This window comes from Chlamydotis macqueenii, chromosome 17 (genome assembly GCF_036417535.1).
Source record: "Chlamydotis macqueenii isolate bChlMac1 chromosome 17, bChlMac1.mat, whole genome shotgun sequence".
NCBI lineage: Eukaryota > Metazoa > Chordata > Aves > Otidiformes > Otididae > Chlamydotis > Chlamydotis macqueenii.
Window position 1 is genome coordinate 9187306 of NC_141572.1, and position 134219 is coordinate 9321524.

Genomic DNA, 134219 nt, shown 5'->3' on the forward strand with positions numbered 1-134219 from the left:
ATTCATCATTAAACAAGCTCACCTTCTTTTGATTTCCATATCTGCAGCACATGGCTGCTCCCTCCCATTCAGCTGGAATTTACTGAACCAGCCATCCAAGCAGTGACTGGGTGCTAGGAATAAAGACATGGTACCGGCTTCACGCAAGCCTGGGAAGGGAAGAAAGCCTTGCAGTTCATCCAACAGCATCTTTACTCCCTTTTGCCTCCCTGGCACAAATCAGGCTAAAAAGACCTTTCCAGAGCAAGGAAGGGTCTCCCTGTGAAAGGCACAGTGCCTGCACAGCACTATTTATGGTACACACCTGCTGTAAACAGCTGAAAGGAAAGAGAGTGGCATATGTGTTTGTGGCAGAGCCAGACTAGCAAGAGAAGTTCGTAACTTTGCCCCGGCCTATCAGGGGGTTTTTACACGATAGAAACACTGCTCTCTTAGCACAGCTCCAGTAGGGACCCCACATGGATTTCATGCCCCACCAGTCCAGAAGAACAAGCAGAGATGCTGGCACCCTTTCAGCTCCAGCCTGGTCCTACACCTAACAGCTCAGGAGCAGCCAGAGCAGGCTCAAAGCACCTACGCTAGGGGGCTGTGCAAAACCTCACATCCACAGCACTGTTTCCCACACAGAAAAGGGTGAACAAGACCCTCCAGAATGATCTGCCACCCTCCAGCTTATGACAGGCTTAGCCCTTGGCCACCCACAGCAGTATTATTGCCTCTTTGTTTGATAGGGCAGGACTGGGCTGAAGAAGCCCTTTCCCAGACCTGCCTTGGAGCCAGCTGACCTGGGTAAGAGCCCTGCTTCTTTGCCTGCCTCAGTGCACGCACTCTGCATGCAAATGCGCATCACTCACTGCATCCCACACTTTAGGTGCCAAAGAGGAGAACTGGCCTTGGCATCTGCTTTGTAGGCCAGGAGGTGTGCACTGAAAGGCAACTGCTTTCAGGCTATGGGAACAACCCTATCAGGTCTCCATTAGAGAAGGCGATGACAGTCGCACTTATACAGGTGACTAGGTTTCACCCATAGGAGATAGGCAGGAAGATGCTTTAATGAAGGGCACACCAAGAAAAAGCATCTTCTCCTGGTTAACCTCTGCCCCCCTGGTCCTTGCCACCCACAGTGAGCTAAGGATGTTCCCTGAGCCACAACATCCAGGTCTGATGGCAAGAGCTTGGCTTGCTGTCACAGAGCAAGGGCCAGAGCTTGCAACAAGTTGTGCTTTATTAAAGCACTTTCCTGCGTGTTTTCCCTTTGGTGGCACTGCAGCACCTCCCCTTCCCAGGTGCCATCTCCTGGACTACACCTCAATTAACTCACAGCCTCAGGCTATAAATCAAGTCAATAAAAGGGGTTGTAAAATAAACACGAACAGGTCTTCCCCTTTCCATTCAAATGTACTGAAGTGGCAAAGCCTTTTTCCAAGTGGAGCTTAGATACCCTGTGCTTCACTGGCCTCACAAGAGGGAATCCAATGTGCTCAGATATTAATACAAGTGACCTGGTCACTGGGATGCAGGTAGCACTAAGAAGTGCCCCATGGCTTGGAGGTCAGCCTCAGGTCACTTCTCCAAAGTTTCCATGGGGTGGACAGGTCTAATTTACAGCTCACAAGAGCTGGAAAAGAAGATTTTAGAGTTGGAGGTTAAATAAGCAATGCTGTTGATTTTATTATAAAGCCTGGCCTACCAGAACATAAAGGCATATATTTCATCCAGCAGACCTACCTGACATCTCAAATAAGGAAGAAAAGTAGATCTTCAGCCTCTGAGCCAAAATTTGCTCCAAGGGATGCCCATGGGGTCAGCAAAGTTGGCTGTGTGACACTATCAACACAAAGGACTAAATTCCACTGTCAAAGCAGCAGCCATGAGAACTGTGACCTTTTCTAAAAGTTTGCAGAGGAAGAGAACAGAGGGTCTATAAACCATTGTTATTTGTAGTCCTCCAGTGTCTAAAACTTCCAGCTGAAAACAGGGCCACAGCAGGGCCACAGGTGCTGTAATCCAAAGTGAGAGAAACACCCTGCTCTGAAGTAGTAAAATCCCTGTAGGCAAGAGGGGGAAAGAAGAGAGAGTGGGTAGAAGATAGACTGTTGGTAAAAGTCTTTCAAATATGACTCAACTTAGGGAAAGTTCTGCCTCCATCTCCTGCAGAGTCTATGCTGCCCAGCAGCATAGCAGCCTCACTCACTTGGTCTACAGAAAAAAAACCAAAACAAACAAACAAAAAAAAACAAAAAAAAAAACAAAAAAAAAATCCACCCCAGCTTTACTGCCCCAAATCACTGCCTGTCCCCTCCAGACTCCAGAGCCCACGTCAAACCTTTTTACAGCCTTCAGAGCCATATGGAACCTTGAAATATACTATCTACCTTCCTGGGTCAATAGCACCCAAATCTTTGCACTACCACACCTTTGGGAATCTTCCATCTCCCTTGTAGCTCATAATCCAGCCCCAGGGAGTGCCTAACTCAATAAGTAGACTGTGAGGAGCTAAATCCTTAACATATTATCATGAAGGAATGAATGAGGCAACTGCAGCCCATTTTCTTTAGCAGAGGGTCCAAAGCCTGTTCAGAGGAACAGAGCTGCTCCTTGCACTGGGGAGTGAGTGAGCACGCGTGTACACATCTGTGGTAGAACAAGAAGGGTTAAAATCCTTGGGTCTGTCCTTTTGTGGCCACTCTTTCTGTATTGATTGTAGGTTTGCAAATAAGTGCTCATTCAGAGAAGCAGGTGAGACATCTTTGGAGTCATGAGATGGATCAGAAGATATAGAAAAAAAAAAGAGTTCAAGAGAGGAGGAAAAAAGCTGAAGGGGAATGAAATCTTCCTTCAAGTCTTTGTCCGTCCTCTGTAAATGGGGAGCTACGACAATGCTCCTGTAGTTTGTTCAGTTAATTATAGAACAATACAAGGACGAGGGCTGTGATGGATTGATGATTTACAAGATAGGGGTGTGAGAGGCAGAGAATGGTAATTACACGAGCGCTTCCACACTGCCTATACAATTGACTGTTTGACTAACAAAAAGAATCCATCGTATCTGCCTTCCCCTCCCGATAAGAGCCGAATGCCACACAGGCCCGGGTAAACAGGACAGTTTGGCTTCACTCAATCTCGATGAGATGCCCCGTGTCCTTTCCCCTGCCCCGGGTCCTGGAGAGGCACCTAGGGAGAAGGCACAGCACTGGCAACTGCTCACCTTTGCTGCAGGGAGTGGATGCTCAGGCCAGAGATAAAATCTCCGAAGCAAGGCCACAGGCAGGGGACAATGGCGAGGCTTGGGCCACAAAGCCATCCATCACATGGGAAACAAAGCTGTTGTCAGCAGGGCTGGCTGCATCCTCCAGGCATGTCAGTTGTCGAGTGAGTTGGATGACAGGCCGTCAGGGACTGAGGAGGCCTCCAGGGAGATGCTAAGAGAAGAAGAAAGGCTGTATAGTGACAGTTGTGATCCCACACTGGTGCCAGGAAAGGCCATGCTGCTTCACAGATTCCTTCCAGGTGAAGAAAGAGTATATCTCTTGATATCAGGGTTGATTTTTCTAAATTGAAAGATTTCTCCAGAACCTGAGGATGCAGGACTTTTCTTTGGCACAAGGGAGTATTGCAACTGCACAAATTAAAGCCCTTTACATATTCTGACCAAAATAATCCACACTCAAAAGATTAAGATTTTTTCTTCCTCTTTTCTCAATGGTGTGAGCCTTTCCCTTGTCAGAGGGTTGTAACACAGAGCACACACACAAGAAATCCCACCTGCCTTACAGCCCAGCCTGTATCTTCCAGCTCTGTGATCAGCAGCTAAGTAATACAAGCTTTGCTCCAGTTACTCCATTACAAAATGGAGGAATGTAGCAGGCACTAAGTACCCAACAGAAGGGTTGAAAGGAAGGGAGCTGTAAGGTGGTACACACATCAGTCTTTGCTCTCCTCACACTTTACGTACATTCCACACCATTACTCAAGGCTTGCCCCAGGAATAGCTTTTTTGATGAGCCCCTTCAGTGGATACCTTTATTTCAGACTAACATAGTAGCTCTCTGACTTTCCAACCCACTTGAGCCTAATTGCCCCATGCAGACAAGCCCTTGCCTGAGTAGCTTCTTATATACGTAGTTCCACCAAATCATCCACTTTGAGAGAACAAGAAAATTTCCAGTAGGTCTGGCTTCCACATGAAAGTAATACAAGAACAGTCTTTCTGATTTGGTACTGGCCAGAAAATGGGAATGAAACACATGTTTCTGATCATTTCGGAAGCTCCAAAAGAAATTTGATTCAGAGAATGGGCAAGAGTTTGGAGGGGAAGAGAGGAAACACGTGTCCTGTTTGAAGTGTAAGGCTCATTTTTTTTATTAAGCCATCTTAGCCACTCTTAACACATGCACGTGAAGTGTCAGCCCAGGGCACATGCAGAGTAGTTCATGATACAGATATTAGAAGTTAAGACATCCCAGAGCTTGAAAACTGCTGAATCCAGCAATGTGGTCTGAGCTCATTATAAAGAAAAGTTAAAGTGGAGATGAGGGTCTGAACTCAGACTCACAAATATCAAGGCTTACAGTGGGGTACATCTTGAATTATAAGCTGCTCTCTCTTCTTTCTTTCTTCTCATTGCAGCTCCTGGGACTTTAGTTCGCTGTGTCATGTTTGGTGACTTTTTGCTTATTTTTCTGCAGTTGGGAGAGATGCCACAAACCTGGAGCTGGGCCCTTCCACCCATTAATCAAAAGCTACAAGTGCTCTGCAGGGAGACAAAACCTCTGTGTGTTTTCTCTGATATTTCTGGAGCACGGCATGGAAGGCAGGGGGGCTGGGCCAAGGACCCCTAGTTAGATTAACATTTTATTCAGAGACCTATTAATCAAAGTCAAAAGTGGCATGAAGCGGCACGAAGGGAGAAAAATAGCTGGACAATCAAGGCCCTTTCAAAAAAAAAAAAAAAAAAAAAAAACACACCACACCAAAAAACACAACCCCTCTCAGCTTGTCCTGATTTACTGCAACTCACTCACAGTACTAGAAGGGAGAGGGGGGATTTGCAGCCTCTATTCAAACAAGAGTGAACCATACAGGTAAATTCTGGCTTTTTTCACATTAAGCAAACAAGTCTATATCCTGCCCCCAGCACCAGTCAAAAAGGTCCCTATCTTTCTTTCTCCGGAGCATAACGTGCTTTCATGCAAGCTTATACTTTTTAATTATTATTTTTGGAAGACAGCATGATTAGACTTCTTTTTCTTACAAGGAAAGACAGGCTCAGTTAACGGGAACAGGTCTGGCCAGCGTTCTGCTTGATTAGGGCCTTTTGGAAGGGAGCATTTTTACCCCACAGAGGAGGAGATAAATGGCCTTATACAGCATGATACCAACAGGAGTCAGGCACGTATGCGGTGGGAGACTGAACAACCCAAGGTTTGTTCCTTCCAGCACCAGCGCTAACCCACCACGAGATGAAGCACAGTGACACAGGTGGTACAGGCCTGAAAACACACAGATGCACTGGGCACAGCGCAAAAGGGATATTTTGTATTAAGATAAAGAACAGCCAGGGAAGAATTCAACACTCATCTCTACAGTTTGCCCCAAGAACTCAGCCACTGGAGCCCAGCGTGTTTCAGTGAGAGTCCAGTCAATCTCCGACCGGAGAATGGTGTCTCAAGGACCTCTGGCACCTCAAGGCACAGAAGGGAATTGGGTCCCATGGCCCAAAAGGGTAATGGAATTATTCTGCAGGGGTTTGACTGGTAGTACCGCACAAATTAAACAGAGTCCAGAGGAAAACCTTGTGCTTTCCTCTGAAAGTGGGGCAAGCCTGCTGGAAGAGAGAGGACGAGGGCCAAGCTGGAGAGCAACATTATGACCAGTCATGCCAAGCAGTTCCTAGGAAACTATGGCAGCTGCCTTATACAAAGACAGCTCTGCTGCAAGGAAGGAGAGACTTTGCTCTTTCTCAGAGGAGAGGGGGAAAACTGCATGTGTGCATCCTCCATTCAGGAAGAGCCAAGGCATTTCCAGCAGCTTTGGGTTGGTTTTCTCCCATGGCAAGTTCCTGGCAGATGCTGGCAGCAGGGATACTTGGGGAACTTGATCCCTTCTCTCTTCCCCAGGCTTCTGCCCCCTCCAGTCCCAAAACACAAGTATATGGAGAAAGAAATGGATTTTTCCTGTATAGGTACACGAGACGCCAAGCAAAGAGAGGCTTGTGGAATGCACAGCCCAATGGATCTAGTTTCCCAGAAAGACTGGCCTGGCTATAACAGAAGGTTAATTAACTCTGGCAGCTCAGGGCTGGAAAATGTCCACTTCATGCACTGAGTGCCTGTCCACGGGTGAAGAGGGGGCCAGGCAAACCATAGGGGCAAAGGTCCATCTGCAGACATATGAAAAGCTTGGCTGGACTTGTGCGTGGGTCCTGTGGGAGGAACACAAGAAAGATTTAGCCAATTTCTATAGCCAGAGCGGGGTCTTGTGGGTGCAAGGGGAGAACAACAAAAACCACAAAAGAGCTAGAAAAACACAGCCATGCCAGGCGTAGGTGGAAATGCATTATCTTATGGGGCAAGCATGCACTCTGCCCTCCCATTCTGAGCATCACAACTGCCTTTGTGTCTCAGGCTTCAGGAAAAATGGCTGAGGGCTTGAAGACACATCCCTCAGTGGGTGTTGTGGTTCACAAGTAGAGGAGCAGAGTGTATCACTGCAGCAAGAAATTAAGTTACTCCAAGGCCACACAGACCTTTTGATAGCAGGATTTGGCTTCCCTTGCACACTGAAAGAGGACACTGTCCCATATCTCTGTGCACACTTGAGTGAAGTGTGTTTGGGACTAAGGACCTCTGTTCCCACTGCTAGTTCTGCCCCTTGCCAGACTGCAGGATACATTTCATTCTCAGCAAGATCAAAGTTGCAGAGATCTCTTCCCAGTGCAGTAGGTCCCAGCTGCAGCACACATCAAAAATGCCCTTGTTCTCTGTCATTCCTGTAACACTCAGGATTTGAATATTTTGAGAAGACTCAGGGCAGCATTTTATGAGACCTCTGTGAGGTGGCAGCAGCTGCCCATCTAAGCACAGGGCCTGGAGAGCACACTGCCCCCAAGACCCTGGTGTCAGCCTGTAACACCAGCTCTTCCAGCCTCAGAGTTACTGAAACCTAGAGGGAACTTGACAGTTAACTTAACCATGAGGAACAGGGGAACACAGTCTCTCTTCTGCAGTGTGCAAATTATTGAAGGGAAAGTGAGGAGAGCTACATGCAAGATAACCACCTTGGGCTGTGCATCCTTCCATCCCACTTCACAGGAAGCTGGTGTGAGATGCTGGGGTGTTCAATTCCAGCTTTGCTGCTGATGTGCAATGTGAGAGCAGGCATGGCCCAAAAATTTCCCTGCTTCAGTTTCTCCATCTTTGCAACAGGTGTAAGAACTGGTGTCCAGCTTGGCAAAGCCCTCTGAGATCTGTTGATGAGAAGTATCTATGAGAGATATATTTTTATTTTGCTAAGTATGTTCCTCAAACTTCCTGAAACAGCAGGTTCATCACAAGATAGGTAAAAGGATGAATGGTGCCTGAAGGTATTTTAAAATACCTTGCCATCCAAAAGGTAACAGAGCAAATCCTCTATGCTGTGTTAGGATGGAATAAGCAGCAGCTGGGGAGCTTACAAATCTGCTCAGGGAAGCCTCTGTGTAGCAAAAGGAGGGTGAGACATTAACACAGAATTTCTGTGATTCCTTGGCTTGCTGCTCAAGATAAGTATCATAGCCTCAAATATTTGAGGGAAATACTAAACCTAAGCAAAGTAAAGTTCAAACTGAATTGTTTGCAAAGAATAGGGAAGGAAAAGAGAAGGAATAGAGGCCAGGAGGCATCACACAAGCCAAGGAAAACATTTTGAGAACGCCATGCCACTTAGTGCAGTCAAACATATTTCAAAAGCAAAGAAATAGTTTTTCAGAAGTTATTGCATAGCCAGGCTGTAGGCAGGAGGTATATCCTTGCCCCTGCTTTGAACCACAGATACACCCTCTCCTTCTGCCCAGCATTTTTCACTCACCAGTCTCAAAGCACTTACAGATGTTCAAACTGAGCATACTTCCGAGATTAGCTTCTAGATTAAATTTCTTGATAACTCTACTCAATAAAACAGATTTCAGGTTTTTCATTCTGCTCACAAAGTCCCTGCAAAAGCTGCTTTGCTGTGAAGCTACAGGGTGCCTTATTGCAGCCCGCAAGTTCTACTGCTTTTCTCTCCATTGCAAGCTTTGATGCCGCAGTTCGAGTGTATTTTATGTTTTATTTTATGTACAGCTTGGCATACACTGACTTGGATGCAGCAACTCCAACAGAAGAGCCTCCCTTTCCTGCCATGCTGGACTCAATCAGGGCTGGATTAGCCAGAAAGGTAGGAGGGCAGGGCAGGAGGAGCAGAAAGCCAGCACCAAGACAGGCAAGGTAATCTTGGCATTCCTCTCTGAGCCTGTAACCAGATCTTCCCTCCTCTGTTATTCTTGCCACTCATGCTCAATCTGTAGAAATTGTTGAGGATGCAGCTAGGCCAGCTCAGTAGACAACAACTGCTTCAGCATTTGTAAATACTCAGTAGTTGGCCCAGATCAAGCTCCTTGTTGCCAGGAAACTGCCCATCAGGTCTAGCCCTTTTTTTCTGCTTACTCTAGGTCTTTTTCCTGGTTGTCTGCACAGACTTCATCTTGAGGGTTGTTCACTGTCAGCTTGTTTTGAGCATCGGTAGCACTGATGCTAAACTCTGCAGTGAGGCTCTTCCTCCCTAGCTGAGCAAGGAAACCTTTTCCAGGCAGCTCACAGCAGCAAATGCTCCCACGTGCCTGCCAGGGACCTCTTTGTCTTTACAGTGCTCAGCTCAGAACTTCCTTGTTCAGGGAAGCCAAGTAGAAACACCTCTGAAAATGGGTTAGTGTTGGCCTCCCTGGGCAGCTAGTGAGGACACCACAGCCACGATGCCCTCCAGCAACCCTGGTGAAGCCCTTATGGCATCAGTCCCAACCCTGCAACCGCCAGATGGAGAACAGCCCATCTCATTCCATATGGGAAACACTGGTGAATCCACTGATGACCCAAGGATTCAGAAATGCTCCAGTGGTAAGGGCACAAGATAACTTACTACAGTGTGGGGCACTATCTCTTCTAATGAGTAGTCATTAAAACCACAGCACAGTTTAGACAAGGCTCCTGCTGGCTCTAACATCAGAAAGGAGGGCAGTTCTACACAACCTCTCAGCTTTATGTGCTTCTTGTCCTGGGCCCAGATGTCATTCTCCATACCACCCTACTTCAGCACTGCATTACCTTACACCCTGCTGGTGTCAGTGCAGAGGGATGCAGAGTACAGCTGTTAACTGTGCAGCACCCGAGCTCAGCATTGCATCCCACCTGCTTCCCTCGCCAGTCGCCATAGCACAGCCCAAGGACACGTCACCACAGCATCTCTGGGGCTGCAGCCTGCTCACAGTGGGCAGGGAGCCCAAGGCTCTTGACTACACTAATGCCAGGACTGTGCTGGATCAGCCATTGGGATCCCCACCTGCTCCCCTCCCTTCCACACAGGAGGCTGTCTCCCGCCCTGCCCTCCTACCCCAGCAATAACTCCTGTTTGATACGCATTCCAGCTGCTTCCCAGTAAGGGAGAGGTTCCCTCTCTGACTGACATTTCCTTTGAAATAAGGGCAACACAGCAGGCGCTGCACTCCCAGTGTGTCAACACGTGCAGCTCAGCACCTCCAGGGGTCCTGGGAGTCCTTCCAAGACCTGCTGGATCACTGTGGTTAATAAACTCTCAGCCTCTGAGCAACAAAAGTTTTCTGCTTTCCAGGGGGGAAATCCCAAATGCTGTCAGTCCTGCACTGCTTCCATCAGGGGATCCACTTGTGTAGCAAAGCTAAAATAAAGCTGTAACTTAGGCAAGATCCAGCCTCTTGCAGGAGGATTTATGCCACAGAAGCTTGGCTCCAAATGGGACCATAAGCCAACTCTCCTCAACAGAGGCAGCCCACTAGGTCACTGGCAGTCCTACCTACAAAGATCATTTACCCTGTCCTCCCCTTTCTGTTCCTCTGCTGTCTCACCACACACAATGAAAGACACTTCAGCAGGCAGACACTGTGCAAGATACAAAACTGGTGGAAACCATTCAGTGAATTATTATTTTAATAAGAAAACTCCAACTTGGCAAGACCAAGGAACAGTTGGTATAAATATCTATTTTTAAAACATAGTTTAAAAAAAATATACATAAAACACTGGACTTGTTTAGATGCCTATTTCCCAGTTCATAAATATTGAAGCTCTAGTTTTTGGATTAGAGTAATTTTTCATTTAGAAAGTCAAGTGGGTTGCTAGTAGGCAGGATAGTGAGCATGAAGATGAATGCACCAGTTGTACACCCTGTTTTTCAGTTGAATCATTTCCAAGATAGACTCTTTCTCCCCCATCTAAGATGGGAAACATCTGAGATAATTTCCCATCCCACATGGATTTCACAATTTCCCATTCCTGGGAACATAGAGTGCCTAGCACATGGGGCCCCACAGACATCTACAGATAAAGGCAAAGCAAGGTAGGAATGCTGGAAACTCGCAGACAAACAGAGATTGAAATTACATGCTAATTTTTCCACAGCTAATTAACCACTGGAACAACTTCAGGGGATAGTGCCTTAACTTTCATCCCGATTTCCTCTTATTTTGACAGAACTCAGATGCTTTCAGTGGTTTTAGAAATACTTGCCTTACTGTACATAACTAATGTTACACTTCCAAAACATGTATAATCAGGTACCCTTGCCCCACAACCATGCCTTCCTGCATTGGATCTCATTAAATGGGATTCATCTCAGCAGTCTGTGTGCACAGCCTAGCAAATTTCTACACACTCCAAAGGCTCCTTTAGCGAACCCTGGCGTTACTCAAGTCAATTGCAGAACAGAGCAGGGCTGGGATTTCACTCCCTGTTTCCACTGCCTTCAAGTTACACATGTTTTCAGCAGTTGCATCTCCACATAATTTTTTCCCCCGCATGTCTAGAAAAGAAACTGGGGCACTGGTTTATTGCAACACACAGCAATTTACCCAAAGCATGACTTCTCCCAGAGTGTGAACACCACCACAGTTCAAACCTCACTGCACTTCATGCGGAGCCTTCTCTCAGATCCACACATGGAAATAAATCTCATTATATATTTTCAAATTACAGATGGTGCAGTTCCCTCTCTTTCCACCCTCACCTTATGCAAGCACGCATCTTTTCCTCCTGTGTGCTTCACTCACTCAACACAGAAATAGAAAACATTACAATCCTTTTTTTTTTTCTTCTCCAAAAATCAGCAAAGGATAGATTTAAACCACTCTACCTGAAGCACTGTAGGAAACTGCAGGGGAATTTGCACACTAAAGTGCAAGCACAGCACTTGGAAGGAGTTTCCCTTCATATAGGGGTAGGCAGCACAGAATACCATGTTGCTTCTTGCACTTTTGCAAGTCTCAAGTAAAGAGGAAAAGCAGAAAAAGGATAATTAAAATGCCGTTCTTGTCAGATTGTAGCAGAGGGGATGAGAGGAGACAAAGTGATCAAGAACATCTTGCTTTTAAAGCCTTCTGCACTGGTCCATCAAATTAATCAGTTTTACAGTTTTGCTGCAGCTTGGCTAGCAAAGGACCCAATATGGGAAAGCAGCAAGCTATATTTTATGTACAATTTGAGAAATGCTGACAGCACTGGGAAGGGTGGGGAAGCGCAAGTGTCAACAGAATAGGCAGCAGCTCACAGCAGAGCCGAGGATGAGGCAAGAAGGATGACGCCAGCTTTGGTTTGAAGTGAACAGCCAGCCCAGGGTGGAGGCATTGGACTGGACCCGAAGAGAAGCGTTACAAGGCAGAAAAATATGTAAGCTGCACAGGGAAACTGCCCACTGCTTCATAGGCTTTAACGTGGACAATCTCACTGCAGCCTGTGGGCATTTATGGAAACTAAATATGAAGCCCAAGTCCCACTGACTGTGATTTTGTCTCATGTTCCCGTGGAACAAAGATTTCATGCTTTATCTCCCTTCTGTCTCCCTGCAGGAATCCAGGCAGCTGATCTAATATGAAGATTCACCTGAGAAAGGTACAAAACAGCCTGGGGAAAAGCCTTCATTTCACCAGCAGGTTCATTCACAGAGAGCACAACACAGGACATAAGGGGGCCATTGTTTCTGGAATAAAATTTCCATTTGAGCTCTCTTCTTTGGCCATGATCAATGGGAGGGAATTAAAGTCTCATCCTGGGAAAAAAATTAGCCTGCTAACACTGTGTTGAAAGATCAGGTAATGGAGATGCAGAGCAAGTGTGGGCACCCGCACCATCTCTTGGTGAGCTTGAGAATGCTGGAGGTAAAAGCCCCTGGTGGAAAAAGCTCCCCAAATAGAGCTACAGCCCTTATCATATCCCATGAGAGACAATCAAGTTAAGGGCTATGATTTGTAACAGGAGATGTCAGTGTTTCACAGCACTTCAATCCAAACTTCATCTCCCCACATCTCCTGCCCAGTGCAGGGGCATTTAAATTCCTTGGGTGCTTACACGTTTGCCTGTTCAGCCTCCGCACTTTCTGTCCCACAGATGTGCAGAACCAACACCAATAACTTTGAGCTGTTCTGCACCTCTGGGGTATATCCCTGGGGTATTCTCACCTACCTCCCACCCATCCTCCAGGCTCCTTCCCATCTTCAACAGGCACGCCAACAGAAAACCACTGTTCTCACCACTCAGTGATGATGGACAAGTTTTTCCCCACCCATCTGCCAAGGGATGGATTTCAGCCCTCCAAAGCTCATCAGACTAAACACCCCACAGAAAACCAACACTATTTCCATCATGGCCATAGCAACATGATGCCACCTTTGCCCTGACTTGGTTTCAGTCTGATGTTTTGGAATGCTAACAAGAAAAGCACTGTTTAAACTAGTAGTTATGGATTCAAAAGGCAATGTCTGCTTCTTGGACAACTAAGTTTTGAGCAACACTGTCATTCTTTTTGGGCAGACACACGTCACACTTGCCTTTATCCTCTCCCAGGCCCACATCGCTTGTTGATTTTACTAGTAAAAGCAAACAGGAGATTAAAAGCTATTTGCTGCCCTCTCCCGAGCAAACCCAATTTACAGTCAATATGGGTAACGGCTCCAGAGCCAGTCTTTTATTCAATGAGGAGAGCTCTGTTTCCATGCAAAATGAATGACACTTGTATGGCATCAAACAGCTGTGACAGGGCAAGTTAAAAGTAATCAGATCAGTGCTATGCAGCCCAAACCATCAGGTATCCATAGAGGGCATTTCTGCATTTTGGTTTCATAACTCTCAGGTTAATCCTGCTGTGCGGAAATACAAAGAAATACCTCCCAGCATATTCTGTTCTCAGTAGTCACAAACATTTCACAGCAGAAGCAGATCACGAGATATGTAAAAAATGGGAAGGGGGGGGGGCACACTCCGTAGATTTAAGAGAGTGATTTGTTTGTTTGTTTTGTTTTGTTTTTTTTACTAAAGCCACTTAATTCTTTTATGTTCTCCCGCAGTGCTCTATCCTGTCCTGCCAAGGAACCTTTATCTAGACATGCAGCACATACGCACACAGTATCTTCATAACAAACCTTAACACTGCAACCCGTTGCTTTCAAGGCATTTATCAAAGATAACCAGTCATTCGCAGAAGCCTGTTAGTTTAGATTGTGTTGTCTCCATTAAAGCCCTCTAAAATCAGGCTTCTGAGTCTAAGGGAGCCTCAGTTTTCATACATGAATATACAAAATAAGTAAAAGCCATTTCTAAACATTTCAAAAACAATTCTTCTCCCGTGCACCCCAGGAGAGATAAGATATCCCATGATGTGGAATCAACATGGCTTTTCTTGGCACTCTCTGGGATGCCCTGTGTACTTCAATCCTGAAGGGAAATGAGGGTTTTGAAGAAGACTAGGTAGCTTCATATTAATGACCATGAAAAATGTCTTTTTCAATTTGTAAGCAATGCAACAAATCCCAGATCACACTGCCACCAAGGCATCCATTGAACATTCTCACTTGGGCACATGCACAGCATACAGCTGTGACTATGTGAGACTGGGATATGCCATGCCTCTGCAGGACTTTCCTACATACAATCTCCAAGCACTGCTTGATCTCCAACTGTTGCATAGACTTGGCCTGTTCCAGTGACTAAGCCCTGCAGTGGGTGATAACTAGTTATTCATTATGTGTACAAATGTGGTATTTTCATCCCACATACAAGAGTGCAGAAACTATGAAAGTCTATTTGAAATAACAGCGGTAGGTTCCCAGGTGTCACATGAACCCAGACAAGCTGTAAACAAGCACCAGCAGCAATCTTGAAAGAAAACATAACCACCCTCGCCATAAGGTACAGGGACTGAAAAACTGGTTCTCTGTGGGATTTGGGGCTAAAATTCTCTGAATTTGGGTAAAATTTTGGGCTCCAAAACCAGCTTTCTTTGTTTTCAAGACTTCTACTCTGAAAAGCATGCAAGAGTCACCATGAAGATATCTAAAAAACAGGGCATTTGAAAGAAGGAAGAGTTACTGTGCCTTCCCTTATGTAGCCTACCAACCATTTCGTCCTTCACTCAGGAAGCGCTGACCTGCTTTTTAGACACCTCGGATTTGGAGCTCTGCATCACGGAGGCTGCAAACTCATTTAAGTTTGGTTTTGCGGGGTTTTTTAACCTGGTATCTCTCAGAGGAAGGAGCTGCTTGGAAGCACCCTGAACCTTTGTCAATGCAGCAGCCTCCAGAAGGTCTGGCAGCCCAATCCTGCATGCTCAGGTGTTGGATAGGCCTTGCTACTAGGAAGTGATTTGCAAAGCATCTTCACAGCTTGCATTTAACTCTGTCATATTTCACCACTGCTTCCCCTTTTAAAAGACTATACAGCCTTGGACAGACCCTTCCTCCAAAAAGCAAGCCAGTTCTCCCATTAGCAGCAGCACAGCAGATCCTCCACAGGCCAGAGGAGCAAGAAAGCACCCATGACATGCAGCTTTATGAGCCAGGAGAAGCTAAGAAATGCAGGCTCTAGATTTATGGATTAGACATGCTGCCATGGCATACAAATCACTCTGCGCAATTCATTTTCACATTACTATAGCTGGTCACACCATTCACAGGTGCAAATGATGCCAAAAAGGCTTTTTACCTTTCATGTGCCAAGACTTAATGATGCAGAGTCAGGACCCCTCCTGCCTCCCCAGGGAAGTGAAACCAAAGTCAGCAGTTGTTCTGTCTTTGTGGGCACACTGAGTCCTGAAGGTTTTCCAGCACCCTACAGCAGTGCTGATAGGCAGACAGCAAAGCAGTCACAGGGCTGGGATCATGCCTGCTCCCAGTCCAGCTTCTCCCAGCAACTGAGCCTGGGCCTGTAACACTGTCAGTGCCTGCCCACGTGCAGTAGCAACATCCTCTAACCCAGGCAAATTTAGCTAAAAATCTGCAGGCAAACCCAGGCGTTCATTCTGTCACAGTAGCATACTTTGCAATAGTACTGGGAAAGCAAAGGGCCTCTTACATGCCTTGTACATATCAGTAAAGGAAAGGGACTTCAACAACAGGCATAAACCCACTAGAATAACAGTATAACTGGCCTAAAGAAACGAGGAGAAAGGGGTGAAGGAAAGACAGTAGGTTGAGCTACTTCCTTATGCACCTGGGAAAAGGACACTGGGGAAAAACAAGCCAGAAAACAGGCTTTCTATTCCTTTGGAAAGTTTATTCTTCACTAGGGGAGGAATAGTAATACAGTAGTACTTTAAAATTTGAGATTTGAAAGGGGGCCTCATGGAGCATTAATTTGGGCATCTCCACAAAGTAGGCAGAGCTGTGTGCTCCCTTGGAGGCCATGGTCATGGGTGATACTGCACGGGATATCACAGCCCCTGGCAAGAGATATATTGGCTACAAAATCTAGGAAGGCCAAATACTCAGAAGAAGAAAAAAATCTGAGCTAGAACTTCATTTCCTTGGGTGCTACACTGCAACTTCCAGTCAGGCTAACACCACAGAGTTAGTGCTGGAGGGACACGGGGCAGAGAGAGGGAAGGGTGGAAAGAGGCCTCCCAAGACAGAGCTGTGTGACTTACCTCACATCAGGCTGGCCCAGGCGCACACAGCATGCTGAACATCCTCCTCAGCCTTTGACGCCATCCGCCACTCCGCACGCTGGCCCTCCCTCGGCACAGAGAGGGGGGACTCCGCACATAGGACGCCATCTTCCCACCTCAACCTCCATCTGCGCAGCCCCCACCCACACACCTGGGCCTTTTCCACTGCAACACTTCATACTTTTGGGGCTAGCACAGACCCCAGAGACAAGCTGAGCCAAGGTGAAGCAGTCTGACACAGAAAAACCCTAGGACCCTCTTTTTCTCCTCAAGCAGCCTCCTTGAGCACCCAGACCAGCTCCTTCCCCCTCACGGGTTTCCCTCAGGAGCCTGCTACCTGAAGGTGAGGGTAGGCTCCAGGTGAGGGCGGTCAGGGCCAATCACGACCGTTAGCAGCCGTTAGTGACCGTTAGCGGCCATTAGGGGCCGTTAGCACAGCAGCGCCGCCTGCCGTTAATAACCTTTAGCGGCCGTTAGAGACCGTTAGCGCGCCAGCGCCGCCTGCCGTTAGTGACCTTAGCGGCCGTTAGTGACCGTTAGCGCGCCAGCGCCGCCTGCCGTTAGTGACCTTAGCGGCCGTTAGTGACCGTTAGCGCGCCAGCGCCGCCTGCCGTTAGTGACCTTAGCGGCCGTTAGTGACCGTTAGCGCGCCAGCGCCGCCTGCCGTTAGTGACCTTAGCGGCCGTTAGTGACCGTTAGCGCGCCAGCGCCGCCTGCCGTTAGTGACCTTAGCGGCCGTTAGTGACCGTTAGCGCGCCAGCGCCGCCTGCCGTTAGTGACCTTAGCGGCCGTTAGTGACCGCTAGCGCGCCAGCGCCGCCTGCCGTTAGTGACATTGAGCGGCCGTTAGCGCGGCAGCGCCGCCTGCCGGCTGCCCCAGCCCTCGGCACTCACCACCGCCGGCTGTGAGCAGCCCAGCGGTTCTTCGGGCAGCTGAGCTCCGGTTTTGTGTGCTCCGAGGGCCTTGAGAGCTGGACACCCCCCCCCGAACTGGAGCTGGGGCCTGAGGGCACAGGGGCCGGTCACTCATGGCCCTACAGGTGTGCTTGCACCAAGAAACACCCTTCCCTTCCAGCCCGAAGCATAAAAAAATCAGCGGCAACTTAGCGGAAGGAGAAGGAAGTGGTATTGAGAGCGGCCCGTTGAGCCGGAGCCCGCCAAAGTTTAACCCTATGGTGCACTCCTAGCGACATCTCCACCTGCCTCCGGCATTCATTCTGCTTGGCACAAAGCTCAAGTGAAAGAAACTGCCAGAGAGTGCAACAGGGTGCAAGATACCTAGTGCAGAATGAAAAAATCAGCCATTTACATCATCATGCATCATTATTTTATTTAAATTTTGCTTTGTTACAAAAATAATTAAGGGACATCATAACCAGCAGTAGGCACATTAATGGGTTTTGCAGTTTGAGTCTCTAAACAAGACCGGACCTCTTGCACCAGGTGCTGTACAAGCACAGTCAGAAAGAGCCTCTGGTCTCAACAACTCTTGGCTTCAGGGTCAATTTCTCATAAACATTCAGGGCCCCAGGCTGACTCAGTACATGTTGAAGTCAGAATTAAAACTTTAATCAGTAGATTAAAAAGAATGAAGATAGGGTGAATGGGTAGGCTTTTAACATACTCCTTCCCCCACCAGAAGAACATTAGCAAAGATGCATCAGGCAAGAAGAAACACCTTTTCCCTTTTAGCGATGGGAAACCGAGGCAGGAGAAGACTAGGCCACTTGTCCAAAGTTACTAAGGCAACCTGTGGTAGAACCAAGGAAACTTTCTCCATTGTCCTAGTCCTTAACTGTTCACTGTCCACCTCTGTCCTCACCTGACCCAGTGCAACCGAGAGCATCGTGGAAAGTATGGCTGAAATACTCTAGCATAGGAGGGATCAAGCACCGTAGCCCGTACGAGCTGATGAGCAGTTTGAGTCAGTTCTGGTTGCTGTAGCTTATGATTTCCTCAGTCTACCAAACCAGAACCACTCCCAGCTCAGCAAAGCAATCGAGATCATGGTAAAGAGCTTCAAGCATTAAAAACCACAAGATCAGGTCTTTGGAAGCACAGCAAGTGTCTAATCAGTTCAAGTCCTGCTTCAGACTGCAGTCAGGATCAGGTGCTGCACTGAATTGTCCCCTCTGGATATCACAAACCACATGACCCTGGTACAGCACCACCCAAGGGGGAGAAGAGTCCTCAGTCTTGTGATGTTAATCACTGTTGTAGGGGCTTCTTGAAGAAGATACCCAGGTGTTGACATGCTAGTGTAAATCTTGGGTGGCGCTCCGGGCTTCAGCGGTCATTCTCCGAAATTTCTGCAGGTAGACAATGATGAAGATAACCAAGATACCCTGGAGGAAAAGGAGGACGAAGAGACAGAGCTGAGAGAGGAGAGCCAGGCTGCAGTACCAGTACTGGCATGTGGAGATGATCTCATCTTCTGTCAGATAGGCAATGATCCGGTCCTGCAGGTGAGCCGGGGAGGCGCATCTCACATCCCTGTATAAGGTCCGGTTCTGCTGCCACTGGAGCCAGGAGCGCAAGTAGAGGATGTCACAGTTGCACTCCCAAGGATTGCCCTGCAGGTAGACTACCTGGAGGCTCTTCAGGTTGTCAAAGAGCCCATTGGGAATAGAGGTGAGCCTGTTGTAACCAAGGTGGATAATTTCAGCTGAAGGGCGGAAAGTAACTGGTAGTTCTGCTACAGTCAGGCCTTTCGATGTACAGTCAATAATGTTGGTGGCACACTTGCATGGCATAGGGCATATGGGTGTCACGAGTGGGAGAAAGCCAAGGAGGGACAAGAAGAGAATTCCACTGTTCATCTTCACCTGCAAACACTCCCCTGGTGAGACTGGCTGAGGTGGAGACCAGGCAAGTAAGACACCACACTCTAGGACTGACACCACAGCCCAGGTATTTGTTGGCTTGTTCTGAGGATGAGTTTCTAAAGTTGGGTGGATTTTGTGTCCTTCACAGGAGATGCGAGAGCTCTGAAAAGAACAGAGTTAAAAGACGTATGCAAATTCTTGTTCTCTCATTACAGGAGAGGGAATGTTCCTGGTCTTCCAACCCTGGATTTGAGGAGGGATATGAACAGGTGGCTACTGGGAGGCTTAGCTGCAGCCATCAAATTCATTTTCACTAGTCCTCAGAAGTGTACAAGAGCTGCTTGTATTTTCAGCTTTACTGGAGGCGCATTACTAGGGTAGCCAAGAAAATGCATGCCAAGGAATCACAAATTAGAATATGAAACTGCTCATGCCTTATCATAGCTCTGAATTATGTCTGTAAGCAAGGCTTTATTCATGCAAATTGCAAAAGGAGATTCAGAAATAAATTTACTGTTACCACAAGTAAAAAATAGCCTTTACAGTTTTGAAAAGATGTGATAAAGAGTTCTTGGTCAGCAGAGAGGGTGCTGACCACTGAGGGTGGAGGTCAGTAGAGTTTTCCATGCTAGACGTTGCTCCAGGAGGTGAACAATCTCCTGCGGGAGCTGTTACCACGCCGGAGACATGGGTCAATGAGCTGTCTTTGTATTGCAGTCTCATGCCACTGCTGAACACACGAGCTGCTATAACTCTTTCAGGAGAACAACTACACATACCTGCAACGAGGCAGTGCTTCTCTGTGCCATCTGTCAACCAAATTACAAGAAAAAAAAAAGAAAAAAAAAAAGAAAAAAAAGAACAGAAGATAGCTTTGTTGACTTACCAGAGTAGTTCAATCCTTGCTTTCTTGCTGGCTTTACAACACAAGAAGAAAGTCTTAAGGCAGTCCAGACAGTGCAAGAGTGTTTGCAGCTGCATAGCTGAGCTCCCGGATAATCCCCTTGCAGCTGGCTGGCAAGATAAGGGCCAGGCTCATCCCAGGGACACCTCCCACATGAGGCCTTCCTGCAAGCTTGCTGCATGTCACCAGAAGCTGAGGTTTCATCAAGCAAGCCTTCCAAGAAATGTGAGCTGACACTGCTCACAAGAACATGTTTGCTGGGAGAGATGCTGACAATACCGACAACTGTGATTCTGGGCCCACATGCTCAGTCCAACAGAAACATCACAAAGTCTCAATTGCAAAGTAGTAACTCAAAATGCATTTCGACCTGGAAGGTTACTGGTTTGTACCACAGTCCCTGAGCACCAAGGTCTTTGATCTCCCCTCTGTCGTAGTTCAGCCCCAACGGGGACCAGACTACGCAGTCTCTCTCTCACTCCCCCCACTCTCCGAGAGAATAGGAGATTTGACAAACAAAAGAAAACCAGAAAAAAAACCAAACACGCGGGTTGAGATTGAACAAAAAGTAAATTTAACAGTAATGACAGAAGAAAACAAGACAGTGATGGAACACAAATACAGTACAATAGCTCACAACAGATCTCCCCATCCAGTCTCTTCCAAGTAGCAGGGCCTCCCTTCAGCACCTTCCTCACTTATATACTGAGCATGATGTCAGATGGGATGGAATAGCCCTTTGGCTAATTTGGGTAAATTAACCCCAGCTGTTAGCTAATTAGTTAACTATCCCAGCCATAGGGGCTACCAGCTTCAGTTCTCCACCCAGCTCAGGTAAATATTAACTCTATCCTGGCCAGAACCAGGACACCCTCTCATCAGGAAGACTATCTTTGGCAGAGTGGTGAGACCTAGCACTTTGCAGTGTGCTGACACTGAGGTTTCCCTTGAAGCAGTGACACAAATCGACTCCTAATTAGCAGTAGAAGATCTGCTGAAAGAAATGGACTTCCAGTGACCACACTAGTGTCAATAACTGAGCCAAGGAGAAAGATCCTCCAGGCACTTGCATCCTCTCATGATTTTTAAAGGGGTAAAATATAACTCTTGGCGTTTCACTGCCTACCTCAAAATAAACTAGTTGGATTCACAGGAAGGACGACAGACTAGGAAAGATAGTGCTCCAAGGGACTGCTCTTTCGATAGTTGAGTGAGTCAGCAGGTCTCGATGAGTGCAGTTTGCAGTTACTGAGAAAGACTGACCACATCCTTTATTCAGAAGCTGCATTACACAAATACTTGAACAGAAAAGTTCAAGAGTCCAAACTACATTTAGGTAGAATCTTGTCTTCTCAAGGCCATTGCACCTTCACAGACATTTTTCTGCCATCAGTCTGACTTTAGGCATTGGCTATGCTCCTTGGGATAAGGACATCAGAACTACATTGCGAAACTGTTGCCCCACTGGGCCCAACTCTCCCTTAACTTGTCCTGTGCACACTGTACAGAGCAGAAATTACAAACACCCTAAATGTGCTGAAGTTAAGAGAATTTAGGGTGTAAAAACCAGCAGAATTTGGCCCTAACCAAGGGAAAATCTCTGATGCTCTAAACAAAACAATTAAGCTTTAAATTTGTAGTAAGCTGGAGCAGATCATTCCAGTTGTTTCACTGTGGCAGGCAGGCAGAGTGGGAAAGAGATCTTAGGCTAACAAAGGAACCCAGTTTTTCCTGCAGGGCCTGCTTGCCACTTGGGAGCAGCTCGACTACCGCGGGGTAAGTTTGCTCAGCAAACTTACCTCGTCTCATGCGTTTGGTGCTACATTTACTCACAGGCAGGTGTTCAGGCCAGGTGTGGCACGGAGCTGATCTAGAGCCAGACCCATCCTGGCTCTGCATGCAGCACAGAATCAGCAATGCTCCTATGGCTACTTACAAAATGGATTTCCTGGGACTGGATCCTGCCCAGCTGCCCATTGCTGATTTAGACACCGCTCCTAGGGGAAGCTTAGAGACAGAAGAACTTTGAGATCATCTTGTCTAGCTTCTGACATAAACAGGCTGAAATCCCATGCAGGAAGCCCTGCCTGGAGCCTGCTCTGACAGAATTAGATAAAAGGAGAAACAGTATCCGTTTTTCTCTCTCCTGCCCATAATGCTGCTCAAGGGGACTGAAAATTAAACAGAAAGATGTTGGTTTTTTGAATGTATTTATTTCACTGATCAATTCAGGTAGTAAACATTATTAATAATAATAACAATAATCATTTAATAAAATGGATATGTTTTAAAAGGTTTCGTTTTTCTTTGTTCACAATGACAAAATGTTCAAACAGAAATTTACAAAAAAATATATATTATAATAACCCAACAGACAGACAGGAAACAAAGAGCCTAGGAATGGAGCAGAGGGTGAGGAAGTTGCATGGCAGGAGCAAGCCAGCGTTAAAGCACAGCGGGGTTTGTGAGAAGGAGCAGGGAACACCTTTGCAGAGCACGAAGGGTGGGACCCCCTCCTTCTCTGGCAGGAGGCATGCGGGGAGGCAGCAAGGACTGCAGGCAGGACCAGCACAGCAGCGGCACATAAGGAGTTCAGGCCACGGCTCCCTCCCCAGTCCGGCACAAGGTCCGAGATGTTGTATGGACAGCCCCAGCTGCAGCCTGGGACAGCTCTGCAGAGGAGACACCACCCCTACAGCGGCTCACTCAGCAGGGCAAAGCTTGGCAGAGGCACAGGAATGTGCCTAGGGGTGCAGGGGTCGCAGATGAGGCTGTGGAGGGTTTTGTGAGGGGAGGTGTTAAATTACTTTCCTATCCACACTTCTCACTGCCAGAGCCAAATGGCCAAGTGACATTTGTTCAGGAGTCTCTTCTCCCCTTACTGTGCAGCTCAATGCAGCAGTACAAAACGCTCCTTTAATAAATGGATGTCACCTTCCAGGCCAGAGTCTGAATCACTGGTGCTCCCCAAAGTCAATCTCTAATCCCTTTCCAGTCAGCCCTCAAACCCTGGTGCTCTGGGCAGGGAACAGTATCACTGCCCCTCTGTAGAAGCCATCTCTGGTGCCTCATTCCTGTGCATTTTTTTCTAAGTGCAACTTGAACCATCTTCACCAGCTGGTAGCCAATGGCTTCATCTCTCTGTAGAGGACAGACTTGTGACAATCGATTTGATGTAGGAGCCATGTCCACTGAGCTGATGGAGCCTTCCTCACCCAGAGGGACACGGGCAGATTCATCCCCAGCAATCCTCCCTGCCTGTGACCAGAGCACCCTTTGCTCTCATCAGCACACAGCAATTCCACACAGCCCAGGATAAAGGCTGTCAGCTCCTCTACATCTGTGCTAAAGGGTAAAGGTCTCCTTTGTCTTCTAGGAATGAATGTTTGAAAGAGGAACATCTCTAGCTGAACAGAGCTCATTTGCAACAGAACATCCTCCTCACAGACAAGGCTAGTGTAAAAAAGAGAGGGGACAGGTACCGCAAGGTGTTTCCCATTATGCTAGCACAGATAAAGCTGAGAACTCAGCAGCCCTCCTGCTTCAGACAGCAGCAAACCAGCTCCAGAAAACGTAGAGGAAGCTCCTGATTCAGGCTGCTCCACTGGTCAAGTAAGCACATCGCACAAAGAAAGGCTGTATTTCCTCCTCAAGCACCTTGGACCCTTCCCCTCTCCTAGGCTGGCACTGCCACTGTCACTTATGAGCCCAATACAAGGGAGAATGAAAGAAAAAAAATAAAAAACTTTGTTGGACACTGCTCTTGCCCAGCTTGCACATTTCTGCCAAGCGGCTTCCACCCTTGCGTTGTCCTTCCACACTGCCAGGGTCTCTCCCCTGCCCCTGCAGCCCATGTTCTGGCTCAGCAGAGGCTCTGTACAGTGAATAACTGGAACCAGCCAACCTACTCACCACTTGGGACAGGCCCTGATCAGGACTGTAAAGCCCCACGGGAGGAATCAGACAAATGCAGTGCCTAATAAAAGAATTTAAGGCCTGGCTATTCCTGGCCAACACTGTGCTTCCTACCCAGGGAGATCTACTGGCGAGAGCCAGAGATGGAGGAGAAGACACAAAGGGGGAAAGGGGACAGAGGAATCAGGCTGGCAGTCAGAGGAGCAGAAGGGCCCAGCCCACGGCAGCGCTCCCTGAACTCGGAGGGAAGAGCCAAGTGTCTCTCCCTCAAACAGCCCTGATTCCCTGTGAGTGCGGCAGTGCTGCTGGTGAGGCCTCCCCTGTCAGGCACATCACACTGCAAGGCTCTGCTCTGGCTGGACTAAAGTTAAAAATACTGCAGAAAGCAAGAACAGGACAGAAGCTTCTGCCTAAAGAATGCTCTTATCTCTGCCCAGCAGATCCACCAGCCTTCCCAGCACTGAGACAGGAAGAGCCTCAGACCGGGCAGGGGGAGAAAAAGCCTGGGGGAAGGGCATAGCTCTGCATTTGGGGCTGGATTTCAGCCCTAGGGTTTCTAACCCCTCCAAAGTCGCAGCCAAGCACTCTGGCTGCCATGGTGCTTTTCAGAGCAGACACTGAAGACACACTGCAGCTGGACGACCAGAGCTAAACCATGAGATACCCTCACCCAGCTGATGCAGGGCCCTGAGGTTCCTCTGCCAACACCTCCAGCCTGCCATGGGAGGAAACCATGGCGGGGAGGGTGCTCACTTCCATCATGTCCCCCGTGCAGGCAATATTCAACAACTCATCCTCTCTGTCAGAAAGACATAACTGAGAGCAGTAGAAGCCATTTTCTTCTAAAGTAACCTCAAGAGACTCAGTCCCTTGCTGCTCAGTGCAAAGATCCTGGAGCTTCTTGATAGGAAAACAAAAACCAACCAACTAAACATAAAAAATCAGAAAAACCCAAGCAGAAAGCCAGGCAACCATCAGGACCCCTGAACAGGTCAGTGCACAGAGAAAACCCCAGCCCCAGCTCTCTGGACCAGAGCTGGCCCCAGGCTGAGGAGCCCGAGCAGTGCAGGTCAAACTCATAGCAGGGTACGGCTGCCTTTACAATGCTTGTGCTGGCCTCAGACAAAGGGAACAGGGAGGGGGGCACAGCACCTCAGCTGGGAGTAAACATTTACGTGCATTGACAGACAGTCTTCAAGTTCGTACACCAGAGAAACCAGGACGTTAAATACCAGAGCATTCCTAAACAACAGATTAGTACACAGGAAACGGAGATCTTTTTCTTTTCTTTTTTTCTTTTTTAGGATGCCTTAAGAGATTTCCCAGGCTACTTTCTTTAAAAAAAAAAAAAAAAAAAAGAAAAAAGAAAAGAAAGAATAATTATTAAAAAAGAAATACACATCAGTAAACTGTTAAGTGAACAGCCTCCTCCACAGTCTAGCTGACTGCAAAGCCAGCATTGCTGCTAATAAATTAGAGGGTGCGGGTGCAGCTCTTGCCCACAAGTCTCTGTACAATGGGAAACCTTTTCTAAACGTTCACAGCTCTTGCCAGGCCTCAGATGGTCACTGGGGGATTCCCTCTGCCCTCCGAGTACCTGCCTCTCACTGATCCTGCATCTGTTGCTGCATCTTCTGCAGCATCTCTTGCATCCGACGTAACTGCATGAGACACAGAAGAAATAGTCAAAAAGGGATCTGCACTGTGGGCAGTCCCTTGGAGCTGGCGAAGGGATTCCTCAGAGAGTATTAACTCCTGCCTGAGCACAGAGGTATTTGTGTCTGGGGTGGAATGGAGCCACATTTCCCTGACAGAGGAAGCAACAGCTTTCATACCCTGTCCTCCACACCAGGAGCCCACGATGGTGGGAGCCAGGAGCAGGAAGCCCCAGGACAATCTCTGTGGGGGAATCCTGGAGAAACTCCTCAAATTCCAGCTCCAACATCAAGGAGGCTCAGGCAGAAACGGGTCTCACCTCCTCATCCTTCATTTTGATCAGCTTCTCTGTCTCAGTGTCCGGTGTTGGGAGAGGCAGGATAGGAATCGGGCTTTCTATCCTGTTGTCCTGAGTCAGCTTGCTAGAGAGACGGAGAGAGGGAAGAAATGCAGTCAGTTGTGGTTCAGGTTGGCTGGCTTTGGTGTCACCATGCAATGGCTGTCACTCGCGACGGCAGACCTGCCAGCAATGCGGCAGCACACACCTAGCCAGGTGGAGGGGCTGTGGGACAGAAATGTGGGATACACTTGGATGCAGAATGAGACCAAAGTCAATAAAAGTGTTCAAAATAGAAGCTTGCGGGTAGCTAACACAGAAAACCCAAACCAGGCTTACACTGACAGGAAACACAGAAAGGGCTGATGTTTCTGACCACCTTTTGTAACTGCATTGGCAAGCTTAGCAGAGACAATTACAGCCGATATATCTGGTCTCCTTTGGCTCATCTGTGCAAATACCTACATATATACACCGCATCAACACAAACTATCGGCATCCCTAAGGCACCACATGCTCACCGTGGTCCTTTTTTTTTTTTGTAGGAAGATAAAAACAGGGGAGCAGTTTAATCACTGCAAGTCTGATAACAAAGCCTGCCCTCATATTCAGGAGGTGGGAGATATGAGACATGAGACACAACAGGCATGGCACAGCAGCACCGTGATAAGGGCTGGGGGTGCACGCAAGTGCAGGCAGGGGAGAGAGAAAGGAGGTGACATTCATCCAAAAGTCAGAGGAGCTCTCTGTAGTTTAGGAGGCAGTGGTAGAGGCCAAAGATGCCTGTGTTGAAACTCGGAATTCAAGATGCCACTTGCAGGCGTTCACCACTTGGAGTCACCGTTGGCTCATTATTGAGTCAATTCCAGCCCTGGAGCTTGGGATCTCCTCCCAGAACGTCTCTCTAGAGAAGGACCCTTATCCCACTGCTAGAAACGGCCACGGTCTGGTTTTATGAGTCTGGTTCACTGGCACGGAACTAGCTATGGCATGAGAAATGGTACGACAGTTAAGCTTTTCTTAAGCTGAGCAATTGCTTTTTCATTGTGCTCTTCTTTTAATAGACACACAGCCTACCTAAATAGCAGCTGTGACACTTCTCACAGATCTCTAGCGTTTAACATAGTTATTTTGGGACTCTGTATTCTCACTGTTGAAAAAGACAGGCTTGCCTGCTCTGCAAAAGTATTGAGATACAGTGCGTGTGAACAGAATGTGCCAACCCGCACAGCTGCACACATGCAGGACTGCTCCTTGGTGAAGGGCAGCCATTTCTGCTCTGACACGTGGCAGCACAGAGCTACCCGGCCAGTTCAGGCAGGAAGTGAAGGGAACGGTTTACAACAGATGAGCCAAGACCTACTTAAACCTAAAATTTGTCACCAGTATTCCAGTCACGGAAGGAAGAAATAAAAAAAGAGGTTTTAAATGAGAAGCCTGTGAATGGTCTCTTCTATTTTTTGATCATTGTGACTAAAACCACAGAGAATCAAATGCAATGGGAAGACAATGCAGAGAAATCTTTGGAGATGTGTTAGGAGTCTTGCCGATTGCCTGGGCTCTGCTGTCTGAGAAGCAGCAGCATCCCACGGGTCACACTGTCATTTGGACAGAACTGAAGACTCCAGAATGCCTTCCTCTTCGGCAATGCACGCAGCTACCGCCCACCAGAGAGACGGTTTATCCCCTGTTTCATTAGGCTGGATGGATTTCACCCAGTGCTAAGAACAGCTCTTCAAAAGCGTTTCCAGGCCTATTTCCCAAGATCTGCATGGGGAATCCTCACACAGGAACATGGATTCTCAGAAGTATACCCACCATGGGTGCAGGCTGTGGGAGACACGCTTGGATCTGCTATTGAACTTCCCAGTGCTGTTCCCCAGGCTGCAGCCCAGCATGTCCTCAGCAGACTCACAGCCTCCTGACCAACAAGTCATTCTGAGAGCAACCCCAGCTCTGCAGAGAGTGAGACAGCCCTGCCACCTCCGGTTGAAGTGATGGGGGCCCACCTGGTCATTTGCTGGATGCACTGAGCTCGGTAGTTCTCATAGTGGACATCGCAAGTGACGTCCTTCAGGTCATGCATGTGTGTCCGAATCAGCATGTTCCGCAGCTTCACAAAGTCACAGTGTGCCTGGTTTTCCACTGCAGAAGCAAGAACAGGAGAGTGCTTGGATGTCACACCTCACCAGCCCTCTCCAGGGAGCCCCTTCTCACCTCCTGGCACCCAGACTGGACCAAAACTCCCCCCAGGGCCCCTTCCCCCTTCCCCACCAGTGCCTGGGGCTCTTCTCCCGTCCCTGGTGCAGGCCTTGATGATGCTCTGTGCTTCTGAAAGCCAAGGCCAAGCTGCTGAGGTGAATGTTCCCAGGATTTTTTCTGGCTAAGACAATTAATTAAGCATGTGCAGCAGAGCCCTGAAAAAAGATGCTGCTCCCAGGTACAGGGGATGTTGTTGTTATAACCACAGTGAGCACTGGAGGCAAACTGCTCCTTTCTCAGAATTTAGGACTGATCAAAAGGCTGCTGTAGGCAGGATGGTTTCCCCCAAGGACTTGAATTAGCCCCTGAGGGGCAAAGTCATGAGCAGGCAATGGTCAGGAGAGCTGAAAGCTTCTGTTACCATGAAGAGCTAGGCCCCAGGCAGCACTGCGGGATTCTGCAAGGAAGCGTTGTGCTCAGTAGCAGTGTGCTCGCCACAGTGATCTCCATTTACCTCTCTGCAGGGCTGGGGGAAGCTGGCTCTGTCAGGCCCAGGGTTTCACAAAGTTGATTCCACTGCCAAATGCCAGCACCGCAACAGGCACAGCCTCCTCCAGAGCCAGCGAGAGAGCAGACCCAGCAGCTGGGCAGCCCAAGCAGCCGGCACCAGCCCACAAGTGCACACACAGGCTTTGAGGATCTAAAGCTCTAAGATCTTAAAGCAATGTGCCAGCATGGGGGAGTCAGGAACAGCAGCAAAAGGCATTCTAGGGTTATTCTGCCTACAGATTTTATTAAATTTCTCCCTTTAGAAAGGAATAAAGTTAGAGAGAAACACATTAAGCATTAGCACAGCCTTCAGCCCAGCAACTCCAGCACATACAGGAGCAGCAGGAGAAAAGAAGAGTGCAGGGGGATTTACGATGCAGTTTGGCTGAGATTAATGGCTTCTGCCCAGAAACTAAACTGGCAATGCCCAGCCTCTCACCTTAATAAGAAGCCATATCCCAGGGCATTAAAGCCTAAGCATTCTTCCATTCACACTGGATCCTCTCTTCTTCGCTCTGTCATGGCTTCAGAGGCAGGGTGATTGCCACCCCCCCCCCCACTAACACACCTCCTGAGCAGGTCCCAGTGCCTGTTTCTACCCTCCCTTGTCCCTGCCATACGCCAAAGGTGGCACAGTCAGCCACAGCTGTGCAGAGGTGAGCTCCCCCCTGCCATCTCTGTTGCAGGTGCCCACCTGTCCTTCCCTCCATCTACCCCCCGCTCACAGTGCCAGTTCCCAGGCACTACGCTTACCTTCCACAATGCCCCAGGGGTAGAGCCGTCCACGGACTCGCTGGCCTTTCGCCTCCACCACAGTGTTACTGCCGATGACAGCAAAGGGAGCGCTCTCCTGCAATGAGAGGCATCGCTGAGCCCAGCTCAGCCTGAGGCTGCCCACAGATCCCTTCTCCAACGGACAAGCTCAAGTGGAGATGAACAGGAGGAGGAAAGTGCTGGTAGGAAAGGCACAGGGACATCCACATGTGCCACAGCACAGGACACCACAACTCAGTTGCAGAGAAAAGTCTAAGGCACTGGGATCTGCAAGTAGCCTGATTCCCAGCCAGACCTCCTCAGCTGTCCCGAGGGAAGCTGTGTCTCTGCAGGTGCCCGCATCCCTTCTTTGAGGGGAAACTCTACAAGGAAGCCAGAGCAGAGAGGCTGGGACACCAAGCAAGTGTGACAATGTAGGCCAAGAGTTTGTCCAGGCAGGGATGTGAGGACTGTGCTCCTCTCTGCTCAGAAAGCCCATTGCACATCTCTGACAGGAGAAACAAGGACATGCTGCATGCACGCACAGGCCTGGCTCAGCCTGGGAGAGGGTCAGACCTGAGCTGCTGGGGCATCTATGATCCATGGGGTCTGTATGATCATTTTGTCTCCGCTCATGCAACTAGTATGTCACAGTGGTGCCTTATCACTCACAAATCGTTCCTTCTTGCTGACGGCATCACTCAGAGACAGATGCTTATAAATGCCATACAACCCAGCATCCAAGGAAAGACTGACACTGCCTGGTGGGAGAGCAGAAGTGCCATGTCTTCATGCCACACTTGACTTCATGGCCCCAGCAAGGACATCAGCACCTTCTCCAGGCCATCCACCATGTGAGCCAACGTAGGCTGTCCCCTGGGTATTAGCAGCACAGGCCTTTGGCACACATAGGGCAGCTCTGGCTCCTTCTGGAGCAACCGATGCACTGAGCCAGACTTCCCAGTCCCCTGCTGAGCAGGTTCCTTACCTTCAGCTCTCTGTCTTGCTGCTTGAACTCCTCATCTTCATCAGAGTCACACTCAGGAAACTGGTACACTTTAATGCCAAATTTGTCAATCTCTTCCCGGATCTGTGTCCATGCAGGAGAAAAACAAAAGGATATAACACTGAACAATATAGAAACGCTCGGTTTACTCCTTGTTTGTGCTGCCATGGATTTTCTATAGCCTACAGATAGCAAAAGGATTTGATGCTTCTCCTAGAGCTGGCCTCTTTGCAGACACCACTTCCCTTCTCACAGCAGCACACTGCTGCAATGAGACTTGCAGGTACTCCGGGTATATATAAACATATATATGTGCATACACACACACTATGTTTTTATTTGTATATATATAAAATCTGAAGTATATTGCTCCCCTCCCTCCTCAGCACATCCCTGCCGCCACATCAGATATACCCCTGCAGAAAATCAGCATCTCACTCTCTCTTTTAGCTTCCGGATCTCGGAGGGGATCAGGCAGTCGGCTTTGGCGATCAGGGGCACAATGTTGACCTTCTCATGCAGAGCCTTCATGAACTCGACATCCACAGGCCTCAGCCTGCAGCAGGGATGAGGAGGGACACGGTTAGCAAGGACACACTGGGCAGCTTCCCCTCCAGCCTCTCCCACCCACCCATCCAAAGGGAAAAGGACAGCACTGTCACAAGAGCCTGGGGCAGCACTGGGACAGCGCTCAGCTAGGGCTGTATCTTCAGGAAAGCTGACTCAGATTTTAGCTGCTGTCTCACACAGGCACAGGCTGGGAATTCATTCCCTTGCATGTCAAATACTGCCTAGGGCCTCCCTCTGGCTGTCCCATGCCACAGGCAGCCAGCATAGCCCCTCCAGCTGCTCCAGGCTAGACTGGCACATGAGCCAGGAAGGGGCAAGAACTGAAGGCAGCTTAAAGTTCCCTTTCCTACCCGTCAGTCAGGCTTAGCTAGATAGGAAGATACAAGTCTGTGTGGCTTTATTTCTCCTGATTTACAAAACAGGCTGTAAGGCCTGAGGGAGATCTGCTCTGCATGGTCGCAGGCAGTGAGGTGGTGTGATGGTCAGCCAAGGGAGAGCATCCGGATGGCTCTTCTGTGCCAACAGCCCTGCCAACGTACAAGTCGCTATAGGGCAATCGTGGGACACAAGGATCTTCCCTCCAGAGTCACACCCCAGCCCCAGAGTCGGGCCTCTCACCCGTGCCCAAAGGGTGAGATGAAGTAGAGGCAGCAATGCACTCGGTTGTCCTGGATGTTCTTTCGGTTCAGGCCGCTCTCATCACGGAAATACTGTTCAAACTGCTGGTCAATGTAGTCGGTGATGGGCTTCCAGCTGGGAAGGGTAATTCAATCAAAACAAAATCATGTGTTTAACAGGACATTGCCTCCTAGGGAACATGAGGCAGTATCATCCCCTTCCTGTTGCCAGATCTCCTTCCTGTGAAGCACTGACAGAAAGCAGATGTGGCCAAGGACTAGGCAGTGGTGGCTTGCTCACCATTCAGTGTTGTTAACAGCATCTCCAAAGCCTGGTGTGTCCACTATGGTCAGCTTCAGCTTGACACCCTTCTCCTCAATGTCCACTGTGTGTTTGACGATCTCCACTGTCTGGTTGATTCTCTCTTTGTAGAGAAATACGTGAGTTAAAGCCAGGCAGTAACTGGGGATCCCTGCTCACACACACAACAAGCTGGCTCTCTCCTTATCACTGAGCACAGGGAGTAACACCGGTTTCAAAAAACCCTGATCATCCTCTAAGGAGCTTCAAGGGAGTGGTACCGTGAGAGGCCAGCACCAGGCAGACAGACTCTGAGAAGACACACAGACGTCTGAAGTGCTTGTAGCCCAGCTATTCTGGACACTTTCTCCAGTCACTTGGGAAGGGGAATCCCTACTACCCTCCAGCACCCAAGAGCAACAGACAAATCTCAACATCTCAACCCAAAGGGCTAGTGCTGCTCTGCAGCCTCGTCTTCCCTTCATAGGACAGGAGAGCCCTGCAGCCAAACCCTTGTTGCTTGAATGCTAGTGCCTCTGGAATCAGCAAAGGAGAGCAGAGCGACAAATAACAGGGCTGGGATCCAGCCAAGCCTGTAGCTGCTGCTGAAGCAAGGAACCAAAGTCCTGGTCCTTAGGACAGTCTGGACCTGTGAGCACAAGAACCGTTCACCTCCCTTGGTCCCCAACTTACCCTCTGCATTGAGGAGCTTTCTGTCTTTGTAGAGGTCTGTCAGGAACAGGCTATTCACCAGCGTGGATTTGCCCAGACCCGACTCTCCTAATTGACAGAGTGCGAAGGGGAGGAGGAAAAAGCAAGCAACATGACCCAGTAATTGACTTACAAATGAAACTCTGAACAAGGCTTTGAATCGTGAGCCAGAGGAAGTTGAGAGAAATGAGCTGTCAGAAGCCATTTATACGCATTACATTTTTCCAGCAGTGGGAGGACTTTTGCTGTAAGATATCTCAATCCTTGTACAAATGTGATCTCCCAGCTCTCCTCCATCCTCCCTCCCCTTCCTTTCCCTCGGTCTCTGGCTGGCCCTGTCTTCACCACCCAAACCAGCCACTCTCTTGGAGGAGAAGCTACACTCAGTGCTTGCTCAAGCAGGTTATGAGCAGTCAGGAGGGGCACATTCCTCCTGGGGGAACAGTGTGACTGCAACACAGGTTGGGGAGCAAAGCCAGGTCTGAGAGGAGGACCCGAACTGAGCGAGGGGAGGACCCAGATGCTAAGGGAGCACCCGCAGGAAGTGGGGAGAGCTGGTCCTCTGCACGCACCCACCATGTCGCCCAGCCACCTCCATCCACGGGCAGTCTCACCTGCAACCATCAGGGTGAAGTCGAAACCCTTCTTCACGGATTTCCGGTGGACCTGGTTTGGCAGAGTGGCAAAGCCCACGTACTGCTTCTCATGGTCCTGCAGGGCAGAGGTGGACAGGAGCAGGTCAGGGTGTGCCACCCCTCCTGCTCAAGCCTCACACAGCGACAGGGAGATGGACTCAAAAAGTCCTAGAGGCAGAGCAAGGGGTGTAGGAGAGGTTGTCCCTGTCCTGGCAGTGGTGTAGGGCCAGGCACGCACCTCCTCTAGGCTCAGGGCCTCCGGCCCTCTGAGCCCACCTCCCCTCAGCTGCAGCCCTGCTTGGCTGCTCTCACCAGCCAACACGGCAGTTCAGAGCAGCCTCTCAGCATGGAGAGCACAAGGGAAAAGGCACATCCCGCTGCTCCCACCAGATAGCACACCTGGAGCTGCTACTGACACACAATTTGCTTCTCCTGCACAGTCACAGGCTCCCTTCACAGCAGGATCACCAAATGTCCCCGCTCCCGGGTCTTTGAGAGCCATTTCTGCATCTCTCACTCAGAGGCACATGCGGTACCTGACGGAGAGCTCTGTAATTAGCTTATGGTGTCCTTAGCCGTGTCTAGAGCAAGGCACGGTGGCTTGGCTTCTGTTTGACCTGAGACAGGATTATTTCCTGCTGTGTCACAGCCACTCCTGGCTGAGTAAGAGGAAATCCTGAATAATCTCTAGTGTTATTTCTGAAGAGATGGAAGTTCAAGGAGCATGGGAAGTCAGAAGACATGAAAGTATTGAGAACACCGGTGAGATGCTTTTGGTGAGGGTCTTACATACGGTATTACTGCAGCGTTACCTACTGCTATGCAGCCTGCCATCACAGAGGTAAGAGCCACAGCCACCCCACAAGCGTGGCACACGCTGTGTACAAGTGCACTAAGTGCACAGCCCGGTGGAATCAGGACACTTGAAATGAGCAGATCCCAGCTGGTGCAGGACATGGCCCGTTACTCATGACACATGTGTTACTCTCATTTCCTTTGCATTAAGGAAGGTCAGTGCTGAGCACAAGGCTACGAGAAGAGCTTCCCTTGCAGTGGGAGGCAGCCAGAGTGGCAAGGAGAAAAGCCCTGTCCGCAGTCATGCCCTCCTCTGACCAGTCATGGACACACTGCAGAGCCCTTCTGGGAGCTGGAGCCAATGTGTCGGTAAAGGGGAAGGCAGAAGATGCCAGGGAAACTGTGGAGAGGGATCTCCTTCTTCTAAAAGCCTTCTCTCAGGTATAACAGCATGGTCCCCGCACCACGGCCCCCGCACCACAGCCAGCCTAGACCCACAGTTCTTTATCTCAGCTTTAAGACAACCAACGTGTGCTCCCATCCCAGCTGTGTCAGGACACTGTGACAGGCATGTGCTACCATCTCTGCTGGTATGCCAACACCAGCATCACACTTAAGGAGCCCAGGTAGCCTCCTGGGCCTGGTGTCTGCCTCACTCAAAGCTCTACACCACTCACCAGCCTCGTTAGGGCCCAACACACATGCTATCTGCAGAGCAACCATGCACAGGATGGAAGGTGGCTTTCTGTATTGTGAAAAGCTGAAATCCATTAACTAGATGGGAGACTCAGACTGAGGGAGTTCCTGGAGGCACCACAGCCCCCTCCGCATGCTCCTGACCCTTGCGAGCCAGCTCCAATCAAGCTGACACAGGCTGGGACAGCCGGTCACTGCACTGCGCTTCCCTCGCCAGCCCCAGCTGTCAGGAAAGGGTCTCATCCAGCTGAGCCAGCAGCAGTCTGGCACAAGGAGTCCCTCTCCCCATTCCCTCCTCCATTTGCTGCCTTTGCTCCCACTGGTGTCCCGCTCCCATGCGCCTGGGAAAGTGCCCCAAAAACCGCAGCAGAGGCCACCAAGAGATGTGGCCAACCTTTGGGGCCCAAACCTCCCCAAGCCAAGCAAAACACATCCATACTCTCCCTCAGCATACGCTCGCCTGTTTACCATACATCATGGCAACACATTGCGTCCTCACATCCTCCACCACCCAGCCGGGGTGGCCCAGGCTCCCTGACAGGCAGTGCTCTCCCTGGGAGTTCACGCAAAGGAAGAAAACACTGATGGGTTCTGTTCTGTTCATGTCAGGGGCAGAGATATTTGGGATCTTTTGGATAAGAGGAGAAGCCATTCCCCGTACCAAGCTGTCTGCAGGGCTGTCTGTACCTCCAAGGCAGGGTACGCAGCACGGCCTCCATAGCTCCTGCCATTCCCGATTCCCTCCTCACCTCTCTGGTGGAAGAATAGCCCCTACCCCAGGCCTGCAGCAAACCCAAGAAATAATGAAGCTTGTGCCGGGATCCTCATGCCCCTGCCTCAATCAAGGGCTCCAAATATGCTACTTGCATCCACTCCTCTTCCTCTGAGCACTACAACAGAACACGATTGCACCATGCCTGCCAGCTGCAACGATTTGGTGGGTTGGAGGGCCCTGCGCAAGCTGTCCAGCTCCCTCCCAGGCAGCCCTTCCTCCAGCCGTTCCGCTCCGGCCAGGCACGGCCGCCACATCCGTGTCTGCACGAACCAGCACAGCCCAGCCCCGGAGGAGAAGCAGACCCTTCGCTTCCCTTCATTGCCAGAAAGCTGCATAAATTCATAATGCAAACAGTCCCCGGGGCACCTCCTGTGTGCATCTGCCGCCTCGGGTCTGGGGCTGAGCATGGGACTGTCAGCAAAACCACTCGCCCACCAGCATTTGCAGAAGCAGAAAGAAAACCGGCTAGCAAAGCACAGCGCTAACACGGTAACACAAACCAGACCGTGTTTGGGCACACACACAGCGCTAACCCTAAGCACATACACGCCATTCAGAGAGGGAATCAAATCACCACACAAAAATATGTCGTGCATCTCCCAGCTGTCCATCGCGCCCCTCTGCCCGGCTCCTGCGGGGGCTGCTCCTCTCCCTTCTGTCCCTGCCATCTCCCCCTTACCAGCGTCTTTCCGCTCCTCTGCTCCTCAGAGGTCTCATCTCGTGCTGTACACGTCTGCTCGGGCACCATCCTCCCCCCCTCCTGTCCCTGCTGCTCCCCAGCTCGCGCAGAGCTATAAATACATCCCCGTACCTTCAGCTTGGCCGGGTGGCTTCGCTGTGCCTGCGTCCGGGGAGAAAGCAACCGCTCCACTAACCGCTCCTGAATAATGATCGAATCCATAACCGCGGTCGGCAGGACGGACAGCCACCCCGGGCCAAGAAAAAAAAAACACCCAACCCATGTGTTTCCTCCCAGCCTTCGCCAAATCCATGCGGCAGCCCCCCCGCCTACGCATGCACACACACGCAGGGCTGGCTCAGCTCGCCTCGGCGCAGCAGCCCGGCGAGGCGAGGCGAGAAGGAGAGGCGAGGAGAAGAGAGGAGAGGCAAGTGGGCTCCCACGGCAGCTGCCTGGGATTTCCTGCCTCCGCCTGTACTGCGGGAGGAGTCTGCCAGCAAGGACAGGACAAAAGCCACCGGGCTGAAGGCCAGAGGCAACGTCTCTCGCTCTGCCAGGGTCCTGCGGAGAGGTTGTGCGCGTACCGGATGCCGTCCCAGTTGTGAGTCTGACTGCTTTTGTCAGATGGGCTAATTCAGCTGCAGGATTTCTTAGATATCCTGACTGATGCAGCGGAGACAAAGGTTTGCTGCAAGAAAACCTACTCCTGGTGAAAATGTGCTGCTTCTGGCCATGTGTCCAGAGGTCTAAAGGATCCAGAAAGCTCCCAAAAAGCTGGGTCCAAACTTAACCCCTAGATCCTAGTCCTGGTTGAGGTGGATCTGCCTCCACATGGTGCAGGTCCATCTGCTGTCTAGTCCAGGCTATACTGCAGCCTCATCTCTGAATCCACTTGGAAGAGCAGCTGATGTATTGACCTTTTAAGCTTTGAAGACATTTCAAAATAAAGAAGTATCCATGTATTCGTTAAGCACAAGTACCCAGCCCAGCAACAGCCTAGCATGCCCAGAAATAGCATTCAAACCTCAAGTTTGGGTTCTGAACCTACACATAAGACCTGCTTGCAGCTTTTCTCTGCAGCCATAGAAACTGAACAGAAATTATTTGAAACAGACAAAAGCTGATAGTGTCATACAATCACATGATTCCAGAAACTGAGGGGTTAATATCACAGCACCTATAATAAAGTCACAGGAGACGGCAACACTGGTGGTGCTGGAGGAACCTGCCACTTGCCACACAGGTTCCTGAGCGGCTTTCTGCTCCCAAATGGGGAAGGATGCAGGCTGCTGCCGTGCTCCTGCTTTGCTCCCAGCCAGAGCTCCTGCTGCTTCTCTGGGAACTGTAGGGAACCGTAGAGAGTACCTGAACAGCAAGGTCTGCCCTGGTAAGGCGGCCTCAGAAGTTGCAGGCACAAGGTCCTAAAGGCTAAGAAAAATAAATGGAGGAGAACTGGGAAACACTCCCAGAGCAGGAAAACTCCCGCCATATGGCAGCTGTCATACTACATGCATTAAGCCCTTTTCCAAATCACCCTGCTCTGCCAGCAGCAACCTTAAATTACACCCATTGGGTTTTGTTCCCCATCATTTCTGCATGTAACAGTCAAGTGGAAGGCCTGGATTGAGACCCAGGTGTGACAAGAATTGCCACCTCTCAGGACACGTCCCTGTTCGACGGCTGTGCCCCTGCTTTGCAGTGTTGCTCCATTCCTCAGGGAGACGATAATCCTACAACGTGCTCCCAACCCAGTGGTAGGTCAAGCCACACTCACTGCACTGTTTTTTTCTCCTAGATTCACAATACCTAATCCCTGCTTTCCTGACTGAGGGACTCCACCACTGGGCTCTGCACATTGCGCATGACTGGAGAGCAATGAAGGTATGACACTGCACTGGGCAGACCAAAGATACATCCAAACACTCACTTGCGATAACACAGAGGTTTCACCAGTCCTTCCACACCACAAACCACAATAGCTGGAAGCAAACTCTCTCCAACCCCTATGAATTCTCATGGCTTGGTAAACTCTTGTCTGGGGACCACAAGCCACATGGCCACCAACCACAAGCATCTTCCTTGGGTACATGGAGACATGCTGTGTCCCCGCGAGCCCACTGCACCAAATCAGAGCATTCTTCAGAGCTGGGATCACAGATGAAGTCAACAATGGTTTGGTTGCAACAAAACCACAGTGTTGTTCATGGCTCCAGGAGCCATGCTGACAGTGCAGAGAGGAACAAGGAGCCACTGTCTCCTGCGCGCCTTGAGCTCTCACACATCACACTCACTCTCCGGACTGGCAGCCAGGGAGGAACTCCAGCCAGGAGGGCATGCCTAGGAACGCAGAGAGCAGATTAGGAAAAGAAACCCAGAGAGGCAGGTCTTGGTTACAGAGAGCATCTTAAGACTGCGTGGCCAATGCTATGGCTTTCAAAATGCTGAAGGAGGGTCAACTGGTCCCATACTCAGCCTCCTCTGCCTCTCCTATATATGCTCATCTTGGCTCCTCTCTTACTCAGAGCTGCCAAACCAGATGGGCCAAGGAGAGGGCACATTTGTGTCCCTCAGATGTATCATATGACACACCCAGAGCCATTGGCTCAGGTTGGTCCATGTGCAAACTTCTCAAAGATAGCCAAGTCAAACCTTATTTTGTCCCTTGTCTTCCAGATTGCCCCTTTCCCCACAGCCCCTGGAAATGCCCAGCATAAACCCTGGCCTGCTCCTCCAACAAGAAATTTGATGTACAACACCCTTAAAAAAGGAAAAACAGCACACAGGACATCTCACACACGGCGTCCAGCAGAGCTTCGCAGGGAAATGCACATCTTTGCCCTTTCAAGATCCAGAGCAAAACCAAAGTGTTTTCTTCCACTGGGTCATGGGCCATGGGCACCTGAAATCTCCTCTCCAGGCAGGAGCAGCAGCAGCTCAGGGTGAAGCCGGCAGCAGAACGCAGGTCTCTGACTGTCAGAGCAGAGCTCTGCTCGGTCCCAACCCACCGATCACCTCAGCAAGGGAAAGTCAGGCTTGGGGTGCACCAAGCTGACCCCACCTCAAGGACCTGTCCTTCTTTGACAAATTGTGCCAGCAAAAGAGAAAGACAGAAAAATAATCAATGAGTGCTGCCTGGCAGAGCCCAGCCCCTCTGTGCTGCTGCTGTGTTGAGCAGTTGCTTACTAACCATGGAGCCAGGGCAGAGCCAAACCGCACGCCCATCCTTCTGCAACATCCCTCTCCTTTGGCTTGTAAAAGCCGACTCAGAGCGAGCAAAGCCTTCAGGGCTGCTCAGGGCAGGGGACACAGCATGTGTGGGAAGAGCTGTGGCTGTGCACTAGCAGCAATGGAGCAAAGTCCTACTTTTCCCTTTGTTAGAGGGGATTTCTAGCCTGCAGTGCTGAAGAAGGGTTCTGAGGAGAGAAAACACAATATTTCATGTATTCAGATGTAAACTCACAGAACGTGAAATTCACTACCGGGCAGCTGGCTGGAGCATGGAAACGCTCCCCAAGAACAGCCCATCAGCCTTGCGAGGGTAGGCGGGGGCGAAACCCCAGGCTGCACTCCACAGCGCCAGCCCAGGGAACAAGAAGCCGTGCTTCACCAATGGCCCTAATTGAAGGCAGACACGGGGCTGCGCTATCGCACAGTCATCGGAGCTGGAAGCGATACGCTCATTAAAAAAAACCACCCAGCACTCAGGACCTGGCAGCAGCCACAGGCAGAGATCAGCCACATGGAGCTCAGTGCGATGGGCAGAGGCGGCTGTGAACGCGAGACAAGCAAGGCGCAGAAATGACGGGAGGATGAGGGAGGAGAGACCAGCACAGATCAGAGATGGGGATGGGAGCAGGGAGAGGACATTCTGTCCTCAGCTAAATTTACACCATCCTGGCCAGGCTCCAGCCACAACAACCAGAGCCCCACACACCTTCCTCCCAGCAGCCCCCAGCTCCCAGCAAAACGAGGCCTTCTCCTCGGCAGCCTCCACGCTTGATCTTTCTGTACATTCAGTGCCACAGGCACAATCAACACAGCACTAGATCTCCTATCTTCTCTTTTACCTACCCAGCAGGTCAAGCTTTAATTTCCGCTCAAGGATCACTGCTGCTCTGTCACATAATCCCTCCAGAAATCTATCAAATTCCATTTTAAAGGTATTTGTGCTCCCTGCTTCCACTTGAAGTACCTCATGCTTCCCGAGAGGCACTGTGTGACTCACGCGATGCCTCCACTTCCAGCTCTGAAAAAGGACCAACAACCATAAATTGCCTCCTGCTTGTTGAAACCCGTGAATCCTCTGGAGCAAGTTCACAGCTCTTGTCACACCCAGCTCCTCTGCTCATCATTTAGGATAATCAGCAAAACCTAACTGGGCAGATGTGGAGCTGGCTGGGACTCTCCCACGAAGCGCTGGTTGCTCTCCTCTCTGCAGGACCACGGGAGGAGGTCAGCCCCTCCCTGGTGCGGTACCGACATGTTCCACGCGAGGGAGAAGCCGGCCTGCAGAACAGCAGGTCCCACGGGGGACAGGGCTCAGTGTCTGAACAGGGAGCTCCCACGGTGGCTCCCCTTGACCAAGGCCAGACAGACACCAATTTGCAGATCAAACCCAGAACCCTCGTTGCTTCCACCTCACGCAGGATCGCAGGCGCTGGCACCTCTAATTGCAAGCACATTCAAAACCTTAGCAAAGGAGAGAGCTTTCCATGTTTAGCCTGTTCGGACGGGAGAAGAAACCAGACGGCACTGGAAGGTCTGCAGCAGTCTCTCAGCACTGCCACTGCTCATCTTTCCCTCTGCTTCATCCTCCTGCTCTGTAGCACAAATCAGGCTTAAACAGATTCCCCGCCACTCATCTCAAAGCCACAGCTGGAAAAAGCAGAGACTGAGGTAGAGCAGAGCCCTGCCAGCCTCAAGAAGCCGGGAACAGGGATGCTTGGGAGACAAACAGGTACATATTGCTCCATCTCACAGAAACTGGCTGGGCTGGGAGCCCTTTGGAGGGAGAGGGTGGAAAATAATGGTGATTTATCCTCAGAAATGGAAGGGTACTGCTTCTCCAGCTCTCGGGTTCTCCATCCAAATGACAAGAGCATCAGCAGTTTTGGAAGCTCTTGATGCACGTTAACATACATGAACAGAAAAAGCTTGGGAACAGGATCCTAGAGAAGGTCCACTTTAAAGTTATAGGTAGTGGTCCCAGTCCTGCGATCCTTACTCACCGAGTAGTCCCATTGAAATAGAGACGACTGCTCACGTGAGTAAGGGATGCAGGATCAGGCCTGTCTACCAAAGAGGCTGAATCCTGAACAGGAGAGGACATCATGGCCTCTGAGCATCCTGAGACACTCACGCCTGGTCCAGCTAGTCCAAGGGCATCACCGGGGAAGACAGTCCAGGCTGGGGCACCACACCTGCAAATGGCACATTGAGCAGGGACCATGGAGAGCAAGGCGATGGACAAATAAGGCTGGAAAAGGGATGCTCCACCCAAGCAGGGATGCTCCTGTTTCATCCCCAGTACACCCATCTCATGGATACTTCCAGCTGCCCAAGGAGGTTTTTCTTAACCCTGCTCCTGAAAACAACACTGGGAGAACACAAGCCAACTGTCTTTGGACAACTCCCAAGCTCCGTCTGGGTCTCCCAGCTACAATTAACATAGTTTTAGGAGTAGCTGATGCCCACAAGAGAGGAGAATGAGCCCACTCTTAGCTCACCAGATCATTTTTAATTCCGTTAGTTAAGAGGAAAAAAGGCAGCTCTCTAAAGCAACCTTCAATCCTGGCAGACACCCAAGAAGAGGAAAGCTAGCCCCAGCCTGTGTGAGGAATAACCCCAAAAAGCTCTGCAGTCTGCACCCTGTGTCTCCTGCAAGTCTCTACCCAGCAGTCCCTCACCCTCCCTCCTTGCTGCCAGCTGCCCCCGCACAGTCACTCTGCGGTAACACGAAGCACAGTCCTTGCGCGCGCTCCTTGGGATGGTAGAGCTGCATGAGGACCTCCAACATCCTTCCCTCACCCCTGGCCTTGCACCACCAGCCCACCTGACCAGGAGCCTGCTGCAAAGTGCTGCCCCTCGGAGCCCAGCATGTGGCAGCGTCCCTGGCAAATGCAGGGACGTGGCTCCCAGTCTCCCCCCCGGCTCCCTGTGACGTGTGCTCGACCATCTGCCATCCCAGAGGGGACCCCCGGGAGGCCATTTCCCAGCCCCGCCATAGGACCAGTCTGTGCAAACCCCGCTGCCCACGGCTGGGCCCTGCGTCAGGACTAGTGTCTGCCTTTGCAGATGGATAATTAGATTCCCTTTCCATTTCCTTTTTCCTCCCGATGGTTTCTCTGGCTGGCAGTTCCCCCACAGCCCTGCATGATCCAGCAGCATTAGTCAGAGGGAAATTCTGCTCCCTTCCTCCCCTGGATGTTGCTCTTCGTTCAAAATAAACAGCAGAGGGAACTGCACAACAGTTTTGAGCATTTTGTTGCAGAAGCATTTGTCCTTTTCAGCCTGGCAAACAGGACTTTCTTCCCCACAGCTGCACCCTGCCCCATCTCCCCGAGTGACACAGAAAATGAGTGTGATTAAAACGAGTGTGATGGTGCTGGCAATTGGAAGCAATTAGCTAATCAGCAGGAATAAGCCATCAGCTGCACTTGGGTTGCAGTGGTGCAAAACACTCCTTTCGGGTAGGGACTAAAAAAGCACGCTTGATGATTAGCAAGGGTGTGAGATGCTCTCAGAAAAAGATCACAACACTCTCCTGCAGGAAACAGAACTCAAGAAACAGACAGAGCAGCCATGAAATCTGGGTAAATCAACACAGAGCTGTCTGTCACAGGAGTGTGTGCCCAGATGAAGCATTCACAGAGATCCTCGCTGGGCATACAGGATATCTGTCCCCCCGCCAGCAGGCAGTGGCTTTCTGGGAAGCAGTGCTGGTCCATGAAGCCCTGATGTTTGCAAAAGCATCCCCAGGACCTGCAGAGATGCACAGACACACCATCTCCACCTCACAGAGGACAGCAGAGGAGGAGCTTTCCTGCTGGGATTTATGGCTCCCCCATGGATACCCCCTACAGGAGATGTACAGACTGAGGTTTTCAGAGACGATCTGTCAGTTCTGATCTCTTGTACCCTGTACACACCGTGCTCTCCGTGGGCAATGTCCTGGGCCCACGCGGAGCACTGCAGGTCTCACAGCCCTCCAGTGCAAACCATCGAGACTTCCCGCAGCTCCGCATCGCTGCTGGACTGGGCAGTTTCTACTCTCTGCCTGGCTTCAAAAACCAAACTGCTGCCTGCCCCATGGAGCGGTCTTTGAAAAAAGACTTTTGGAAGATTTTAGGAACTTAGTGCTCACTCTCTCCCCCAAAATCCATGCCAGCCCATTGCTGGCTGGCCACTAAACCCTGGATGGAGCGTTACCCAGCTGTGCCACTGGCAGGCTCGCAGGCTGCAAGGGCTGAGACACTGCAGCCATTGAGCAGTTGGTGCCTCTTACACCATTTGTGGCCTGGCCAGGCTTCCCGGGGCCTGGCACACCGTGCACACCAGTGACTGCGCCGGATCAGTACTGCTGCTGCTCGGCGGCAGCATGGCACAGCGTTCCCGAAGGGCATCACAGCCCCGGCTGACCCGAAGAGGTCCTTAGCTCAGCTGTGTTGTAGGCCACCACACAGCTGTGGGACCGGCCAGGCAGATACGAAACCTGGCAGTTTGCTGCATGAAAAAAGAAGAAACGGTAAAGGCTGCAAGGCAGCAAACAGCTGTGCTCGTCCCACACTTCAAAGATTGTCAAAATTTTTTCCAGCCCAAGGCTTGTGCAGCTCAGGCCAATGGACAGAGGCTGGGGACCAGGCTTGTTCCCCAGTCCCCGGTGGCTGTGCAGCCATCCAGCCTCCACACTGCCTCCTTGTACCCTGCCAGTGCAGACACCAAGGCCGTGGCTCGGCAGGATGCCGTCAAAATAATCATAAGGGGAATGGAGAGATGCTCAGCAACACCTTTCTTTCCCCTTCTCCCCCATCTACTTGCTCCAGCAAACACCAAGCCTGGTTACACCTCTGCTGCACAACTCACCGCTTCTCTGTGCCCTGCAGCGTGACTGGGGATTCACATTTTGTTAAATGCTGTGATGATGGGAGAAAACTACAAGTCACTGAATATCTACATCAAACTGTGCTGTCAAAGGGAGTTTAAACAAAGTTTATTCCAAGCCTAACAGTAATAGACCATAACTGCTGAGTGTTGCTTCTCCTTATCAGAGACGCTGACCAGTAGGGAAAAAATGAGAATACTTAGTATGAGTTTGTAGTGAAACAGAGCAAAAAATGTCCTTGCATGGACCAGTATCTGGCTCAGAGACTTAGCAGGGATTGTGCTGGATACCAGTTACCCACACCCTTCCATAATGCAGGTGTGATATACAAGGTCTGGAACTCACAGTAAGGATGCCCACATGGACTAATTACCAAGAGTGACAGAAACTGACAGGACCTGATGGCTCTGCGGTACCCAGATAAACATCCTGTCTGAGGCAGCCACAGGACACACCACAGCTCGCCAGGCCGGGAGGTTGGCTCAGCCATCGCAGCGCTGCGCAACAGAGAGGCGATAACTGGCACCCCTGTGCAGAGCTGTAAGCCAGCATGCCCCGTCAGCACAGCAGCCTCTGTCTGCTTCGGTCTGGCCCCAAACTTCATTAGCAGTTTTGCAGCAGTGAGAGATTCCTACTAACCGCTGAGATGATGCCATCTGTTTCCACTTACGTGCTGGCTCACAGGAGTGGCTACAGAGCAAAGGACTCCAGAGAGCCTTCACTCTCCTGAGCGCAGGGACTGAACAGCCAGTCAGTTGGGACAGACACAGTCTAAACTCGCCCTCCCCAGGGTGACCTAGTACCTCCCTTCAGTGCAAAATACACACGTGGGAGGCACAGCAGGCCTCCCACTTTGGTTTTGCTATCAAGCTCCACTGTACACCCACCCACAGGCCACTTCCCTGCAGGCACAGAGAACTTGCTCCCGGCAGACAGCACATCTGCACTGACTTACAGCTCTGTATGGCACCACAGCAGAGCAGGGGTTGACGAAGCTGTTCCCACATCCCTTGGTCTGCCCTCTACAAAGCCAAAATGAATCTGCCACTGATAAGCCAGGATCCTAAAATTAGCAGCTACCAGGCCCTCTTTCTATCTACATCAGGGTCCTGCAGAGATCACGCTGTGCAGAGAAATCTTTACTGGGAGTCCTTTTTCATGCATGCATTTTTATGGACACTCTGCTTGGGGCAACCATGGACCCCCCCGCCTCAGAAAAGGGCAAGATGTGCTGGCAGCACCTGCTCAGCCCTAGCCAGCACAAAAGCACAGAGCAGACAGTGGAGATAAAAACAGCGGCGTGCAGCATGGGAGTGTCTTCTGAAAACAGTGGCAAAAGGAGGAAAGGGAGAAAAATGAGGGACACCCTGTGTGGGAAGGGCTAAGAAAGCACTGACCCTGTCTGGCAGCTGTACTGCAGGAGGACTCCGCTGCCTCATTTTACTGGTCACACCTGCCTCAGGAGGGAAACCAGTCCTCTTGCTCAACTGGCAGTTGAAACAGATTGCTTAATTCTGGGCAATTTGAGTTCAGCAACTACCCTTTTCCTGTGATTGCTGTGTCCTCTCTGAGCACACATAGTTGTTTTTCAGAGCCAGAAGAGACTTTATGCTCCTCCCAGCCTGCTCCCCAGGCCCTGCAAATCCCCTCAGTGATTCCTCCCTTTGGAAGATCTGGTGCCTGTACTGGATTCACAACCATGGCAGAGAGCGGCAGAACATGCACTAAGTTCTCCTTTCCTTCCAAAAAAAATCTTCATAGTCTTGCTTGGAGAGAGCTGAACTGGGTTTTCCTGGAGAACAGTGCTCTTAGATGAGAAAGGATGAAATAATCAGGACATAGCAAGAACAAAACGCAGCAGCAGCACCAACCAGCTGGACGAAACTGCCACAAAATCAAAAGCCTAGAGCACCCTACACAGCTTCAGGGAGAAGATCCCAATAGGATCTTCTCCTACTTCCGCAATCCCATCACCAGCTTCTCAGCCCATCTGTGGTTTTGCATACCCCACCACCAACCACACCACTCTGGAGAGGGCAGCTCTGAGAGGGCAGCAGGCACAGCCACGCTCGGCTCCCCACCAGCGCGGCACCAATGATGCAACCAGAGACAGGAGAGCAGCCAGGGGAGAGGAACCCCAGGGGACAGACCTCAAGTCCATTCTCAGTAGCTGGAAAAGACAGCTTTCTCTAAAGCGTATCCTCCTGTAACGAGTGTATCCAGTGTAACAGCCCAGGCACAGGAGCTTCCGTCACCTCGTCCCCAGTCTGACTTTGCCTTGCTGTCACATATTGTCAGGCAGTCCCACTCAGCCCTGCTCTGCTGAACTCTTACCAAGAGACACTTGTCCTCAAAGCCCCAGCTATAGTGACATTGCCATCCTGATCCAGTATAGCCCTGTCCCAGTCACCCAGAAGTCGTTCCTGGGGACTTTATGCACTGCAGGGAACACACGCAGCCTGCACACGCGCAGCTCCAGGCCACACACATGGCACGGAGCAGCCAGGCTGCTGAACACTGGGACTTGAGAGGCCAGGAGAGTCCTGCCTCCTGCAGCTGCCCAGCCCACCGGGCAAAGCCATGCTCAGGCAAGCAGGACCTGCTGCAAAGACCTCCCACAGCACAGGAAAAGCCAGCGACCCCGCCATCAGGCTGCTCCCCCTGAACAGGGGGAGGCCTGAGCAGCACAGCAGGGCTGGGCGCAGTGCCCCACGTTAGCATCCCAGCTCCAGAGCTGACAAACCTCCCGCTGAAGGCGGCGCCTGGTACAAAGGCTCATTTGTTCCTGACACACGAGCCCACTGCAGGCTGCCGTCCGGACACATCTTCTTTATCATTCTCTCCTGACTCCAGCAACAGGCAGGGCTCGGGGCTCAATGGCCCCTTTCTGGGATGCTGCTGGGGTCACACACAGGAGGCCGCAGATGGCAGGGGACCAAGGTCCTGAGCCTTGCCACCGCGTGTCCTTCACCACTGACAGCATCACAAGTCTCCCGTGGGGCTCCGCTGACCTAAACCTCTTATCACAGACATGGCAGAGCTCCTCTGCCACCCAGCCAGGCACAGTCACCTGCCACTGCACTCCAGTGTCGTAGCCACAGCTGTGGGATGTTGAGCAGAGGGGACAAAAAGGACATTTTTGTCCAAAATCCCTGCTTGTCCATGCATTTTCATATCGTTCCATCACATACAGGGATAGAGACAACTCTGAGGCAGGAAGGAGGAAAGTAGGACTGTAAACTTTTGTCCTCACTATGACACAGTCATGATGGGATCTGTTTCCAGTTCCTGATCCCAGTGCAACAGGGAAGAGGGGCAGGAGGGCTGGGAGAAAACTCTTGCTAGATCACATGAACTGTCCCTATTTAGCAGTGGTGGGAGGTGATTTATCTCCAAGCAAGAGTCTTGATACCACCTGGGACGAGGCCAAGAGAAAAGCAAATTCCTCCAGTGAACTTATTGCCCCTCCAGTACTGCCTACCCAGCTACAGGGAGTTTCCTCCGCAGCCACACAGACAGAGGGATATGAGAAAAGTTTGCTTTTATTTTCCCACCCATAGCCTTCCACTGCCCAGCATCTCTTCGGCTTGAGCTCGAGCCAGAAGACAACTAGGCTTAAGGGGAAGTGGCTGGACTCCTCCACAAGGCTTGCGAGACAGTCCTTGGAAGCTGTCCTTACTGGAGCACATGGTCATTTACTGAAGGCCAGAGCCATGCCTGGCAGACCAGCTCCAGCAGCCAGGGAGCAGCTGGGCTTGCTGGACACTAGCAGAGTCCAAAGACTCCAGGCTCCAACTGTGCATGAGAAAATCTTGGCCATCTCAGCGTAGCAGACATGGAAGGCAGGAGGAAGAAGGGCCCTTTGCCATGTCAAGAAGGAGAATTCTCTGGTAGTTTCTGCAAGCAGCATCTGCCTTGTGGTCTCCCAAGCTCCTCACCACTGTCTGGGACCTGGAGCTGATGCCTCAGCTGGCTCCCACTCCACGCTCCAGATCCTCAGTGCTCCCACTACTATCTCCACTCCCAGAAAGCAAAGCCTCCAGGAGGGCTCTGAGCCCCTTTTTCACTGAACCACAGGGCCCTCTAAGATCCCAGCAGGGCCCCTTCCATCCATGCATGCACCTTCAGCACATTCCTGCACCAACACACAATCACACTGAGTACATCTTCCAGCTGGGCACAGCTCAGCACAGCCCAGCACCCTGGCACACTCCTTTCCTCAGGCACACAGGGCTGGTTCCTAACGGGTGCTGCTCCTCCACAGGATCGTTCCCTCCATCAGCACAAAAGTGGCCACCTCACACCCCCTGTCCCCTCCCCGCAGAAGTCACAATTGTTGGAGAGAGCAGCACAACAGCTCAGACATCACCAAGCAGCCTTAAATCCCAGTAACTGGGGCGAGATGCCAGGACCTCACAGGACTGGAGCTGCATCTTACCAGTACTCACACTCAGGGAGCTGGCAGACTGCAGGAGGCCTTGGAGCGAGACCCTACCCCGTACGTGCCAAGAGCACTCCACTGAGCGGGAAGCACAGGGCTCCCCCAGAGTCTCAGCACCTCACACCCGCGTCATTCAAAGAGCAGCTTAAGCTGTGGCCGTGGCTCCAAACGCGGCTCCACCTCGGAGCTGGAGACAGATGAGGTCACCTCCAGTCTGAAATCACTTCCGTTCTCAAGTTGCTCTCAAGACTGTGCCACAGATTAAAAAAGAGTGAGATGGGTGGGGAGGGAAACCCAAATCAGAGGAGCATGTTACCCATTAAGAGCTCAACACTTCATTAATTTCTACCTCCCAGGCAGCTGCCACATGAACCCTCCACCCTCCCTTCTTCCCTGCAAGAACAAACCTGGCAGGAGCTGCTTTGAGTTTGCAGGGTATGGCACAAGCTGCACAAGACTACACTCGACCTCCAGCTCCCCAAATCCAACCCAAGCAGAGCAGCAGGGAGAAATCCCAGCTTGGTGCCGTCAAACTCGCTCAGCCACGCCGCTCCACCTTGTGCCCAGCTCCATCCAGCTGCTGACATTCAAATGCCTGCAGTGCAGCAGCCCAACCCTTTCTCCCCACACACATAGTGTTGGAAATGGTTTGCACTGGCAACTGATCCTATTCACACAGCACCGAGCAGCAACACCACAACCCTGCAGCCCCTCCGGCACAGCCCCATTCTCCACTGTCCAGGTGGCCACGCTGGCCAAGGTGGCAGCAGGATTCTCCCACCTGGATCAGGCAGTACTTAACCCCACGCCTGAGGAAGCAGGCTGAACAGGGAGGATGGAAATCCAGGCCACCAGCACAGAGGAGTCCTAAGGAAGAGAGCTTTGCAATGGCCACACTTGGCCAGGAGAAACCAGACTGACAGTTTAGTGGCATCAATTTAAAAACACATTGACCACAGACGAATCAGTGTCTCATTCTTGGAAGCGCTAAATTGACCGCAATTTCCAACAGTGCCTCAAGCAGTTACGGCCAAGACACATCATTGTCACACAGTTCCCTCCTATATGGCCATGGTTTTTTCCCCCTCAACCCAGATTTTGCTCTATACAGGAAGCCACTGAGGTTTTGCGGGCCTCTTCTGGAATTCCCAGTCTCACTGCAATGGCAGCCATTGGATGGGGCCATTTTGTCCGCAAATACAGCTACTGTGACCCATACGCTGTTTGGGCCCAACCCAACTGCAGCCCATCCACATGGCCCTGGCCTCATGTGTGCCACAGCAGCAACTGGGCAAAGCAACCCTGGACATGATACCTCCTCAGTACCACGGTGTAATGGGAGCCAATGCAACAGACAGAGAAGCAAGGGGCAGAGTATGCTTGTGTGCGCAGCTATGGGTGACAGGTCCCATATTTCTAGGACTTCCTACAAGCAGGTGAAAATCTGGAACTCAGGACCATATGCGCTGCCAATCCTGTGCTAGTTTCTCCAGATCAGGTGACAGCCCTGGGGCTGAACAGCGGGAGAAGTACAGCATGACTGCTTCTCCCAGAGAGCACTTCGCTCCTCAGCTGCTTTTCAGAGCCAGCTCTGGATACCAACCAGCCAAAAACACAATGAAAACAAGAGCCTCCTTCCTCGTGGGCTTCAGCCCTTCTAGAAGCAGTGGGCATCAGAGAAATGAAGGTCTCTTCTATTCTGGCTCCAGGCACAGACCCAGGCTGTACCATGATGCCACTAAACACGCTGCGGGACAGACACATTTCAGCACAGGAAGCAGCAGGCTGTTCCCACCTGGCTGCATTCCCACCAGCTTCTTTCTGCCAGTTCTGGCCTCACACCTGTAACTTGGTAAGGTGCCAGCAGAAGTCATCTCCACAGCAAAGACCTGGTGAGGAAGCAAATGTCCAACAAACAGGTTGCCTTGTTGGGGAGGTGAGGAGCCACAGCCCTCCCACAGGGCAGCACCTGCCAGGTCACGAGAGGAGAGCTCCACCAGCAATGAGCTGAGCAGGGCGTGCTTCACACCCCACTGTCCTGAGGAGCACCACTGCAACAAAGGAACAGGTCTGAAGTTGAACATTTGGGCTAAGGGGACTCCTGAGGCTCAGACACCTCTGGGAAGCTTCAGTTGTGGTATGACTGACTCACAGAGCAGTGGAGCCACTCCTTCATCTAAGTAGCTGCTGCTTATCCCTAAAAATCATGGCCTCCAGACAGAAATGCAGAGGTGTTACATTGTGGGCTTCAGTTCTGCCACCTCGAAAACAGCAGTGGGGAGAACATCACTACAAACACCCACGCCTGCCCTGGCTGGGCCAGCAATGCCTGCAGAGCCCTCGAGGATCCTGGGATGGAAGGCATTCAGGAAAGTTTTGCTCTTTACCCTGTACCCAGACACCCTGGAGAGCTCTAAGCCATGTTCTCTGTCCCAGAAAGCCCCCGCCAACACCATTTGTAGGAGACTCCTGCTTGCTATAAGCTTCGCACTCTTCCAGTACTCAACTGCTCCTGGTGTGCAGGAATGGACACCATTTTGTCCAGAAACAGCTTAAACAGCAAACGGTTAATAATCCTGCAAGTGAGAGCAGGCATGCACTGATGTTCCCACAGAGTTTTCATCTATGTTGTTCCTTTGCTGGTTTTAGGTTGTTTTTTTTTTTTAATTGCTCAATATACAGGTAAAAGCCATTCAGACTGAAAGCAAAGGCTTCACTCAGGGCAGCTTAATGAGAACCAGCCTGTGCTGTATTTGGGGAACTCACAGATAAGGTACAGGTAAACATACAAACCCACACTCTGTATTTTTCAAAACTATGCGCCAGAAAAGTCCACTTAGGGACTGTTGAATATTCTGGACAGCAATATCTGAGGATATGCAAGAGATGCTGTGAGCTCATTAGTATATTAAGAGCAACAGAAAGCAAGCAAACTCAAGAAAATATTCTCTTCCCAGGCAAACCAGGCTTCCTCTGGTTTGCAGAGGCATGTCTCAGACGTAAGGACACCAGCGCCCTGGCAGAGTCAGAGATGATGAAGGTTTTATTTTCCTTTTCCAGTAATACTTAGATTTAACTACATAAACTGTTTCCCTGGGAGCAGATCCTATTTCACTGTTTACACGAAACCCTTAAAGATGGATTGTAAAGGTTAAAGCACCCACTCCCAAACTGCAGGGAACCCAGGCAGTACAGATGCTCTTGCTATGGCAAACAGCTGCTTCGCTGCACTTCTCTCAGATTCTTTGCCCTGCCAGCCTTGCTGTCATTGGCACATCCAGAAAGAGCAGGGCACAGGAGGGGTTCAACTAGGCAAGAATGGCCTCGGTTATCAACACTACAAAAGGCAGGATGAGATCTGCAATAACAAAGCCTGCATGAGTTTTGCATGCTGTGACGGGTCTCGGTGAAGCAGAGACGGGCACATGGGATTCAGAAGCATCCAGCCCCAGGGCAAAGCACTGCCCAGCTCTTCAGCGCCGGATTCCTCATCCGGGGAGCGGATGGCAATCAGCTACACACTCCCAGAGAGCACAGCCCCACGTGCAAGGTGCTGAACCAGAGCACCAAGGCAATCCCAGCCCCAAAGGGCTGGCAATCAGAGGCATACGAGAAAACTAACAGGAGCACAGATCAGTCAGAAAGCAGCACAGCTCATATGATGAACAGTGACTGTCCGCTAGCTAGCTGCTACCAAGAACGCACAGGAGGGGTTAAAGGAAGAGTTTGGAGGAGGATAAAGAGGACAGTTTTGAAAGGAAAAAAGGGGGGATGAGATGTTAAAAACACTAATCCACAATGGAGCATCTCTGCCAAACAAAGCCCCTAAAAAAAGGAGCCTTGTAAAAGTTTCAGTTCCAATAAAGAAACCAAAATGTTAGGTGTCTATCACTCCTCAGCATGGCCATGATCCTTTAAAAGCCATTTTCACAGAGCTGCAGCTCTTTACTGATTTTTTTTTGAGACAAAGATGAAAGGGCTATTCAGAGCAGCCTGGAACCTACCTCCTGCAGTATTTTCCCAGTTATTTTCCTTCGCTAACCCCTTTCCTGGACCTAATCCGTGGACCACAGCACATGAAAGGCAACTGTAAGCCTGGCACCAGGTGTGTAAATTCCTCTGCAGCAGCCCGCTCATGGGAGACGGGAGAGCTCTTGCTACACAGCAAACGAAATCAGCTACTGATGGCGGGGGGAGAATAGCGGCAAGGCTGCTCACCAGAGCCAAATTTACAAAAATGTAGAAGGTGCCTAGCTCCTCTCAGTTTCAAAGGACTTGGGTACTTTCATCTGTGTTTAAAGAAAGGTGGCTCTTAGTTTGTATTATTGTAAACTGCCTAAAAAAAATCTGCCTTTAAAATAACTATTGTACAGTGGCCTTTGTGGAAAAGCTGACGTTTCATCCTACTGTCTTTCACCTCCACACCACCAACCCAGACCAGAGGAACGTGTCAGCTCCTTGGTTAGTCCAGAGTATTCTGACAGTCTGAGGCACTGCAAGTGGGATCACTTAATTTGGGGCAGGGAGAGCCCACAGTTCTGGGCTGGCACAACGTGAAACTGCAGGGCTGTGGCGCAGGAGAGGGCTTCACAGACACCATCACCACACAAACGCCCAATAACCCTGCCGTTGTGCCACGAGGCCCCATTATGCTTAGCAGTAGGCACAAGAACATCAGAGTTGCTGTTATGATCTTCCCAAAAAGGCATGGGGTTTACAACCCAACTCTGCCATTTTGGCAAATTTCACCAGTGATCGATCATTCAGTATAAAACAACACAGCCAGACCAGGCAACCCAGTTTGACCAAGACAGACCAGGAACACTGGTATTGTCCTGACAAAGTCTCAAGGATGGTATTTTCTACCAGATTTGAGCGTGTCATTTTTCCTCTCTCATCACAAATCACAGCCTTAGGAATAAACCTTAGCACACAGCTGGATTGCAGGAGACAGAGACCAAAATCCCAGATCTTGCAGAGGGTCATTAAAGGGCACGCATGCTAAATCATATTGCCCCACTCCTCCTAAAAGCCTTTCCATCTTAAGACAACAATTTCTCCCCTGCAAAATTGAGTGAGAAAGCAATCACAAAAGGTTCCTGCCCTAAGCTTAATAACTAATGTCACTGCATGAGGGACCCAGCCCAATCCCACTAAACAAACCGGGTTCTCGATAACATCTGTTCTTTGCAGATAACATTGCTGCGACACTGGTCTTGCTGCTATTTCAGTCTTGATTTCCACTATAAAGTTCACCTGATCGGAGTCACCAATATAATCGCTACTTGCCCTGTAGCAAAACTGTTAACAGCGACTCATTAATACAGTCCTGATCTGAAGGAACAGCTGATTTTTTAGTAGTATTGCTTACTTCATCAATGTATTTCTGGGCTCCATCTAAAAACAAGAACAATAAAGTGCAAGGTGGGAGATGTTAACATAATAGGTACTGGAAGAGCAGAGTTCATGAAAATGTCACCTTTGAAATGATTGTAATGGATTTCTGGAAGTCAGAGAAATGAAACTGGGCTAAGGAAGACATTAGACAAGACAGAAAGTCACTGGACTGTAAACGCTGTGGTTGTTGGGCACACAAGGTGCGGCAATACCCAGTGTTAGAAAGAACTTGGAAGCAAAGGAGTGGAAAAATTGCATTTGTTAGATTGCGCTTTCCTACAAGGCAACCCAAAGGAAATGGAAACAGCCACAGAGGTAAGATGGGAGAGGAGGGCAGGATGAGGAAGGCTCAGCTCAGTAGGTTAGCGGAGAGCCAGCATCCCCATGCAATGTCAGCTCAAGCGACAGCCACAGTAGGCCAAGAGTAACTTGTCACTCACAGCCCTTTGACGAGAATGGGGCGCAAAATCAGGTTAGATACCCGTGAACAGCTCTTGGGAGTTGCAGCACAGCATGAAGTCAAACCTTTACATTTTTTTAAGAATCCAAGGCTAACCACCTCCAAGTAAATCCCAGAACTAATGTTACATGCAGAATGGGAAGGGATTTTCTTGAGCTGCCAGTCTGGGCTCTGACATCATCAAATCAACAGCGTCAGGCCAAATTCATGGCCCAGCTTTAAGAAATTTTGATGTAACTCTTTCTTGATGTAGTAAGTGGGGAAATCAGTTTTCTTTTCAGGCTCATTTATAAACCATTGCCTTATGAATAGAAAGGAAGACCTGTTTTCCTCCACTGGAGAAAACACATGCTGGCCTGTTACTGCAGGATGCCAGCCAAGAGGTGGGTGGATGCTCTTTTTTTTTTTTCTTTTTTTAAGTAAGAAGGAAAAGTAGTTATTTGTCATGAAGCGAAAGCCCTAAACGCCTAGGGGACAGGCTCTGAGTGCCCAATACACACACACTGGAGCCAAAAATCAGCTCAGCCTTTGGGGATACACAGAGTGCCTGAGGAAGCGAGAGAGCAGGGGTCTCACCCAGACATTTCCTGGATGTCCACTGTCGTTAATGTCACAATAGATGGGATCCAAGTCCTCTAAAATGCCCAGGTCTGTGCTGTGAGCTTTACCTCGCAGGGACACACTTCAGTACCAAACACATGCAAGTGGAACAGCACATGTGAAGAAGCATCCACACACTTTTCAAAGAAACATAAGATGGTTCATTAAGCTTTCAGATTAACAAGCCCCATGATATCCCTCATTAGCAACCCCATGCACGCACTGCGCCGCTGCTATGTGAAGGGCAGCTCCAAGAACACCATCACTTGTTTACCAAAAGAACAATTCTGCTATTGACTGACACCTGCCCATGACAGTGCGACCACGAGAGGAACACGGAGATGTTCAGATGACACTGACCATTCACACTAAGCAGCGAAACGCCTGGCACTGGCCAGAGCCTCCGAGCAGCTGCTGAGGACCAGCCCTACCACCTCAAACAGAAAGGCTTTCACTGACATTAATGAGGGCTGCTGAAAATAATGCCATCACACAGCTATGAGATGGCATGTAGCCTTTCTGTTCGAGGACCAGCAGGCTGAACAGAGAAGGCACTGAGGAGGTGGAACGCTGGGCTCCATCCAGTCGCTTCTGGTTTATTTAAATTGCTGTGAAGTCAAACGCTGTGAACCTGGTGTGAGCTGAGTGTGGTGGGGCAGGGCAGATGAGGCTTATCCCAGTGACAAGAGGACACACTCCTGCTGCACAGTGATGGTTAGGAGGATCCCAAACAGATCAATGTGACAGTACTGGAGCATACACAGAAAACGTACCTCTAACTTACTTGCTCACCTCTGCGGGCCTAGTTTGAGCTTCTGAAGTGTTAGCCCCGGGGCTAGTGTTAGCCCCAGGGTTTTAGTCTGCTGGCAGACTAGAGCAGATCCAGAGCATTCAGCTGCTCAGTGGACCTGGAGCCCTTCCTGAGCGTGTGCCTGGATCAGCTGCCTGGAGAAAGCACCAAGTCCTGTTAAATAACTGTCCTCTCTGATATCCACTTCCCTCGTAAACAGACGCTGTGCCAAGGGCTCTTTTCAAGGGGAGGAGAACTCTTTAAAGTAGGCAGAGGAACAGCAAAGGTATTAATCTCGGGAGTGAAACACGAGCAGTTTCCCTTCTGCACGCTCCAGCTAAGGGATCCAGGGGACTGCTCTGGCTGTGTCGCGGAAACCATCTACGCAGAGTCGGGATGGTAAGCACAGCCGCCGGGAGACGAGAGATCATCTCAGACAGCGGCTCTCCTGCTGTCGTGATGACATGCTCTTGCTCATCTCCACACTGTGCAATCACAGCAGCAATGCTTTGCTGCAGGCCAGCTGTATCACTTGAAGTTTAACCCCCGCTGCCTTGATTCAGCCCACTGCCCACAAAACAGGGAAAATACCAGCTCCTGAAGGCTGTGATGCTTCTTCCATTACTGTCTGATCCCAGCTGGCACCAGCTCCTCAGAGCAGCAGAAACCTCTGAGAATCTGTAGGATCTTAAAAGCCATAAACCTCCTTGACATTTATTACAGCAGACCTTGGGCAGAGGGAAATCACTACTGGTCCAGATGGGCATTTCCAGTACTGCTTATCTGCATTTCCAGGACTTCACATCATTTAATAGCCAATGCAGAGACTCAGGAGAGCTTTAAACTAAAAAGAAAACACAATCAAGGGGACCATGTATGTAGGGCAGGCAGATAGCAGATGCCTTTGTGACTCATATTTCACCCGAATATATAATTAATGTGGTATGTAATTTATTTTAAGACAAAAGTGGATGTAAGACTGCAGGATCTGAAGAGACTTCATGTGTGTACGTATCACAGCAAGAATAAGCTCAGTGCAGCAAGCAGGATTAGAATGGTTCCCACACTGAGGAAACAGCCAGGAGACATTACAAAAGGCTGCAAGCAAAGTGACTTGCCTGGGAAGTGATCTTAAAAATAATTGCAATACAAACTAAAGCAGTAAAAGGCCTGGCTTGCACTCTCATGTGTGTTCACACAGCTCCAAGCACCAGGGGTCTGCAAGGAAAAATGAAACATAGTCACTGGAGCCCTGACCACATCTGTACCGCCATGGGCTTTGCCTCACAGAACACAGAAGGAAGACGTTAAGCCCTTGGAGCCTCTTTTCCCACAAGCTAAGTGGATCTTTTTTTCCCTTCCCTTGCTTCTGCACTGAGAATGTCCAGAGGTCAGTGGGACGGGCTCGCTCCCCATGGCCGGTCTCCAGGAGCTAGCACTCATCATCCTGCGGTTTATTTGCTCAGCCTGCACTCCCAGCTCCCGGTTCCCCCTGCCAGGAGTCATTCTGGGAGAACGGCACCAGCTGCCCTGGGCGGGGTCAGGCAGAGACAGGCCATCCCAGCTCCATAGACACACCCTGGACACACTTGATAAGCTTCAAAACGAACAGGGCACTCCCGAAGTTCCCAGGAAGAGCGAAGAACAAAGTTGACAAGTGAAAGACCACAGCTCTCCTGCTCTTTGGCTCCAAGGACTCACGCAGTACAGCCACGGCAATGGCACACAGGGACAGGTCAGCCACCGCGCTGCTCCTCTCTCCCCATCAGCTAACTTCAGGATGGCACTTCGGTCCTGGCACCGCTCTTACTGCTGTAAGCTAGCGCCACTGTGCAGGAAATCAGACCAAAGTGAAGAGGTGAGCGAAAAACTGGAGTTAATTTCTATTAAGGGTGCTCACCTCTGACTGACTTAGAACTACGCTGGCTCACACCCCCCAGAGTCCCAAGCTAGCGCGAAGCACAGCCATGCTGCACTTCTGAGCGTTAGCCCTGCGCCTCCCTTAGCCCTCGCTGCCATGTCATGGCACCAGGCTGATGCAATCTGAAGGCTGTGCAGCTGCCTCCAGAGAGGTTTCTGCCATCTCAAGCATCCCTGCACAGCAGTGCTACATCCTTCTTCTTGAGCTGAACTTCAGCCTCAACTTCTCTTTTTTTTTTTTTTTTTTCTTTTTACTTCAGGAGTGGACAGTTGTACTAAGGCCAGAAGCTAAACAATTCTCCTCCCACTTTTGGCATTACAGCCTTGCAGATGCTTCTGCAGGGTTTCACTTCCTCTTCAGCTCTTGGCCAACACTTAGCCAAGGTTTGCTCATCAAGCCAGTCCCTGCAGCTCTCCAGCACACTCTTCTCTTCAGCTCTTGGCCAACACTTAGCCAAGGTTTGCTTGTCAGCAAGCTAGTCCTGCAGCCCTCCAGCACTCTCTTCTCCCAGCCACCTCCAGCACACAGTTGTTGTGATGCTACTGGGGGTACCAGCCACATGGGCAAGGGGCTGGGAGTGACAGATCGAGGGAAAGCACAGCAGTCTAGAGCTGAATGTTAGCAGGCCATACTAGATTTCAATTAATGCACTGAAAATACACTCACTCGGTATTCATTTTAAACAATGTTTCTGGGATACCAGGTGGTGGATGAACAGCAGCACACGTACTGATGAAGAGCACGTTTCCTAGGATCTGATCCCAGCTTTACTGATGAACCCCACACAAATCCAGCTCTTGAACACTCTTGTGGGAACAAGATGACTACAAACCTCTTCACAGCTCCAGGGACAATTCTCTGGGAGAAAAGGAATGCGTAGCAGCAGACAAACATTTTTTCCTGTGCTTCGAGGCTAACCACACTGTAGACATACATGCGCGCACACACACACAGACAAAATCCAGCCCATATGGGAATTATTCCAGTATGCTATGAAAAAAACTTGCATACATTTCACAAAAATCTGAAGTCACACAATGTATTAGAGATGCCACAGGTTTCTTTCATGAGTATTGGAGGATTATTCTGTGTGGTTTCACTGTCTCGAGGAAATCTCTGCCATAGGCAAGAAAGGGACAAAGGCTTAGTGTTGGTCAGGCAAGAAAGCTTGCAGGTAAGCAAAGAAGGTGCCCTCCAGTTCATGCTCTGCTATCCAGGAAAAAAAGTAACACAGAAGCCACTTGGACTGGAAGAGAAACAACACGAGAGGAACCCTCTTGGCTTAACCAAGAGATATCTCAGCAATAAGTGCTTGAAGTATTAAAGATGAAGCAGAGCTCTCCAGGCTTGGTTTCAGCACTCATGAGCAGTAGCTGCAGCAAGGTTGTAGAAGCCGCTGCTGTGGCAGTGGGGTGTCCCAAAACTGCAAGGGAAACCCCTTGGACTGAGGATTTAAAACTAATTTGGTAAGCTCTAAAGATACACAGCAGGGACCCAACCTGGCCTGGCACAGCAAGCAACCCGCTGGCTGAAGGTGGAATCTCCCCTGGATTTCCAAGATGTCCATTTTATTGGGTGTTTAATGAACAGCAACTTAGACTGAAACTGAGGGTAGGCAATATGGGCTCCAGGAGACACTGAACTCTGCCAGCTATTCCTCTCTCTAGACTTGCCTTTCCTCAGCTTTTGCAGGGAATCGTCACAACCCTCTTACATCTATTGCTAGAATAATCAAATTAAGAATGGCATCAGTGTGAAGCCAGTATCATTTTTGAGAATGTCAAGAGGAGACTAAAAAGCATCCAGGGACTGGATTTCTCCTTCACTCAGATGGCAGCAACATTTTCAAGTCTGCAGTTGGGTTGCAGCCTGTTGGGGCAAAAGGCAGCTCACAACAGCTAAGCAAGTGTCACAAGCACCTCTTGCGGTTAAATGAAGGTTGCTCCTACTTCGTTAGCATCAGCAAGGATCAGGCCACAACATCTGTCGAATTTAAATATCTGGCTTTGAACATCCCTGTGCAATTCACACAAGAGCAGCAGAATTCTGGAGTCGCACACAAGTAGCTGAGCAGTTCATGGAAACTCAAGGGACAAAACCCTCTGTGCAGGAAATGCTTACTTCTCCTTTTCATAAACTGAAGATTGTTAATCGCACTGAGAGGGCTAAACCTCTCCCCTGCCCTGCACTAATGACCATTTTATCCATTTGGAGCATAAATAATTGAGGAGAGACATCAGCAGCAGCAGGAGGCAGACTCTGTGCCCAGCTCTCCAGCAGTTCTGTTTCACCATATAGTCCACGTGCTGACCTCTTTTTACAGCCCTTTTCCAAGAAGCCAAGCAATCAAAGAAGCAAGGGGAAAAAAAAAAAAAACCAAAAAGAAGTCAAAGTGCCCAGGCTGGACTTCCCTCCCCAGCCCAGAAGAGCCCATCTGTGCGACACAGGGGCCTCCTGTAGTAGGACTGTTTAGACAGATGCACAGCAGAAGGACAGGCAGGGCTGAACCTCTTGACCTGCTGCAGCCCCACCCAGCTCCTAACACACTGTTCTGAGCACTGAGCCTTCGCCCAGTCTGGACGGCAAGGGACCAACGTTGTCTTTTGAAATGGGCCAAAAAAAATTAACAAGACACACAAGGCTTTTTACAGAGAAGCAAAAGCTTCCACTCCTATGCTACGTCTGGCCAAGATACACTGGGACATCAGAAAAACAAGCAGAGATGTGCTGCTGTAAGACTGTTTCCAGTATTTACCTCCAGATTCTGTGACTAATTTGCTACTCCCTTTCTGGCAGGCGCATCTTGGTAGACAGGATGCAAGACCAGGGTTGGAAAACACAGAGGTTGGAAGAGACATTAACGTGGGGAGTCAAAGAGAAACAGCCTCACCCAGGGCAAGCTATGACACAGTGAGAGACTATCCAGCTGTGGTGAAAGATCCCACTCTCCAGCTGCAAACATAATTTTGCTTTCTCCTAGCAAAAAAAAAAAAAAAAAACCTCACAACCACCCTGTCTGCATTGATGCAGAGCACGACAGACAGCACAGGAACACAGATCCATAGTGCCACTCCCAATGACTCAAAGAATCACAATCGTAACATAATTGGTTTAACTCTGAGAAAATGAAACTAGAAATCCAGTGGTACCCTGTTCGCCTTCCAGGTTCCATGCTTTTCTGCACAAGCACAGGCAGAAAAAAGAACTTTCCCCTAATCACAAGATTACAAGAACTGTTAATTAAGGAAAACGGTTAGACGAAAGATGGCAACTGTAAACATGTAACACCAGTACACTTCCTCCAAGCTGCTCCAGGACAGACTTCAAGAGGATTCTGTAAAGACCTGGTCTTCGTTGTACAGTAGTACACGGGCATCTGTCACTCATATGATATTTTTCATAACATATTTCACAAAACTCAGGTGATCAATTTTCACCACCTTGGTATCTACACAGAAATCAAGGGTCACATTAAGGTCATCCTCAACCAGCTCAGGATGCATGGATCTCCACTCTTTCCTCCTCTTAATCTGCTCTTTGTCATCAGCACCTGCCTGCAGTGGAGTGGGCATCAGTGTGTCAAGGGCAGCATCTAGAAGTACCTTGCTATAGGAGTACCTCTGCCCTATGCAGAGCGCAGCCTTTTCAGGGGTACACACTTCTTGTAAGTCCATCTGCGCTGATCCCTCCATATGCACAGTGAAGAAATGGAGAAGGCAGTTCAGTGGACATGAACAGGGAATTGGGGGATTTCCATCAGCCAATGTCCTCTGATAGGTGAGGCTGGGGTTGAAGGGTGACCTTAAAATGGTGCTCTGTGTTGACATGGTTGCTGTTTTAGATGGAAGACATCTCTGCTCTTGTAATACCTACTGTTCCAGGAACAATGGAAATCTCTGCTTCTTTCTTTTTTACTAAGAAGAAAGCAAAGCAGTTTGAATATACATTTTTAAGATATAGAAACCAGATTCTCAAAAATTGAGACACAAATGTAATTAATTCAGGAGTTCTCAATACCTACCATCACACTGAAATGATTCCTCCAACCAAACTACCTTTTGCACAGCATCTTCTCCATACACACGATCCCTCCATATATATTTTTACTGACAAGCAAACCACTTCGAAATATGCTGAAGTAGAAAAAAGGACAAAGCTGAATGCAAAAGGCACAGCCCTATAATTTCAAACCCACTGAAATAACTGGATCCACCAGATAGTCTCTGCTCCCACACCCAAACAACTTTGCAAGTTGATGGGGCAGGGAGAGATCAACGTGGGAAGGAGAGGTTCCCATCCTCCTGATTTAAAAAGAGACAATGACTTCAAAGAACATTAGAGACACGGGCCTGAGTGAGCAGGAGCCAGCTTCAGAGGCACAGCAAGGTAACACCCCAAATAAACACACACCAACAACATGAGTTAGGAAGCATCTTCTGCGGGAGTGTGCCAGGAGACTCCAGTTTAGCTAGGTATTTGGGAGGTTTCACCTGTACTCCTCCCACAGCAACACCTTGGTCTTTGGCACAGCATCCATCACCGCACTTGCCCTGTTTGGTTGTCAAGCCAATACTCTTGTGACAAATGGCCAGGTTTCCCTTACGTGGGGACTACTCTTCTGCCATGGGATATCAGTCATTGCTTCGTGTGCCTACCCAGCACGTTACTCCAGCAATATAGAAATTCCTAGGAGAGAAACCATCCCTCTTTGAGAGGTGCTGAATCGAGGTATAATGAGACTGAGGAGCCTGGTCTCACCAGGCAATCTGCTGTAGAGCTTCAGACTAGAAACTGGTTCCCTCTAGTCCAGGGTCTTAAACCACAACCCTTCCCCTTGGAAAGCTGGATGCTCTGCACACAGAGTCCAGTATCAAACCTCCACTGACCTCCATGGCATGAGTTCAGCGCAAAATACATCAATTAAGAGGTCATTCCTTGGAAATCAGAGAAGTGGAGAATCTACCATTACTTTTTCTTCAGAAATGGTAGTAATTAGGACTCCAACCTGCAAATCAAGAGTCCCCTGGACTCAAACAACGCATCAGCCCTGACTATGCTACGAGGGAAGATGAAGACACATTCTTTGACATCACATTGTTCCATTTTTTGGATTCAGTAAGTCATCAATGTCATTAAGGTTTTACTGAAGGCTACCCTACTTACACACAAGCTATTGTACTGCCCTCTCAGAAGCTCACTTTATTTCCCAATTGTTTATTAAAAAAAAAATTGGTCCAGGCAAGAATCACAGCTTTAGTAAACCTTTTAAATTGTTACGTGCTGCCAGATGTAAGTGGATTGGAATAAGGCGGCACAGGAAGAAAATTCCTGCTCCCAAAGGATGCTAAATAAAGATCATTTGTGTTTTTGTATGTTCATTTTAATTTTAACAGATTGCTTTGTATTCACAGCTTGGCTTCCCTCCACCATCCACCAGTGATATGGCTGGCAGAAATTGCTAATGAACTGTGCTCTGTCATGCAAGACCCACTCTACGCTCTCAGCACAAGACACACGGATACACACACCCCTGTGCATTTGAGGAAAGATCTCCTTCGCCCCAGCAGAACTCTACACTCTCCTGCAGACACAAACTCGTTGGGGTCCAGGCCACCCTTGCCTATGCAGTGTGAAAGGGCCTTCAGGAATTATCTACAACAGACTCCCCTGATCTCTACTTCGCTTCTTCCCCTGGGGAACGAGTGGAAAGGAGCCTTATACAAAACCTGCTTCCTTCTTTATTTAAAAACAAATTAATTAAAGAGTAGCACTTTTGGGGGGGGTCACAAAGCTCCTCTCCAGTTCACAGCTTACACTCAATTTTCTACAATTTCAGAACATGTTCTTGATAATTTCCCTCTAGAAATAAACCAATAATTAACAGTTATACTAGCAAGTAACTAAAAAATACTATCAAAATTCTAAGTAGCTTGGGACAAACGCACCTGATAAGACTCCATTATTTTATTACCCCTGGATTTACTTTGTTCCTCTCATCACTGCAATAATCAACTCACAAAAATGCACAGGTATCTTTTCACAGTGCCCCAGTCTGCGTTGTATATGGAAATACCACCTCCTGCAGCGGCCAGGTGAATGCCCAAGCCGCTACAAAGCTAGTTTGCTTTTCTGTGGTCCAGAAAGGCTGCACAGTACCACTGTCTGGGCAGGTGAGGTCTTTGCTGCATGTGGAATTAGAGGCTCAGAGAAAGGCTGAACCAAAAGGCAAGCGCAAGCCAGGCTGGGAACGTGTGGACTTCTTCCTACTCCAGGGACCCATTGCACTGCCCTGCTGCGTTAACCATCACCTCCATCCCTGCCTTTGTGAGACAGAAAAGCATACACAGCAGCCGTTGCCTACATCACAACAATGGGTGCTAAGGAACACATGGGACTCTCATGATAACCCCTTACCTAGACATTCAAGCTCGGCAGAAAAGGATTCCTCTTCCTGTCAAACACCCTGAATCTCTCCAAATACCACAGTGAACAAAAATACCACATAGTGAACAAAAAAAACCTGTCGATGTCATCTGATTGCATCACCCCACTCTCTCTCCAGGACTCAAAGGCCTGTCTCCAAAGAGCTATTTGCTCTGCAAAGCAAACCAGATGTTCCCTACGCCCCGATCCTGGCTGCCTGTGAGGTGGTGATCTGCCCCACCAAGGAGGGGCGGTGAGCAGGACTGGGTCTGTGCCTGCGCATCTGCGCTGCAGAGGGAAGGGAGCGATGGGCAGACGTGCTCCTAATGCTGAAACGCCTTCACCAGCCCCTGCGCTGCCTTTCTCCATCCGAACCTACTCGACACACCCAAAGGCGCTGAATAAAAAAAGGAAACCCCACACAAAACCCCGGGAGATGAAGCAAAATACGTATTTCTCGGATGAATCCAGCTATAAAAGGGCCGGCAGGCCAAGCTCCGGGCCAGAAGGCAGCCGTGCCCAGGTAGCCGGACACCACCCCATCGCCGCAGCGAGGCGGGAGAGCCGCGACCGCGCGGGGCCGGAGCCGGGCCCGGCCGCACCGAACCGAGGGCGGCGGGGGAGCCCACCTACCTGCTTCTCCTCTGTGGGGCGGAGGGGCCGGGGCGGGATGCCCGCGGCGGGAGCCGGCAGCGGGGAAGAGAAAAGAAGAGAGAGTGAGGCGTGGGGATGCGCCGGGCCGCGGGGCGGAGCGGCCGCGCGTCCCCGCCGCCTCACCTGGGTTGACCGGTTTGCTCTTGTACCGCATGCCCGTGCTCATGGTGCGGCCGGCAGCCCTGCCTTCGCGGGAGCCCACAGCAGCGCCGTGCGGGTGGGGGGGGGGTGCGAGTGTGCGTGTGCGTGTGTGTGTGCGCGGCGAGGGCCGTCCCAGCGCCGCCGCCGAGGGGCCGGGGCCGGCCAATCCCGGGAGCCCGCCCCGCCCCGCGCCCGCCCCGGCCCCGCCGCCCGCCCCGCGCGAACCGGGCCCGGGGCTGCGGCGCGTCCCCGCGCCAGCCCCGCGCCCACCGGGCCCGAGCCCGCCCACGGCTCAGGCACCGTAGAGGGAGGCACTCGCTCCTCCCGAGCAGACACACAACACCCAAAGGAAGGGATACACCATCCAAAAAACAACAAACACAGAGGGAATAAATAGGAAGTGTGTTTCTAGATTTAGCATCTCAAAATAGTGGGAAGTCCTGAATCATACTGCAACTGTACTGTGCGAAGTAGGCATGTGTGCTCTGTTTCCATTAAACCACTTTAAAGGGTGATATGGAAAGTTATTTCAGGTAAAAGCTGGCAGCATAACTTTTTAAGGAAAAGCAGGAGAGAACTCGAATGAATTTTAAACACTCCAAAAGCAGCAGCAGCACACAATGTACGAACAGCTCATAGCAACCTCAACTCAACAGCAAAGGAGCAGGGAGAGGGGGAAGCGGAGCCTCAGGACACCCAGCTTCTTTCCCTCAACTTCCACGGCTGCAGGGAGGGGTCACGTCTTCCACATTGCAAGGACATGGACACAATCACACGTGAAACTCCCCTGAACACAGGTCAGGATAAGCTTGGCATGGCAATGGCTGCACAAGTGCAAGGACACTCCCCTACTTCAGAACAAAAAACCTGACACTGATGCCACAATAGTAACTTTTCAAATCCGGGTAGTCATCACAGCATTTATCTTGCCATTTCTTCCACCTTCTCATTCAAAACATCCCTCAAATCAAAATAAGGAGACACTTCCAAGACCAGACGCTGGCAATCCCAGGCGTGTATGTTTTAAAAACCCATTAACTCATCCTGAGTTCACTTTCAGCCATTGATTCAAAACAGCAGAAAAGAAAAGCCAACAACAGAAAAAAAACCCACAACAACAAACAGGTAATTGTCAGCATGTCTGCTTGTTTTTAAATGCTAGAGCTCCACAGACCATTACAGACTCTACACTGCAATTTAAGGCACCAACAAGTCAATCAACCTTTCTGAAGTTGTTTTATCTAAATCTAATGAAGACCAAAAGCACTGCAGCCACCTGCAGGAGCCTGTGATCCTGCTGCACAGTGGTTACAGTAGTGACATGTGGGCACTTTGTCCCAGTGCTGGACAGCAGCCCAGAGAAGGCCGGGGTGGAATTCAGAAAAAGGGACTTGTCTTCCATGGGCCCGGCGCTGCTGACACAGACAGGAGTGGAAATGCAAGGTCAGAAATTAGGCTCTACCCAGAGTCGTCTCTCCAGAGATCTTCACAGTAGCAACGACTTGCCTTAACAAATACATGTTCCCCTAGTAAGCCGTGAAATATTTTAACAAAACCAAGTTCAAATGTAACTGAAGATTAACATTAGACAACATCAAAGAAGTGGTAAAAGGCATAAAAACTAAGTCTGTGTGGAAAGGAAAGCACTCAGGTATGATACCTTCTTGGACTATTATCCAAACAAATCTCAGATTCTGAGCCAAAACACTCCAGACGGAATTCACACGCCAAAAGTAGGCAGAGGCGATCGATCAATAATCGGTATCTGCCAGTGAAAGCCTCTGCACTGAGGCTTCACATACAAGAACTGTGACAGTTACTTTAGGTGCCTTGCTTTGAAAACAGAGTGGGGGGAAAAAAAAGCTCTGGTTTTAATCAAATTAAAGACTAGATGCTCTTGAAAGCTTGCTTCCCCATTGTCCTAGTTTGCTTTGAAAGATGAGCCTTTCATGTTACCTTTGTTCAGAGCGCTAATCCAGTATGTAACTAATGTCTGTAACTAAAGCCTTGGTTTCTCAGGAGGGGTGTGGCTGTCCCAACTTTTCACAAGCACACATGGACAGCGTACCATTTTAAGAAGGCTGCAAAATGTGATGCGAAATTCTGGAAGAAAGACAACAAGGAAAGTGCACATAATGGCACACAATTCATGACCAAGCGTTTACCGTTAAACCTCTCACCTTGGCCCTCTTGACAAACACGCTTACAATTCAAATCTTCATAAAACCTGATGAGACTTTGTATGAACACAGATCTGTCACGCCATTTCTTCTTTCAAGTTCATTATAGCAGCCACTGAGACAACAATGTAAGGTGCATTTTACACAGTTCAACTCCAAACACACACCACATATGCATCCCTGTGATGCAAATCATTTGTTAATCCTACCCTGATTAAACACTCATTGCTAGACAGCAAAATTAGGGCTAATCATCACATGAAAGACACCTCAATTTAGTACAGAAGACAGTGTCTCAATTCATATTTGCAAAATAATTTACTCTTAGGCATATATAATACATGCAAGACTACAAAAGCATGCAGAATAGAGCTATACACTCACTAGTGACATAAAGGAAACAGCAACATTCATTAATTTATAAACAAAGGTGTGCGATGAGATTTTCCAAAGGTATTTACACACCTGAAATATGTCAGTAGGTGCCTAATGAACTTCGGGGAAAAAAAAGTGGATGCAAAGCCTTGCTACCTAACTTCCAGTTAAAACACTTTTCAAGTTGTTTTGAAACAGAATCAAAGCAGTTTTTATGTAGACCAATTCTGGAAAATGCCTTCATTCCCCAGGGTAAATACCATGACTCCTTTGAGTATGCACTGTGCACACCACCATTACAACATTTCACAGATTAGCTTTAAAAAGCCAAAATCCAATACACAACAAAAAAAAAACACCTCAAAATTCAACATTTTCCACATTCATACAATTTATTACAAAACTTCAATGAAAATTAGTGTTATGGTATATAAAAAGTTGAGTACATGCCATTGCTCAGCTGACATAAAAATGCCTGTGACAGAAATTCTTGCAATCAATACTTAAGACCTGAAGACAAATCTTCAGAGGCATCCACAGAAGATGTTGGCATGCGTAGTGTTTATGGTATGTTAAGGCACAATGATTTTGAAAAGTCAGCTTCTTTGCATCACTGGTGAATCATCAGTGTTTTGTACATTTTCTCATACATCACACAAGTACAAATCACCAGAGATGAAGCTTCAAAAGGAACCAAAGCACAGAGAAAGTTATGAAAAACTGATACGATACACAATGACTTAAAATGGCAAGTGGAAGTTATGATACTGTGCAAACACACATATGGTTACTGTAAACAGGCCACAAAGTCTTTAGTATTAATCACAAAACTGTTCAGAATAACGTAGCAGATACACAATTAACTCCTTAAACCATCACAACGACTAGTCCAAACAGCGTACTCTATCAGTTTTGGTATAAAAGGCTATAGGAAGGATAATAAAACCACATTTATAAGTATGAAGACAGTGTTACCAAAAGAATCAAAAAAGATACAGTATAACTTGATTAACATTGAATATATAAAACAAGCCGTTTTACAACACGATCTTCAGACTTTGTTTTAACGCAGGTCTTGATCTGCGGCATCCAGCTTTTGCATTTGAACGTTACCATTCGGTCAAAGAAAACAGAGCACCCATCCACTTAGAGAACTGTATACTGCTGCGAACAGAAGTGGAAAACAAAGAACATTAGAAAGGACAAACTCTCAGCACTGTCAGAGCGTTTAGGACAGTCTGAGCCCCTCTGAGCAAAGCAGTGTATCCTAGGAACAGGGCATTTCAGTTACTGCATCACAAGGACCTGCACTAGAACTACATCAGCTAACTCAGATGCTGTTTGGCCCCAAATATTTGTCACAAATGTCGCTAGTAAGAGCGGAGAAGCGAGAATCTATTTTTAGTTACATACTTTCTCAAGCACCCACATCCCCCTCCATCTGCAGGAATACAAGAACTGTGTTACAGCTCATCTCAACAGTAACGCACACAAGAAACCAACCTCAGTCAGCCTCTTACATGAAGTGTTTTACTTCTGGTGAGGAAAATGAAAGCCACTTGTCTAAACAGGGCTAAAAGTAAGCAGCAAGTTCCATGTCATGCACAAACAACTCTTATGACACTGCTTAGGTAAAACAGGAAAGCAAACATTTTTTCAAGTATTCACACAGCAGTACTCATATGGCTGAAAGAAGGGATACCGGTCCGTAATTTCAAAATAACTACCAGTTTTGGATGTCTCTACAGCTACTTGCCAATTGAAAATGCTGCTAGAAAGAAAGCAGAATTCCAGCTTTCCCTGAAAACTGGGCCCTGCTTAAGAAGCCGTGTCAGATTTGGAACTTGAGAGAGACCTCAATTTCTCCAGTCCCAAAAATACTTATTCCCAACAGGAAAAAAATAGCTTAAATCTAAACCTTAATCTGGATGGAAACACAAATATCCTACAAAACATTGTTGTGTCAGTCACTTGTAAAACACAGTGCAAGACATCCAGACTGTACTTGCTGACTGCGGTTGGGATAAGGAGCAAGGAAAGCTGACAACAAGGTCCTTTCCTCTTTTCCATTCTCGCAGTGGGAATTCTGTTCAATCCACAATTACTGAACATTTTAAGGAGGCCATCACTTCCAGAACAAGCAAGCCAGCATTAAGGCTTTAAAGCCAGAGTCCATACAGTGCTAATGAAATTCAATATTCAAATTCCAAATTAACCTGTTGCACTACACTGCTACTTCGAGTATGAAAGAGAAACTGTAAATTTCTGCCGTTGCCTGCCTACCTCTAATCTGTTACAGAATATAACTCAAGAAGAAACCATAACTGATGTTTCAGACTCACAAAAAGACTGGAATTTCCAATAAACGTTGTGAATGCTGAGGTTTTATAAGCACAGCTGCGCACCAATGGTACCAACATAGCAACACGATATCCACATTTTAAATGCTGGCAGAACATATTTGAGTAAAGTATGTTTGCACATTTTCAGTGTGGATGCATTTCACTGCTCTTTCTCCCTATTGTCTCCTTTTGAGACAGTATTTTATGATACATCAGGCTGATACTGTTCTTTGCAAATTTGATCTCCAGTTTTATTGGACTAGCCTTACAGCCCCACACACTCCTTTCACCAACACGCAGCTTTAATAAATGCCTCCACCTGCAATGTGAATTTATCTATTATTTAAGAAAGATGATACATTTCTCCAGTGTGCCATTAAACCAAAACTTGCTCAGTAAGTGGTGTAACTAGCAGTACATACACCTGCACCCTGACGCGCATGGCCAGACAGCTCAGAATCCTGTATCTGTAAAAGTTTCAAAAACCTTGGGAATGGGTTTGTCTTTCCCTCAGCTGCTTCCAAAATCACCACTACAATGCTGGGCAACTTGACATCTCTCCATGTACACTTTTGACTTCCTAATGAGAGAAATTTGGTTTATAAGCAGTTCTGTTTTCTCATTGACCTAAATTATTTTTCTTCAAATAGCACCCATTTTATGTTGTAGCTACAGCCCTTTAAGTGTCCAATCATTAGTAACAATTTTGAGAAACCGTGTCTTTCCAAAAATAAAGAGTACTGGATGACATCAATGTCCTGTTGCTGGCTAGTTTTGACTCATTTTGTCACTCACATCCCTAATATTTTGAGTTTCTGATATTTCAGTCATCTTTTGTTGACTTCACTGCTTCAAGTTTGTTCCCTTTCCCTTTGCCAGTCTGTAGCAGCACTTTATACCTCCTCACAGTATATGCTTGGCTGTTGACGTTTGCTAAGTTACAAAACTGAACTTTGAACTGCTTTCCAATGTTTATCAGTTAATTTAATATGCTAATGAAGTTAATATCCACTGAGTCACATATACATACCAGGCTCCAAGCTCTAGAACTATAAGAAATGTTCCTCTGAAAGTGTTTATTTAGCAAAAGGTGGCCTGAAGTATTGAGAGGTCTCCTGTGACACATCAGGCTTTGGCATGAACCTGGTAAGTCTGTGTACTCCACTCCTCAGGCCTGCTAAATGCCCAAGAAATCCTGGCAGCAAGCACCTCCCATATGCATTCAACAGCTGTAGTGGATGCAGTGTGTGTCACTGAGACACAGGAAGAGGTGGAATATGTCAACTGAGTCATTCCTGGGTAATCGAGCCCCTCAGAGGCAGAGTACAAGGTGCCACTGCACGCATTCACAAGAATTGAGAATGCTACTGTAGCCTCTGCACTGGAGACTTCATCTTTCACAAGGCACTGACATTACGAAAACGCAAGTAAATATATTTCCACTCACTCCTGACATTTCCCCACAAAACAAAATTTCTGCAGTGATCCATTAGGAATTTTATACTCTCTCTATTTTACATTCTCTGGGATCACCTGGCAAAAATTGAACCAGTTTGCATTAATCCATTTAGTGACAAAATTTATGGAGATACAGTTTGGGCAATTATGTGAAAATATCAGAAAAACTTGCTATTGGGTGTTTCAATCTTTTTCATTTTATGTTTTGCAAATATTGTGTCATTCCTTGGAAAGCTTTTAAGTCTGCAAAGTAGAGAGTGTTTTGGTTTTTGGAAGGTGGGGAGACCATTTCTCTCTCCTCTCCTCTTATAAGCAACAGCAGTTCTGGAAACTGGTCTCAGTGGGAACATGCTTTTCAAGAAGCGTAAATCCTACAGCGTGAGAAATCATACACTGCTATGATTCTAAGAGGGAATTTTCCTTGTAGAAATAGGTCCTGGCAAACTCCTGGAAATTTTGCATACAGAAAATGCAGACACATAAAAATCCAAGCAAGATTCTTTAAGAGTCAGAAGACAGACAATATTTAGGTACAGGAGGTTCACAGACCTGACTAATACTTCAGACTTACGTATCATATTAATGATACATATTTTTTTCTGTACAACACTCTGAAGCCTACAATTTTAATAAAGTGCTACCTTTTTCCTACTGGGAAGAGTAACACAACTTATATTCTGTCAAAGGCTACAGAGAGAAGTGCTGTGGAACAGCCAAGGTCACAATCCAAGTACAACACCGTCTTTTATTATGTTTTACTTACTACCCAGGAACATGACTGCTTCACCACCTGAGAGCAGTACAGACTAACAGAGATGTAAGGTATTATTTTTAGATGAACAAACTCAAATGAAAGCGTTATTCTATACATCGAGAATTAAAAGCCATAACACCACCCTGTCATCTGGCTCTCCACACATTATACACAAGGGCAGGTGGGCAAGGTGGCTCTTGAGAACCCTGGTAAAATCTTTCTACAAGGTTCTTTTCTAGGAACCTTCCTAGGTTCTACAAGGACTTTTCAAGGTCCTATGGAGCCACACAAGTTCAATATTTCAGTTGTACAGTAGCAGAGGAAAAATGACAATTTCTATCAGAAGTCTACTCTCTAAGGGAAACGAAAGCTTGTGCTAGTCCATCAATGCAGAGTTTGCTGAACAAGTCCACAGTTAAAAGAGCTGAAAAGAGCTGGAGCATGATGGCACTCTTCTAGTCTAGTTTCTAGCCAGCGAAACATCCACTGGCAGTGCCAGGCAGTTGTTACAAATGCTACAAATTTGCCCAAGCTTCACATTTTCTAGGCTCTCAATTTCAGCTGCCAAATACTACAACACGATCTTCATTTTCTCAAATGGCATTTCTCATCAGATCAATTCAGCATTCTGCAGCATCGTTTTAGAAGACTGGTTGCTATGACAATGCTTTGTGTTGTTCTGTTAAATGATGTCAATTCATTGGTAGAAAGAAGTAGCTGTTTGGTTCCTTTAGTACTGTTCTTATCACGAATCAGAATAGCGCTAGTGAGCTCAGGAGGCTTTAAAATACTTGTGGAAATCATGAGCCATACTAAAGAATTTTCAGCATCCTACAGATATTTAAGTGCAAGACGCTTGAGGTTTTTTTCTGAACATATTTCCCTACCATAACTACATTTCCAGCTGGCTGTATTTGTTTTCCATAGTCTGGCTTCTGTTATTGGTTTGTGCCAGTATGATCTTGAAGCTGAGTGGAAGATAGACATTTCATATTTGTAAGAACAGCAAGAGGAAAACAGGTTGCAAAGAGCTACACTTTCAGAAACAGAGAAGGAAAGGGAAGAAACGCCTACCAATAACCATTTCATTTGAAAAAATAATTCCAGCTTTTTGTAATAGTTGCTCATCTGAGATGGACAAGTTGAGAAACCAGTAAATATGTTGTTGGAATTACTGCAGGCTTATTTCAAAAGCATTTCGTATTGGAGTATCCAAATAAAAATAAATCTGTTTTGGTTTTTGGTAACTTATTCCACCTCTCCATCTCCTTCCTCTCCAATCCTTCATTTGAACTGTCAAATACAAACAGCAATAAACTCCTACACTTTACAGCAGTATCTTGCATTTTAGAAGCAGAAACTCTGAAAAATTAACCTTGTCTTGAAGTCTTTATTACACTTTACACAGACTGCTACTAACACCTCCACTTGCACTGTTTGTACACAGATGCTCTGAAACACTTAGAGAAAAGAGACAAAGTGTAGGTCAACACACCTTTGTTAGGGCTGCTCTCAAAGCTCTTCATCGCCACCACCCTACAGAATGAGTCTGTACTCGCAGCCTTTTGTCAAAAACTGCAGATGGAACACTGGTCACTACTGTTTCTGAAATCACCATCTCTTCCTACTTTTAACTCAGTCTCCACCAATGCTTCATTACCCTTCAGGTTTCTACTTCCTCCTGCAAGAATTCTGTCTGTCCTCTTTGAACATACTCCCTGCATAAAATCTTTGCCTTTGCCACTCCCCTTACGCTTCTCATACTCTAGCCTTGAAAGTAAAGGAAACCACTTGAAGTAAATTCTCCCTTTACTCTTTCCATAAAACCTTTCAAGATGCCCCTGTTCAAAAGGGATCAGGCAAACCAGACCTTCCAGCCATACCATCTGCATAGCACTTCACAATAATACAGACTCAGTCTTTTTGGCAAGGATTTGAGTTTAGCACTTAATCATTATGCAATATCAGACTCTTTCCAGAAAACCCCAAAGCACTCAGCAATCTTCTCCCCACCCTGGAATACATCTGAAATCAAAAGTGGGTATTTCACATATTTGGATATTACCACATTTCGTTATCCTACTGCTTACTCTCCAGCTCTTATCTATGAAGGTATTTACACCATACTTCTCTTTTCCCAAAATATCTGAAAACATCTTTATATCTATGCTTTATGAAAGGGAAAATATTTTAAAGGTATTTTTAAAGAAAATCAGTAAGTACATATTTATCCAAAAAAAAGAGTGAAAACATTGATTTTAACATAAATTATCTATAAAGTTACTTATTTTTCTCAGCACAAAGATAAGTAAGGGTGCAAAAGAGCAATTGGAGGAGAGACTGTGGTTTCAATAGCAGAGCTGATCCTTTAAAGTTCTTGTAAAACTAGAACCTGAGAGATGCTCAAGATAAGTTGTGATAGAACAAAAAGATTAATATCAAGGTATATTTAAGTTTGTTGGCAGTTTGGTTGTTAACTACTGTGTTAATTACAAGCTCTCTGGTTTCTCTGGAAACAGCGAGTTCAATAAAATACAGCAAATACATCTGATGGGAATTCTGGAGGTCAAAATCATCCTTCTTCCTAAATTGCAAAATCAGTTAACAAGTGTGAGAGAAACTTTCCTAAGGCCAAGTTCTAGGGGAGGATTCACTTCAACACGCTGACAGGATCATACTGCAATTGCAGTTCTGACTGTGCATATTAGCCAACAAATTGTGCTAAAAGTCTATCAATCAGTATCTCAAAGGTAACAAAAAAGAAATTCAAAATTCTTTCCTGAAAGCAATCTGTCAAACGGTATTATTTCCATAGCAGCTGCAGAAACGTAATTTAGCTTGTTCCAAAGAAACAGCAGGACTTCCACATATGAAGATCTCATTCAAATCCTTCTCAAATTTATTCACATTCAGTATTTCAGACCAACTAACTTTCTTTAGTTCAAACTAAATCACAACAAGAGCACATGGACGCTTAGTTAAATCTGCAAAGCTCCCCTGCTTAACACATTTAGTGTCCAAGATGTATTCCAGATTAGCAATGCAAAGTATCTACAACACACCATTTCACTTGGACGCACATGAGCATGCTCAAAACTCTGTTTACTTATGTATCCATGGCTGCAAATTTAGCCTGGGACAAACCATGGTCCAATTTGTTTTTATAAATATCATATCCAGTATTGCCAGAAGCTGGGAAACACAGGGAATTCTGGTGCCATTACCGGCTAACCGTTAATGCATCCTATTAGCCCTCAGATACTGATTTCACAGCAAATCCAGTACCTAGGAACTGGAGAAAGACCTCTGAATATATCTGGATCATTTGCCATCCTGTGCTCTGCAAACAACTACTATGGACAAGCCTGTTAGACTTAGGATTTATTTTTCTTATTGAGTATCAGTTCAAAGTATGCCATGTGTTTAAATATGATTTGTAAGTTGCAGAAAAAATTGAGCTCCTGTGAAGAAAACAGTAATAGTAATTTACACCACATAAGGTTTCCTGCATCAAACAGCCATTTTCACAAGCAGTCAGAGTTTGGCCATATGATATCATATGATAACAAAGTCACCCCGAAAACTTGGGGGCTTCAGTTCAGACTGAAATATTTAACCAGCTGCATAATTACCAGCTCCTGTCTGGGGAAGTGAGGGCTTTATATCAGACACTGCTATCGCATACATTGCATGGTCAGCCACACAGTTCTCAGTGTTTAGATTTCCAGCTCTGGGAAAATATATCTTAGTATGGAAGCTGGAAGACATCATGTGAAGACTCCTCTATCTGCAAGACTTGGAATCATGACAGTAAGAAACCTGAGTTTTAATTACTTTTCTCCCCCTTAACTACTTAACTCAAAGATCACAGTGCACGTACCAGTAAAGCCATCAACATCTGCCTGAATAGGAATCTAGGGAATAAGTTTATTCCTTAGGAGATGACTTTTTTTTTTTTAAAATATAAACAGGAAGACTGAAGGTTCAAATAAAGGCAACAAAAAAATCTCCTTATTTTAGGCTTGGAATGTTGGCAGCTGCCACAAGGTCATAAGGGATAATATAATCCATTTTATTCAAGCTTTACATTCCAGAAGACCAGCAATCACAACTAGAGTATTAAACTGAAGTATTAAGCAACAAGATTCCTCATATCCTTCTACTTTTTATTCCTGTATTTAAAAGAAGTAGTGTGCCAGAAGAGCTGCATTCTGAAGAAAATGTTAATACTTGCTACAAGTTGTTTTTTTTCCTTCATTCACTCTGATTCCACCTAATACATCATATATGACATCAACAGAGTCTGTGTTCAGTATATGGAACCAGTTTGTCCAAAATTTTGTTTGGTTCTTTGAAAAAAATTGCTATAAATTCAGCATCCTACATACCCCAAAACACCCTAACTTTTGTTTATATATAGTCAAATTAATTTTCTGAGAAGCAGTTGCTAACAGAAACAAAGCCAGATGATCCAAAAATAAGGCACTGAAGATGAACATTTACAGGTCTTCAAACCAGCTGGAAAGGTAACATCTGTATAGATCCTTTTTTCTAGTCTACCCAGAACACCACTCAATTTTTTCTATAAGTATGGTAAAAAGCAAGTCCAAAGTGCAAAATTAACAACCATCATTGTGAAAATCTTATATAAGAGAAGTAAACAAGTCAGAAAAGTCATACCTGATGCATCCAGATGTTAAGCATCTTAATCATCACCAGGCTTCATCCTCATTTGTGCTTGCATCTGTGCAATCATCTCCTGCATGCGGCGCAGCTGTAAGAGAAAGACCCACACATTTAAAACAATTTCATGAGGAATCCAAAATCCATGAAACTTCCAGGAATCTTTTTCTTGGATGGCAGAACGCAGATCCAATCTGCCTCTTTATAAATTGGAAATGTTAGATTAATTCACGTGACTGAATACTTTTTTCCCCATCTCAGATTCTTTCATGCATTACATCTAACTTTCACAGAAGATTTGTAAGAATACTTATAATGAAAATTAAGCAATAAAATCAAAATCTTTCGAAGCTTGCAGACCTGTGAAGTAACATTTAATCTATTATAGAGAAAACATGCCCTTTATGTGTGTACAGAGATACACAGCTTGAGTGATTTGAAGCAGCTTTGTTCTGATACAAGTGCTCAAAGGATAACATCATGTATGAATACTTATCCTGTGGCTAACCAGATGCTGTTGCTAAAAGTTTGCAGAGTTAATAGTCATACACGCAGACAGAATTTTAAAAACTACTTCAAAAGCAAACAAAGATGTTTACAAAATTTGGAAAGACAGACTAAACATATTAAGCATCAATATTTTTTACATCTACACAATGACCTTTCCTGGAAATAACTGTTTTCTTAAAGGCATTTTCTTAATACACTTATAGGTTAATTTCCATCTCATAAAAGGCCAGTTATACATAATGCTTTAAAAAAAAAAAAAAAAAAAAAAAAAAAGTAAAATGTTCCTAAGAAAGAATAAGAAACACTAAGACAGATTTTCAAAACGTATATGCAAATACTTCTAATTTGGCTTTCAAATGAGTAGGTATTTCCTTCCAGATGCAGGTGGCAAAGCTCCACACACACAATTCCAAGTGTCCTATCTTACAAACTGGAAAAGAAATAGGCTGCATTTCCCTGCACGTTGTATAAAATACCAGTCCATCTCAAACTGAAGAGTATGTAATAATCTCAGGCTTGTATATCAAGTTTTCATTATTCTAATAATAATTGTGTAGGTTTTAAAAAAGCACTGCTATGTTTAAACAAGTACATTGTATTTTCATCCAGTCAACTGGATGAAAACTGTCACAGCTATTGTGATACTAGTTACTCCACCACAGTCAACACAAATGAATCTGTGATAAATGCCTCACTAGATGTATGTAGTGTTGAGCTATTTGGATTTAAAAAAAAAAAAAATACACAAAAAAACCTGAAAGAAATATCACAGAAAAATTAACTGCAGGTGTTTGTATCACTTTTTCCTGCTTGGCCTCAGATACAGATTTGGGAAAGGGCAAGAAATTGAAGTGCAGAGCTTGCAGCACAGCCTGAGATAACACAGGTTGCCTAAAACGAGCTGGCTTACATGCTGGTACCTGTCCTCTTACTGCAGCACCACAGCATTCAGTACAGGCTAATTCAGGTTCCTGTGACTGCAGCACACACACCCTGACAAAAGGAGATTCACACAGGAACACCGAGATACAGCTAAGTCTGTAATGGTTATTATACACTCATCTTCCTGATAAACACGTAAAATAAAAAGCTTCTGATCAAAAAGATGCCATAATGCTGCAGGGAGAAGGGAAAAAAAAGCAGGAAGTCTCAGAAATGAGAGTTGCATTGATTCCATGGTCCGAGAAAAAAGAAAAGTCTCAAAGATCAACTTGTAAAAATGTAAGACACCTGGTCTTTTGAACTGCCTCTCTGCAGATTTACCATTAGAACAAAACTAGCTTTTTGGAAGCTCGCCTACTTGAGCTTTCCCAAGAGCTCTCCAAGCTGAGCCACGAAACATTCCCAAAATAGAAACCATTCAGTAATCACAGGGGAAGATACTGCTGCACATGTATTACAGTGATTGCTCAAACGCAGCATTCTGCTAATAGCCAACATCATATTTTAAGACTTAAATACAGCATCGAGTCTTGCCTTTTCTTAACCTTAATTGACAAAAATATGCCCACACCATGAAAGAAATCAGATGCTGCACATTAACTCAAATGTAAGGTATGACAAAAGCACCAGGAGACCTAGTCTGCTCTAACATTAAGATTGGAAGAACATTTTCCTTCTCCACTTTCATGTGTGGTTTTTGAGATCTACTAGTGGAATGTTAGGCTCATCTAGTAGCTAAATAATGGCAAGTTTCTGAGGCTACTTCAGCATAATTCAGTAGAAAAACCTTCAGGCACAAAGCCTGTTAAAAAATAACTAGGTACACTGTTGTCTCCTATGGCAAAGAAAATAAAAATAAAAAGGTACTCAAGTATACTTATCTTCTTCACTGCATCCTTGGCTGCATCAGCATTTTGGTTTGGTTTTTATTGTGTATCTGATATGCAAAAAATCCAGAATGGTCGCTTTCTGCAGTAAAACTGTGGCTTCTCAAGAGCTCTAAGCAAACTCATGACTATCAGTTTTGTAACAGTGTTCTTAGTAGACAACCTATGAGTAATGATAGACACTACACACTCAAATCTAGCTGCATAACTACAGGGCTAAAGTTAGAGTTAATAACTGAACTTAGGGAAAATGCACACAAGTATCTTGGGGATAAAATAGCTTGCACAACAAGAATCTTGTCAGCTTAAGTGTAAAATTAAAATTAAAACTAAAAAAGAAGAATCAAGCTGTACTGTACTCAACGTGGTAACAATGTCGGTCTCTTCCACGATTCCTCTTCAAGTAGAGGACATGACAGAAGAACCATTCCTACACACTACAATGCAAGCTAACAACAACTCCTGTGCCTTCACCTTGCTAGACATACTGCATAGACAGAAACAGTCTCTACTCTTAACAAAGGTGAATGTAAAAGATCACACAAAAGACTGAAATTGATGTCATATCAACATCTGTTGTACCCTTTGCTGTTGGGGATTGCAAGCATCAAGGGCATACCACGACTTTGATCTTGCTCAGCAGTAAACCCTCTCACTTGTAAGAGCAGCATTAACATATCCTGCAGTGAACCTGCATTCATCCCCTAAAGAAAGTATACTACAACATGACAGCATAGGGTCAATGCACATTGTGAAAAGGAACCTAGGAAACAATGTCTGGAAATCTGTTAAAACAAACAATTCCTGTGAATTCCCAGATAACAAAAAGCAAAAGAGTAAACAACCTTGGTATAAACTCCACTTAGTTTACTTACCATGTCAGGACTAAAATTCACCTCAAATTATCATGTAATTACTGGATAATGACTACACCTAACTACTGTAGGAACATAGAAAGCAAACAAACATTTAAAATGAGAGTTAAGGTTACAGAGTTAAAAGTGAACTGTACAGCTTCCTAATGGCTTCCACGCCATTAACAGAAACCACAGATACACAGCTTTGCTGTACCTACAAGATTTCACCTGTAGTATTTTTTTACCCAGAGTACCAACAACTATTACTCCTGTCTGAACAAGGTGAGTGGCTTTTCAGTGACAACTCTACAGACACCACAGGAAAAGAAGTGTTCACAAATGAACAGTATCTACTTCTCCCTGACACGCTTCCCTCCCCACACCAAGTATGATTATTTCTGCCTGTGCCTTTACATAAGAAAGTTTGTAAGGGAAGAGGATGCAAGAATACGGCAAGATGGAAAGCTGTGGACAGTGGATTTTCCATTACACCAGGATGTTCCTATGACAGCTGCTGTTGATTAAAAATACTCCCAATACCAAAGAGTACAACTAATCTTGTTAGCTGAAGACAAGAAATATACTCTTGACAAAGTTACTATATTAGAAAAGGGGCTACCGTCAAGATAAATGTCTTTCATGGTACACACTGACATTTTAAATGGCAGAAGTCACTACGGCCACAGCCATCACACTACATGGGTAGCAATCATTGTTCCTTCAATGAACAACTCAAAAGGATAAAAACCCCAATCACTCAAAAAACCCGAAACAAAACAGTTGTTCTTCATTCCATCCCCAAGAGACTCCCATTGTTAATTGCTTACTACAGGTTTTCTTCTCATTATGTTCTCCCAGGACTGAGACTACATCACTTCACAGAGGAAGGCTGAGGCATTCTACATAAAGCATGTCTCCTCCCACCTCCACAACACAAATTAAACCTTAGAGCTGTTTTTATTTCCCTCGGGTCTGCAGGCCTTCATCAGCAGTCATACTGTCTCTCCACATAAGAGTTTGCACCTTATCTTTCAAGAAAGCACTTACACAAATACCTGCAATACCAGGCAGCTCCCTGCACATGCACGCCTTCACCACATCCTCGCCAGTGGGCAGGGCTGCTGCTAGACTCCAGCCTGGCAGGCCCGCCACTGCAGGCTGTCCCTCCCATACTAAACCAAGGTTCTTCACCTCATCTGATGAAGCTTTAAAAACATTCAAAAAGTTGAAGGACAGAGAGAAAACAATTTCAACATTGTGATTAATTCTACTCTATTCAGCCCATTGCTGACCAACTCCACTGAAGACAGTGGAGTGAAGGGATCTGCCCAAAGCCTCAGGCTAGCTCACTGCAGGGGGGGGGGGGGGGGGGGGGTGGGAAGAAGAAGGAAAAAAAAAAATCAGAGGACGTTTGTTCCTTACTGTTTCATGTAATCATGGCCTTAACATTTCTCTGGAACCATCATCTCTCAAAGCTTTGAAAGATCTTTATTATGAGGTATTTTCAGAGTAGGAAGAGTATGGCACAACACTACAAACTCTTAAGTTTGTGTGCACAACGTCAAAATAATCTGAGCTGCATTATATTTACAGTAAGGAACATGGATACCTTTCTTTTTATTTTCACTTCCCAGCTCAGAAAAACAGGTCATCACTTGCAAATGAGCAAAAAGTGCAACCAGACTGGGCAATAAATCCAAAATGACAGATTAGCAATTCCAAATTGCTGAACTGAGGACCACATCCTTTGGCATAATAAAAGATCATTTAGCAAAAATGATGCCTTGATAAAGATGATGCTGGCACTAGCCCAAGCATTCATTCCTTCCAAGGTTATATAAACCTCACAGAACTGTAAATAGAACTTCGGGCACCGTTACTGATGGGAATGCAAAACAGGAGGGGAAATGGATATTTGTTTTCTCTGCAAAGGCCATGGAATGCAAGCCCATTTCCTCTGTGCCTCTTTCCTCCCCAGACTCTTCCCAGTCTGAACCTGAGGGATGATACGGAGATGAAGGGATTTCATACCGGCTTATCTACAGAAGATTCAGCAAAGCCTCTTGATCTCTTTGGGACAATAGAATGCAGAAGTTAAAAACCTATTTGTTTTTTCAAGTTCTAACCTAATCCTCTGCAACTTTAGCAGCAGTTATTCAGAGATGATTACTCCCAGAGGAAACTTTCAGAGAAAGTTTCTTATCCTCCAAGAAATTTGAGACTTCATCCCTTTAGCCATATTATATTAAAAAATCCATTACATACAAATATATCTAAAAATACTATTTATACAGTCACACAAGAGTGGTCAGAATAGATCAGTATGTAATGTGACTGCCATATCAACAGTCTGCAGGGGAAACGGTTATAGGAGTATTTTTTCAGACATAAGTCTTAAGAAAAGTATTTCTACAACGATACCCGAGTTTCTACTTAACTATTAGACACGTATAATTTGTATAGCGCAAATAACAGGAGAAATAGCTATGACAAATTCTGTAGCTCTACTGCCTGAAACTTGGAAGCATTAAGAAAGAAAAAAAAAAAAAAACCAAAAAACCAAACACAAAACATTTCCAAACAATCCTCTTGACATTTTCAAAGCATCTAGTACTCCTGGCTATCAGCTGATGGTCTACCGCTATTTTGCGCATGCATCAGTAAATTCGAGGCAGTTCATTTGTGTACAGAACACTTGCAGAAGTTTCAGTCTCGTAAGTGCATGCCATCAAGCGTGCTCATGCTGCTGAAGTCATACAGTGCTAAAGATGCAGTTCATTTAATCTCCAGTAATTCATATTATTAAATACTAGTTATGGTGGCAATCAGCTCCTTTCCTTTTAGGAATTTTTTTTTCTATTCATGTCAATATGCCAGGGTTAGCCAATAGCTAAGGAGGGTTAGCTATTTTTAAATATGGCTGCTATAAAAGAAATACACTGACGGAACAAACTAAATTCCAAAAATTTCTATGTACAGGAGTCTGAATCTTTCAGTTCAGAAACACACAAAATTGCTTGTAGTTTTTTTATTTGTTACTCCAAATCACTGCATATACACATTGATCTTTTAAATCATGCCTTCCTCCATTTATGGACTTGGATCCAAGCTGAATTGGATAACAGAAGGATAAACAGAAAAAACACTAACTTCCAATTGGCAGCAGGTCTGAAGTTTTCACAATGCAAGCAGCCATAAGCATTGGCAGTGTATTACTTGAATTTAAATACTAGGCTAAAAATCTCTCAGTCTTTAGAACTTTAGCATAAAAATATTATGTTGAAAGGCCTAATAGTAACTTGAAACCAGAATAAGAAATTGGAGACTGAAAACATCAAATCCATAAGTTGACTGGTACAACAGAAACACTATGAATTTTGCTGCAAGTCAAGATTAAGATACAAAAACATGCACATTAATTATATCACGGGATTTTTAAGACTCAACCACCTTTTTCTAGTCCATAGCCACAAGACATAAGAAGTTTACTGGCAACATGCTTGTAATAAATCATGCACACCTGAAAGGACATGAAACTATTAGTCTACCTGAACATCTTAAGTTTAAAGCAGCTTATGTAGCCAACAAACATAAATTGATTTCAATACTTAAAAAATAGCAATTGTCCTTATGGAAAATTACCATACATACTGGAAGGGATAAATAGCCTGCCTACAACCAAGAGTTCACGTGCTACCTACTATCCACAGTATGCAAGTGACTATAAACCAAACACTTCGTACGGGCACTTTGTATGTTCAGCTTAGGTCTGTCATTTTTCACAACTCTAATCTTACACTCTGTAGGCAGTAGTTGAGGTAGAATACTGAAAATGGAACATAGCATGCCCTATTAAAGAACAACTGTTTTAGAAGGTCCTTCTTACCTCAGCCTCTTTCTGCTGGAGGATTCTATCCTTGTCTACCACTTCTTCTTCAACGGGCCTATTAAATAAAAGAAGGCATTGACAGGAGAAGAAACAGAAGTAAAAAATCTCCAAGAACAGATTCAGGACTCGTATTTCAGCTAATATAACAACAATTAAAAAGTCTACATGCTTTTGCGCAGTGGATACTACGACATTGTTAAACCCATGCTTCCCTTTTGTAAAAGGCTATCTTTACCTCATAGACTCCTGTTACTCACTGTCCAATTTTTAAAATTCTATTTCTTCACTGCTATGGGGATTTTTTTTCCATTTACTCTAATCAAAGGATTCCCTCCACTATCTAGAGATGGTACAAAAATCAACCATTAAAAAAAAAAGCTATGTAGGCTATTTCCTTTCTTCTTTAAGATCAAAATGTTTGGCTGAATACTTAAAGAACAAGTGAAATAGGGACAAGAATAAGTTGCTATTAAAAAAAGAAGCAGCACAGGTAGATGTGGATTTTTACATGAAGTTGCCAAGGACAGAAGCCTTACCGGGGGGGGGGGGGGGGGGGGGGGGGGGGGGGGGCGGGGTGAAGGAAAATAAATAAATAAATACCTGGAGAAGTAACATCCTGCCTAATCAGATCAGCTGGGGCCTATTTAAATGTGCTCGCTAGAGTTTATTTTTCCCAAGTAGATATCATTAAATAAAAAAAACCTATCTTGCTTGCAGCCCACTACTTCTTTATGCACATTCCAATTAAAAGCAAAGAGGAAAGGGGACAGATACAAGAATAGTTGTTTGTAAGCAAGGCACTTCACTACATATTACTCCTCTTCAAGAGCACTATTTCATACAAACTTCAGAAACTCCATAGATTGAAATCTCATGAGAAGTAATTAGTTACAGGTGGGATTAGTTAGGAGTAAGAGCAAGTCCACTGCCACAGTGGAAAAAGAAGAGACTCACAAGCAGCAGAGCCGAAAGGCACGCACATACTTACTTGCCAGTTCGTTTTAGCCTCTCCGAACGGAAGTTCTCATAGTGCAAATCTTGGGTCACCTCCTGCAGGTCCTGCATGTGCGTTCTAGAACATACAAAGGGCTATTGAACGCTTTGTCCTTCTTGTCAAAGGGAAGAAAAACACCCTTTTATGTTTGATTTTTGTTTTATATAATGGATGTATTTACTGGAAAAATAATCCTTACAAACTAAGCCTGCCATAAAGTTAGCCAGAACACTGCTTTCATGTTTACTGGTCTTTTAATTCATACTTAAGTGCCTTCCCACCAATATTCTTCAAAGACCCAAAGTATGCTCTCCTCCTTTTGTTCACTAATTACTTTATAGGAGTTGTTTATACCAGTCTTTGCAGTGTTAAGAACCTTGCGAAGAAAGTTATTCAGAAAGATACTTTAATTCTCAAAATATTTTTGACTCTTAAGTGCTATTAAGTATAATTTGTAACTGAGAAGTAGGTGGAGCGCCTTCGCTCACGTAACAGCTGACATTGCGTAACAATTTTCAATTGCAAAAAAAAAAAAAACCCAAAAGGAAAAAAACACTTGCTGCCAATGACCAGCAGAGGGCAATCCCTGCCCAGTAGAGACTGAAATCAGAAATGCACAACAGAATTATATTTTCAACAAAAGCAAGACATCATTAAAACAAACAATCACTTACAACACAAGCAGAATATCCACATCAGCTAAAACCATAAAGGGGTAAGGGATGATATTTAACATAGGATTTGCTATATTGCCAAGAAAACTGAGCTCTGCCTTTAGAATACTCTTCACAGTTTAAACAATCACTTTCAGCAATATCTTAAAAGCCTCTCTGCCCCACCCACTGCACTGTAAGAAAACTTCAGTTTATATGTAAAGCCATCAAATCAGTTCTCATAAGGCATAAAAACTGTCATATCTATCTGACAACATAAAACACAAAGTATTTTCTGAAGTCAGAGATCAGAGGATTACAGCAGCAAAACAAGCTCGGGGAGGTGGACACACAATAAAAAGTCACTCTACTCTGCCATCACAGCTACTTTCAAATTAAGGAGTTAATATTCTTCTAACTCTCTAGTCACTGTACCAGTTACGTCACCACAGGAGATGGGATAATTTTACCATTACTCACACCAGCATTGTGCGCAGCTTAAGGAAATCATTGTGCTCTGGATTTTCAACTTCAACAACTCCCCAGGGATACAGACGACCTCTGATTTTTTTCCCTTTCACCTCAATAAGTTGATTGGATCCAATAACAGCAAAGGGAATGCTAGCCTAGTTGAGACAGAGCAAAACAAGTTACTGTTTTGATTTCTGACTAGTTACCTTTTTGTGTTTTGTTTTTCTTTTAAAAGAAAGCACAGAGATATTTATGTAACATATAGGAGAGAGGGAGAAGAAATGTTGACAAATTCACTCTACTAAGATCTTTCTACATCAGGAAACTAATAAATCCTATTCCAGACAATGCAACCTCTCATTATTAACACCTGTAGTTTTGTTAGAATCAGTTTGTCTTAACAGAGGCACAAAAGGAAATGATGCTTTGCTTTAGGAACACTTGACTGTTGTTAAAGTTCAGTTTGGGCATAACGTGTCATCTGACACAGCATCATACATGGAAAATAGCCAACAGAAACACTTCAGATACAGATTAAAGTAGCTAGAGAGAGAATTTCAGATATATTCTTCAAGCACCTTCACAAATATCACAGCACAGAGGAAATTACTTCAGTAAAACCTTTATTATCTGCCCTAACAAGAGGAAAGTTGCTAATTAGTACAGTAACTATAACACACACATTCTCTCTCTTCACTTGCTTATTAAAAGGTTTGAGTCAGAAAAAGAGAGTATAAATCACAGTCCTTGGTGAAGAGTTGCTTAGATTTAAAATAAAAAAGAAAAGTCACAACACAGGACATTTGGAATTCTGATGAAGCAAAGACTGGAATAAAAACTATTATAATTCAGAGTCAACATCCAAAGAAAACTTGAATTTTTGACACATTATAAAGGAATAAAGTACCCTTAAGCATACTGTAGGCTTGAAGAACTATTGCAGTAAAATAATAACTTAGGAGTGAAACTTGCCTTTAAAACTCTGGTTTGTTCTTTAAACTCCTCATCTTCATCAGAATCTGCATCAGGGAGCTGATAAATCCTAATGCCATGTTCAGAGATCTCATCCAGAACCTGAAGTTTACAAAAAAAGGAAGAATAATAAATTCTTATTTCATTGAAGAGGTATTAACTTAAAAATATATACACAATTTACTAGCTTGCCACGTCTAAAAAACTCAGCATGTTTAAGTAGTTTGACAATGCTTAGGAAAAAAAATCATTAGCAGAAATTGCTATTACTTATGCTTTGAGTTTATGTACTACCAAATTAGTTTCCATCCCACAAGACTATTTTACATGTCATTAACTTCATTCTACCTATGAAGAAAAAAAACTAGCATTTTTAATTTTTTCTTCATTCAGAGACTTGAACCTCAAATCCATAAATATCCCAGAAAGAACAGTTCAAGGTATAAAAGCACTCAGCAAGTAACCTATATGTTTTGAAATGTAAGAAAGGAATAATACTACGTGGGAAATCAATTACATCCTTAAAATGAAGAAGAGATGCCTACACTACACCTCATTAGTTTTTAAAGATTTTACTTTACTATTGCAAAAAAAAAAAAAAAAAAAAAAAAGCAGCATAAAAACATTGCTGAGATTTGCTAACCAGAGAGCTTACTAACAGACATTTTTTAAAGCCAAAACATTTGCTAAAATCACCTCTGAATTAAACTGTTTGTAATCCATCCATGATACAATCTGCAAAATCAGATATGGCTAAACATGAACAGCAGCTCATCTGTCCACTCAAAGAGAAACAGACTCACTGACTAAATTTTGACATTCCTAATGTATGTTTCTTTGCATTTGACCTTAACTAGCATATTTTGTTAAGAAACACAAAACAGAAATAAAGATTTAAAAGAAATAAACCAAGATGCAATCAAGGCCTTCAGACAACAATCTGTAGTTGTACTTGGGGAATAAACATCAGAATTAGAATACAAATTTGCTATGAATCTTACCTGCGTAACTAATAAAATATTAGTAACACAATCCACTCTTGCACAGCGCTTTTCGAAGACTAACAAATAGGCACTTGATTCAATGTCCAAAGTGCCAAATAACACAGGCTTAAAAGTTTAAGAAAGGCACAAAAGATAAATGCATTTTTAGAAAACATAGCAAGTAAGTCATTAAGAAAACCCAGAAGATTTACATAGAGCCAGAAACAGAAGGAGACAAAACCAAAGTGAAATTAATATGAAAAAAATAAGTAAAAGCAATGAATTCATAGAAGGGGTTCATTAGTTACAGCATCAAAATCATGCAGCTCATGTCAGAGCATATTTTTGTGTATTTGATATGTACAAAAATTTAAAAGACAGTGCCTATTGTCTCTTGAATCAAAAAGACAGAAGTTTATTTCCACTTAAACTGGAGAAAGTTATTCAGAACCCATTAAGAGAAAAAACATCCATAAACAGTTTTCTGTACTGTCACTAATGTCTGAGATTAACATTAAAAATACACTATCTGTATTCCTGTACACATTCTTTTCCTAATGAAATCACAGCAGGAGTAAGCAGCTAGCATAATTCCAGACCTTTGGCAGTTTCAAAAGGTGGTACAAGTCAATCCTCTCTTCAAAACTGAAGAGAATGCTTCTACTGCCATCTTATTAAAAATATTTAAGTCAGAAATCCCATCAAATGCACTGCCAAGATTTTTGTTCACTAAAGAAAGTGCGGTAGTATGAGGACAGCACAAAGAATGCTGAGATTCCACAGTAACTCTCTTCGAAGAGATCTTGGATGTCTCCGCAGAAAAAGGAAATCTTCCTAGGTTAGTATTCCATAATGACTTGCAACTGCAACCCCACAACTGGCACCTGAACCAGCAGCAGCACTGCTGCAGTAATGAACTCTTACAGTAGGCAAAGTCTGGCAAAATTAGGGGGGTGTTGATGTAATCATAAAAATATTCACAAAAGCCTATGTAAGGACTTGTGCTGATGTTACCACATATATAACGAGACATTAACTTGGTAATACAAACCAAGGAGACTCCAAATGGATGAGAGGTCTTAATGAGCCTTCCCATAGTATTGTCGGGTCCCTCAATCCTCTGCCGAGATGGCAGCCGATAGCTACGGTATAAATAAAGCTTGTCCAACTAGAGCTTGATTATTAAACAGCTCTTAACATAAAACAATCCCTCACACCATGAGAAGAGGAATGACCATGTATGAACCACAGTTATTCCCATGACAATGTTCTCCTGCCAGGTATGTAAACATCCCCTGTGCTCACACATGCGCACACTCTGAATAAAATTCTATGAGCTCTCATCAACACAGAGAGCACTATTTTTAAAAGAAAAAAGAAATTTGGAAATAAGTGTTGCCAAAAAGCAATTAACAGTTACAGTTGCACAATTACATTTTAATCAATACATATTATTACTGTTTTGCAAAATGGAAGATAACTAATGGTCACCAAATGATAATAGAACATGCACAGCTGGGATAGGTGGGGCAGTGCTGCTGTGCAATGCCTTTAAGGAGCTGCATAAAACAAGAAAGTACATTTAACCTGGCTGAGATTTTAAAGATAAAATGCAAGTGAAACAATAACGGGAAAGCTGACAACATGGGGTGCCAGAATAATATATTACAGCTGTAAAACCTAGTGTTTTCCTGAAAGGAAAAAGAATTGCAATAAAAACAAACTGTATTTTATGGTCCTAACAATGAACAGCATTTTGCTTCTTTAAATCTGAATTTTATTGGCCTCAGAGGGTTCTATGTTCCTAAAGATTAGCCTTCCCATGGGAAATTAAAAAAAAAAAAAGTCAAAATATTAGTTCCCCTCTCATGAAGTCATTCTTTTGAGCAGGTTTCCTTAGCAGCCTTGCATGGCACAGCTTGTGAAACTGCCTTGCATTTCTTCCCACTCAAGACTTTTAAAAAACAACTTTGAATTCCAGAAAGACCAAACAGGAATTACTCCAAGCTGGGTTTCCTTTGCAAGCACCACAAGCCAATCTTGCTGCTTAGTCCAAAGCGGCAAAACAAAAACATTTGACTTTAGATTGATAGCCAAATGGCAGAAACATCTAAAAAAAATAAGGCTTCAGGCTGCGTCAGCAGAGCAGGATTTTGATTCTTACTCTTGATTAGAGATTCTGTTAGCCAAGATGCTTTGAGTTAGAACAATATACAGTAGCTAGACTTTCAAAGCTTTGGAACCACATTATACAGTTTAGAATAAACTCCGTTTGTAGAGTGACCTTTGCTAGCAGTACAAAAATAATGAAGACTTGCTTACCTGTTTCCTAACCACTCCTTCAGACCACAGCATAAGCGCCATTCACGCCGTTACATTTAGTCAATGTATAAATGAGCTGTTCATACATGTAATTGAAGACTGTTTTAAAGACCAGTTAAAAGCAACTTTTCTCAAACTAGAAAGAACTAGACCTAGATTAGCACTGAACATGGTCAAGAGAGGCTGCCTTTAATTAATCAGTTAATCACAGGATCTGTAAAGTGGGATTCATCTCCATCTTCCACAATAAACATACATCATAAACCCTCAATCTAACATCACTTACAGGACTGTACTGAAAAAGAAGCAATTCCAAATTCACACTGCGAAACACGTTTGCTTGCACTATTGCCATGTTTCAGCTAAAATCTGGTGTTAACGATACACAGAAGCAAGTGTCAAATAGCATGTGCACCATGCTGTGCTTGATCCTAAGAGAGGTCACTGAGCAGCAGATAAAAGTAGCACTGAAGAAAGACTCCCAAAACAATTACAGCAAGTATTGAAGCCTGGTAAGAGTATGTTCCTCTCCATTTCACCTAAGAACTGCTTTTGTGAAAGATTACTGTAGCTAAAACCTATTTTATATCAGTTTATTTTATGTATTGGAAAAATAAAGCAGAACATTCAGATTCCCAGTGAATTATATTACCAAATAATTGACAAATGTCTGCTTCAAATCTGTCAACATCGTTCTGCTACCAAATACTGAACCAAGAAATAAGTACCTATGAAAGCTGAGCCTGAAGTACACTGCTGAAAGATCAAATACAGTTTATTTACAAAAAGCAGCAGCTCCACAAACAATATTACTATCAGATAAGTATCTTTCACAAGTCAGTACAGCCATCGAAAAAGATACAGTAAAACCAGCACAAGCAGCCACATCTCTGCTTTGTTATTTCCTTATGAATTCTTTCAATTTGCTCACAGTACCTGTCATGTCCTCATAGCATTTGTGGAAGAACAAAATAAAAGCTCAAGAGTCTGGACAGAATTTTTAGAGGTCCTTTCAAACCTCAATGAATGACCTTTTTTTTTCCTTCCCCCTTTCACCTAGTTCATCATAAAGCTGGTCACTTTTATATAAATACCTTCAGTGAGTGTTTGCATTACAGACAAGGTTCATACAGTCACAACTGTCCCCACTTCAAAATTCCTCAGATATAGAGAGTTTATTCCATTTCTTGGGCAAGTTTTCTTACATCACTGAGCTTTATACAAACACAACAGCAATGCCAGCAGTACTTAACCTTGCCAAATGATAGTTGCTTACATACCTACAGAAACTACAGTCACACTTTTGATTGCAGCACTGGTTCACCAAAAAAAAAAAAAAAACCCCAAACAAATGCTCTGAATTTACGTTGAGTTCAGCTAACTCAACTTCAGCTAACATGTAAGCATGATTTTAACTATACTATTTTCCCAGTTAAATAAAGTTGTACTCCCTCCTCAAGAAAACAGAAAAACACCCCGACACAAAAGCCCTTGGAATAAAGATACAATAATAATTCTAAAGGAGTACTGGAAGCCAGAGGATCACAATCAAAACGTCTTTCATGCCCTCTATGAAAATCAAAAAGAGGTAATGTAAAATGATATTAAGATGTAATATAAAAGATTAAGATATAATCTTACCATGAAAAAAAGCCTGCATACTCTAGTGCAATATAGTATCTCTATACTACTCAAGGCATAACTTAAACTTGTAAAAATTCACAGGCTTTGTAGGGTTCAAATCTCCTAGACTTCACAACCTGAAAAAGGCTCGTGATCTCAATAAATTTTACTGAACCACCTTTCAGCATAATACAATCTCACCACCTTCTCATTTATTTCTTTAAGAAAGCGCACAAAGTCATTCTTAATCAAAGAGGACAAACTAGGAAAGATGAAGTATTTACATTCATTGGCCAGAATATTCTATGATGAGATTAAATGGAAGTTAGATTTAAAGTGAAAGACTTGTGTAATCATAAATATGCACTTTATTCCTGGAGAATTCAATACAGTGTCATATATGGCAGAGGCTAGCGTGTCTTGGAAAGGTTTGAAAAAAAAAAAAAAAAATTCCAAGTAAGTATCTCTTCCAATGAGAAAAGATTTATTTCAGTACCACTGTCTGGAAAGCCCTTCTCCAATGCAGCCCTGAGTACGTCCTGGTATTTCACATGAACAGATAACCTAGTAGAAAACACGTATACTAGAGAACATACATTGTTCCATAACAAAGGAGCTACAAAGAGCATGCCGCTATTACAACAGCCCAACTGTCCTGGCTCTATATTGGTGTTTTAGTTTGTATCATGGGTGCACTATTAAGCAAGTTTCCAATCACCCCGACCTAACCACACTTTGCTACAAACCATGCAGCACAGAGTACACAAACCAAGTTTCTTTTGGATGAAACTAAACCTGAAGATACATTCTCAGAACGTATCTAATGCACTCCCCACCACTCATTGACGTTCAGCCCACTGGACTAAATGAGAGCTAGTCTGAAACACCCACACTACATGCATTTCAGGATGACTTGAGCCCTCATTACCAACTGTTTCGCTCAAAACCTGCTCTATTGCAGTGTGCTGCTTGCTGAGATAGACGAAGCCAAGAACAGCCAGATTCTCGGCAAGTGCAACTGGTAAAGCACATCGGACTTCAGTGAAGACTTCCCACCTCACACTTCCTGAAGATTAGGTCCTTGGCCAATATCATTCACCCCTCTTCAGTTTGAATTTTGAACTTTATATTTGGCTTTAACATTGTATGGGTTGCATTTTTCTCATGATCAAGTGTTAGACCTACTCTTCTCTTCAGCCTCTCTCTCTCCTTCAGCGTCAGTGTGTCAGCCTTGGCAATCACAGGGACAATGTTGACTTTTCCATGAAGAGCCTTCATGAATTCTACATCTAATGGTTTTAGCCTGCCAACAAGTGGAAAAAAAAAAGGAGAAGAAAAAAAGGGGTGTTTTTGTGGTTTCGTTTGTTTGTTTTGAACAGAGCAAATGTATTAAAAATTATTTATTTCAAGTATCTACATAAAGAGTACTTCCAGAATAAACCAAGTCAGAGCACTTGCTTATCAGCTTGGTTGTGTAAAGGTTGAACTGCAATTAAAATTGTCACTATGAGATAAATCGGGTATCATAACCTCTCATGTTTCCAAATGATAAACAACATAATACTGACTGCTTCAAAACAATATTAAATGCCAAAAAGGGGACAAAGCAGAGGAGAGCACTAATCCCCAAAAATGATTTTAATTGCAATGACTAACTCAACAGTGTAGGAAGTAACTCAACTAACATTAAAGTTAAGTTTCAAGTTCAAGTAATGAATAGACTTATGAACACAATATAACGTCCTAAATTACAAGAGCTCAAAAGCTTTTTCTTACCCATGCCCAAAGGGAGAGATGAAGTAAAAACAGCAATGGACTCTGTTGTCTATAATGTGGCGCCTGTTCAGGCCGCTCTCATCATGAAGGTATCTTTCAAACTGGTTGTCAATGTACTGGATAATTGTTTTGAAGCTGTGGTGCGGGGGAGGCAGGGGTGGAGAAAGAGAGGCATTTTAGAACAGGTTTAAAATAATTTAAAGATAATTTTGAAAAGATAAGAACAGGAGGAGGAGAATCACACTTTTAATAACATTTCTGCTACAAAAATTCAACTTCCTAGCACTGTATCTACTATGAAGGAAAAGTATTTTGATAACACAAAAAGACATTTTCATAGCAACCACCAAGTGTCTATTTATGCCTAGAGCTACTTTCAAGTGTTACTCTGTCCACTGGATAAAAAGTTCAAGTGCAAGCTCAGAAAGAAAGCACTCAGTGCTGAAACAACACAGGAACAGAAGACTGACGATTTTTCTGCTTTTTTTCTGGGGGTAGGGGGTGAGGTTTTGTTTTTAAACCAGCTGACAAATGACATATCCCGGATATCCTCTTGATTTACACCCCTGACTCTAGAGCTATAGGTTTCTATAGTTACCTATTCAAATCCTCGTCTTCTAGTCTGTTTGAATTAAGTACAAATACATTTGCAAGTCATGCACTAAAGCATCACATGATTTATTAAGCTATTTTGGTTACCTTACAGAATACTTTTCTGTTGGCAAAGAAAAATAATTCCTACTTAGTTCAAGGCAATTTAAAATATGCCCTGCAAAGAAGTAAAGGAACACAAAATTTGATCATATAGATTAATCGGATACAAAGAGCAGCGACTAGAGAGAGAAAAAAAGAACACAATGCATTACCAAGAAGATTGTTTTAAGATATTCCAGAGCATGTAGACACCTGCAAACAACATTAATATAAAGTGTCCTTTTATATTAAGTACTGCAGGGGAAGGGAAATGAACACAATGATGAAGATAAGATTAGGCAGATGATTGTGTGTCATGAACATATCTTAAACTACTTGGGGAAAAACTGAGCAGAAATCTTAACCTGAAAAATAGTATTTCTACCGTTGAGAAAGTGCAAGTTTGTCTAGAGAAATTTCAGGAGGAAATAGACACACACAAGAAAATAATTCGTAACCTGGAAAATTAACACATTGAATCATGGCAAACACTGTGACAGACTAAGCTCAACCCTGCACTGTGTGGCTGTAATGAATATAATGAAAGAAAGTAACAAGAATGATAGAAGAGATCCTGGAGGGAATTTGATTTTCCAAAGCTGAGTAAGCTTTTTGATCAAGGAAGAATAAATCCACAGCAGACTATATATACACATATTTATATCTTTGCAAGATTTGCACTGTCCTAAGTCATACTACAGAAGATGATACAGCAAAACATGGAATTTACTGGGTTTTAACCTTAGTGCTGCTCAACTCTAAAAACTAGCATCTTAATATCTAAATCTGTTGAAAAAGGACAACATGGTTTATGTTCTGTTGATTTTAGATACTCTCCAATCAGCTGGTGAAAGGTAACGAAACTGAAGACACATGAATATTAGGACAGAAACCAAGCACAAACAATGGGAAAGCAACTATTACACATTTCTCTGGCAATGCAATTAGTTTACGTGCAGTTTTCTAGCTCTAACAGCTATAATTTTCCCCATAACTACGGTGTTAGTGTCCTGTACCTCCTGACTTCCGGGAAACACCTGGCTTATACCACTGTGCTACCATTACTTCAGAGATAGCACATCCTGTATTGTAACAGCAAACAACACAACCATCGCATTGAAGGCCATTGGGGGAAAATGAACAATATTACCAAGCTGCCAAAAACCACAAAATACCACTTCACATAAACCACTAAAAAAAGAAAGTTAGAAGCAGTCAGAAAGCAGTTGTCAGAGAATGACCTGCAACCGAGACAAAACGAGGCATATGATCAGCAATATCTAAGCAGTTAATCTGTAAACAGGTTTTGTCAACCATCTTTTTGAGACCAGATTTTATCTCAAATCTGTGCATGAAGCAATTTTTTTTTTCTGCCCTCCTTACATGTTTTATCTTCTTTCTGATGAAAGATGTCACTTTAAGGACATGCTTCTCTCACGATCCCAATGTCTTTATGCATGGAAGAGCCGTTCTATGCCTCCAACCTCCCACCATAAAGAATTTAGCTATTCTCCAAACACAGGCCTAAAATGACACCAAGAGCAGACCTAGGTGTAATTTGATTCTAGAATACAAAACTCCGGCTAGGACTAAAGCTTCACAAAGAAGCTAAAAAATATCACTACGGTTAACTGTGGTTAGCATCCACTTTTTCTTACAGGATGTTTTAAGTACAACAGCATTTGGAAAATAAAAAATAATCTACTTTAGAAAACGCGTTGTACTAAGTCTATAGTAACTTATTTCACAATCGAACATTGTTACTCTTCCAATCTAGGAGACGACTCTAGACAAAGTCCTGAAAATACATCATCTGTACTAGCACTTCCGTAATGGAACACACACAAAAATTGACCCCAGCTCCCATCCCTGAAAGTAAAACTCTAAAATTAAGCCCTTTCATCAACGCAAAGACAGAAACCAAAAGCCATCCAGAAACCTACTCAAGAGAAAGATATGTGAAACAAGATCAGCAATTGCTCCCTCCTAGGGACGTCATGTCAGTTTGACTTACCTCTGTTCAAAAATAGCCTTAGTAAAATTCATCACCCTGAAAAACAGGTAGTCTGCAAAAATTGCAGCTTTCCCAAAAAAAGTGCTTTATAAAATTTGGATCAAGATCAGCACCATCTACTGGTTCACTATAACTGCAGTAAATGTTCCTGAACACAAACATAAGTTCAAGAACATGAACTTGCTGCTTCCTCTGAACTAACAAGGAAGGAAGGTAGTTGCACCGGGTTAATCTTGACTGCAGCTTGAAACAAAGAGTCTATCCATCCGAGTCCCTATGACATCCTGTAAAGACTAACAGACTTTGTCAAAATGAAACTCATCACAGCTCAAACAAAAGTTTTCTTCATGTGACATAAGAAAATGAGTCCAGAGAGACAATTAACATTAACTGCATCTTTTAGTTTTGTAGTATGTAAGTACTATTTGTTCCCATAATGTATTCTGATGTTTAAGATTTGTCACAGAAAACTAAATATAAACTATTAAATTGTTCTACTGGTCTGAATCATCGTGGAATGACTATTTAGCAAGACTCCAAAAAGAAAGGGGAAAAATCTGAACACGTAGGTATCTAAGAAACATCTTAGCAGAATAAACAAAGAGCATTAGAACACAATCAACAGGAAGAGCTCTCTCTAACACAATACACAGGCTGCAGAGCTCTTCGCTCCAGCGGAAGGAAGCTCTAGTCAACAGTGCACAAAACAAGCAGGACCACGCTGCAGTCCAGAAAGATGTCTTACTGTTATTCTAAAAGTTCAATTTTTTTCAACTCAATGAAGGAGGAAAAGAGAGAGGAAAATAAAAATCCCACTGCAGCATCACTTCCAAACTTTTATTTAGTTTATTACATAACTTCACTGCCTTCATTTTTGCTGTTTCTATAGTACACCATAGAAAGAAAAGAAAGACCATGTCTGGTAACACTATTCTTCAGATGCTGCAGATACCATAGCATTCCATCAAGAAAAGCTCACAAAACATTCTATCAGCATTATAGATGTTTATTTTATCAGTTATTTGCCTCCTTCCTGATCTTTAACTGACACTGAAGAACTCAAAACAACCAGTATTAGCTTTATGCTCCCTTTCTCTGCACAGTGACACTTTGTTTGCCTTAGGATTACCAACACCACTACCACAAAAAAAAAGTCAAAAAAAAAAAAAAAATAACTGCTAAGCTAAGTAAGTATTGTTAGCACTTCTTTAAAGACCACCAAGTGGAAATTCAAAGTTTAGCTTCTAGTTGCACTGGAATAATTCAGGCGTCCTAGTAAGCACATTAATATATTTCACCTCTATTTAAAAAATGTTATCACAAGATCAGTTTTCCATAGTTAAAGAAAAGCGCACGACGATGATGATTTGGAAATTACATCTATGAACAAACTTATTAATTCTAATTTTGCTACAAACTCTCCAGTTCCTTCATAGCTATTTTACCATTTTTTTCTTCATTATCTTTATGCTAAAGCAATCACGTATGTTGTCCAGTGTATCTGCAGACAATTATTTCAGTCATTAAAAGATTATCAGTGATATTTAGGCCAGAAAGCTAAGTAGTGACTCATCATTAAAAAAAAAAAAAAAAAAAAAAAAACCTCTATCCAGATTGCCAGTAGCACATATAAAGGACAGTGAATGAAAAGTACTGTCTTAAAACATTGAAACCAGATGGGCCAGAGACAAACAAAAAATTTCCCTTCACCAGGATTCTGGCCTATCAGAGCAGCTATGGAGTCAAAAAGTTGACTGTATTTGTCACAAAGAACCTTACTGGAGGAAAGGCCATTGATTTCGAGGGAGTATCATAGACAGCCTGGAGAATACTAACCAAGCCTTTAAAGACATATAAAAGTGTTTAGAAAATTGAAACAAATTTGTACAAAGTTTTACTAGGGATGTGTATTTCAGGCAACAAAAATTATAAGAGAAGCTTGATTTGATAGTTCACACAAACTAAGTGATTATGTCACTGATGATACAAAGATGAGCACTCAATGCAGAAGTGCTTAGAAAACTGTGCTTAACTGCAAGGACTCAGAAGAGACTCTCTATCATGAATTCAAGATAAGACTCCATTAGTGTTAAGAATAATGAACCTGTTGCTTTCTTTTAGTACTTCAAAGTTATCCAAAGACACCAGCTGAATCGCTTAAGTTCAGAGAGACAGACACACTAGAATAGTGTTAGCATAACATACAAGTTCTATCAAGCAAAACAGCATTTACACACATACCAGTCCTGGCTGTTAATGGCATCTCCGTATCCCGGTGTGTCAACTACCGTTAAACGCAGTTTCACCCCTCGCTCCTCTATCTCTACTGTAGAAGCTTCGATTTGAACTGTTCTCTCTATTTTCTCTAAAACAAAGGAACATTTTGATTGTTATTATGCCTACCAATTGCTCCAGAAACCCCTGCAGGAGAGAGCAAGAGTAGGAAATGCAATCTGAGATGTATTGTAACCTATATGACATGAAATATTTTAAAGAAGAACAAAAAAAAAAAAACCAGAAAAAACCAACGTACCTAGTAAAAATTTAACACTTTGTTTACTTACAAAAATGCGAAGTAATGAACTGAAAAAAGGGGGATTTACTCACGACAATACACAAAAATAAAAAATTATAGTACTCAGAAGCACACTAGATTCTTTGTCAAAATGTATTTACACCTCCAATCAGGATGTAAGGCATTACAGGTAGAAAACATTAGAGGAAATGGGGTTTAGGTATACTGACACCTAAAAGGTTTGGATTTGTTTGGTTTGGGATTTTTTTAAATAACAATTGATGAAGAAAGATCAAAAGTTGAGTCTTTGAAGGGATATTTAAATGGGAAAACGACAGCTCAAAAAAAAGAATTTGGAGGATTAAAATACGTCTAGGCAGCATGAAGAAAGCGCGTCATGGATGATGTTATCATCAAAATGAAGCACTGTTAACTGAAAGAACATGAAATTTCATAGGGGGTGTGCTGGAGGAACAGCAAAACCACATTTACCTGCAGCTCCAGGAATATAACGTTCTGGATAAAGATCAGTCAGGAACAGGCTGTTAATTAAAGTGGATTTTCCCAAGCCCGACTCACCTGCAAACAAAAAAAATTCAGGTTATTAAGCACATAAGCCTTTTACTCCAGGCTTTTTAAAACATCTCCTTTTTCTCCAAGCCCACATTAAGGAGGAAAAATAATTTGTTCATCAGGATCCACCCTAGTTTTTGAGATAAAAACATCAAAGGTTCAGCTAAGCACTTTAAAAACACAGGAAAAACAAGCCTCTAGTGTTTTCATAAACATTACATGAAAATGCTAAGTTTACTGTAACAGATTTCATAATAAAAGCTAAAAGGTCATACAGCACTTTGACTATAGATCTAGAGATAGTTAGGTTACTTCAGGGAAATAAAAGCTTTTTTTCATTTAAATTCACGAAATCAGGAGCTTTAACATTCTTACTGAAAATTTCTGAGCACTTTAAGGTTTTCCTAAGCTAGAAATTGAACCTGGAACACTTTTAGGAGGGAGAATGAATAAAGCAACCCTAAACTAAGAGTTAAGCTTTACATCCGCATAGTTGAGCCATATACGCCCTATGAAACATGACACGGAAAATTGTAATAAAATTATTCAAAGTTTACCTGAGAAGTTCCATAATTCTAGAACTTTAGCTCATACAAATTTTGTCCTATATCAAAGCAATAAAGTCAAACCTGTAAATGCAATTACTAAATCTGAATTTTAAAAAGTCACTTTTCTCCTAACTCAAGGAATCAGAGTCAGCATTCAGAGCAACTGTCCATGTTTAGATGCTACTAAACTAATCTTAGAGATAAGCTATCTGTATTTATCATCAGAAGCTACATGAAATAAAAAACTCTACACTTATCACAAATTACCTATTTATTTTACAGATATTGCTGAACTCTTTGTCACCAAATAATCCCAGAAGGTACTTCAAAGAATAAGAAGGAAGTGTTATGCATCTCTTCTCATTTTCATTTTCCAATAATATGCAATTCCAAGGTAAATGCTACAAAAAGGTGATAGCACTGTGGATTCCCTTTGCACTCGTATGACATTAAACTGATTCAATGCAAGTATAATTCAACATGTCACTTAAAACAGCTTTGTGCCTAAAGGACTTTCCATCAAAGACTCCTACAGGTGCTCATTCACAGAACAAGCAAATTAAAAGTTTATTTATAATACCAAAGTGACTCAGTACAGAAGAGCAGAAAACACAAGAAACACATCAGCATTTCAACAGCAAGATATTCACCATGTGCACCCATGCCTTCAGCTGGGGAAACGGGAGTCAAAGAAAGATTAAGCAACTATCCCTACCATCTGTTGATGAGTCAGGAATACAAGAATGTCCCGTTGGCTCAAACTCATCATCTTTAATCACTACAAATACTCCCTCCTACCAAACATGACAAAACAGTACGAGATTTAATTAGAGAGTGTATGGAGGTTCAAAGCTTTTTTTTTTTCCTGTATAACAGTCAATTGCTAAATAGGAAAACATACATCTATGTGAAAGAAACTTTTGTTGTTGTTGTTGTGTAATGGTCAAAAATACTTAAACAAATCACTTACCAACCACCATCAGTGTGAATTCAAAGCCCTTCTTCACAGATTTCCTGTGAACCTGGTTGGGTAGATTAGCGAATCCCACATAGCCCGCTGAGTCGGAAAACTGACAAGAAAACAAAAGTTGAGTATAAATGAGATCCCCTTCCCCCTAAAAAGTTGAAACAGAGTTCAGTTGATTCTATACAATAAAGTGCAGAGGTATATAAAGCACATGGGAAAATAGAGAATGAAACAATTTTTTGCTGCTGTAGCAAGGCAGACCTTGAAACAGGCCCATTTACCAAGCAGTCTGATATAAATAGAACTCTGCTAAGTACCTTGGACTACACATAAAACAAAAGTCTCACCTTGGATTAAAAAAAAAAACAAAACAAAACAAAAAAAAAACCAAAATCTGCAAGCTTGCAAGAATACACTATGATTAATCCAATTTTAAGCTAGAGGTCAAAAAAATATGTTCAAATTTGATATCGCCTACTACTATCTCCACTGACATGTAGAAAACCAAGAACATTGTATAGTAATGCAGTTTACCAAGATACAATCACACAGAGATCTATCTTCTGCCTGTTAAGCTGTTCACCTATCTTCATAATTAACTTCTAACACAAAAGCAGGAAACGTGCCTGAAAAACTTATCAAAGATATTTGAGCTATAAAAAGGGCATTCTGCTTCACCATCTGTTATCAATTGTCTGAAAATCTAACAGGAGCCTACAGAAGAACTGCAGACACTTGATTTAGGGACCTATGAGCTAGCTGGAACTAAATGTTTTCCTCACAGATGAGTTTATGATGAGAACAGTTTTTACACAATGCCACACTTCCAGTGGGGCAGGGGGGATATAGGGGGAAATAAGTTAAAAGGCAATTAGTTATTTGTTAATAAACCTCTTAAAACCCACCCAGATGGGCAAAAATACTAGAAATGAAAGTTTGTCAAATGAAATTTCCTTAGGTAAAGGAATCATTCTAAATGTGTAAGTAAACATTCAACGTCTGGCAAACATCCAAAAGCCTATCAGTAGAATGCCATGCAAGCTCTGTTTCTATCAAACAGTTCCTTTTAAGAAATGCATCTGAAACAATAAGGTAACATTTATTCACTATTTTATCACTTCAGTAAAATCACAGATATTTTCAGAAGCTGAACAGATTCTAAACAAATTTTGGCTATGCAGCCATCTCTTTACCTTTACTTTTTCACCCGACTGAGACATGTTTCGTCACTCCAAGTTTCAGATACTGGAAAATAAAATCCATAGTGCACATCAGCTGACCTGAAGATTACATTCATTTTCATTTTGAACTGATCAACTGCATAAAATAATCACATTTTTTCTAGCAGAATGAAGTGTCACACACTCAAAGGTTACCAGAATAAACAAGCCGTAATCAAAACAGCTGCTTCTGTGAAGCCATTCACAGGAAAGAAATTACATAGGATTATCAAAACCAGAATACTTCATTTAAATACATAAAAGTTTTAAAACAAAAAGATTCTTTTAAAACTTAAAATACTAAAATTCAGTATCCTTAAAAGATCTTTCATCCACTCTGTTTTTAAAGAAGGAAAAATATCTACTGAAAGCTAATGCTGAGTACGCACGGTACTCCTGATGTAATTTTTCTTTTAAATTCTCTGATTCTGTGATTAGCTATTAAAACCTGAAATTCAAATCATCTCTGTTCCAAACTCCCTATACAGAATAGCATTTTTCCTTCAATTTTTACCCTTTCTACTCACAAATTAGATGTTTTTTAAATATGGTTTACAAATAGGTGAGTGTAATCTGTTGTCCAAAAAATTGTACTTGAGAACTACGACCACAAGCAAAAATCGTCCCGAGAACAGGACACCCACGGGATTTCCGGGTAAAGGTTACAACATTATTGTCTGTCACTTCAAGGTGCTATCACTGAACGCGAACACTACACCAAACATTACAGAACCTTGGCACTTGGCTAACCCATGCTGGACATGAAAATTCACCCTGATTCGAAGGGCTGTCAAAAAGATTTGTTCTTTAGTTTCAAGCCACCCAGAACAGCTGGGTTTTGGCAAGCCCTTATCTTTTTACTCAAGGATGTTAGTTGTGCTATAGATTAGCTATCACGACAATAGTGAAGCCCTTTTATACGGAGCGGCCACAGAGCACTGACAGGAAACGCAGAAGTAGCAGGAGCACTTCACAGCTTGGTTTGTTGACAAGGCAGCCCTTGGCCCAGGAAAGCAGGGAAGTGACCTATGCAGGCACCTGCATGTTCAGATAGAAACGCTTTCCTGCTGGGTAACGGCAGTCATTCTAGCAGGATACAGTCCAGTGTCTGACACTGGCAGTTGCACAGTCAAATCCTAGCAGAGAAATGCTAAGCTTTGGACTAAAGGAAAAGTCAAAGTTTGCATAGTTGCAACTTGGAATTGTAAAGAAAATACATCTTCAGCTCACATGGCATTTCATTCGCCCTGAAGCAGACATTTCAAATCCTGGCAGCTGTGTAGACATCAGTCACCCTGTAAGCAAGCAAAGGTTGTTTTTTCTCTCCCCCAACTACTTTTCCCCCATCTCCAGTTCATTTGCTTGCTAATGAAAGCCCAATATAACCACTGCCTGGAAAACAGCGAGGTCCTGACCCTAACCATCTTATGACTGCCTCCAATTGGGTATTCCTCAAAACAGCCTGAGAAACATCCCTTAAGAATGGTTTTGAAAAAACAGCTTATTTTTGTTTGACCAATACACCAGGGCTCATTCTGGCCTCCAGCCAACTAGCATTACAGATCCCTGAAAGACAGTCACAGCCTCACTGACAGATGTAATTCACTGCTCTGTCTACATCTTGTTTCTATGTTTGGAAACCTCTGTTGTCACCTTTGTCTACAAAATCAGTAACATAATTCGAAAGTTTAGAAAAGTTTATCAGTAGTCACTGCCTGAGTGCTAACTAGCTAGACCTTCTGACCCATCTCTCACAATAACGCCAGATGAGAAGCGACCCAGAGCAGCTGCCTGTAGTTAAAGGTGAGAAGAGGGAACAATTCAGATGTAAACATGTACGGCAAATTCTCCAATTACTTCTGCTTTAAACTGACAGTATAGTCACATCCATTGTAGCAATAGTCAAGCTACTTGATTAAAAACAGAGGAGTCAAAATTGTCAACTGATTATGGCACATCTGGCTTCAAAATTAGTCTGTCATCTCACAAAAAGCTAAATTTACAATAAATCTTTCCGCAAACATGACTCAGAAAGCCTGTTTCCTTCTGAGCAAACTACCTTCACCTTATGTCTTACTCTGACCAAAAAGGTTGCTGTGGCCAAAGCTGCAGGACAGCTGCTCCGATCACATCACGACTGCAATGCAGGCTTATATGTCTGTGTACAACAAGCATCCAGTTAGTTATTTCCCACTGTACTTTGTTAGAATAGAAATATTCTAATTAAAAGTTAGCTGAAAACAGAAAAAAAAAAAAAAAAAAACAACAGAAGAAAAAAAAAAACCAACCTGCTGCTGCACCTAAAAGAAGCACTGAGGTTCAAATGAATCCTCAATTAATCACCCTCAACACATTGCAATTCCTAATACTGCCCTCATGAGGTTTGCTAGAAAATCATTCAACCAACTTCTCCAGATGACCACAAGCTGTCTTTCTGAAGCTTTACTATATCATAAAAAAATCAAAACCTTAGAATTAGCAAAATATCATGTTACATCTTCTTACAGCACCAAATAACCACAGCGCTTACAGCAGCGTGCTTACAAGTGATAACTTGTCAATGGACCAGACTACAGTGTACGTCAATGACTGCCAAAATTCTGAGGTCTGTCTGCACACAACCAAGTCCAACATTAAAATAGCGTGAGGTTCAGTGTCTGACAGCACTCTGGATAGTCTCAATGTGTAATTTTTAATCAGTTTTCAAAAATAAAATTTAAAAAAATGAAATCACAACTGAGGCAAAACAGAGTAAGCCATAGCTGTTCTGTTTTCTTCAGATCTTCAAAGGACTATTTCACTCACTACGGGATGAGCAAAGCAGCATAAGCAAAACATTTTAAAGAGAAAGGAAAAGGTAAGCTACAACCGTATCGACTTCAAAAAGCAGCAAAACTTTACTTCTAAATAACTGTGGGCCTCACTTAGCAGGTCTAGCAGAAAAAGGAGACCCAATGCTACAGAATAGGAATGTTCAAATCAGTTTTTGAACAGTGGATAATGTAATAAAGTTTCATTTCGGATTCCAACAAATTCCTATCCTAAACAACGTGCTGTTGGGCAACTGAAGGAAGCAGATTACTGTTAAATTCAGTTATGGTTGCCTCCTCTACAAACACAGAGGCCTGGAACATGCCATCCTACTGCCTTCTGCTAAGAAAAGTACTTCAGTGAGAGAGAAAGAGAGAGGAAGGAAAATGGGTCATTTCCTTTGTTCCTGTCAGGATGTAAAAAGAAAACTGTTAGAAGCAGGCAGGCTGGGAGCTTCTCAGTAGGAACCAGCACAAAGAAAACGCTATGAAAAATGCACGGAGTGTTTCCATATAAGGATATTAAACAACATTTTAAAATAATCACTTCAGAGTGACCTTAAAAGTTATCTCTACAAGCAGAACAGCCCTCCTGATATAGCAGATGAGGTCTCTTTTTTTCTCCATATCCAAGATACTTTTTAAAAAAGTATTTAATAACCTAATAAGGAACTACAGAAAGCAATAAAGACTTAAGTAGGTTTCCAAGCGTTGGAAATGGTCTCTACAACAAGAGCATTCTGAAGTCATGTTTTCAGACTTAAAGCAGACAGAGAAACATCAGGAGTATCTCAGTAAAATACCAATATTTGTGGTTTCTCACAAAAAGACCTAGAAAAACCCACAAAGAAATGTCAGAGGCAAGTACTGAGGCATGTAAATAATTAAGAGATTTAGAACTTCTCCAAGCATCTTGCATATAGAGAAACAAGGAAATTATGTGAAAATAAAAAATGTCCTCACTGTATTCCAAATTGGATATAGGAGTATTCAAATGCAAAGCAGTTAACCACTTTATTTTTGGTAGCTTATGCTGTCAAAGTTGAACGAATCACCCGGTTCTATCAAACAATGAGTCCAGCAGAGCCTGTTCTCTGTGCCATGCATTGTTTGTAGCACATCCTCATCTCTGTGTTTGGAAACCTCCTCCCAGAAGCTACCAGGGAGAAGCATCACTCCCTCTATACCAACAATCCCAGACTATTCCATTTTCCTCATTAGAGACAGATGTTACCAACGGAAGGAATCCTTTCTACACATCAACAATTGAATAAATTTCTACATTGCTCTTATCAAGGAAAATAACTGTATCACTTCCACCAAATACAGAGTTTAACAGCAAATGCCACAACGACAGCAAAACAGCTACAGCACTTGCAGGTAGACCAAACGAAGTGTATGCCACTGCTTTGCCTTTGAATTAGTATTCAGCGTTCTTAAGTTTTAAAGATTTCATTTTGACAACACATTTGAACCACTGACATACAATATAGATTACTATTGGGAATGTATTGCTGTTCATCAAAACTAGCCACATTTCTGTGTCTTTACAAGCCCTCTTACACTTCTGTGACGTAAGAACAGACATACGCGCAGCAAAGGGAGGCAAGAGCTAAGCAAGAGAAGAAGAGAAGAATCATGTAGGAGCACTGTTCTTAAAAGGAAAAGGTCTAGAAAAAGCAACACATTAGTCTAGAGCTCTAATCCTAAATATTTTATTTAAAAGTTCCGTTTCAATACTGGCAATGCATAGCAAAGAGTGATAATTTAGTATTTCAAATCACTTCCAAACCATGCTTAAGTCCCATGATACCACGCAGCCTCTAATCTGCATAACTCAAGCCCCCCCCCCGCCAAAAAAAAACCACATCTGCGCCGTTCTGTGCAGCGCTGGGCTCTGCATTTTCCCGCAGCATCCCCGGTCCCTAGCAGCTGGCCACACTCAGCGCTGCAACATTAAAAGCATCCGAGGAATGCCCAGCAGAGACAGAACTTCCTGTCCCATCCTCGCCCCGCATCCCCGGCCGCATCACGCCAGGCAGATCCCAGCAGCACAGAGGCCTTGTCCAGATGTCAAAAGTAACGCACCCCTTGCTTTAAAAACAAATACACCCGCGCGTAAAACGGCCCAGGACGCGGCTGCGGGGTTTCGTGGGTTCTGCCCCGATACGCTTCTCCCCTCCTCACACATCAGCCTTCAAAATCCTCGCCCCGGACAGAGAGCGGAGGCCGGAGCCGGGCCGCTAGGCCCGCACACGGAGCAGAGGCCGTGGCGAGCGAGCTCCGGGAACCCGGCCGGGGCCGAGCCCGCCCCGCCGGCGGCTGCAGGCAGGGTACGGCTGGGCAGAGCAGGGCTGGGCCGACCCGCGGGGCTGCGGGGCGCAGGCACCGGCCGGGCGGAGTGGTGTGCGGGACAGAGGCGCCCACCCGCCGGCCAGAGGTCATGGCCCGGCCTCCCGGCGCTTACCTGAGCCCGCGGCTGCTTCCGCCGGTGCCAGGCTGCCAGGCCGCGACTCGCCACCTCCCCCTGCCCAGCCCTCCCGCATCCCACACGCCACCGCGGCCGAGCGCCCGCCTACCTCCCGCACGACTCTATGGTCTAGGCCGCTTCCCAGCATAGCGGCGAGGCGCGGCCCCAGGACGAGCGAGAGGCGGGATAGAGCGTCTCCCCCGCCCCGCCCTCCCGCCTGAGTGGCAGCGGGGGCAGCCAGCCCGTGCCGCGCGGGCGTGCGGCGAGGCGTTGCCATGGCGACCCTCCCCCGCCCCAAGGCTGCCGTCCCGGCCGGGGTGGCGGGGCGCGGTGTGGGAGCACGCGTGGGACCCCGCTCCACTGGCCGGCCCCTCGTCCCGTCAGGAGGGAGCGGTGCAGCGCCGCTGACGTCCCCGGGGGTTCCGCACCCCGCGCCCGGAGCCGGTCATCTCCTGCTTTGGCCCTGAGTGCCCTGCTCCAAAGTGCGGAGCATCTCCCCATCCTGCTGACATTCCAAAGGGAAAAAAAAAAAAAAAACGTGGGAGAATGGCTTATCTGACAGAGCCACCCCTCACGGAGGTCCCTGCGCCCCGGCTACAAGACATGGTAGCCGGCGCTACGGTGGTAACGACTGTGAAATGACCAAAGCCCGTCTCACCGGCCCGGGTTCACCCCGCGCGGGCAGCGCCCGGGGCATCCGTCTCGTACGGACTGTCCCAGTCCGAGCTACGCACGCGAGCCAGCCTTCAGGAACGAAACACAGCCAAAGCCCATTCTGCTGAAAATACCGCCTTCTCCCATTGTTTGATTCCCATTTCCTACCCAAACACTGCTGAGTTTTCCAGTTGCCTGCACCCACAGCAGGTTTTAGCAGTAGCCCTCCCAGCACAGAAGCTTTTGGTACAGTAAGTGTCGCAGCCACGGGGAAATGCAGCTTAAACTTTGTGCTGTTTGACTGTAACGCAGTACGTGATATAAACTTGTTTGGTTTCAGCTGCTTGTCCACATGTGAAGCAAATTTCCCTCCCAAACACTGTGCAAAAACCCCAGTGTACTCGTTTTACCTGCGCTATTGCCATCTTCCCGTCCATCACAGCATTCCCTCTGGTTAGGTGAGAGCCATCCTGCCGGGGTCAGCGCCATCGCTGAAGGGGTGAGTGGGATTCTCTGAGGTATCAGGGGCTCCAGCAGACATAAACCTAGAGTGTAAATGACACCTGCAGTCAGACTACAGAACCAGATCACGTTCTCATGGTGAAACAGCGTTACACAGCCCAAACCCTCAAGACAGGGCTGACAACATCAAAAGAGTATCAGCAGGAGTCCAAGGAAGGGTTCTTCCAACCTTCCAGCTGCAAGGACTGGGTCCAGGAAAGTTCCTAGTAACCCCTCTGAACATTTTGCAGAGGGCAGTTTGTATGTGTCATTTAGCAGCAATCTAGCAGCAAACCTTGTGGATTTTAGAGTTCTGAATACCAAGAAGTACATTTCTGTTTTGTCTGTATTTCCATCCATTAAGCAAACAGGGTTGCAGCCCACAACAGGAAAGTGTGGAAGTGAAACAAACGCTGCTGAAGGCAGACTGGCATTATTCGGTAATTCACGTTGTGCTCCTATTATCAACCGAGCATTGACGTGATCTGAATAAGAACAAGATAAAAGCCAATGAAAGTGCAACCAAGTTCCACTTCCTAGGACAAAGTGTAACGTTACAACACAAAGTACGGGTATACATCACCTTCTCGGAGGAGTTAAAGATGGCATTTCAGTCTTTTTTAGAAATCGTCTTATTTTAAATTATTCCATGGATATCCATATAGGTGTTTTGTACTATCACCACAGGAACAACACTGGCGATTTTTATTTGTGTCACTAAATTAGAATACTGTGATGCACACGGTATTTACAAACATAAACTGATATTACAAGTAGCTATTTAGCACTTGAAGAAATTACAAGAGATAAGCGGGGACAATGCCAGACTATAGACTGGCATCAACACAGAGTCTAGTGGAAGTCAGTGCTTTCCCATGATTGTCACTCATTTCCTTTGACAGGATTTAGTGCAATGGGTGAAACATTCTCCAGAAATTTCAAATGTCTCATTAACTGAGGCATACCCATAATTTTCCCAAGCCATGGCTGAATCAGATGGCTGACTAACTGTCACTCAAAATGTTCAGAGAAGCTACAATCCTCCCAAAACAGTCCCGTTATGCCAGAAAGTAACATAAGGAAGGGCACTTCAGGTAAGAGCAAAGGTCAGTTCTAGCCAGTGCCCTGCCTCTGCAGGACCCAGTAGCAGATGCTTAGGAAAAGATAAAAGCAGCCCTGGGTCTGTATATCCTCCCAGCTTCCGGCAATCTGGAGCTCAGCAGCTTCCTGAGCCAGAAGTTTTATCTTTATAGTTTTCTCTTCCATGAATTTTTCTCCTTGCTTTTTGAACCCATCTCAACTTTTGGCATTAAAAGCATCCTCTGACAATGAGTTTCACACTGTGCTACGCACTTGGTGAAAACGTACTTTTGTTACTTTTGAAACCTGTTATGAGACATGTTATGAAACTACAGTTTGCACGATCACCGAGCGGTAGAACTGGAACTATTTGGTGCGTGTAACTGAGAAATGCTGCATTGCAGAAACCTACAGAGAATGCATGGCCACAGAAGAGGTACTCATATTTGTAATTTCTCACACTGGTATTATCAGAGGTGCAAACAGAAGAAATCATTGTATTGAAGAACACTGTTCCTAAATGGTTAAATAGTCTAGAAATGTTAATGCAGTGAACAGCAGCCTGACTGTGGATCACTCATTCCCATAATTATTATTTCTGAAAGAATTTTGTTTTATTCTTCCCTTGGAAGCTCAAACGCCTTTTATAAAATTTCCTGATACATCTAGGTTTACATTCTCAAAAGCACAATTAGAGTCCTTCCTTGAATTCAAGTCTTAACTTTGTGTGGAGTCACATCTTAGCAAGTTAGAAATACCTCATCCATTCAGCAAAAGACATTCTGTATCTTTTGTTCTGCTCCTTAACAGAGAAAATGGTGTAATACTGATTATAATAAAATAAATACCATCATATAACTGAAAACTAAATTGAGTTTTCATAGATAAAACAACCCCATGTTCCTTGGCATTATTTCTATTAAATTAAAACAAACCAGAAAATATGCTGCTTAGACAAAAATATCTTTTCACTTATGAGATCCCTTTTAATTTTATTTTCTTTCAATTGAGTCTGTTCTCAAGCACCTGAATATTTGGAATTTGAGCCTAAAATTATATGTGATTGCTGTAATGGCTGTGCTATAAGAGCAATTCATGGAGATACTTGCCCACTGCTTTAAGACACTGACCACCTTGAACTCTCCCAGTCTTTCCTGGAGATAAAATTACTCAAGTCCTGATTAAATAACTTATTCTTAAGCATATGTATAAATGTTTTTCATTACCACAAGATTTAAGTTTGTGTTTGGTTCAGAATGTTTGTGTGTGCTTTGATAAATTACAGTCCGTGGCTCCAGGATCAAACCTTTTAGAAATAAATACTTAAGAGCTGCACACTGTGAGTGACACCGTTTTTTTAGAGGAGTACCAGAGAAAAAAGTACTTTGAACATAACTAGTGTGAATGTCAGATACATAATTTAGGTATTACCTGGGCTAATTTTCAGTATTTGGGTGTGGTGGTAGACAGAAATTTAAGAGTGAACTTCCCATTCTCTGTTAGTATTTAGTAAAGTGATGATTTGATCAAAATACTTTTCTGTGTAGTGCTTTATTTATGGAATCACTAATGGGGTAAACCATTCTAACACCTCAAATCTTCTGTGTTTTTGCAGACTTGCTGCATTGGGAATCGGAAATGCCAGGTCCACTGAAAGCTGGTTTCACTGCCGAGCCCTTTTAAAGGGTGCAGCTGAGAGCTGGAACTCAGGAAGTCAGTATCTGTGGATGCACCAGGATTTATTGTCACAAGCTACTTTAGAAGTTATTTAGCGATCCATAGGAAAATCTGCAACAGATAAGTGTTTTCCCTTGCTGCAAAAAGAAAAAGAAAAAAGAAATGCATTTTTAGTGATGCAGTACAGGAAATGAAGATTGTGTTTGAATTATAGCAGTCTCAGAGGAACAAAGTGTTTCTTTTGCATTTACGAGCATACACAAGCCCACCTTTTCAAGATGCTAATTATGGCAATGAAGTAACAGTAAGAAGAATCTAAAAATTTTCTCTGGAACATGAGACATTTTGCATCTTTTTGCCAATAACAGCCATCCTTTGCTCTTACTGGAAACCAACCTGACTTTTAAGAAGGGAATCAAGATTGAAAAAACAGATGCATGCTATTCCCAAAGACGGGGCTTGCCTCAGAGAGATGAGGTTAAGAATAGGGACAGCACAGCTGAGAATTAATCACTCACTCTCATAAGCAGAGGAGGTGTCCCAGACCTCTTACGTGTTCTCAGGAACGCAAATTCCTGCAACACTAGAGAAATGTAGTATGTTTCCCATCCCTAGCCCTGAACAGTTTTCAGTAACTTGACAGCCATGCCTTTATTAATTACTCTCAACATCTGCAATGTATATTTAAAACAATGGCATTTGTCCTTGCTGACGCTGTTCTTTATAAAACGACATCTGATGTGATTTCCCAACAATTACATGGGAAAGAGATCTATCAGGGTCCTGGTACACCACAATCCATGGAAGGAGGCTGACTTTGGAAGAGTACGAAATTAAACTGCAGTGCTTCTGATAGGAAACCTGACATAGAATGGACCCTTAGGCATGAAACAATGTATATTTCCTATAGCTTCCCCCCCCCCCCGCCCCGCCTGCCCAAGCTTTAAGCCATTCTCAAGAGCTGTCCATAGCACTAAAGAGAAGTATTTGAAGTGACATGGCCTAAGCACATATTTAGAGTGATCTCTTGGCGAGGGGGACGGTCAGGTTGTTTAGATGCTCATCTACAGAGAGGACCTTCTACACTTTGGGAAAGGGCCATCATTCACCATATTAACCGTCCTGAAACGCTGTTAACACAGGGTTATGGCTGTCCAGTGACACCGCAGTGTCCTCTGGAAAGCCACATTCAGAAAACAAGGTGCTGAAGAATTAGGTGCACAGCAGCTCACCAGTGCAGCCCAGCTGGTCCTGACAGCGGTGGCTGGAAATGTTCCCGTCAGGAGCGTGCTTTAGTAAGACACAGAGACATGAAGATTAGTTCCAACCAAGGAGAGGCGGAGAGGTTTGTGTGTAAAGGATTCGAGCAGGGAGGTGTGGAGCTCAGTTCTAACGATGGCTTAGCACAATTAATTTTCTCATTATGTGAGGACAGGGCTCATAACACTGTCTCAGTATTCCCACCATGTGTAGCCCAGCCAGAATACCCCTCTCCTGGCTCCCTGGCAGCGCCAGTGGGCAGTTCACCAAAACAAGCGCAGGCAGAGGGTGCATGTGAAGTGCAGGGACTGATACAGGGCTAGGGCAACTTTACTGGGAACAGAACATACAGCAGCAAATACATGAAGGCTGGAAGCAGATTTGTAACCTTTTTCACTGTTTTTCCAAGTACATATATCTGTTTCCTTCCCTTCTGTTACACGAGTCTTGTCATGTCACCACTGAGGGGGAAGAGTAGCATGGGCATGGATTTCTCAATCCTGAAGAGCAGTTGCAACTCTTGTACTAAAAAAAGTGCTGGATCCTACATCATTAGCACCAGTCATAGAGCATTACTGGTCCCTCTTGCAAAATTCTGGTGTGGCTCTTAAATCTTTCGTTACACCTTTTTGTTCAAAAGATTAACTGAGAGAGGAAGTGGCAATTTTGTGTTAACCACTTCATCTTGTTTCCAAAAGAAGTGATGCTGAGATAAATCCTGTGGTGAAATCGTGCACTTTCATTTTGTAATAACCCGCTCATTTGACAAGGACTCATTCCTACGTGCCAGTCTTCTGATGTGTCACACTGGTCTGAAGACACGTTGGCCCTGCTGACATGTAAGGACTTAATGGAGGCCAATCTTACTGTGGAAGACAGTGTGTGCACTCAAGCTCCAACTAAATCTCTTCTCTTGGGAAATACAGTTCCATTTTAAAGAATAATTCAAAAAGGAGTGATTTTCACTGAGAAAGCTCAAGCTTTCTAAATAAAGAACAGCCCCTGCCTAACACCTCTGTTTTTGTAAATCTCCTTGCCTTTTTTTCAGTACTAATCAGAAGACAAAATATGGCACAAAATCTATCTCTAATAGGATTTCTGATTTTTCACCTTTGCTTATGTCTAATCCAAAAGTTATGGAAAGCTGTCTTGAGATTACTGGGCTTTTAATTCATCTTTTGACTCATACTCTGTCTTATTCACACAAACAACACTAGGTTTGTGCATAAGTTTGATACCAAATGTCATTTTCTTCTCTGTCTTCCAGATGCCTAACTTTTTAGGGATGAGATGGAGCAGAAGCACGTAGGTAAGGGACACTCCACAAGCTATAAACCAAGCCTGCTCTGCAGACTACATTTCAGGTCCCAAAAGGCAAATCTATCTAAACACTGCTGGTGGGATGCTTTGGGGCTGAGCAAGCCCCTAGTGACACTGGAGGGCTGAGCACAGCAGTTCTTCTGTGCTGTGGTACAGGGCTCATACACCAGGACAAGCAATGCTGGTAAGAGCCTGGACCCCCCTTACCAGCCCTCCCGGTAACTCTGCGCCTGGTATTTGTCCTGATTATGTCAGGAAAAGAGAGAAAACACAATCACCTCTAATCCCAAAGCCCCTCTTGCTATAGTATGGCTTCTGTGCAATTGTTCTCAGCTTGAATACCACTTCCTCCCATTTTCAGAGGCTGCAAAGCCCCCCTGTGAATCCCTCCAAGAGCAGTTCAATAAATATACAGCTGGAGCAGTAACAGATGTAATGGCATTAACGGTTATTTGTTAATGAGTTACTTTGCTGCAAGAACGTCATGCCTTTGAATTGAAAAGAATCGAGACTTTACCAGCAAGGATTTAATTTATTAAGTAGTGCTTTCTTTACTTAATATCCCAAGAAAAAATATCATGCTGATTTGTGTTTCCTTTTAACAAATTAGAACCTTTTCATTTCTGGGAGTTTAAATTAATTTGCGGTGTTGTGACGTTAAGACCATCACAAGCCACAAGGTGCTGAAGCTGATGGGGTCCTCAGGCTGAGCAGCTGTCTCAGTCGAGTTACCAGTAAGCCAAGTAAGCAGACCAGTAAGCACCCTGCACTGATGGACTCATTAAGGGTAGTCCGTCCAACAAGTGCTCACTTTCAGGATCAAGGAATAGAGTAATTAAAAATTGAGGTTGTTGGCAGCAGCCAGGATAAAGGCTAATATCTGGGTTAAGGAAAAGAAACAAACAGACGAAGGTGAAACACCAGGAATAGAAATACCTCTAAGCAGAAAGGTTGGTTTACTCTGTGAGTATTAAGCATGTATTTCTCCAGAGAAATAATTGTCATGGATTAAGTGATTTGTAGGAATCAGTTGCTCGGTAACAGGTAGCAGGGGAAGGTGGGATAAGGGCTGCAGAGGTAGCACAAGCCATGTGCTGGTTTCCCTTCTCAGCCTGAAGCCCCGCGCAGCTGCAGAGGCCCCACGAGTGCCTCCCGGCCGGCACAGGAGCACACATAGGCCATGTATCGGAGGAAATTCAGAGTTCCGTGCACCCGGGCAAGTGGCAAGGGTGGGGCTTTCCTGTGCTTACAGGCTAAGATAACTGGCATTTCTCCCCCCTTTTCTAATTGTTCTCCTGTGCTGTTTTCTATACAATCATTATTATCATCATAAATACAGATGTTACGCCGTTTCAGTCTGTGTTCTGGGTTTCTTCCTGTTCACCTCTGAGATATCTCTGTCTCTGTGGCTGGTTCTTTTGCACATTCTCCTCTCTCTGACACCAGGGACTTTTCTGAGTGATTGTAAGCAGTCTCAGTTTGACAGACTGCACAGCCCCAGTTACACATTCCTCCTGGACTTCCACACTGGAATTTACAGTTTTAAATAATTGAAGTAAACTGTATGTATTTCATATGCAGCTGGAAGAGGAGATAACTCCTCTTAATTCCTTTTACCAGGCAGCCTCTGTTAGGAAGACATTTTCCATGCTAGAAATGTTTACAGCTCCTCAGGCAGAGATAATCAATGGCAGGCTGCAGTTGTCATGTGTCAGCATGTCCACACCATGACGATTCACAAGCTGCTGACGTTCTTCGGTTTCTTTTTTGGGTGTCTTGTGGCTAAAGTGTCTCTTCTGGTTGGAAAAACAAAAGAAGTGTGCTGTGACCTTGTTGCCATCTTCCCGTTACAGGTCCTCTGCAGAGGAGTCATCAGCACGCTGGCAGCATGCAAGCAGGGCATTGCTCAGTGTTAACGCATCAGTCACATCCTCAGATGTCAATGCATGTGATTCCTTTAACCTGTGCTTATTGCATCTTCAGCCGCTTCTGCTTCACACATGGACTTTTCCCATTCATGCTGCATTGATATCAGTCTTAATATTTCCATCACAAATCTCTACATGCCATAATACATGCCATAATTCACTGTAGAACAGAGAAAACTGCTTACACAGGGGCAGGAAATGTGTTATTTTCAACTCTCTGATCTCCACTGCACTAGAAGGATACTTTGGGCTAACTGAAACCAAATCTATCCAAACCAGTTCAAAAGTTAGTGCGAACAAAACTTTCAATTTTGTCTAAAACATTTAAACTTATTTAAGATAAACCAAAACAATTCCGGTTTAAATCAAAACAAGCCTTTCTCAGGGCACCCAGTGGAAAGGCGCTGGACCGCAGCTCCCTGTGAGTGCGGTGAGGCAGCTGGTGAGGTCTGTTCTCTTTCTGCTGCAGCTGTAACAACCGCACTCACAGCACCAATGCTCGCTGCATCTGCCAGCCTGCGGGGCTGGGAGCTGCTGGTGGCCTGCAGGGGCTGAATCAAGGTTTCTTGGCAAGAACAATCCAAGACGGCAGTGGTCCATGAAGAGATTGCAGGAATTACAATGTCTGCATGGCCAGATGATGAAACTTCTTGCAAAGACACTCATTTTGATACAGGCACTTAACTCATTGACACAGCATGAAGATTTGAAATGTACTTGAGTAACTAAAACAGTAAAGTGAAGTTTGAAATCTTTGTGGCAACATATTTAAACAGAATGCCTTGCTCCTGGCTCCAGTATCAAAACAGAATTTCCTGCCTGGTGTAAGCTAATAGCGATTTTTCTTCCTGGACCGAATTAAGAATCTATCAGTACCAACAGATGATGTGCAGATCCCACATTCAAAGCTCTTCCATTTTCAGGGTGGTTCCTAAGCCGTTCTGTGGTGCTTGCTTACACTTTTGCTGTCAGAGTGCAAGAGAGGGGTGTGCAGGTCGGTCAGCACGCTCAGTCTTTTGGGAAGTGATCAGTTAGGCTCTGATAATCAGAGCCCATACCGCTGGGTGCCTACTGGAGGTCCGGCTGTGGATTATATCAGTAAATAGGAAACACACAAATAAATAACGGCACTAAAAGGAAAAAGGCTGCGCGGCCGAAATCCAGGAGGTGATTCCGCTTTTCCTGGGAGCAGGCAGCGTCCCTGCGAACCCCTCCCGGAGCAGGGTGCCGGGCCGAGCAGCGGGACCGCCACCCCCCTGGCTCCGGCGGGCGCACGCCCGCAGCCGCGTCCGCTCCCCGCCCCCGCTGCCGGCCCGCAGCCACCGTGCGCGCCCCCCCGTCGGCGGGAGAGGGCCGGGCCGGGCGGGCGGTGGGAGGGCGCCCTGCGGCTCCTCAAATAGCGCTGCCCGGGGCCGGCGGGGCGCAGAGAGGGGTGGATCGGTGCCGGGGGGAGAAACTGAGCGAGCCCGCTGCGCCGTCCTTTCTCCGGAGGCTTCGGTGCGGCTGCGGCGGCAGCATGACTTCGGCAGCGCTGGAGATTTTGGGGCTGGGGCTGGGCATCCTGGGCTGGGTAGGGGTAATCCTGGCCTGCGGGCTGCCCATGTGGCAGGTGTCGGCCTTCATCGACGTGAACATCGTGGTGGCGCAGACCATCTGGGAAGGGCTGTGGATGAACTGCGTGGTGCAGAGCACGGGGCAGATGCAGTGCAAGGTGTACGACTCCATCCTGGCGCTGCCGGCCGAGGTGCAGGCGGGCCGGGCGCTCACCGTCATCGTGGCGCTGCTGGGGCTGGTGGCGCTGATGGTGACGGTGGTGGGCGCCCAGTGCACCAACTGCATCCAGCCCGGCAAGATGAAGTCCCGCATCGTGATCGCCGGCGGGGCCATCTACATCCTCTGCGGGGTCCTGGTCCTCGTCCCGCTCTGCTGGTTCGCCAACATCGTCATCAGCGACTTCTACGACCCCACCGTGCCGCCGTCCCAGAAACGGGAGATGGGGGCCGCGCTCTACATCGGCTGGGCGGCCACGGCCCTGCTGCTCTTCGGGGGCTGCCTCATCTGCTGCTGCTCCTGCTCCCACCGCGACGAGACCTCCTTCCCCGTCAAGTACTCGGCGCCGCGGCGGCCCACCTCCAACGGCGAGTACGACAAGAAGAACTACGTCTGAGCGGGGCTGCCCCGCTCCCCCGGCCCCGCGGGGACACGGACAGACGGCTGCGAGCCGGCGCGCTGCGGGGCACGGGGCCGGGAGCGCTCCCCTACCTAGAGTCTCTTCTTAACGGGGACCCCCGTAGAGCGGCAGCCCTAGGCAGGGGGGACCCGCACAGCGCAGCCGAGCCGGCGGCTCCCTGGCCCGGGGCAGCTGCGGGCACCGAGGAGCGCGGGCGAGCCGCGGCGATGTCTGCCGGGACGCCCCGTCCGGGCTCCGCCGCCGCCCGCCCGGCTCCCGCTGCCGCTGCCGGCCCTTCCCGGCGGCACCGTGAGAGACTGCACCCCCGCGCGTGCTGCTGGGGCACCGGGCCGTCGGGTGTGCACCGTCGCCGAGGAGAAGCTTCCCCTCTTCATCGTCTCTCCTGAAAACCTGCGTCTGGCTGTTCCCGCTGGGACTTTCACTGGTTAGGGTTTTTTTTTTTTGTTCTTCTGTTTGGGTAACTAAAGTAGGGATTCTGCCTAAAGGAGGAGAGTAACCTTGGTCCTTAATCACGCAGGCAGGTAACTGTTCGAAGAAGGGTGTTTGATTTTCTTCAGTTGTTTCAGTCCCTCAGATAAGTGCATTGGTCTGTGTGTGTTTGAGGACTTTGAAAGAGATTTCAGGTAGTTGCTGTCATTTAGTGGAGTACAAACCAGATTGTACTAGGTTGCCGCTTGAGGTTCTTCATCCCTTCTCCTTTATCAGCTTCTGTTCTATTTTTACTTGAATATGACCTCATTGCCAGAATTATTGGAGAACTAGATTCAGAGACCCAGGAGATCTTTGTGTGTCCAGGCTCCAGCGGGGCATCCCTCTGTGTCCTCTCATCTGCACTACAGGAGACTGGAAACATAAAAATTGCCGTGGGTATTCACAGTTGGGGTATGGATGGCTTTCGTGGCCTTCTTGCCGAGCCCTGCTTGCTGCCAATTTTGAATTGTGTGTTCGGTTGGACATGCACTTGGTTGGCTCCTCACCATATTTTGTTAACACATGCTTTCTTTCATTTACCAAATCAGGCAAAAAAAATTGCTAGAAGAATTTTACCAAATATATTGACTGAGACTTTTTGCAGGCTAATCAGGAGATGTGAAGTCATGGCTGTCTCAGCTCTTTACTGCCCAGGTAACACTGTGCAGACTGGAAGGAAGATGCTCTGGGCAGCATAACACTTATTTTCTGAGCTCAACACCTGCTAAACTTCACCACAGCCTGGAATATTAGCATACATGTTTCCACTTTAGACTGCAGAGACAAACATTTTTTGAAGGAGGGGTTAAGGGTTGGTGCGATACTCTTCCATATGAATTACTTCTACTTTTCAATCAACGCAGTATTCTGCTACAGACCATGGCAGCATCTGTATTGCCATAAGGAGATTTCTGCCAAGAGTCAGCAAGGAAATGTGCTGCTTCTGTTCCTCAGAGCTCAATGCTACGACCTCGTGGGTCCCTCACAACCACCTAGCACTACAGTGCACACCTAATGTGAGCGTTAACTCTTACAAGTTTCTGATAATGCCAAGACTTGTGGACAACCGTAACTGTGGGTTTGTGACAGATTTACATCGACTGTGTTCTTGGCTTGCTTAGGAAACGTAAAACCCCAGTGGTATCAGTATGTACACAGACCTGAATGAGAGACTAAAGCCTTGCCCCTGCAAATACTGATGTTGAATACCGAGCACAAGATTTACCCTTTTAAAGATAACTGCTTTCATTTTTAAACATGCAGGGTCTGAGCCCATCAGACAATGCAAAAGCAGAGCAATATGTCTAGAACTGGTTTTGTTCTATAAAGAGCTGCAGTTCCTACACCATCTGCATTTAAATAAAAGCTATAATACTTTGTTATGATGTGATATGTAGTTTTGGTACAAGAATGAAATATTTTGTATTTCATCATTGCAACTTTTTTTTTTAAACAGTGTAACCTTGTAAACTGTAAATGTATTTAAATGCATATATTTTGCAAGAAATCTACCAAAGTTGGCTTCTTATGTGATTTGGTGCCTTCATTTGTTTCATGGTTACTTTATTTTTATTTTAAATGATAATATCCAACTGTATTTGTCACCCAGACAAATACACCCACAGACATACTACTCCCTCACTCAGCCCTCTTGTGTACAGCAAATGAGTCCGCAGATATTAGCCCAAATCCTGGACCTTACTCTCTTTTGTCTCAAATTACAGAACTAAAACACAACCCTCACCAACAGATGCGCCTGCATGTATCTTTACTGTAGAGGCTCCAGAAGTGCTGCAGGACTTTGGATCTGACCAAAAGATGACATCTTCCTGGGCAGTGCATCACTAGCACTTCAATCAAATCAAACCTGGTGTCTTGGGAAGAGGGAGGGAAACACGTGCCTTAGAAGGGAAATTTTTTTAACAAGTCAAACTTCTTGATATGTAGCTTTGTGTCATGGCAGGGCTGGGTCCACTTAGAACCAAAATCAGAAACAACTGCACAACAAGATCTCTTGGAAGAAGTCAGCGCTCTGTATGTACTGGTAAACACAGCACCATCCTACCAAAAACGTAACTCGCTGCTGATGTAACAAGATTTTGCAGAGGTCAGTGGGGCAGTACCAAACAATACTGGCAGGAAGTGGGGCCCATTTTAAAAAATATTTTTATATTTAATCTCATCCTTCAGTATACTTACTTGTTGCTATGCTTTAAAAAATAACCCAAAAGAACGCTGTTACTGATGTCATTGGCTTCAGGGTAAAAGTCTAAGTTGGTTTTTCCTAGATTTCGTTTTCCAAGAGCAAAGACCTAGTCCTGAACTTTAAGACTTGGAAATGCTCAGGATCAGGCCTGAACCTCATCCCAATGAAAAGAGAAATCTATAGCACTTATTTACTATTTTTATTTTGTATTTATGATTTCCCATAAAAATAAAAATGTCTAAGCCAACCTCTGAACAGGTTTACTGGTTTTTGTGAAAGGCACTGGATTGTTTGGGCTCAAGAAGGTGGGGTGTGACGTCGGTGCCCAAAGGGCAACCTTCACCTGGGCTGCCTTTGTGGGAAGAGCTGGGTCATCTCTGGGGAAGCAGGAACTTCCCTTGGCAGGGCAGTCAGCGTCCGGGCTCTCCACTGGAGCCTCAGACAAAAGAGCAAGTAGCAGCAGTTGGTCTTGTGATGTGAGCACATTAGGAAGTGGACTGTGAGTCCCAACTATTTTAAGAACAACTCTAAGCATGAAGCTCTTTAAGCTTTCAATTCCTACACGTTTAAACTAGAAGGAAAAAAAAAAAAATCTCACTACAGCTTGGATCAGCCCCAACCTGACCTGATACCCTAATCCCTTCTGCCACTCAGTTTTTTTAAAAAGCGCATTCAAGCTGGGTGGAAAAACATTTTCACAGATGCATCAGAATAGAACCTGTGAAAAAAAGGACTATTAAAGGAGACTGCAAAAGTTAATTGGTAGTGGGGGAAATTCGCCTAAGTTATATGACTGCTGGGAGGTCTTTCAATATTCGGCAGTTTTGGGGTTTTTTTTGCAAGATTGTCAGGTTTTTCTGAACAAACTTTTGCTTTAAAAATGAAGAAAAAACATCTTCAAAGACTTCATTTTGCAGCATTCTTGCCAACTCGATTGAGATTAACAAAAGCTCCTTGCCACCCTCCCATTGCTATGCACACGCTGAGCTGGAAAAAGGGTGTCTGCCGGCTTGGCCTTTGTCCTGCTAAACGAACCATTTCATAGTTATGAATTTGAAAGTAACCTGCAGTTCATACCCTGCAAATCTGGTTAGATCCTGTCTGTGCAAAGAAGGGAAATGCACCAGGCAGAGGGAAAAGGAAGCTTAATCAGTCACGTTTGCTGCAGGATGTTTAAGGAAATGTTTCCTTTTCCTGCACAAAGATGTTTGTTGGGCATCTGCTCTTTGGAACACATTGAAACATTTTACTCTTGGAGTGAGAAACCAGTGTAACTCCAGATTTTAATTTATAAATCTATTCCCCGATCAACTACCATGCAAGGAATTTGTTCTTTTTCCTTGGCCACCTTTCAAACCACAAATGTAGGTAAATAGTCTCTTAAACCTTTCCTCAAACTAAGCCTGATCCATACATCTGTAATGCTGAATGAGAATCCTGCCAGTCAGAAGCCATACACCATGCATAAGTGCCATATTAATGCACATATTCAGCAATATTCAGCATCAGATAATACCCATAATGCATCCTTTTTTTTTTTGTTTTGTATAGTAAAGAAGAAAATAATTAATTATGGATAAGTGTTGAGGATTTGCTTTTGTAAGTCTGCTTGGTAAGCCACAAGCGAGATTTCTGCTTTGTTAGATTAATTGAGAAATAGCAGGTGAATTATCTTTTTAGGTCAACTATTGCATTTGTTTTACCTGTAGACTGATTGTGATAGGATAAATAATGCCAAAAGCAGAGCCTCAAGGGGGCTTCATATTTATATTTTGTAAGTAACTGAGTTCTATCATTCTTACTTTGATCAGACCTTTGTGTGTGTCTCTGTGTGTGTGTGTGACTGCCTCAGACTGTTCCTTGGTGATTCTCTGCAGGAATAGGCTCTCTGTCTAGAAAACCCCTTCTTCCTACCACAACCTTCACTTCTAAGAAAGCACAATTTCGACCACTGCGTCACTGATAAAACCTCCCATGGCAACAGTGAAGGCTTTACAGTTGCTTAGATACACAAGCCTTGCTTCACCTTTTCTTTTTCTTAAAAACTGATTGAGACGTTCTGCCATGAATCAATTTAACAGTGTCCTTTGTCTGTGGCATTTTGGGATTTTGTTTACAACACCGAGCTTCCCTCGGCTTCCAAAGCTCACCAAGTAGCTTCAAACCAAAATCTGGCAAGGCAAGGTAGCAAGTAGTAGGACTTAACATGGAAGCCCATGTGTTATGTCAAAGGTATTTCCCCAGGGCTTGTGCCAACCTTCTTACCACGCTTGATTCCACCTGGACCCGAGCCACTCTCATGTTGCCCTGAGGTCCAGCTTTGCCTCACTGAAACTGGCACCTACTGTTTGGATTGCTGATCGCCCCAAGATACTTGGACCCAGGTGTGCCAAGCCTATCCTGTAGAAACTGCAAAGGAATTGTCACAACTGATTATACATGTTGTGGTCTTGATTACTTCAGTGCACAGTCACAAAGATCCTCTCTGCCTCTTATTCATACATGCACACTCAGGGAGATTCATGTAGTCCTTCACAAGTTTGTACAATAAATGCAGTATTGTACATCAGTATTTTGACAGACACTTGAACTGGGTCACTCTCACCAGTACCACATAAATAAGCTCAGGATACTGGGGGACATATCACACAGACTTTACCACTTAAAATGTGAAAATGCTCATCAGTAAGAGTCTGTTTTGAAAGTTCTCTAGGAAAATGAATATATCAATGAGCTTGGATGTTAAGCAGTCTGAATATAATTAACTGATGCATTTACTGAACTACCAGCTCTAGCTTTTTGTTTTCAGAGCAATGAGATCATACAGCATGGGGAACTGTACATACAACACTGATATTCTTAAATCAAAAGAAGAGTGAGCCTTGAAACTGCTATCTAGCTGGTTTGCTTTCAATCTGCAAAAGGAAGAAAAAGAAATACACCTCACTCCATGACCAACAGAGTTGTCAACAAGGCACAGCAATCTCCTAAGGTTATCATAGGAGACTAACTTAAGGCAAGATCTCCAACACCCAGGACAGAACAGGGCAAAAGGACTTTGACCAACTGGAAAACTAGGCAGAAAATAAAATAAGCTGCCCCTTGTACTTTGATCCTCCTCAGACCACCTTGAACAGCAAAAGCCATTCACATTGACTAATGCCCTGGCAGCAACTGGCAGAGCATTCATAGCAGGTACCAGCTGTTCCGAAGCCCAGCTGAGGTGTCAGTCACACAAGTTCCTATTTCTTTTGGAAAAAAAAATATGCTTAGTTTAGACAGGCTGAAGTGCCTCAGTGCTATTATGTACAGCAATAGCGAGGGATCCATTCCTTCCTACACCTCAGCTCCAAGTCCAGGGAGGTTCCCTTTCTGGTGGATCCTCCAGGCTGCACTCGCCAAGCTAAGAGTTTGCATGACACAGGAAGGTGCTCTGGTGTACACAAACGTAACAGATGAGATGAAGCCAGTTCATGTTTATTTACAGTGGAGAACAAAAGTAAATGTTTAAAATAGCTGATTTTTACAGGCAAACAACAGATAACCTTCTCAAAAGTGACTGATCCGATGAGCAATCTGTGAACTCTGTGCCACTCTTAATGTTGCTATGCATCACACACTGCTGGCTAAGTTCTGCAAGGAGGTAAGTTACAAGTGCAAATTTTAGGTCTCAGCATCTTATAGCACCAGCTGTGCTGGCTGTGGGATTTTTTTTTTTTTTTAGATGAGCAGAAGATTTTCATGAGTTAAACAAATCCATTAAAAGTTAGGAGACGCACAAAAACAGATCCTACAATGACATTTTTAATCTGGTAGCAAAAATAGTTTGCCATGTTAAATGAATTTTGTATTTCAACTGCATATGTTCCTAAAGTTTCAACCAACCAGAGGTCTAAGTGACATTCATCCCGATCTCATACTAGGTAGTATGGCAATTAATCTAACTATATAAGGGCACCTGTGGTCTCTACTCCCACTTTCAAACACACTCAAACCTGAATCAATTACCCTCATACATAACTCATTAGCATTAACAGTACTTCTAATCAGAACACTTCCACCGAAGCTTAAACCTTAAGAGAATTTAGGCTCGGGCACAAAAGAGATCACTCAGGAACCAAAAATAGCATTCCTTGACAAAAGCGTATGTGAAATCTCAAAATGGTACAATTCAGTTTCAATATAGCATCACATATTTGAAGGACTGGGGAAAAAAACAACAACCACAATTCTTACCAGCTCTAACAAGTGCCTAGCACGGCAGAATTCTTGCTCTATGGATATTTTTAGATTACACCTCCAGTTATAATGTTCTGTCCTTACTGTATATCTTTTGTTAGAATTAGGATATCTGCTGCAGCAGCTTGGATAACCTTTAGCCTGAGCTACACAACCTTTAACAGTTTCCAATTATAACAGCAATCTTTCATTCTATAATACAAATAAACCCAAGTGTTATCTCAACACAGAAGACTCACATGAATACCCAATGACTGCAGAATGATTTCACCATTTTTTTTCCTCTATAATTTCCTGCTATTATTTCATTGGAAGTGACTGCCAAGATCCAAGCAACATAATACACTGTTTACATCTACTTTATTTTTGTTATATTGTTGACATTTGAAAATGTTGACATTCAAGACTGAAGTTCTAAAAATTTAACATCTACTCTGAATTCCACTATGTTCTTAGACTCCCAAACTATTTTTCAGCTCTCCCATTTTCTCCTGGTTTTACTGTCTTATCCAGTTAAGAATGTCTACATGCTCCACTACCTGCCAATTTTAGAAAAGTCTTAACTCCCACAGCTTTCATATGCATGTGCTATGGAAGAGGAGTTTCTATTGTTCAAAAATGTGTAAGACACATCAATAAGAGTAGCTTTTCAGAAATATGGAAATAGTTTCCCTATAAATATAACCTTAGTCTACTGTAACAAGGTGGATTGAGCACCATTTCAGAAACTAAACAAAGGCACTGTTAAAAACAGTTGTTTGTATCCAATATATCCAATAGATATTGGATTTTACCAGAAACCAATACCATACTAAGAGTGTACGGCTAAAATGCTGTTGTTTGGATAATGTGGAAAGGAGACTTCTTGTCTACTTGGGGTTATTAATGACTACCACTGTTCAACATATCCATATAATCATTATAGTGTTCCTCCTATAAGGAAAGCTATTATCCATGGCATCCTGCCCAGATTCCTCCAGAGCTGATTACATACTTTAGAATCTGCACTTTCAGTTCAGCACAGCAATCTTGACTTCATACCTGGATGGCTGTAGAGGCTCATTTCATGCTCTGAAGCCATCGCTGCTATCTGTCCTAAGGGCTGATCATCACTAGTGGGAAGAATAATCCCTTTGCCTCCTGCTGCTCTCAGAAGATTGTAGATTTTACTCGCTTGCAGTCTGCAAAACGCATTAATAGCCTTGCAGAAATGGCCCTTTAGTAGACTGCAGTGCTAGTATTGAGCTCCACTGGTGTGGAGCAAACAGGTTCACAGCAAAGGCAGGGAAGGAGGGGGAGGTAAACTGTAAGACAAAGTTTTCTCCCTTTAATAGCGTTACTGAAGTCTCAGCCATGTCACAATACGGAATCGAGACTTTTTGTATCTGTTGGTACATAGGAACATGTATTGTAAGAAAAAGACAAATTGCAGTCCTTCTCCTGAACCAGAATATCTTAGATCTGATACCTGATACTGTGTTTTGTCCCTCCTATAAGGAAAAGAGATGGGCACATCGGACACCTGTGTAGAACAGGCACTTCAACAACCCTCAAAAAGTCCAGAGTCACAAGAATGAACAAAGCTACAGTGAAGGCTCCAGACAGAACTGAAGCACGATCATCTCAGAAAAGACATAACAGCAAGCAAAGCACACAAAGGATGAAACCCAATGGAATGGGTATTTTAGAGATCAGTCATGGATCAGCCACGTGTTTCAGTCCCCTCCCTTGCACTGGCACATGTGGTGTGAGGAGTGGACTGGTTAAGGAGACCAAGCTAGCTGAGAAAAAACCTAGCAAAAAAATAAGCCGTGGTTTTATTTATCTAGCCACCATCTCGCTGCTCCACGCAGTGACATGGGCATGCAGGATGCAGGAGCATTTAAACTGCTGTGAAACTTCCCTTTTTGACTTTGCAAGTGAGTCTGAATCAAACATCTTAACAAATCATCTTAACTCAGATAAATAAAAAAGACAGACATAATGAAAGCGCTTTATAATGAGCAAATATGGGATAAGATACCATCTGGCTATAGGCACCAAACCGAGTGAAACCTTCCCCTGAGATGTCAGTGAAAATACAGACATTGCACACAGACAAACGGTTAACAGAAATGAGAGCCAGGGAGCAGAAATGAACGTATCCAGGGCAGAAGCAAAAAACTAAAGAGCTCAATTAACTTAACATGTAGGACTAAAATGGATGTGTTTCAGAAAGCCTAGAATTCCCCAAGATGAAGGTAAAATAGGAAGGTGTTTTTTTTTTTTTTTTTAATAAATAGACTAGAAAACAGCATACATAACACCTGTATACCTAAGCTAGTGAGTGTCCTGGACAGCTAGGGGTCTCCAAGATTGATCTCAGCAATGTACATGGTTTTGGTTCTAAAAACAAAAGGATAGAATTAATATGAGTGACTGGACACTGGATAAAAACCAGCACAAGTTACTAAATACAGATTGCAACTAATGAGACCTGATACTTCTCACCTAATGACTAATTTATCTGTCACAGTAATGTCCTTTTGGATCTCCCTGGCCGTTTGAATCAGAGGCGCTCTCCCTAACATCATAACTCTGCTGAAGGAAGAAGTCGAGGCAAGGAGGAAATAAAAACAGTTTGAGGTTTAATTAAATAAAAAGGCACAAAAATGTACTGAACAACAAAAAAAAATGAGGGGTCATCACATTTTTTTCCGAAGGGCTGTAATCAGGCAGGAGGAGGAGTAGTGATTCTTAAGTAGTTTCTGCCAAGTCAATGCAGTACGCTTGGAGCCATGTACAGCATTGCTATCTTTGAAAGACTAAGACAAGATAGCCTTTCTAAAAAGGAAACATTTATTGGTTATTTAAAGATAGTGGAACAGATGAGCAAGCAGATACATATGTATGTGAAGACTACTCGTAATGGGACATTGGCCAAGAACACAAACAGTATCTACATTTACTGGCAAAAAATCTCCATGAAGAAGCATAGAGTTGAATATTTATTAGAGAATAAAAGGGAGGTAAAAAAAAAAAAGAGACAAGTTACGAAGACAAACAATGCTGGCATCAACTTCTAGCCATTCCAAAAAAGAACATCTCTTCCAAAAAGATCTTGTTGGCTCCTGTCATCCATTTGTGCAAAGAGATGAGGATTTTCAGACTGGGTAGATGGTCTCTGTGCAGCTGTGCTACATTTCATTCCCCCTTTTGTTGCAGAGACAGTTTAGCGGGACACAGTCCCATATCCTATTCCCTTTCCTTAGTTATTCACAGCAGAACCTTTCACTTCACGTTTCTAATAGCACCATGTAGTGCTGTCGTTTCAGGAAATGCCTGGCTGTATTCACTGCTAAATCAAGCAGGAGTCGTGCTGGCAATTCAAGGAACACCTCATCAGAGGGAAAAAAAGCAATTGCTGCTGAGCTATTGTTTTCCATTTCATTTCACACACTCAAAAGAGCTCTGGTGACCACCCAGTGGGTGCCCTGAAATACAGATTCCAAGACACCTTCCTGAGCTAGAAAGGCAAACCGGATTTACTGCTCACCCTCTATTGTTACTCAATCTCTCTTTTCCTCTTAGTTCTTTATTTTCTATTTTTGTACTTCACCCTGTCATTTTCAGTCCTTTTCAGGTTCCCCCCTCAGTTTTGTATGCAACAGTTGAAAAGCTCCCCTTTGACAAAGCGTGCTACACTCAGAGTTGCTGAGGGGATATTCTATAATAAGAGCCAGCAAGACTGAGTCAGAACTGAGTAGCTTTAGCAAGGAAAAAGTCTCATATAGAGGCTATGTTAATTAAGTTATTGTTCTAACTACTACAACTTTAACACTGATATCAGCTGATCTACTTACATGGCTGCATTGCAAGCGGAACCAGCTGAAACAACAATACTCTTCCCCTTCATGCTCATGAAGCAGTACACACTGGATTTGCAAAGCAGGTAACCATATACCAACACCCATGCATGAGCAAATGCTATTTTTGTGGGTGTGAACAAACTACAGGCAAATAACAGGATAAAGAAACATAAACACTTGAGGGAGATTCAGATCTCTAGTAGGAAGAATGGGAGGCAGCTTAACATTAGAGACAGATAACACATAGGCAGAAAAATCTCACGAGGAGAGAGGACAGGCAGGCAGAGGGGAAAACTGCAGGATGGTTTGGCTTTTCTCTTCCTCACACTGTTTTAGGGAGACAATATTCTCCTCCCTAGAACAGACATGTCTGGGAAATTCCACCAGTGCTTTACAGTATGTGCATACAGGTCTTTAAATGACTGTGCTTCATTTTTCAAAATGTAACTTTTACATAGTCCAGAAATGGTGCTGTTCTTATAGCCTACACTCACACAGTGCTGTTAACCCTAAAGGGGAATGGATTTTACTGACAACAAGTATAAATATAGAAGAACCTACTGGATTTTATTTTTAAAAGTAGAAAAAAATATTTTGAGCCATGAAGATTTTGGCAAGTGAGAAAGGAAAGGTAAAAATGATGGATACTGCCTTTAAAATCTTAAACTTCCTAAGCAAGATACCACTATTAGTATCAAGTGCTGAACTGGTCTAGTATTAGATAGTTACCTGAATCCTCAATTATAGATAAAATTAAACCTGGATATTGATTTAACCTACTAAGCAATGAACATCTAATTGAAGCAGTCAAACACGGACAGTGTAAATGCAGTAAACAACCTCCAGATCTGTTCAGGAGGCAATTATTCTGACACAGGGAAGTGTGGCACACACCAAATTGAACGCCGTAAAACACCACAGTTCTCACCTAAAGTATCAAGTTGCAGAATTGTATTACAGCACAAGTTCTGTAACTGTTAAGGTCGAGATCTTGTTTCCATTAATTTATTAATTTTTCTAAGTGCTCTAAGATGCAGGACACCTGGAATAGCCTAGAGAGCAGGCTTGCATCATGAGACTGTAGGACAGCAGTTTTTCAAATTTGAGATCATGTAAGCAAAAGCTCCCAAGATGTAGTCTGCCCCATAAAGACTGAATAGCTAGTAGCCGCCAATGTTCTTTCGAGTTTCTTCAAACTGGACTGTTACCACTGGAAAAACCCAGCAGAAAACTCTTTGGAGAGCATCTCTCTCTCTCTTTTTTTTTTTTTTTTTTTTTAAACAGCTTCCATTTAAAAAAGACTTTCCTAAAGGAAACAAGAGCAGCCTCAGGTGAAAATTTATAATGCTAATTTTTTAAAGGATGATTGTCACCCTGTAAAACAGGGAGAGGAAATTGTGGTAAGTGCATGTGTCTGAGGAGAGGAACGTAGCAGGGGTCCAAAAAGGCAATCTCAGACCTCAAAGTGTATTCAACCCCAGTGTATACTGCTGTTCACAGAATCTGTTTTGCGGCCATAAACCGCACATCATTGCAACGGTCAAGAATAACGTACTTTTTAAAGAAAGATTTTTTGCTATCTCTTTAGAGCTTTGTCCTGCACACTACCTTTTATCTCTAGTCCTGTGACCTCTTCACAGGCAACCTATTTCTGATACAGCAGATAGAAAAAAAACAGTATCTGAAAAGCACCAATGGTTTCTCACAATCATCCTTTGAAGCAGAATAATTGAAAACATCCATAAAGTAGGAAAACATTATAAGATAAAAAGCTACCACCTAATATTAAAAATACTCAGCGCTGGTTAGACCTATTTAGCCAGTGTTTTAAAAATACAGACAAGACCTCTTAGAGAAGAGACTAGAGCAAGATTTTTGCTTCTTTAAATGTAAAGTCCTGCTTATTCCCCACTCTCCTGAAATGCTTTATTATAACAGCCTCACTCCCCTAAAAGGAGATTTTCCCAAGCCACAGAAGGGCTCTCTCCACCTCCATTTATTCTAGGCTGTATCAATTGGAAAATTAATTTATTTGGAGTCAAAAGTATTTTTTCCTTCCAGTTCTGCAATGCCACGTGTAACATAACATACAAATACTTCGGAACGCAACAATCCCTTAAAATGAGCTACAACTTCGAATATTCAGGTAAGAGCAAACAGTTGCCATAAGACAGCGTAAGAACCTGAATGTGGATTCTACAGTCCTGTTATCGGAGTTCTGAAATACTACCGTGACCACAACAGTGTTTAAAGAAAATACCATTTTACATGCCCATTCCTTGTAGGCTACTGATCCAGCAAGACTTTCAGATCAGATAGGAGATAATTATTAATGGCATACTTATTTCAGGAGACCCTTGGTGACTTCTGTCATCAAATAAAAACATACCAAGAGCTGAACGTCCCTGTGAATTCTTTCCAATTCAATGGCAGGTGCCTCCGATTTTCCACTGACATGCTGCAAATGAATGATTAAATGAAAGTAAATTCCACTGAGCTAAACAGTGGAAAGAGACACCAACACCACAGGGACTGAAAAAAAACAGGCAAGCTGTAGCAACGAGAAGAGGTGACTCTAAGTACTTCACACAGTTAAAAAGACAGCACGTCTTTTTGCAAGGGCGTATTAGCGCAGGGAGGTACCAACTCAATTACAACTAGTTTTGAAAAGACAACAAAGGACTCAGAATATCACAGTACTTCTCTAACACAAGTAACCTAGTTTACATCAAGGAATACCCAGAGAAATAATCTACAATTCTTAAACAAGTGTTAAAGACTTCAGAGAGGAATGTTGTTGAGCTGGGGAATACAAAAACCCTCAGATCTCTTAACAAAATAAACCCAGATCCAGCAATGGAAGGAACTAAGTTGTGATATGGCTTGTGTATATGTTTTACTTCAGTTTAATTCCTGAGGTATGATTAGGCTAGCCCACAAATTCCTATATGGAAGTTCTCTACAGAGAACTTGATTTTAATTCTGATTTAAGGATGCCTTCTGAGCCTTCAGCTCCTTGAGAACAGCACACTGCACTGATTCTGCTAAATGCTTGTTTGTGATATCAAATTACTAGACAACTCTTTGTTTTCATCTTTCATTATTGAAATCTCAATATATCCCTTAGATACACCACTCAGTAACAGGTAGCAAGTCAAAATAACAAGTGCCAGGGTAGCAATCCAGCAGACACAACTGCCTTAAGGGGGCAGCAAAAATAAAAATTATTCTGTCACAACAGCAGTGACTGGGAAACCTACATTTTCTGCTCTCTGTCAGACCCATGACTATCACGAAGCTGCGTACAATCGAGTAAAAGATCTCTTGCCTATTTTTAATGTGTTTGACCTTTGTCTTGCTTCTCTACTTCAGCCACCTTCTGAATGACAAAAATCAAACCTCAAATACTTGAAAAGAATGGGAGTCCAGTCTGAAATAAAAGCGCGCATAGTTTTCTTTCCCAGTGAATGTTTTGTAATATTTCCTGGTTAGAAAGTGTTTATAACCCAAATGCTTGAGCATAAAGGTGGCACTGTACTTTAGAGCTCCACCCTGGGCAGCTCAGTCCTTGAATCTGATCCAAAGGGAACTTTCAGTACCACCTTGAAGCCAACAATGGTACACGAGAGCCAAGAGAGACTTCAATTTTTCCATTTAAAGAAACAAACATTTCACTGCTTTCTTTCCCTTAGACAAGCCAGACTTACGCACAAAGTAACTTTCAGAGGGATGTTTTCAAGAATATTCCTTCTATGAGGGAATCAAAACCATCATGACTGACAGACACACACATAAAAATCAATGATCAATGTTTACTGTCCTGAGAACAGTCCTGAGTGTTTTACATTTAGTTTATTCCTCAGTTGTGATATTCTATTGGATTACTTCACTTCCCTTTTAATAAGTACTGTTCTGTACTACTCCCATCTTTGCAAGTTAGTATAGCATGAGTGGCCAATTCAACACAAGAAAGCCATCTTCAAAGAACTCCCGTACGAAAGAGACCAATATTAAACCTCCCCTTTTTCAGACCTTAAAGGGTCTCCAGATTAGTGATTAGAGTGATCGTTCCTAGAAAGAAATATCATTTTATTTCTCTTATATTTATGGACAAATGAGGACTGAAAATGCTGTCCTGAAAATGGGAGTGAAAAAAGTGAAACTGAAGCATTGAAGTTGTCTTGAAACATCTCACCATTCCTTTTCCCTTTCTGGTCTGAGACACTGAGATCATGGATTGTAAATATGACAATTTTAAGGTACTTTCCTCCCCGCCCCAATTTAATTACTTCTTTCCATAGGAAACCTAATGACTGTAGAAGGAAGAAATGTATACCTTTGTAATAACATTGTTGATTGGAAAATGTCAGAAAACAAGATTAAACCTTGCTTCCAAAACAAATGACAGAATGCAATGTACAAACTCAAACTTCCCAGCATTTATGTTCTTCTTCCCAGGACTTCTCTACCGTCAGTTCTGGTCCCATTGAATTCCACTTGCCAGGAAAGCAGTTACCTACACTCTCTTGAGAGTACATTGGATTTTAGTAAACAAACAACAGCTCTCCCGCAAGCCATTCAGAATTTTAAGACTGCAATGTCTCTCCTAGATCTTGTCAGGTTTAAAAGTGATGATGGCTATCTACTAACATAAACTGAAATTGATGATAGAGCAGATAGAAACATCAGACTCTGAAATCTCTCCGATTTACTGCTTCTGCCATAAAAGCAGTAGGCTCTAAGAGAGTAGTCAGGGTGAGCAGTGGGAAGAAATAGCAGATACTGTAGTAAAATTTGATATGGCTCATGAACTAGAGCCCATATCGTTGTAGTATCAACCATATTTTCATCCAAGTACCGAAGCATAAAAGACAATCTGAGGGTAGGCATACATACTCCTCTAGATCAAGACAAGCTCCCTAATATCTCCAAATAGTAAACCCAGGATTACTTTTGTTCCTTTATATAACAAGTTTTACAATAGCAAGTAAAAATAATGAATACTTGAAAAAAAATTTGCTTAGAAATCATTGTAGAGGCTTTTACTCCCATTAAGAACAACAGAGAAAATACAAACAATAATATTTAAAAAAAAATTAGTTCTAACATTGCAAATAGAGTTTATTCATTTTTATTTGCTAGTGATTAAATGGCTCTCTGGTCTCCACCATGGCTATTACCACCATGTGGTATAGACTCAGCTCATTCACACAAAAAAGTTGTAACTTTAATTCCAATCAAATGAGGTCCTTACTGTACAATTTCAGTTATGTCTGAATTTATCACCCCAGAAAGAAAATGGCCATGAATCAC

At 44.9% G+C, this 134219-nt stretch overlaps 4 protein-coding genes across 11 annotated transcripts; 1 reads left to right on the forward strand and 3 right to left on the reverse strand.

Moving 5' to 3' along the window:
- Positions 1-17743: 17743 nt before the first annotated feature.
- GP1BB (glycoprotein Ib platelet subunit beta) lies at positions 17744-20334 on the reverse strand. Its single transcript, XM_010128800.2, has 2 exons — positions 19908-20334; positions 17744-19183 (listed from the first exon to the last, which is right to left on the reverse strand). Exon 2 carries the CDS (start codon positions 19013-19015, stop codon positions 18452-18454), a length of 564 nt encoding a protein of 187 aa, XP_010127102.1. The 5' UTR covers positions 19016-19183; positions 19908-20334; the 3' UTR covers positions 17744-18451.
- Positions 20335-22118: 1784 nt separating this feature from the next.
- SEPTIN5 (septin 5) lies at positions 22119-64963 on the reverse strand. Of its 6 annotated transcripts, none has more exons than XM_086761635.1 (12): positions 61706-61730; positions 33157-33253; positions 32525-32611; positions 31832-31955; positions 31532-31666; positions 30782-30899; positions 30326-30427; positions 29338-29434; positions 27843-27978; positions 25816-25918; positions 25442-25501; positions 22119-25174 (listed from the first exon to the last, which is right to left on the reverse strand). In XM_086761635.1, the coding sequence occupies exons 2-11, from the start codon at positions 33164-33166 to the stop codon at positions 25445-25447; spliced, it is 969 nt and encodes a 322-aa protein (XP_086617761.1). In that variant the 5' UTR covers positions 33167-33253; positions 61706-61730; the 3' UTR covers positions 22119-25174; positions 25442-25444. The 6 variants fall into 6 exon arrangements, with proteins under 6 accessions (XP_086617761.1, XP_086617760.1, XP_086617763.1 ...); XM_086761634.1 differs by having other exon boundaries at positions 25438-25501; XM_086761637.1 differs by lacking the exon at positions 61706-61730 and adding an exon at positions 64889-64963 and having other exon boundaries at positions 22119-25501.
- Positions 64964-67529: 2566 nt separating this feature from the next.
- LOC104480437 (septin-2) lies at positions 67530-107733 on the reverse strand. 3 transcript variants are annotated; one of them, XM_086761640.1, is made up of 13 exons: positions 107641-107733; positions 102225-102276; positions 101035-101134; positions 99436-99522; positions 98670-98793; positions 93722-93856; positions 93131-93248; positions 87018-87119; positions 86055-86200; positions 84916-84999; positions 83925-83982; positions 76840-76933; positions 67530-68769 (listed from the first exon to the last, which is right to left on the reverse strand). In XM_086761640.1, the coding sequence occupies exons 2-12, from the start codon at positions 102249-102251 to the stop codon at positions 76865-76867; spliced, it is 1050 nt and encodes a 349-aa protein (XP_086617766.1). In that variant the 5' UTR covers positions 102252-102276; positions 107641-107733; the 3' UTR covers positions 67530-68769; positions 76840-76864. The 3 variants fall into 3 exon arrangements, with proteins under 3 accessions (XP_086617766.1, XP_086617765.1, XP_086617767.1); XM_086761639.1 differs by lacking the exon at positions 107641-107733 and adding an exon at positions 107529-107611; XM_086761641.1 differs by lacking the exon at positions 107641-107733 and adding an exon at positions 107150-107171.
- A 9691-nt stretch (positions 107734-117424) lies between these two features.
- Positions 117425-121066, forward strand: CLDN5 (claudin 5). Its single transcript, XM_086761651.1, has one exon. The coding sequence runs from the start codon at positions 117468-117470 to the stop codon at positions 118116-118118; it is 651 nt and encodes a 216-aa protein (XP_086617777.1). The 5' UTR covers positions 117425-117467; the 3' UTR covers positions 118119-121066.
- Positions 121067-134219: the final 13153 nt, after the last annotated feature.

Coding starts and splice junctions, on each gene's coding strand:
- GP1BB (XM_010128800.2), bottom strand. CDS start 19,015: ATGAACAGTGGAATTCTCTTCTTGTCCCTCCTTGGCTTTCTCCCACTC.
- SEPTIN5 (XM_010128801.2), bottom strand. CDS start 36,344: ATGGATTCGATCATTATTCAGGAGCGGTTAGTGGAGCGGTTGCTTTCT. Junction 30,900..31,531: donor ATCTCACCCTTTGGGCACGG/GTGAGAGGCCCG, acceptor TCCCTGCTGCAG/GCTGAGGCCTGTGGATGTCG. Junction 25,919..27,842: donor TGCATCCAGCAAATGACCAG/GTGGGCCCCCAT, acceptor CCGTCTCTCTAG/CAAGCTGACTCAGGACAACA.
- LOC104480437 (XM_086761640.1), bottom strand. CDS start 102,251: ATGTCTCAGTCGGGTGAAAAAGTAAAG. Junction 101,135..102,224: donor AGTCGGGTGAAAAAGTAAAG/GTAAAGAGATGG, acceptor TTTTCTTGTCAG/TTTTCCGACTCAGCGGGCTA. Junction 87,120..93,130: donor GAGAGAGGCTGAAGAGAAGA/GTAGGTCTAACA, acceptor TGTAAACTTCAG/GTTCTGGATGAGATCTCTGA.
- CLDN5 (XM_086761651.1), top strand. CDS start 117,468: ATGACTTCGGCAGCGCTGGAGATTTTGGGGCTGGGGCTGGGCATCCTG.